The following is a 144,179-nucleotide window of genomic DNA, read 5'->3' as shown; positions in this document are numbered from 1 at the left end:
GAAAAAGCTGCTTGGTTGTGCACCAATCTGATAAGTTTGTGCGGCAGAGCCGACACTGTTGCTAAATCTTCTCAGAAGGCCTCTGCTGAGCTTCTCTCTTCAATAGACTGCCTCTCCAGGGCGTCCTGCTGAAAACTAAGTTACACTTTAAATTCACTGTGATTAAAGCCGAGTCGCAGCTAGAGGAATCTGAAGGACTGGGCTCATCCCCTGAAAACTAGTGCCCCCCTTGGTCAAAGTGTACCATGACTGTCTGCTGTAGATGCGGTTTAAAATCAGTTGTCTCAAAGCTGAAGGACAATAGAAAATGAACTCTTATCATTACAGTGAATTCACAAAACACACCGTTAGACAAATTCTAAATTAATGGTTATATTCTTTAAGTCTTCTGGGACTTTCTTGTGGGTCTTTAAGTGGTTACAGTGCAAAAGTAGCAGTGCTCGAAGTGATTTTTAATATCATTTAATGATAAACCACAGACTGTAAAACCATTTTAATCCAGCTCATTCCCTTTGAAAGTTAAAATCAGGAGTCTGATGGAGGTTTGAAATAACTAAGAAGAGCTGTTAAAAGTTGACCACAGATCTTGTGAGGTGATGAAGACAAGCCTACAACCGGTAAAGACATCCTGACCATGATGAAGACAATCTTGACTATGTCTTCATGAGGAGGCTCATGTAGATAAGTAGGAACTTCACTCGAATCCACATGATGCCAAACATGTGCTCTCACTTATAATAAACTGCACACACTGTATCCTATGACCTGGAAAATATACAGAATGCATTGTCATTCTGGAGAAAATACCACCAGTGTCACTATTTAGCCTTCAGGCGTGTCGAACATGAGTAAAAATGGGACTTCATAGGAAGTTGAGGACAATAAGAAGCAATATTTTTCTTGAGTCAGAGAATATCCCGCCAGTTTATACATGAGTGAGTCTGTCTGCTGAAAATGACAAAGACAGAGCAGAACAATAGACTCCAACACAATGACTCTCAGCAGACCCCTCAGATCTGACTGAAATCTGTACAGTGGCTTTCAGTGAGAAGTCTGTTGAAAAATCATCCAAAACTATTAAACCTTCCAGTTTCCTGGTGTCCAGCCGCTGCTGAGCTGCGTGAAGAGAGGAGCAGTGATCTTTAAATATGAGACATCACTTGCCTCATGTTAAAAGTCCAGGGGACAGAGCAGAGCAGAGCAGATCAGTGGTCCACACTGAAGCATAACTTAAAGCCAGCACAACAGCTTCAGGTCGTTTTGACTGGAAAAACGAATAACAGTGGGCTGACGCGTCCAGGACTTCAGCGCGCCCCGTTTGATAAATAAAGAAAAGTAATAAAGAAGCAATAAAGGGAAAAACGGGTTTTCTGTCTCAGCACACAGGCTGCTGCTTCACGTATATGAGCCTAAAGTTTCTTCCTCTTCTTTCTGACAGTTAGAGAAGGAATAAAGCAGAAACAAACTTCAGAAGTTTCAGAAGTTTTTTTTTCTCAAACTTTCTGAGTTCCGCTGCTGAAGTCTGGAGCGCACCGGAGCCTTCCCGACTCTTCCTAACGGAAGTACTGACAGGGAAAAGTTTCTTCAGACACGTTCTGTAAAAAAATACTGGAGAACAGAGCTTTAACTTACCTGGAAAGTTTAGGAGAGAAGGAACAGGAGTCAGAGAGACTTTCTCCGCCTCTTGTAAAAATCACTGTTCGGCGAAGACGAAATCCAGGTCTGGGACGAGGAGAACTGAGTGGACCTGGTCAAAGCTCCTTTATAAGAGTCCCGTCAGAGCAGATGGAGTCACCTGATCTCTACGTCAAGACGAAGCCACTGGTCTGCTGAGAGGACAAAGACGGAGAAGACTACAGGAGCAGCCAAGGTGTTCAGTTCAGGCTTTACTGTTTCATTCAGAACAGATCAGCTGTGCCTTTCTCAAAACTCACTGATGAAAACTTTACACGAGATGTGCCTGTTCACAAGTGTGTTGTGATCAGTGGACCACTGTAACTGAGTGTTTGTAGGCCTGCTCGAGTGTCTACTGCACTTAAAGGGGCACTACGTAGTTTTAGAGAAGAAATTCAAACTCAGAATTTTAATAATAGAGGTAATAATACAAACTAAAAGATATATTTACCCTTTTCCACAAGTGAATAAACACATTTTTCTCAGAGGAAAATAGAGTCCCAGAACACTGTTTGAAGCTAGAATGGTGGCAGGGTCCGCCACACATAAATATAGTAAAACAGTATAAACTGTGTTGTCCTCTAAGGTCAGTTAGTTAATCAGTCATGAAAACAAAGAGTTTGTTTATTCAGTTTGTTTCTTTCTCTTCTCATCTTCACCAAAACTACAGAGTGCTCCTTTACATGACTCCTTTAAAAAGTTACTAGTTACTTTTACTTTACTTGAGTAGGCTTCTTTTTTTCTGCTGCTTCCTTCACTACAATTATCTGACACCTGTAGTCACTCATGACTCATAAAATAGGCTTCGCTGTGACAGGAACTACCCTGTAGTTCACCTCAGCTCCGCCTCAGACCCCTGCTACAGCTCTCACATGAAGCCAACAGTTCAAATAATACACTAACACTCACACTGACATTTTGAAACAGGCCACTCTGCATACTGTATACTTTTGCCATGTGCATTGTGTAGACATCATGACACGCTGCTTATAAAGGAGTATTTTTACAATAAGATATTGATGCTTGGACTTAAGTCAAAGATCTTGATGTGATTGATTGATTTGATTGATTAATGTCATGCACATATAGTGCACAACCCTCATCATGGGTTTACAGGACACCAAAAGTACAGCTGCAGGGGCCAAACAGTTCATTTCATTGCATTACGAATTCCAAATTATTTCGCAGCTGGGTCTGAAACAAAATATTCTGCTTTCTCTCCTGAGCTTGACAGAGAAAATCTGCAATGGAAAAGGTTCCCTACCTGAAGCACAGCTCAAGTTTTTTATAATCACCCAGCCAAAAGACATCAGCATAAATAGAGGACATTTTAGTAAAAAGTATATCTCTAACATCGTCACAGACAGGACAGCAAAACAGGAAATGAACCTCATTCTCCATTTCACCTCGCTCACGCAACAAACACTGGACATAAGTCTGTTTGTGATATTTTGTCCACTGGTGACTGTAGCTAATAACTTGGCCGTTATTTATTTGATTAGCCTAAACGACCTTTCATTGATGAGAAAATAGTTTCTTGAAATAAGACAAAACATTTTATGGCCTTGTGTTCACCTCAAAGGATTTTGAGATTTTTCTGTCAACTTTATAAATTCAAGTTCTTTTTGTCTTGTTTTAAGACAAATATTGGAACAAAATCTCTAGTTTTAAGAAAATTAAGTCTCAAAAGGGCCCTGTGTAGTTTTTGGAGAAGAAATTCAACTCAGAGTTTAAATTTTTACAATATTATAATATTATTAATTATTTTTTCATATGTGAATAACCAAGCTGTTCTCAGAGGACAACAAGGTCCCAGAACACTGTTCGAAGATATGAAGATGGCAGGGTCCGCCACATATAAACAAAGTAAAACAGTATAAACTGTGTTGTCCTTTAAGGTCAGTTTGTTTATTCTGTCATGAAAACAAAGAGTTTGTTTATTTAGTTTGTTTAGGCAGAAAAAAATCAGCCAATGAAGATTTTTCTCTTCTCATTAACATTTCTTCACCAAAACTACAGAGTGCTCCTTTAAGGGCTGCATATAAGAGACAGTTACCTGTTAAGACATGTCTCTTGTTGTTTTGAAGTATTAGTTTGACAACAATAGGCTGTTTGTCTTCACAATGCACTCACAGTGTAATTATAATGTGCTTTTAATGCTTCATTCCGTCATGCCTCCTCTTCTAATTACCCTTTGCTTTGGCTTAAAGTAGAAAAGCCAAGTGTGGTTATGAAGTCTTAAAAGGCCTTACCATCTCTGTAATGACTTTTTTCAAGTTAAATGGTTTAAATACGCTCCCCAAGCAAAACTCCTACAGTCAAATTAAACCCGGTTGACATTGAACCATTCTTATTTTGAGTCTCCCATACTGCACATCCAAGTACACAGCACCACCTAGTGATGGGAAGATTGCAGTGCAGGCTGCAGGGGTATGACGGGGATCATGCTGCACATGTTGTAATGTGACATGGTATTAAACAGGGCTTTACATGTTTTAGGGTTTAACAAGGTCGTTGGCTTATCAAGGGGAATAAGAACAAAAGTGACTGGCCTCATGCTCAAACGCACGCAAACACTCACACACACACATGCATGCACACACACACGCACACACTATTTTAGGAAGTGAGTGATTTTGCTGCTATATGATGCAGCAGCTGTGACATGAAATGTTCATGGTTAAGTTCATGTTCTATTAATTAACTGGTGAAATGAGACAGCATGATGCAATCATAAACTAAATATACCTTGATCCTGTCAATTACTGTTGCTAAATGTATGGATGTTGTTACAGTGTAATAGACGCATGAGGTTTAGTTTGATCCTGGCTAAGAATACCTACTCCTTAAGTGATTTCATTTCAAGTTAAAGCTGCGAGCAGCACTGATCGGGGCCTCGCACGCTAGGTTCTACAGCAGTTGTGACTTTTGATGGAAAGTTTCCACCTTGAGTAGTTCTGTAACAGTGCAGCCCTGGTGACAGTACAGTGACGGATACAGATTCTCTCAGTTCTATTTAGGCTTTTACAATTAAAGCTACTAGTTTCAATAAAAACTTTATGGTAACTAAGTCTTTATTATTCTGATTGTGAACCATATTCCAGTGATGGTTCAGGAGGCAGACACCCTCTCTATGTTCAAGAGTAGGCTTAAAACTTTCCTTTATGATAAAGCCCATAGATAGGGACTGCACAGGCTCTTAGCTATGCTGCAATAGGTTTAGACAGCAGGGGGATTTCCCATGATGCACTCAGCTCATTTCTCTTCCTCTCTATCTGTATTCACTCATGTCTCATTAATGCACGGTACTGTCTTGGTTTCTTCCCTGTAATGCTTTCTCATGGCAGGTTCCCATGGATCGTGGTTGGTCCTGCTGCTGTGGTGCTGCTTGACTCCTACCATCATCACGGTTCATAGTTTTACTATAATCATGTCACAGTTTTTAGTATTATTCATATTTCAACTATTTGGCAGGGTTTGGCAGTAAGGGTTGGCTTTCACAACAGGCTGGATGGGTGCAAGTCCTGTAGCTGTTAACTCTTCATAAACGTCTGACAACTAGTTGACCAATGGTTTGGAAAATCTTTAGCCGGCCCGGCCCGACATTTACTGCAGCAAGATATAACTCGTATTGTCAATACACCTCTAAATATGACATCATATAATAGATTACCTTAGTCCATCATTGGAACCTTATGTACTTGTTATTAACCAAAACCAGAGTGCTGTATCTTGAAGAATTTTTTTTCATTCATGCAATTGAGCAATAAAAGGAAAACACAGAATGCTAATTGGTTATTGAGAATTAATATTATTAATGGCACAGCATGTTTGATAATTAAAGAATCAAGAACCTCACACAATCCAGCTTCAATTATTCAAGTGTAACATAATCAAAATAAAAACAAGCAAACTTCCAAAACTGACATGTATAACTCAATCAACTGTCTTTCTCTTTACTGATCGAGTCCATTTCGACCAGACCTTGAGCAGTCAGAGGGATCAGTGGGAAACCGCCGTACTGGTTGCCCGTGGCCTTCCATTGTGGGTTGGCTGGGCCCTGCTTCGGACTGAGCACATACTGCTGAGCTAGTCGTTGTTTCCTGATGGCTCTGCTCCTGTTGCAGAGCAGGTATATCATCTCTATGATGTTGAGCAGCACCGAAACTCCGGAAACAACAAGCATGAATATGATGAAGATTGTCTTCTCTCTGGGACGAGAAATGTAACACTGTGCGCCGCTGTAATGTGCACAAGGTGACAGAGTACAGTGGAAGTATTGGACCATAAACACGGAGCCAAAGATGTAGAATTGGCCCACAGAGAATCCCACCTCCAGAAAGATCTTGAAGACCAACTGGGTCATGTAAGTGCAAAAGAGGATGCCTTTTATCTTCACCTTCCCTCTGTCATCTGTATACTTGGGCTTCTTCATTGGAGACCCATCAGTTCTGTCCCGTTGCTGCTCCATCATCCTCTTCTCTTTGTGGATGATGTGGACAGCATGGCCCAGGTAGAACAAAGTGGGTGTGGACACAAAGGTGATCTGCAGGACCCAGTAATGAATGTAGGATATTGGAAACATCCAGTTGTAGCAGGCGTTTTCACATCCTGGCTCCTTGGAGTCACAGGAGAACTCTGACACTTCATCTCCCCAGACTTTGTCTGCAGCAGCACCCAGGACAAAGATCCTGAACAGGAAGAGGACGCTCATCCAGATCTTCCCCACCACAGTGGAATGGGACTGGACCTTGTCTAGAAGTGAGGATAGGTAAGACCAGTCTCCCATGGCTGTAAACGAATGTCTAAAGTGGAGGAGATCACACAGACGTCAAAACTACACTTGAGACTAGTGCAAGATGAATTATCACAGAGTCTGCTGTCCTACCAGTTCCGTAGCTGCCATAGACGACACTGAGGTCATGTCTTTGGTATTTTTTCGTGGTTTACGATATCTTAATATATATATATATATATTTGGTAACACTTTATAATATCTATCAATTAAAATAAACAATTATATATAATTAAAATGGCAAATTTATAGTTAGTGAAACTTAAGTTAATAGTTATTTCAGTTAACAAGCAATAAAATATAAATCTACCATTTATTAATGTTGGTTATTATCAAGTGTTACCCATGTTAATAAAAACATTTTTTTTTAGTATAGAATTAAGTTTAAATACGTTTAATAAAACTAAGTTAAAATTGTCCATATTTCTTACTTATCTTCTTCTTCTGTCGGAATTTGAGTCAAGTTTTCATCTATGTGCTGGAACTGATATTTTTTCCAAAGCAATTATTGTTCCTTTCAAAGTTTTATCATTTGATGGGTGGGGGTGGGAGTTAGACCTCAGTATGTCTAACATCCTGGCTACGGCCCTGACACCTACTAATATAAGACCTTACTAAAGGAAAGGAGAGTGAAATATTTAGTGTCTGCATAAAACAAATAGAACTGGAAATCAGAACAATTATACTCTAGTTCAGTGTGAAAGGCCAAGTCAGAAAAACAACACAACTGGTATTTGAATCTGAATTGAAGCCTCTGAACTAACTAACTTTAGCTGTATGGGCTCATAATTTAAAGAGCATTAAGAATTCTCTAAAGAGCCAATTTGTCAATGAATAAAATTTGGTGCTGAAAAAAAAGATGTTTTGGAATGAGACTGCCTTCACAAACAATGTCACGTGTAAGATATATCATGTAGTTTGCATGCCTAAAAATGGCTAAAGGTAAAGTTGTGTGACATCTTCAAGAAACAAGAAAGCAGCAGCATGTTGTTAATTTGACACAGTCCTTCAGATAACAGCTGCTGAGGAGCTCTCTTAAAAACAAGTGAAAGTTTACATTAAGCATTAACAAATTGGATAAATACGTTTTATTCTTAAGTTTATGAGCAGGACAAATACTGAAGGAGTTTTAGCTCTGCTTCAGCCCAAATGTCACTCTTAACAGTTTGATAAAGACACACCCAGCTGTCTCATAGCAATGGCTTTACAAACCCACAAACGCACCTGACACAGAAACAAGTTACTGAATATGTTGTGGCATTGGCAATAAGCATTCACATCAACAGCATGTTCACAAGCAAGAGTTTGAATTCAAGGTTGCAGATACATAAAATGTACTCGCCTGTCAGGCTTCAGTAATTAGGAATTCTTTGCCATGAGCCCATCACAGAAGAGCCGGGATACGGGTGGCAGAAGACGTGGTGCACTAGCCAGAATGATACTTAAATAGTGTTGAGGCTGTGGGTTTGGTCTTCCTGACTCAGACACATACACTTCTTGTTTCACTCAGTAGCACATGTCCTGATTTTGCTGAGTCTGATGAAAAAGCACAGCACAGTTCTTGGAACGTAAGCTCTGACAAACTTTGACAAACATGTGTTATCATAACTCCACAGTGACAAACATATCCTCCCAGGTGTGTCACACATTCCACCCACAATGTATCTGTGTATTCATCTCATAGGTACGCCCTTTTTATGCGAAATGTCATCAGAAATCAGCAGAAATGTTGAAAAGGGGAAGATATGCAATTGCAACATGTTGCTGGGACAACAGGGATGTATTTAAGCACGTAGCACGATGTCATGGTGGGAAGTATCAGACAGGGTGTTTTTATGGGAGGAGGGTATTTTAAGGTTAGAAGCGTATTCCATTGAGTCAGATGTTTTAAAATCCCTGACTGGAGATGAGAGGTCACTTCACGACTGAGTATGATAAATAAAACAAAAGATGTTTATTCCACTCAAAATGTCTACATGCATTCCACATACACACAGCGGCTGTATACACACTTGATAGCTTATTGTTATAAATGTTTCACATTGTAATAACAAGAAGCTTTCCTTGCTATAACACCATACTTTTTATCTTACTTAATATGAAACTTTTCTCATGGTTATAGCAGAAAACAAAATACTTTTTCATGACATTATCTCGTACTGATGTGAAATGTTTCCTATTAGAACAATATAAGGCGTCACGTTATAGCTCAGTCGAGGCCTTGACACAGCAGCTCTTGGGGTGGCCTGTGTTTTCTGGCAGCAGATCCTGTGAGTCCTCCAGACTTCAAGGTAGAGCCTCCATGGATGTGTAGATGGTGTAATTGACCTTGTGATACTAAAGGATAAATAAATGGTTGGCACAACATCTCCCTGTTGTTCTGTATTCATGGTCCATCCATCATATCTAATGTAATTCTTGTTTTTATGTGGGGGGTACAATGTGCAAGCCAAAACTTCATCCACGGTGACTGGTTAAGGATTTTGGCCGATGGGACTGGGAATATGTGGGCTCCTCTTGTGGCAATTCAAAATAAATCAGGAAATAAAAATAGCACTGCAAGTTAAAAAGCCAGATGGCTTTGTCAAGACACTCATTCATGATATTCACCATCATACTAATTCATGATTATCCTGATAATGGAAATTCACCATGATCAACTTATCCTGAGTGTTTTTATCCCAATCTGGGATAAAATTGTATATCCTCCCATCGGCCAAGTTTATGTTTACATTGTCACATGTCCCACGGTGCAAGGACCCTCTTTAAATGCAAAACATTTTATTCTGTCAATGCCAAAGTAAATCACTTTTTTGAGGGGCTAAACATACTGAAAACTCATCAAACTGCAGAAAAATTCAAAAGCGGTGGAAATTTAAGTATTTTATGGTTTTCAGCAACGGGTGCAGCAACATGGCTGCTAGACCCCTCAAATGCAGCTCCTGGGACTACTTTCAGCAACATGTACCAAATGTGGTACACATGTGTATTGCACTTAGACCTACAAAAATGTCTCCTGGTGCCATGATCTAAACGCAACAGGGAGTAGGCCATTTTGAAATTAGGGCTCATTTTTAGGAATTTGCACATGTTGTACTTTAATAAACCCTTTAACCTGATCGACTTCAAATTGTGTCAGACCAATCTTAACACCTTTGCCATTAAAGGTTATTAAAGGCTTGAGTTTTTACTGAGGGGTATTAAAAAGGAAAAGCTGAACTATCACATTGACATCAATATTCAGACCCTTTACTCAGTACTTAGCTGAAGCACCTTTGGCAGCGACAGTGTGAGTCTTCGTGGGTACCTGGATCTGGGGATTTTCTGCCATTCTTCTCTGCAGATCCTCAAGTTTTGCCAGGCAAACTTTCACACAGCCATTTTCAGGTCTCACTCAAGGACATTCACAGAGTTGCAACTCCTGCGTTGCCTTGGCTGTGTGCTGAGTCATTGTCCTCTTGGAAGGTGAACCGTCGACACTCTGAGGTCCTGAGTGCTCTGGACCAGGTTTTCATTAAGGATATCTCTGTACTTTGCTCCCTCCACCTTTCCCTCAACCCAGACCAGTCGCCCAGTCCCTGCTACTGAAAAACATTCCCAAAGAATGATGCTGACACCACCATGCTTTACTGTTGGGATGGTATTGTGTCCTTTAGGTGCTTTTTGCTAACTGAGGACAGGCTTCTGTCTGGCCATTCTGCCATAAAGCCCAGATTGGAAGGCTGTTGCAGTAATGGTTGTCCTTCTGGAAGTTTCTCCCATCTCCACACAGGATCTCTGGAGCTCAGCCATCGGGTTCTTGGTCACCTCTCTTACCAAGGCCCTTCTCCCCTGATTGCTCAGTTTGGCTGGGCGGCCAGCTCTAGGAAGAGTCCTGGTTGTTCCAAACTTCTTCCATTTAAGAACTATGCTGTGCTCTTGGGGACTTTCAATGCAGCAGAATCTTTTTGTAGCCTTCCCCAGCTCTGTGCCTCGTCACAATCCTGTCTCTGAGCTCTGCAGGCAGTTCCTTCAACCTCATGGCTTGGCTTTTGCTCTGATATGCACTGTCAGCTGTGAGACCTCATATAGACAGGTGTGTGCCTTTCCAAATCACGTCCAATCAATTGAATTTACCACAGGTGGACTCAAGAGAAATGGGAGGCATCTGAGCTGAATTTCAAGTGTCATAGCAAAGGGTCTGAATACTGATCGATGTGATATTTTAGTTTTTCTTTTTTAAGAAACGAAAAAGGAAATTATTCTGTTTCCGCTTTGTCATTACGGTGTATTGAGAGTTGATTTGGGGAAAAATGTATTTATGATTCCACTGTACTCTACACTTTTACTGGAGAAAAGGACGAGGTATTTCAACACTACTGAGTCACAGAGAGTCATGTGGTTCGGGAGTGTGAATGTGTCAGTCAGCATGATAACGCAATGTCAGCCTGTATTTTAAGAGGGAAGTGAGAGGAACCCCAGTTACAGAACGAGGGCTGACATAAGAAGGCGGCGGTCATTACTGAGGTAAGAACAGTTCTTACATTAAGAAAAATTAATAATGTACAAATATTTTTTTTATTATTTATGACTTTGATTTAATTTGAAAACCATGATGTTGAATTCAATTAAACAATTTTATTTCACAGGTCTCGGGAATGTTTGATTAATCAGTCTAGGATAGCAACATGTTTTGTTATGAAATGCTACAGCACATGTGAAATATGTCTTTAACTGGAAGTGTTAAGTGTCGCGATGGTGTAAATATAATCACCCATGTAATTACATTTAGACTATATTATACAATGCAATAATACTGGATTGGAGGCTACAGTAATATTAGCATTGGTGTAGGTAAATCATTGTTTGTTATCTTCACTCTTCATTATGTGATATAAAGTATATTTGCATATGTGTATGTATGTGTGTATATGCTTTAAATTTTTATCATCATTTATTTTATTTTTTTTGCATTCCCATTAATCAAAGCAGCATCATCCAAAAATTTGCAACATCTTTCCTGATAGAATATCAATGTTGCATTACAGTGATTATGTACATTTTGAAAATGAGGTTACATATGTGTAAAATGTGCTACACAACTAAAGTTGCCTCACGTTGACCTGATTTTATGCCTTCATATCTACCATGTCCTTGGTCCACTGTGTATTCATCATTGCTTTGTTTTCTCTTGTAGTCTGGCATCATGGGGGAGTGGTCCTTTCTGTCTGCCTTGTTGGACAAGGTACAGTCACACTCCACTGTGGTGGGGAAGGTCTGGATGAGTGTCCTTTTCCTCTTCAGGATCTTCATCCTGGCTGCTGGCGTAGATAAAATATGGGGAGATGAACAGTCAAACATGGACTGTAACACACAAAGCCCCGGCTGCAAGATGGCTTGCTACGATCGATCTTTCCCCATGTCTCACACACGCTTCTGGGTCCTCCAGATCCTCTTCGTCTCTACACCCACACTCATCTATCTGGGCCATGTCCTGCTGGTGATTCGCAGAGAGAACAAGCTGAGGGGACGCATGGAGCAGAAATTTGGTAAAAATGGGATGGTCAAAGCTCCAAAGTATTCAGATGAACATGGCAAAGTGCAGCTCAAGGGCATCCTGCTGTTCAGCTACATGCTGCAGCTGCTGTTCAAGATCCTGCTTGAAGTTGCATTCATTGTAGGCCAGTACTACCTTTATGGCTTCATACTTATGCCTACTATGATTTCATTTCCCCACTACCCCTGTCGGGCACCAGTAAACTGCTTCATAAGTCGTCCCACTGAGAAATCCGTCTTTATTGTCTTCATGTTGGCGATGGCCGTCCTCTCTGTGATCCTCAACATTGTGGAGATGTTCCACCTAATGATCTCCAGGATGAAGGAGAGGAAAAGGAGGAACAGTGGCCCATTTACCTCTGAGATGCACTGTGTCAACAAACCAATACACAATTTGACTGAGACAGTTACACATTGTTGAATGACTGCGAACCGAGATGTTCAGCTGCTACACATAACCTCAGGCTAGTCTATCTGTCCATCTATCTATCTATCTATCTATCTATCTATCTATCTTGTGATGTGGAGTTGTCCTTGTGTGAAACTTAAAGAGACTTCTGAGTTTACAGTTAAAGTTGGGGAAGCTTTAAAGGTTCAGTCTGTAGGATTATGTGTTGGCCTGCTCAGCAGTGTTTGACTGCACTTGTTGCTGGAATGCACAGCACCACTCCAGGCAGCATAGAGAGGAGAAGATATGTGTAATAGTGTTAAGACAAGTACATCCTGTGTGACTCTGCAGGTAACGCTGCTTTGCTCCGGCCAAATCCCTGATTATTTCCTTGTAAGCTGACCTAACCCACCCAACCCACCGGTCACTTGGTTGGTCCTGCAGGTTATGGATCAACCCATGTATCACTAGTGGCTATTAAAAATATAACAAACTCACACACAGTGTTGCCAGATTGTGTGATTTTTTATTGCATTGTGTGGAGTAAAATGGGCTTGGGCAGGTGGACAGGCAGGTTTTCCAAGTTTGCATTAAAAAAGTGTTATATTACAGGAGCAATTTGTAATTCCCAATCATATTAGGGCCAGTACTTCACATCTTCTCAATGTTTAGTTCAAACCCTTTTTGTGATTCATTTTATGTATTTGATTTATTTTCAAAATTCATTACTGCAAGTTGTTAAAATTGTAAAGACTGAAATAATTACTGCTATGTATGTATTTTCTCATATATTCACCATTCCTCAGCTGCATTGTTGCATTATTTTCTGACACAATATGTAAATAAAACTTTTGGAGGTATACGTTGATACTAAATTCTGAGACCCGCTCATTCTTTTAGTGGAACAAACACAGGTCTGTGTAAGCAGGCCTACTAAACAACCACTGTATCTACATTTGAATAATGCTGGCACAAAATCCTTTCCAGCAGGCTGAACTGTTTCATTTCAGTTATTGCCAACACAAACAGCCTTTCACGTTCTGACATTTATTACAAAGTTAACAAAATCTACACAAATATTAGTGCAATAGTGGACACTAAAATGCCACTCCTTTTTTTGCCTTGGTGTCTGGTGCATAATAAATGAAGTCTAATTACTGCAACAGCCAAGAACATAAATATAGAACACAAACAATACAATAAAGATATGAGGAAATACTATAACAAATACTATAGCAAGTATCTATGTTTTAGACTCACAAAGCTACACAGTTAAGTGCGAACCTCTTCATCATGGGATGTGTATAAGTTTACAGTATAGAGAATATATGTCATGGGATGATGGTCAAATATGTCAGCTGATGTAATATAAAGAGACAAATGTCCACTTTACACTGTAAAGTATCCAGTTAGTTTTGTTTTTTTAGCAGTGTTGTTAATTTCATTTGAAATTAGCTTAATGAATTAATTATAATGCTGTGTTATTAGTATCTTAAAGTAAAGCTGTTATAATATAATGGATTTTATTTTTCTCCTTCAAGTTATGGCTGCTTTAATTATTTTTGCTTTGTCAACAGTTGTCTAGACAACCAATCATGTTGAAACTACTTACTTCTTCCAAAAAGGTGAATGTAAGCTAATTTCACTTGTAAGTACGTGCAGTTAAGCACATTCATTTTAACATTTACATTCTCAGCTTTATATTTTGAGAAACATATTTTGATAGATTGTTGAAGGTCATTCTTGATGTTGGGATCAGGATGTGTGACAATGTTACATCGACTAAAGGTTCACTTTCTGAGCTTTCAACCCCATCTCATGGTTTTCATCAGAGGAAAGGAGTTTGCTCAGCTGCCATCATGCAACTTTCAGCCAGGTTATAGTGGTTAGTTATCCATGACGGGAGAGGATCTGTTTCTGGTGAGGAAGTCCTGGTTGATGACCTTTGACCTTTCACCAGTCAATGCTTACAATTATTTAAAAAGTAATATTGAAGATTGAATTTAGCCAAAAAACTGTCCCGTTTCTTCATCAGCAACATCGTGGACTAATAAATAAAACCAGAGATGGAGTTTGAAAACAAAACAATGCCAGCTTTATTATCAATGAAGATTTCCCTGAAGAGAATCAACCAAGCTATAAACTGCTCCAACTGGTCTGTGTAAGCACACTAAAATTGATACAACTCACCCCTTTATAACATATATATATTAAACAATACTTAAAACATAAAGCCACAGTTCCACTTTGATGAAATACTCCTTTGGACATTGGCAAGTGTAGTTTTCTGCATTAATGAAGTCATGGAGGTTTTTAAATCTTTGATCTGCACTTCTATTTTTACTTTATTCTCTCTGACAAACTGGGATGACTAAACTGCACTCACCATTAATGATAGGACATCACTTATTAATAAGATTGCTTGGCGTTTTCAAATGCTTTGAGCTTTCCCTCCATTCATTAACTATAGAGCGCAGAAGTCATGCCATTCACTACCATACAAAGATTTTCTGAAATGAGGTCCCATGAGGGAAACTGGAGGGGGCGGGACTTCGCCTCTCTACCGGTGCTTAAATTTGGAATAATGGCAGGGGGCTGGAGCTGATCCCAATTGATATTGGACAGGAGGCAGCGTACCACAGGGCTAACAGACAAACCATTCACACCAACATTCACACATACAGGCAATCTTGAGTCTGCTTTAAAATACCATAATATCATTCCTTTGGTTTAGTTTGCATTGTTTTAAAGTGGTTGCAGAATTTATTAGCTATGCATGACTGAAAACATTTAAAATAACAAAGACAAAGTGGAAATGCTTGTTTCTCTATGATCTGGTTTAGTTGACACTTAGAGGTGTTTTACTCATTGCTCTAATACTAGACACATGGTCCCTGCAGTCTGTCTTTAGCATGAGGAAACAATAAGTCATACTGTATAGTGACAATATAGCGTTGGGTGTAAATGTAAAGAATCATGTTGTATTGGCTGCTGAGTGACATGGATAGTGCTCTACTCAAAAAACATCCATCAACTTTAGTATTTATTCAGCAGGAGCAGGACGAGATCAGTACGGTGCATACAGAACTCATGGAGACATTGTGCGACAGTACACCATCAGTACTGAGAACATCCAGCCGCAGATATCAGGTATACACACCAAGTGAAATGATGTCTGTGTTGCCACCATACAGCTCAGTAACTTCAATGAGCTACAGCTGCAGTAGCTAAAATCCACTGTCTTATCAGGCATAAGAGGAAGCAGAAAAGAGTCCTTCAGGGATGATTTGACATTTATTCTCAGGCCAAAACGAAACACCAGGCCAAGACTTAAACTGATGTGCTCAACAGAAAAATGTGGAAGAGAGTACTTAACTGTGGTTTCATCTGTATCCACATATACAGTTACTTATGATTTGTCTTTTTTTGAAATTTCTTGGTCCCAGTCAGTGTCAAGTACATCATTACTTAACTCAACAGAGCCAAACAGAGACAGCCCTGAGAACGGACGCTTGGAACCACCAACACAACTTGGAGGGCCCAGCTCAAAGCACTTTCTCTTCTTCAGATTGACAGTGTGTTGATGGTCAACAGGTCCATCATCCACCACTGTAACACTGTTAAAACATGTAGAAGGAGTAGGCTCCATCTGCTTTTCTTGGCACTCAGACATTGTTTCAGTTGGTGATTCTGCCGCTGGTTGTTTCTGTCCACGTGGTAGCTCTGTGTTCATTGCTACAGTTCTGATCTTCTTTCCTAAGGGGCTGTATTTGGAGGAATTTGGAATTTTCTTGCAAAAAGCATCATCTACTTTAAATGAACTTTTTTCCTCTCCAAGAGGATGATTTTTTCCTACTTTGATTTGAACGGTAGTGGGATTAGTTGAGCCAGTGAACGAGAATCTTGAGAGTTGAGCCAGGGTTGATGAGGCCACAGTGGACGTGGTGGGCCCTGATTTGGACGATGCTGGATCACTGATGCAAGTCCTTGGTTTTAAAGGTGGGATGCAAGTAAAGTCATTCACTTTAGTCTCATCACCAGTGTCCACTCTGGCTCTTTGTTGACGCAGATGTTCTGCATCGACTCCCTCCGTCATGCTAACTGCAGCTTTTCTTTGTACCGTTTTGTCCTTTCCAGAGGAAAAAACATCCTTATCCAACTCTTCTGATATAAAACAAATACTGTCTTCGGATCTACTGTCTACCATGTCACTGACACAGCTCGCCTGTTGTCCCCTTCTTCCACCTTCCGAAAGAATTTTGTACTGGTTCTGTCTTTTCTGCCTTTTTTTCTTCTCCGTGTCTACACATGGGCTGGCTGACTCAACTTGACTAACTGGATCCTGTCTACTTCCTCTGCTTTCTGTGTGCGTGCTAAAATCTCTGTTCTCTGGGTTACATTCAGTTTGGAACTCCGTGCTGAACTCTGAGCTGGCATTAAGGGTGTGGTTGTGGACTAAAGGTCTCATCCTTCTTGGTTTGAATAGAAAGCCTGACAGCTTTGCACGCAAATCTTCACCTGTTTCAGCTGCTATCTTTTCCCTTAGCACAGCACTAATGTTTCGAGTCCCAGTCTGGTCGCCCTCATCTTCCTTTGCAAATCCACTGTCTTTACTGGAGGACAGGTTATCCTGAGCAGGGTTATTTGAGGGTCTGTTCTTACATCGTGATGATGAAGTCGTTTTCAAAACATCAGTCAAATTTTTACTTGCATCATCTCCAGAAAAATCCCTCTCTCCTCCTCCTTCCTCTTTCTCACACTGCTGGTGCTTCAGCTCCAGCTCCCTGAGCCTTCTGCCTCTCAGATTTTTAGAGACTTTCTGAAACACACAGCCCAATGACTCTGGATGTTTATCATCTTTTTTACTCTCAGATTGCTTTGTCTCCTCTTGGGTTTTAAAGCCTTTTCCTTCAATGTTTTGATTCATCTCACGTTTTTGGTTTTCTTTGGTTGAGTCAGTGTTACTCAGAATCTCACTCTCAGTTTGACAGTCTGACCGTTTGTTTCCTGTAGACTCTGAACAGCTGGAGTTTGGTTCTCTATTTAGGTTTTCTTGAGTTGATGTAACTATGGGTGAGGCCATACCATCTAGCAACAGTGATGGAGTTATTGAGTGGAACCAGTCCAAGCCACCACCCTTGCAGTTACTGATGATGTCCTGGTGGTGTGTTCTGTTGATGGAGTCAGTGTTTCTCAGTTGATGTTGGTAAGTATCAGTCGGTGGGGAGGCCTCTGAGGTGTTGCTCTTTAGCCTAGTGAACAAAGAAAATGCAGATGAAGTCCTGTGTTCCGACTTTTAAAGCTTAACAACCCTGAACTATGTAAAGTTCTTTACCAGAGAACTCCACATTGTCATCCAAAAACTACTTCTATGCTCCTGTACACAAAGCCAGGTGCATAAAGAAGTGGTTTTCCCAGTTTGCTGTGGAAGTATTAAGATGACAAAATACAACCACAAAATTAGACAAATAAACAGTGGCCATGTTCATCTTAGTAAAAGAACATGTCACCCAGTGCAACAGTACGAGTGTTTTGTTCTAATAGTTTTGTGCTACAGTGAGGTTTACTGGTATGGATTAGGCTACAGGACAATTCTTAGCAGGATTAGGAAGTTGTCAGATATGATGTTCATTTATGGTTTTGTCCCTCAGTGGTTTCTTGACAAAAATGACTAGATAACAATAGTCACATTCTTAAAGCACTACAATGTGCACAACATTGGGAGGTGATTAGGGGTGTAACAGTACACAGGAGTAGGCTTTGGCAATATGGTTGAGAAAACTATCACGATAATGAAGTTTCATAGCTGTCAATGTCAATCATTAATCATTTTGAATTTGTCCTATTTTTATCATTTTTAAAATCCAGACAAAAAAAGGTTGAATTTAACGGCTTATTTTGAATATAACCACTTTATCAAGGCACACAAGTCAAAATGAATGTTAACACAACAAGGAAAACCACAAATAAAATTGCATTAATAAAAATTCTGCCATACCAGTGAGATGAGCTGCTCTTTTTTATTCACAATTTCCCCTCCATCAGCACTAATTTTATCATTCTGGTGTCAATGGGTTGTGCATGTTTTTTTCTCACAGTTGGTTTGTAGAACACTGACCACCTTGGCTATCACGGCTGCAGTGTCTCTGGGCTCGTCGGCAGAGCAAACAGGCCGGCCTGACCGCTCTACCTAAAGAGCCCGGACATACTCTGGTGGCAAAAGGTAGCTCTGGAGGATGAGTGACACTGAGAGGAGCAGCAGAAGACCGGGACAGGAGCCGAATAGGATTATGTCTTTGCTGGAGGGGCTGCAGCTCATAGGCTGCCTTATCAGACCGCAAGAAAAGCAGACATTACCACAGCCAATGTGTGACTTAACAGTTTTACAGGCTGGGTAGAGCTGGTCTGCACTGCTGTGAGATCCATAATAACGCCTCACTCCACACTCTTCTGTTGTTGTCAGTCACATGGCGATGGTGCAACCGGACTAAACACCTGTTAAACTTGTATTCTTATAGGCTTTCTACTGGTTTGCATGTAATGCATACATGTCAAACTAACAAATACTTTATTGAACCTTTTTATTTTAGCTATCGATGGTGTGTCTATGGCCGATACATATTGCTATCATTTTATTGCCCAGGCCTACACAGAAGTCATGGTTCAGTACGTACCTCGTTAAGGGAAAGGTACAGATCTGTACGAGTTCAATCCGAACAAATAGTAAAATATGAGATTAAATCAACTGCCTTTAAAAAACTATTTAAAAAACAAGCAAATAAATACTTACAGATTTAAAAGAAGTTATATATCTAACTTATTGGAAAGCCACAGTAAACAGTGACGTTTCAAGCCCTGATTTAAATGAGTCAGATTAACAGACCTCAGGTATTCAGGAAGCTTGCTCCACAGGTGGAGAGTGTAGGAACTAAAAGCTGTTCCACCTTGCTTGGCAGTGCACTCTCACATAGTTCATATTTTTATGCTGGGCTGATAAAAATAAATATAAATGTTATGTAAATGCTAATTACCATTGTCTTTGGCCTCACCTGCTGTCAGATCTAGAGGCTACTTAAGAACAGCATGGAGAAGTTTATTGCCTCGCTCCAGTGATTGATACCGATGCTGTTGAACATAGCATGTTAGAGGGTCGACATGTTTCAACACTGTACAACAACACCGACAATCTGTCCTTGTCCAATCAAGACCCCAGGACGAGTGCTGAGTTTTGAAGCCAGCTTTTGTAGTTGTAGTGGTAATTACAGTGTAATTACAAGGTCACTTGATACACTGCAAAATTACTTTTCCCCATAAGCTAACATTGTGAAGGTTGCGTCCGTAAAATGGTGGATACGTTTTTTTGAGAAAAAAATGACTTGGTCCACTGTCAGAATTTGAGCCATTCAGTCCAGTAAAATTTGAAAAGCCTAGAACAGCTGCACTTTTATTTTATTTTTTTTCCCATTCAAGTTAGCCGGGCGCTAAACATGAAGTTAGCAGGCTCGGTCGGCAGGTTTCTAGTGTGCATGCTCTATAGGCCGCACAACAAAGACGATCCAGGTGTTTTCATACCCGGGAAGTCGAGCTTGCTGTAGCTTCAAAGTGCCACTGAGCAGCTATCATAGTTATGTTAGGGGCTCAGCCTCCAACACTGTGTACAAATTTAATGTAACGTCCTTGCGATCGATCATCCACCCACTCTCCGAAATGGTTCCACACTGCTGATTTGAAAGAAGCGTGCAGGTCCTCTAGCCCTGGGGCCTATTCTGGACCATAGTAGCACACAAGTGTGTCTTCTTCAGCTGCTGTTGCAATGACTGTTGGAAAACAGCTTTTAGGCACATTACTGCCACTGCCATCGGACAGTGCATCAGAACAGTTAAAATCTCGCACATTAGAGTACGCTCTCGCCATACGACATTCACACGTTTCCATTGTATGACTGAATGCACGGACCGACACGTCACTCCACAAATGGAAAAGCCAGTCAGTTACTCACCCGGCCAGTCTGTCCATCTCCTTATGAAGGAGCAGTGGCAGGTTCAGTCCTTCCAGCAGTACCTGACACTGAGTTTGATATTGCTGACCAGGGTCAGCAGGGAATGAGGTGAATAATGCATTTACATTTCCAAGCAGAGCACCACCCTAAAAGAGAAGAACATCGTAAGCCTTTTGCTCATGTGAAAAAAATCTGGGGAATCAGGTCCGGACTTTGTCCACAGTTACCCTTTCACATATGTGGCACACAACAGGAGATGATCTGTGTCAACTACTGGAAATACTGTGTTTGATCTAGTCAAGGAAGGGTACATGGGTAGAGTGTGCAGGAAGAGGTGGACTCATCTGTAATGATTACTGTTTATACCTTGAAATCAATACTACATGTATGATTAGGCTTGACTGAACTACAGGGGACTGTTAGGTCTTGGCGGAGGTATCAATCTACTAAGTGCCATTCTAGTTATATTTATGTTTTATTTGTCTTTATAAGTCTGTTTGACACTGCGTGGGCTTGCAGCTTACTTAATAAGGCTGTATGTATGTATCCGCTGCTGTTCTTAAATTCTAATGGTGTTTTGGCTGTTGAAATGTTGCATCCTGCAGGAACACTGAGGGAACACTGTTCTCCTCAGTGACACCAAAACAATAGCAAATGATGATTCAGCTATCTTGACAACACTGCTGTGCATTTTTTGGAGACTGTCTGAAAACTGTTTAAAATATATTGTAAGGTGTCAAGCAATCAGTTCCAAAGAAGACACAAAAAGAAAAGGGTGAAATCATATTAGTGATCATTATCTGTGTCATTTTGTGTTTCCTTACCTGCATGGAGCACTCCATGACAGAGACGGCCATAACAGCATCCTCTATGGTCACAGTCTCTCTGTACATGAGCCTGGCATGGGCTATAAGGTTGAAAAAAATCTGTGTGAGGTTTACAGTTCTACTAGTTTCAGCTTCACACAATTAGATTTATTTGTATTGGCAAAAAACAGTGTTTGCTATTACATTTAAGGAAATAAAGTGAGTTGGTTTAATCAGTCTGCACAGAAACTGTCACTTGGAAGAAGACGGCATAAAGCATAAAGTAAAAATTACACAGGAATGGCTTCATAACAACAGTGTTGATATCATGGAGTGGCCAAATCAGAGTCTAGATCTCAATCCAATTCAGAATATGTGGCTAGACTGAATTTGTGACTGTTCACTCAACATCCCCGTACATCCTGAGGGAGGTCAAGTAGTTTTGTAAAAGGGGAAAATAATGACATCATCTCAGAACAAGAAATATAAATTTCATAGGGCGTGATGTCTCTATCCAAAAGGGACAACTTTACAGTTACTCCCATGTCCGAGTGTGTAGCCGGCATTCTAAAAAAAGAGGTTGTTTGTGGGTCAGAGCCAGAGACAGGGTGGCGACTGTTAATGAAGGGAGCTGTTCCAGTGTTGTTTGAGTGGAACAATTTTTCCATTCCACTTCTAAGACTTGGGGGTAGGGAGAGGAGAGACCGACCGCCACCGAAGGATGACACACCGGGCCAGGAGGGTGATACAATCCTCAGGGACCCGACTACACTTTGGCCCCTGATCCCCCAACTGTCGCCTTAGCTCTCAAGGAAAACATGTCTCTTAGAGAGGAGAGCCACCAGCTGAGGCAACAAATTCAGAGGCTTACTATGAAGTAGCAGTTCGGCATTCAGCGTTTTGCTGACTCAGAGATATTTGGTTTTTCACAAAGGTAGCAGGCTCAGCTTACAAGTAGATGCATTAAAATGTGAGATGTTCACTTGTCCTGATTTAAGTTTAATGGCTAGTTAATTAAATTCGAACACAGGCCATTTCAATATAGTTATTTTTAAATATGCACTCCTGATTGTTGTACTGTGACAAATCAGCAAATACAGCATTATGTGTTTATGATCAGGGTTCATGTAATCATATGTTATAGCTCAAGGTGAATTCCAGGTGAAGTTTTAAATGTAACATCTGAATCATATTTCTTTCTCATGCACTTGTGGGCCTCAGCAGAGCCCTTGCTGTCATCTATTATCAGTGTGACATAAGCACAGAGAGGTACCTTCACAGAACAAATGTTCCCCTGCAGTACGTACTCTTAATAATAATAATGATTATATTAATAATAACTTGCATTTTCTGAAGACAATGCATGTGATTGCTGCATCTGCTGCTAAGTCTGAATATGATTATTCATGCATTGTTGATTATAACAGGATTGAGCCAGCTCACTAATTTTGTATATATACACAGTATGTATTGTGTTTATTTTCATATCTGTACAAAGTCAGCTCAAGGCTGCCTCAACAGGGACTAGGATTCATCTCTGTTGCTAGGTCATGACTTGGGGTTGGCCTACTTGCTGATGTAGTAAATTAGGTGTAATAGAAGTCCACTGACGTGACTGTTCTACAGTTATTAGCAGTCCCCGTGTATTTCCAGGAGAACAGAGATAACACTAGCAGACAGTTTTTATTTTGATAGCTCATTGCCCCACAACATGAAAACATTTTGATTCCGTCTTTTATTTTGTTGATAACAGTTGTTTAAATGAATATTACACTGGAGGGTGTGGTTTACCATCATTAGCGGCCCGGCAGGGATCTCTAAGTAAGATTGGTTAAATTAAGATTAGGTCAAAATTCCATCCTCACCTTCAGACAGTCTGCTCAGACTTTCCAACATGCGAATGGTGGTGCGGGCATTGTTGCGGCCATCACTCTGTCTCTGCAGCTGGTAGTAACGTGTCAAGATGCTATTGGCTTCCACAGACACCTGCGGCTGCAACCCTTTGATCACACTAATGTACGCCTTCATTTTCTCCATGGACCACAGGCTGGAAGAATCACCAGACAGTCCTGAGAGCAAAACAAGAGCACTGACATTTCACCACTTTCATCATAAAGGTCTTCAGGTAAGGGGTGTATGATCAGACAAAATTCATATTGATTGATATATCCATATTTTAGCCTCTCATTTCCAAATTCAGAAGGACATCTTCTACCTCTGTTCTCCAGGATGAAAGAGGAGATGATGCGGTCCCACTCTGCATTTCTGGTGTCCATCAGAATTAGAACAAGGTCAAAACGACTCAGCAAAGGGCTGGCCAGAGCTACATTCACAGACAGCGGCTCATTAGGATTGTACTGTCCTTTAGGGTTGGTGGCTGCCAGGATGGTAGTTCGAGTGTTCAGCTTACACACAATACTGTAGGGAGGAGAGAGAAGGTAGATTTAGACAGGGAAGTCCATGTAAACCTCGCTTACCAACAAGAATATTGTGTGTACATTAAGTTTATGTACAAGTCTATTTTAAAAACAGTGTTGGGCAGTACTCAGTTTGTACTCGGTGTGCCTGATGTGTAAAGAACAAACGCACGCTGATTATTATTCGCCATACTTTTATACAGTCGCGGTCAAAAGTTTACATACACTCATAAGAAAAAGTTCCAATGACTTCTACAGCTCTCGTGTTTCTGTGATGAAACATGATCAGTAATTCATTTATTATAGGTCTTCTGAAAATGTGACCAAATCTGCTGGATCAAAACTATACATACAGTAACTAGAACAATCAATTTTGGTGATTATAGAAAGTTGTGTGAATCAAATGTTCATTGTAGCATCTTAACTTCTTCTGAGTGATTCTGATTGATAACAGCTGGTGACTTTTCTGAGCCCGTTTTAATAGGGCTTGTTTGATTCAGCCATTAGACTCAGCCACAAACACTACAATGGGAAAGTCTAAAGAGCTCAGCATTGATCTGAAAGAGCACATTATTGATTTGAACGAGTCAGGAAAGTCACTTGGAGCCATTTCAAAGCAGTTACAGGTCCCAAGATCAACTGTACAAACAGCTGTTTGTAAGTATAAAGTGAATGGCACAGTTGTGTCACTGCCACGATCAGGAAGAAAACACAAACTATCACCTGCTGCTGAGAGAAAACTGGTCAGGATGGTCAAGAGTCAACCAAAAAACACCAAAAGATGAGTCTGCAATGTATTAGAAGCTGCTGGAAGACAGGTGTCAGTGTCCACAGTCAGGTGTGTTTTACATCAACATGAGCTGAGAGACTGCTGTGTTAGAAAGAAGCCGTTACTCCAGACGAGGCACCTTAAAGCTCGACTGAAGTTTGCAGCTGATCACATGAACAAAGAAAAAACCTCCTGGAGGAAAACTCTGTGGTCACATGAAACAAAAACTGAGCTGTTTGGCCACAGTGAGCAGCAATATGTTTGGAGGAGAGAAGGTGAGGCCTTTATCCCCAAGAACACCACACCTACTGTCAAGCATGGTGCTGGTAGTATTATGCTGTGGGGCTGTTCTGCTGCCAGTGGATCTGCTGCTCTAAAGAAAGTAAATGGAATAATGAAGAAGGAGGATTATCTCCAAATTCTTCAGGATAACCTAAAATCATCAGCAGAAGATTAGATTGGCTCTTGGATGCAGTTGGGTGGTCCAACAGGACAATGATCCGAATACACATCAACAGTGGTAAAGGAACGGATCAATCAGGATAGAACTGAGGTTTTGGAAAGGCCTTCCCAAAGTCCTGACTTGAACCCCATCAGAACATGTGGACTGTGCAGAAAAAACAAGTCTGTGTTAGGAAGCCAACAAATTCAGTTGAACTTCACAGATGGAAGGGTGTGGTTAGAATTTCAGCCAGAGGATGACCAGAAGCTTGTGGATGGCTATCAAAAGCATCTAACTGAGGTGAAAATGGCCGAGAGACATTTAACCAAATATTAGAATTACTGTATGTCTATTTTTGATCCAGCAGATTTGGTCACATTTTCTTCACACATAAACTTCATATTTTTCTGACAAAGTAGTTTGTGTTCCACTCATTCATCACAGAAACATGAGAGCTGTAGAAATCATTGGAACTAAAGACTGCCATGAGGTACATGTTTTTCCCAAGTAGATGGAAACATTTGACCGTGACTATATATTATTATTCTTCTGTAGGTTTTTGGTGCACTACTATTATTCCCTACTATACTATTCCCACATACACCAAAAACACATTTTGGGGCCTTGTTGTTTCGCCATTCCTTCGCTGATTTTAATCGGCCCATATTGGCTTTTCACAGATATGTTGGTATCAATATTTATGTTGTCCAATGTGCAGATAGGAAAACTGTTTGTTGTTTGTGTTCTGTAAAAAAAATAAAGATGCTTGAGGCAGTTAACGTTTCGGGCAATTTCTTTGGTCCCTTTCAGATTTTATAATTCATCCATATTGCACGGAATGGTCAGAGTTAAAGTGGGTGACCATGGGTGTCGTTGGAGTGGAGAGGAGCTGGAAAATCTTCTGGAAATATTCTCTGACTCTTGATCTGGCACTCACAGTATTCACTCCACTGTACTTTGAGCTTGCTGCAGACATGTAACTATAGGGGCCAACAGACTTGCACTTTTGGGTACATGAGGTCCCAAGCAACAAGAGTTCCTACCAATTCCCTCAAAAGGTTCCAATGTTACTTTAAAGCCGAAATTTCTGGAGGAAAGCAGACAGAGCCAGTTCTAACTCGCTGTCATGACCTAATTTTCTACTCCCTAAAGTCCTCCTTTCTCTCGGAATATCTAACCATAAAGTGAGTAATCTCTGTCAGTCATCCAATTTACTTCTCACTTGGCACTTTCAATATTTTGAGTTGACAGGCAACAACACCCTGTGCAGCAGTGGGAGAGGCTCAAGTAACAGGTGAGTCACAGTAGTTGTACGTGCTTCCACTTTGGTTACTGCTGTTTGAAATAGAGACTGGGGGCGGATTGACACCTTTGAACAGGGCTTCTTATTATGTGAACATCCAAGACTCTCCACCCTCTACATGATACCCAAAGTTCACAAAGAAAAGACAAAGACAATAACCCAGGCATGCCCGTTGTGGTTGCTGATGGGACCCTCACAGAACGAGCACCACAGTTCATGGACTATTATTTAAAACCCTACATTCAAAAACTGCTTTCATACTGTATGTTGAGGACACTATGGATGTTTTGAACTAACTGAATCAGGTCAATGACACTACTTGGGACTATATGGTTACTATGGACGTAGAAGCCAATGTCAAATTCTATTGTACTTATGGCCAAACATTTGTTTTTTTGAGGTCACAGTGCCCTTGACCTCTGGCCGCCAAAATCAGTTCATCCTTGAGTCCAAGTGAACATTTGTATGTAATAAAATTGAAACTCATTTTTGAGACATCATGTTCACAAGAACGGGACAGACAGACAGATGGCCACGGCTGTCGCCAGCGTTGAGGCATAAAGACTCGATGATTCAATAATCTGGATAGAGCATGGATGTGTTTCTTTGCCTAGACTAGAATTCTATGAGTGTATGGATATGTAAGAATGACTGACCCAGCTTTGGCCACACTAATGGACTGTTGCTCCATAGCTTCATGGATGCTGATGCGGTCATGCTCCTTGATGCTGTTGAATTCATCAATACAGCACAAACCACCGTCTGACAGGACCAGGGCTCCTGCCTCCAGATGCCAATCCCCTCCATCTTTCACCGCTGCTACTGTTAGTCCTTCAGAAAATTATATGTTCACACATTCATATTATCCAGTAATACACACAACTGACTGTATATGTTTATACGTAGCATGTAAAATTATTTTTCTAAGCACATCCAGGTCTTGATGACAAACCCCTGAGAAATGGCTAATATGAGGCACTTTAAACAAACTCATTTAACCTGAAAGCTGACAGTGAACAGGGCCTACCTGCACTTGTCGATCCAATCCCAGCTGTGAGTACGGAGCGAGGCGTGATTTTAGCAGCATACTTCAGGAACTGAGACTTCCCTGTGCCAGGGTCACCAACCAGCAACATATGACAGTCTCCTAGAGAGAACGCCACAGTTTCACAATAATCCAAAAGGAAACCAGTCTTTCCAATGACAAAAACAAACATACAGCAAACCTTTGGCACATGGTCACAGGTTGTCATTTGTTTTTGACTGGTCGTCAATTTCAAGACAGTTGGTTATAACTAATATGAGTCTGCCAGAGGACACCAGAGAAGCTAGTCCCAAATCCCAAGTATTTGGGGTTGGTTTCTGTCTGCATGTATTTGTTAACCTAAATGTACTGAAACTGACTCAGAGAACAGTGCACAATTGTTAACACAACAGAAGAGGGCAGCAGGTCTGTTAAATCTGCAGTCAGGTACATGACACTGCAGGGAACAAGCGATGTGGGGATGGCTCACCTACACTTCAGGTAAGCCTGCATCCTTTTCTCAGCGAGTGGCAAACTGGGCATTCAGGTATGCCTGTTACCACCAGTGGTGACTAAACCCTCTACACCTAAAATAAATAATTCTATCCGCCCTACCTGTACCATGATGGTACGCTGCATAATAAAGATGTCAACTCTCTGGCCTGGAGGTATTTAAAAAACGTAAAATTATTGCCCTTCTTAATTATTTAAAAATTGTTAAAACAGTAAGATTTAATTATCCTTCTTTTCAGATGCTTAATTTAAACACATAGGAGAAAAAAAAGATATACCCCTTATCTTGGTCCCAGAAGAATCTTTTCTCTGCACCCCGCCAGCCAACACCATAGCCACTGCCAGTTTAATCAAATACATGCCGAATACCTGTGGGCACAAGCTCAATAAGATCTGGTTCCTACCTACAAAGAGAAGAGAGAGAATAATGTTTTAAAAAGGAAATGCATATAAAACAAGAAATAAGAAAATATAGTAGATTATTTTGTTGTTTCATTGGCAAATGATTACATACCAGCTATGGGATCATGTTTGTAGCTACTCCAGAAGTCTTCAAATTCTTTCTGAGCGTCCTTCAGGGCTAGAGAAGCAGCAGCCTGCTGGTTGTTCACTTCAGTGTTGTTTGCTTTGAGGACCAGCTCCACATCACAGCAAGTGTCATCATAAAAAGGCTTCCAGCGCTGGCACATGACCCCATAGACAGTAACATCATCTCCTAAGAGTACCCCATATGGTTCAAAATTACTGAAAGCTACAGCATGAGTGTGACTTTGTACACTACCACCAAAACACGAAAATAAATTGGATTGGTTAGACGGAACACAAAAAAACAAGCCAATCAACACTAGAGGGTTTGTGCCACTTACAGGCACAGAGGAACAGCATTAGGTGGAGATGCTCCAGTGAGTTAGTAGAGCTGCATGTCAGAAGGTGAGGCAGCAGGTATTACCAAAGTTAAAGACATCAAAATTCTCTACACTGAAGTACAAAAAAAAATAAAATACAATGTGGTGCACCTGTGGTCACTGCTTTAAGCAGGCCTTAACTGACCAGTAATGGTGAGCACACCTAAGCGCTGCCTGCCTGCCTGCTGCCTACCCCAGTGTGGAGCTTTGCGTCTGGCTCGCAATCTGTAGTGATCCTTTAGGCATATGTTCTATTTCTATTTTGCTACAAGCGAATCTGGCAAGATAACATACTGGTAATCTATTAGCAAATAGTGTTACTGCCATTTGTGTTTTATGTATTCATTCCTTTCTTTGGGAATGTCCATAACCTTATGTACCAGCCTTTCCACAACGTTATTCATTTGATACATGTGAGGCTTTTGGATTTCATAATAGGTTTCTAATGATCTTAAAAATAACGTACAATCAACCAAATGCAAGAGTCAATGGGGTATGATCATCATACTTTCTGCTGCAACGGGACTAATCCCTAACACACAGATTTTGTATCTCTGTAAATGCATATCTGTTCTAAATATTTGTCATCAGTCTCCTTGATTACTAATAATCTGTATTGGGATCATCATATTGGTCAACCCATCGTTCTTACCAGATTTACAACTGTCGACGAGGTCATCCTCCAGAACCACCACCATAGAACGAGGAATACTGCCCACTGAAAGTCTCTGTACCTAAGGGAAGGCAAGATGTATACCAAAAGTGGAATCTTTATTTTAAACACCTTGCAATTTATGTTTTTATATGTAGAAATTAACAATACCATAAGAGAGATCAATCCGTTCAGTAGTTAAAAAATGCACTACCTGCTCTTGTATCTTGATTTCCTGGTAGTCCCTGCAGGCAGCAGGCTCAGATCCTTCAGACAGACAGCTGAATTTGAACGAGTTACAGCCATCAGGATTAGGACAGGCCACCATTTGGTTAAAGGTATAGAACTGATCAAAATCTGCCTGTACCGTGAAAACATGACGACACTTTGTGCACATGTAATCCCGCTCATATTCCAGAACCTATGAGAGGTGCAGAAGGCAATGATTCAGAGTAACACTCAAAATAAAAAAAATGAAGACATGTTAGTACACATTTGTTAGTACAGGATGTTGTATTCCCCAACCACTGCACGTGCTGGCGCACACCTGTGCGAATATATCATCAATCGATGGGCTGATGGTTACCGGTTGCATAATTTTAACATCCAACCCTAGTTTGAAGTGACCCATTTGAATAGCCAGCCAGCCAGCCAGCCTAATCCTAATCCAGACCAATAAAGAGAACAAAAACATCTGGTTGAAAAATTTGTAATTGTGTTCAAACTTAAATTTACATAAGTGCCCCATAATGACTGCTTTCTATATGAAGTTTGATCAACTGCACAATGGTGTAACATCCAATTTCTGCAAATTGTTGAAAACTAAACATGTGCCATGCTGTTACCTTAGTAACACTGGTACGTATGACAGTACCAGTGACAGACAAAAAGTGCCCTACATCTCTGGACCTCGGAATGGTGTCTCTGGTCAGCTCTGGACACACTGGAAGACCTGGGCACACATATGAGATAACAGAGACTGTATGCCATTTTCCCAACAACAAACCCAGGGTCAAGGTCCTTTTGACTGAGAAGAAGAGGGGCCTCAGAGACCGGGACAGGGAGGCAGACAGCTACAGGAGAAAGCCAGAACAAAAAAAAATACAAACACACCAGCTCCCACCAACAACATTACCCTGAGCTTTGTCCATGACCACACTAGCCCTATCCGACAACACTACAGGGTTAGAGATTAGGGTTAGGGTTAGGCAAGAGTATTTCAAAGGATTAAGTTATTTCCTGTTGCCACTAGGTCATGCTATGACTGTAAGCAAAATTGGCATGTTAATGTGTTCAGGCCGGGACTCTTTACATTCGGGGAAGATTCATCCATGTATAGTGGAGTAACATGACCTTCCTGCTTCAAGGCAAGGAACGTAAAAACAAGGAAGGGTCATTACGTCACTGAATCTCACTTTGGGGCCAGGCCATAGTGACAGTTGTATTGAAGTGAAAGGGAGATGATGGAGAAACACACTAAAACCCAACACAAACACTTCAGAGAGGAGGTTAACCACTGATTTTCCCCCCAAATGATTGACAGGGCTGATAATATCGTGATCAAACAGGGCAGGTCCAATCAAATATCGACAATCAGTCCTTAACCTACTCTCAGATGTACGGTCTTTCATTTTCTGGAGGCCTTTCTTCATCAGAAGTCATACGCCACAGATATGTTGGGTTTTACAGCTGCCACCATGGTCTGGTCCTCAAAGCAATATTCTCAGATCACACTCTATATTAGACAGTGCTGATCAAATATGAATCAAGTTGGGTGTACTGTTCAGTACCCAAGGAAGCAGAGTGTAAGGTGTCTTTTTTGATTGATTGAGCTTTTCTGGAAAGCTGCAAGCAGCGATAGCACAGACCAACTAATCGACCACCTTTGTGACCATATGACCATCATTCCCAGTTAGATGTCTCACCTGTAATGCGTGCATGAAGAGTGTGTCTCATTCTGTCCTTGTCTGTTCTCTGTCCTCCATAGTGCTTGGGAGAGGCATTATTTAATAACTCTGTGGCTTTTCTGTGTAACACTTTATCAAATATAGTCAGGACATCGTTGGGATAGGCGTTGAAATAGTCCCCGACCTGCCACAGACAGTAGAGATATCATGTAATTATACAAAAAATCACTACTCACATGTAAGCTGTTTTGATTCATTTGAGAATATTTTTTATAATCCCAGGTAACATGTAGTGGGAGGAAATGTAATAATGTTGAGTATTTGTTAAAAAAATAAAGATAAAAAATGTATGTTAATCTAACTATAAAGCAAGGATTCTCTTTCTGTGCATCTGTCTGCCTTTTTGTACGTCCTTACATCTCAGGAACAGTTCGTCCAATCTACTTCAAACTTTTTTGAACTATTTTACTTATTTTCCTGTTGTTATTGTTGTGGCTGATCTGTCTATGTCTGTCTTGTCACTGCGCTGCATTTTTATAAACACATCTGTCACCCTCATCCAGGCACTGACTCACTGTCACACAATATACAACTACAAGTAGAATAGCAATAAAGTGCTATCACTTCTACTGGTAGTGGGGTATTTTCATTCATGGCACAGACAGATTTAAGCCTACATCTCACTGTAGACCAATTAACAGACTGATTAAAGTAGAGGCAGCACTTCTCCATCAGTGTTGCAAGATAATTTGTGAATAAGGGGGAGCTGCAAGAGGGAGTGTGAGAGGGGAAAACTGGCATGGCTTTATGGAAGAGAGGGGTTATGTAGCCCAACCTCACACTATATCAAACTACATCTTGTTTGAAAATGTGTCAATATACGATATACTGCCTAGCCCTGCATTACTTTAACAGTGATTGAACATCATGATTGTTTTACATGTCATCACATATGCTATATTGTGATGTATAGGGACAGGATACATTTCCCTATTTATATACTAATTTTAACCAAATCACCCAGCTTTAGTGAAACAAATCCAAATCTCAAGTAAACTATCTCCCTTCTATTTATTTCTATTAAATACAGTAGATTGAGTTTTGAATTGTGTTAACATTACCTCCATATTGGCTTCAAACAATGTCATGGCATTGACAACAACAGGGCGATGAGTCTCTTCATCAGTATCTGCGATAAGCTGGAGAATGTCCCCATGATGATGCTCTGTCAGATAGGTTTCAAACACTCGGCCAATCAGGGCTTCCTGTTCTGGGCTTATCGCCATTGTGAAATGATATGATGGGAACCCTAGAAGAAGAGAAAATAATAACAACTCGTCAGGGTATAACATTTATATAGTGTTGGATCATAAAAATGTCATTTTAATTAGAGCTAAACAACAATGTGTCGTTACATCAATCAGTGACTTATCACACACAGGATTAGAAAATTATAATTGGCCTGAGCACAACAGTGAAAGGTTGTATCTGATGACAACTGATGTTCCAGACACACAGCAGAGTTTTTGTCAATGCAAGGTCAAGGTCAAAGGCTGATCAGGGTGGCATTGATATCATTTTATATGTATATGGGTATTTTATTGTGAATAAGGCAGTCTTTGATTAATGGGTTTTGATTAATGGGTTTCGACGTAATCTCTACTACAAAGGTCGAGGTGCCAGACACCACAGGACACCCCCAGAGGTCTTCTAATGCACAGTATGCAATTCCTAATGCTAGGGGTCTCTTTCGTACAACAGACCCTGTGTGGGAACATTGGAAATGTTGTCTTCATTGTTAAACAACCCCCATCGCTGATGAAAATCTGCAGACGTGACTCAAGCAGAAATGTTCAGAGAAAAGATAATGAGCCAGACCAGCGCAGAATTGATCACCTTTCAATGCTGCACAGTGCATGTTTAAATTTTTGTCTTGGATTTCCAACTTAATCTGACATCACACACATATAGTCTCACAAGATCCAGGTGCCTGCGGTTTTTAGACCCCAGGACATGATGGGAAACACCTGGCTGTTGCCTGAACAATATTACAATTTATAGAAACTTTTTAATTTTGCTTAATTGGAGAGATTTAAACTGCTGTTTATCTTCTGTTACTAAGAGCTTCCACTGAGTGTCAGTGACGTCTTTGACTGGATGCCAAATGTAAAAAGTTTGCCTCAGCTTCTTAAATCATAGCTGAATAATAATATGGTTTGGTCTTTTATGTCACTGGTGTTTCACTGTGTAACCAGTGTTAGTGTGTTTTTTTCCTGTTACATTAGATTAAAATGTGTCATATTTGACAGCCATTGAATTCTTCTACACTCAAGAAGGAAAGATTTAAGGGATGGCATCATCAGTTGTTTGTCACTACTTCTCAATATGGTTGTTAAATTAACAAACGTCACTCAATCACACTTTTAGCGAACCTGATTAAATGAAATAGGACATCTGCTGATTTATTGCACAATCATTATTCTCCTGTGACTCTGACTACATGTGCTGGAGAACTTGAGGAAAAACATTTTACACAAACCTTTAATATTGCCAAAAGAGTAAGACAACACCAGTGGTGATACGACGGTACATTTGGCCTTTAAATAAATGTACGTGAAAGATTTTTTTAAAAGCTATTAAGATAACCACTTATGTGTATTCATAGAGTCAACAAGTCGCTCACTGAACATGTTTAGACATCAGCATTAATCTGGGACACCTGGGGACAGATGAGCTGCGGAGTGGAGGGAACGTTAGCTAGCTGTCACATTGCTCCCATACACACGCACACGAGTATTACATACCGTATCTCACAGAGACAGACGCACTGTTTCGGAGGACGCCTCCATTTCGCCCGCTGATGTTGGAACGCCTTGTGCAGCGGGCAGAGGACAGTCTGTCTCTGTCCCGGTACCGTGAATCTGACTGAGGACGAGCTTCCCTCTGAACCGGCGGGCTGACTGAGCTCTCGCGGGCTTCAGTCGTACGTACCGTGACGTGTTCACCGTCATCACGTCAAGTCTGCGACTGCGTGAGATGCAAATATCAGCCGCTCTTAGACAGCCTGCAGACTGAAATAATAAAGCGCACTTTTTACCAGTACCTCTACAGTCTGAATATTGCTGTATTATGATGTGGCTGAGTATTATTTCTAGCCTTCTTCTTCATCTTCTTTTTTTTTATTTCTTCTTCTGGGGTTTTAATGGCGAATTGCAAACCAGGTTATAGATGCACTACCGCCACCTACTGGACTGGAGTGTGGACCGGTCCACGCTGCCTCCATTAGCAGAATGTTATGCTGTCCAGTGCTGAAATGAATAACTTTCTTTCTTCATGTCTGTTGCAGTCTGTCAGAACATGACCGGCAGTATCCGGTTTAATACAGTGTGAACAGAAGGGTGCTCGCCTATTAGGGTTTGATTTAAACTTGTATATCCTATTCTCAGACGAGTAAGGACCATTTCGTTCTTTGGGCTCCAGCTTCATATTCCACCAACACCATTTCTTAAATCACAGCATTCGTGGCAGATTTAGCACATGTACACTTCTATACACAACTCTACTTAATGTGACTTATATCCCACAATATGAAACCATCGAAAATACAATTATAGACCTCACCAAACCTCTTCTTACCTCTTTTCTTCATCCTTCACCTGATTGTCTGCACTGACAAGGACCTCAGTGCAGAGGCACATGCTGGGCAGATAGTTGTAGAAGCGTCAAGGTACTTAGGTTATAGGGGTCCAAATTGGGGACAAAGGGCAATTGCATCAGTAATGAAAGAAGATGTATTAAAGGAATGACAGAAGAAAAGAAGAAAGAAGAAATGACAAGATGAGAAGAGGAGAAAAAGGGCAGAAAACAAGACAAAACAAAACAAATTCTAAAGAACAGATGGAATATTAAAGATTAGAAGAAATAAAAAAAAAACAAGAGAACATGTTAGGGAAGATGAGATTAGGTTGTGAAACAAAGAATTGAGACATAAAGACATGTGAAGAGACGAAGAGAAGAGGACAGAAGGGGCAGCAGGGACTTTTGATCTTCTCCTGCAAAAGGTATGGATTACATGTTATTATCAGATCGTTTGACCTCTGTGCCTGACAACCATCACTGTCTTGTATTGGTCTAAGGGAAAGGAAAGGACAGGAAAGGAAAGGAAAGGAAAGGAAAGGAAAAGAAAAGAAGGAGAGGTGCTGGGAGGGCAGAAAGACTTCTGGATTATCTCATTTTAAAGGTAAATATCAACTCATTTAATAATATTGTCAGAACATATTTAGTGTGCATCTGTTAGTCATTCAACTAGATAACCTCACTTGCTCAATAATATCATCAAAGTATACCTGCGAAATAAAGTGACTGAACCTGATTGCAGAAAGATGAATTCAAACTAAACTTTCATCTATATGTAATAACCTGAGACAGACTGCTCCTAAAGTGGCTTTTATTGTTCCTTGCAGCTGACCAATGTTAGGAGAACCCTGAACTAGCTACAACTTCAGAAAAACCCCAAAAAGTGAAACACGTCTCTCTACAATGACTTTTGTCACAATAAAGCAGGAAACAAGTGTTTGTTCAAATAAAAAGTCAAAACAGGAGGAAATGTCTCAGTTTGGTTTATAAGGTTTATGTTTCACCTACCGGTGACCTTTGTAATGGCTTTTGAGTGTTGGAAAATCAAAAGGGTCCGTCTTTTTATTCTAATGTACTAATGTATTCCATCGAGTTCCACTATATTTAGGGGGCAGCAGACATTTCTATGGCTGATATCTGGAAAAACTCTGCTACTAACACCAAAAAAAAACTAAAGAGAACTATGAATTTTTGATTTTGGGGTGAACTGTCCCTTTAACTCTGGCACAGAAAAGCCCAAAACGTGTGTTGTTGTTGTACTCTGGGCTGCACATCTGGAGTGTTGCATGAACTTGCTGACTATTGAGATGTGATGGTGACTGGTGTTTGGATTTGCAAAAATATTGTTTCGTCAGTAGAGGGCAGTGTACAACAGAAACAAACCATAAACTGGATTATCTCTCTCTCTCTCTCACACACACACACACACACACACACACAGTTCAGAAGGATGTTTTCCGCAGTGGGCAGGTCTTTGTTCTCCTCTGTTCACCTGTGAATCTGTCACCTCTGATTGTTTTTGTTGTATTCTGTGAAAGTTCCTAATAGAGTCAGTCAGTATGAAGAATGGACACAGTCATTTAAGTGAGTATTTATGCAGCACTTTTCAAAAACAAGCACAAAGTTCTTCACAATAAGAGACAACAATCAAATAAAAGGCATGCAGAAAAAAAAACACTAATCTGTCTTAATTTCAAGTTAGTTTTAAAGCATACGCATTGAAGCATAATTCAATCATGTTTAAAAGTAATTGTTTAATAAATCAATCCTTGTTGATGTAATCCAGCCTTAGATTTATATAGCCGATGGGTGGCTCTGTTGTATTTTAACCTATGGTTGGAGTGCGGACAGAAGTTATCTATCATCCTCTTATACAAAAGTGCAATATCGCAATCACATGACAGTGTCGGAGGCTGCTGTGATCCACACTAAAGGATGAGGAGGAGGAGGAGGAGGAGTCTGCTGTGATCACTTCCTTCCAGATGAGCCAGGATGTGCAGGCTTCATCACAGGAGGATACCGTTATCAGGCAGAGACTGTCTGGAGACATGCCACAGAGGGTTTCTGACCATGTGTAGTGTCATGTATCGTTACATGTGACATGAGACAGCACTCCTGCTTTACCAGACTTTGGTCTTGGTGTTTTCTCCTTTTGTCCTGTAACCGGACTGGCGTTTTTTCCTGCGGTTACATGTAGCCCAGTCACACAGAATGTGGTACAGAAGTTACTGTGAAGATGGATACGAAGCTAATAAATCAGGTGAGACGTCCGTAAGATAACCGGGTGGGAAGAGAAGATGAAGCCTAGGATGCGAGTGAAGCTAGCTGTTTAAAAGGCCAGGAGCAGCTGTGCTCCGCGGCTAGCGCAGAGCAGCATATGACGCTTCTGTATGCTAAGGCTACATGGACAAACACAGTGTCCCTGAGCGGGGACAGTGTCTGTTAATGAGCTGTCCCTCGTCCTGAGCTGTGGTGCAGCCAGTGTGTCAGCTCAGTACTGTTAGCGTCAAACTGAACACGGTGACCAGAGCATCCACAGCGACGGGACCGCTTCTTCTTCTATTAGTTTAATGGCGGGTTGCTACCATAAGTTTTACGGTGCACAGCGCCACCTACTGTACCGGAGTATGTAGCAACTGAAATGACTGAAGGTGAGAATTAATTTAACCAAACGAGTTTATGATCAGCATAGGCTGTGATGTGTTTGAAATCAATATAAAATATAATATTTATTTATTTGTAATTACTATCTAAATACAGGCTATGTAAAATCTGAAAATCATCATATTAATATGAATCATTCCATGTCAACTCGCACAGAATTTGACTTCATGTCATCGATTTTCTCGAATAACAAAAATGTAAAAACTTATATTAAATTCATGGAACCTTGCAGATTGTTTGTATGTGTGTAACTTGTCAGGATAATTTGTAAAATTTATTCATTTAAATAGTTGTTGCAGAATGTTTTAAGTAATTTAAATTGATAACAATAAATACTGTTTAATCCCAACAAAGAAACTGTCACCGTCAAAAATGAATATCTTTACTACTTTTTGCATCAAAATGTTGTTTCTTAGTATTATTTTAGTTCTGTCGCATCTAGAAAATATGTGGCCGTGCGTAGAAAAATGAGTGCCACAGCTTTTGCTCAGTATATTTAGGTTCAGAGCTGAAACCCGCTTTTAAAGATAGTTTTACTTACTGTATATCATCTGAAGGTGTATTTTAATTTTCTTTGAGACTTTTTTATGTGAAGAGTGTTAATATTTGTTGCATTTATTAATTCACAATCATTTCTGACATCATCAACCCAGCCAAAAAGCACTTTTCCATAAGTGAAGCCTTCTTTTAGCCTAATTAGCCTAAAGAATGAAAGATTATTAGTTGGGTTAAAAACTGATTTAGTATTAGTTTGATTACTGTAAATCCAACTAATGTAAACAACTGTTCAACAACTGAATACATGTTACAAATGATCCTTAGGGTTTCTTGGATGTTCAGGGCATATTTCAACCCAATCCAGTTAAAAATAAGCACTTGTTGAGGCTGAGAATTCACATTCAAAGAATCACAAAAATTATATACACTGCCAGGCAAACAAAAAGGTCACACACTTAGCTTTGATTATGGCACGCATTCGCTGTGGCATCATTTTGACAAGCTTATGCAATGTCATAACATTTATTTCCATCCAGAGTTGCATTCATTTTTTGCCAAGATCTTGTATTGATGATGGGAGAGTCGGGCCGCTGCGTAGAGTCTTCTCCAGCACATTCCGAAGATTCTCAATGAGGTTAAGGTCTGGAATGACCCTTTAAATGTAATCAAATGTATTACACTTTTATATTGTGACCTACATCACAGAAAACTCATGGCAAAACAAAAGCTCCAATGACTAAGTTATAAACTATATGTTTTTAATAACCTTTCCCTTTAGTCATTCATTTGGAGAGCAGGGTTTTGTTAACTGATAGATGGTGGAAATAATTTAGTATATGGTAACAAACTAGCGGAGGCAATAACTGAAAGAATTACGGTTGCTGGCTGTTGAAAAGCTCATACTAGACTGAATTGATGGCTTTGATTGAAGTTGCATCTGAAGGAGAATTCTAAGTGCTGTAGCGTAGGCAACTGGACTTGTTCCAGTCTCTTGGAGACGTTTCACCTCTCATCCAAGAGGCTTCTTCACTTCTAACTAACTGGAGGGGAGTTGCCAAAAAAAAGCCTGCAACTCCCCTCTAGTTAGTCAGAACTGGAGTTTTTTGTACAGAAGAGAATCTTGCTGACTTACATAAGGTGTTGTAGTTTTTTATCTGTACTGGACATTTGCTTTGCTGTTCTTAGGTAGAGTACAAACTTATTCTACTCTGTGTGGGTCAGTCAATCAAACATTAGTGAGCAGCCCATCTGATAATCTTGTGTTTTGCAACTGAATGACTTGTTTGACAGAAAGCCTTTTAAAAATTGTTTTTCAGGCTCCAAAAGTGGTGATTCTCCAGGATGGGTCCCTGGCCACGAATCAGCCTGGCAGTCCAACCCCCTTGGCTCTGGGAACAGTATCTCACGTGGGCACCGATCCAGCTCAGTGTCTGACAGTTGTGACACTGGCATCGGCACGTACTGCTCTGACAGTGTGGAAGGTAGGGTGCCCTGGCTATTTATTCTGCATTGTTTGTCATTTTCAAGAAGGGAAACCAGCAGGACTTCATCAATTAAATGAAGATGAGAATGTGGTGAATTTAAACAGGGACCTTTCAACCACCTTTTCCAACCTTTGTGTCACTACAATGTTGGTAGTATATGTAAATGAACAATGGTAAACTTCTCTCCACAGTGCTCTCCTGACCTGGTCAGAGCTAGGCAGTGGGCAATGGTGCAAAACATGATTCTTGACAAATAAGTTGGGGTGCACTGTTAGACAGCCAATGGCAAACCCCCTACTAAATACCAAACTGGCACAAGGGAGAAGAAACCTCACTGTACCTCAGGAAATGACTCCTGTGTGGAGCTGATTTGAGAGTTGGACACTGTAGTCACCCCAGGTAGTTTAGAAATAACTTAATGTACTTTAAGGCAGTTGCATTGTTGTCATTCAATGTGACTCTACCAAACACAATAATGCTCACCAATATGCATGTGGTAATGTTGATGATGATGTCTGACATGATTCTTAAAAATTCACATTGGTCTCTTTTGCCTGTATTTCTTCCTACAGAGGACTCCAGTTCCAGTACCATACCTTTGTCTTCCCAGCCACTGTCCCGGCATCACTTGGGCAGGGATGATGATGGCATCCCCATTGTCCATGTGATGCCATCCCCATCCTCCTCACCCTACACCAGTTTTAGAATGCCAGCCTCACCCAGCAGTACAAGTCGCTGGAGCAGGTCTTGCCAACTGCTCCCACCAGCCACGTCTCCCCTGGGTGCACCAAGCTGTCTGGACATGAAGGATCATAAGCCCATCCGGAGATCGTCCTCTCTCACCAAGTTGTCATCTGGGGCTGATAAGAGCTTCAGTCGGACATCAGGCAGTCAGTACAACCCAGATGGTCAAGGCTCCCTGGACAGAAGTCTGCGATATGGGTATAGAAAGGAACCCCTTGGTTCAAACCTGGACCTTTATTTACCTTTATCTTCCTCCTTGCTCTGCTACAGCTTGCTGCAGCGCTCACCAGGTTCCGGCCCCTGCTACCGGTACAACCATGGTAGTAGATCCACTGGTTTGGAAACAGACCTGTCACCTTCCTCAGCTCTGTCCTCACCTGTAAAACACAACAGTTTGGACATGAACTACAATGCTTTACCAGATGCTCAACCAGGTCGGGGAGCGGGAAAGGTTTATAGCCCGAGCTTACCCAAAAAAACCGACCTCCCTCTGGGTCATCAGACTGATAGAGGCTCCCCAATCCAGACTGCAATTCGCACCCAGATGTGGCTGACTGAGCAGATGGAGTACAGGCCCAAAGTAGAGTGTGGAATTAAACTTGATCAGATCAACACTTCTACTGCAACAGATGGCTGTGGTGCAGATAGGCTGTCGCCATGGCAACAGGGACATCAGCAGAAACCAGGGCCTAACCAGGTAAGAGGAGTATTATAATAATTATGTAAGAAAAGGTATTTCCAAAAAATTCCATGTTTACCATGCAATTCACCTGAATTGAACAATGATGAATGAACAAGGCTAGGCACAGCTGTTGACTGCTCTTCAACATTAAAATTAACCTTGGTTCCCCAGTTAAAACTACTTCCCTGCGTTTAGGGCTTTAGTACCATATTACAAACAAACGGGGATATTGCAACCAAAATCGATCGATAGAACTCAAGAGGGACTAGCATAGTTTTTTTTTAACTTGAATGTTGGGACTAAAGCTAAACTTAAAGCCACTGAGGGGCTACATAGACAATTTAAGCCCTCAACGTAGCATTGCTTACATTAGTGTTTTACTTTAGTGTCAAGTGAAAATAACAGTTCAGCTTCTTCATCTTGTGTTTCTGATGGAATATACATTTATTATTTATTTTATTTTATTTATTATTAATTTATTGCTTTCCGTTAATTGTCTCTAATGAGGTACTCCGATGAGTTTGTCTGAGTTTAGTAGCAGAAAATTACAGGTCATTCAGGGTTTAAATTCCTGAAGACGTGCCTGAAGTTAAGATAACTGATTGGTTTCATTTGGCTTCATTGGTAAGTATAATTGGATATCATCTGCATAACAATGAACATTTAGAGGGTTTGCCATTCATAACATTTCAGGCCTGTACTATTAATGTATATCACTCACTCATTTCTAAATGTGTGATATCTTGTTGATTCATACATGTGATATTTGGTATCCTTTAGATGTTGAGAGCGCCACCTTTTTGAATCTGTTAACCCCCTTATAACATTCTGTGTTAATAATTAAATACGCATTTAAGATAAATGAAAGTTTGGTAAGTTAGAGGAACAGAGGGTAGGAGTGACATGTCGCATCTCACACTGTCAAGACTCCTTAAAACAAGGGATGAAATTCAGCTCCCCCTCTTAACCTCTGGACACAACTCAGAACACCATTGAGGCCCCTGCTAATTTAATGAGTCTACACAGGATGTGAATCCTACATTATGCACTGTATGTGTTCAATTGTGCATGTTTGTGTGTGTTTCCAGATGCTGATGGGGACTTCACTTTCAGTCAACACTCTGGTGAAGGTTAAAGAGGGGCTGCTTGGACAGAGAGAACTGGAAATAGATAGGTACTGCAGGACACACTCAAAAACACTTGCCCTGACACTTCCTCCAGCTATATTGTGCACTACCTGAACAATCACTTTCCACTCACTTTTTTGTAAATATCTTATTTATTTCTTTTTCTTTTTCTATTTAACTTTATGCGTATTTGTCTGATTCTTTTTTCTGTACTTGTTGCATCTTGAGCTGTTGTAACAAGTGAATTTCCCTGCTGTGGGATAAATAAAGCCTATCTAATCTAATCTAACATATCTCTGTGCTGGTCAACACTGAACTTGTGCATTTTATTGATGGCAATTTAAATGCACAGAGATACCATGACGAGATCCTCAGGCTTGTTGTCGTGCCATTCATACGCTGCTATCACCTAATGATGCAGAATCACATTACACTGCCCCATGTTGCAAGAATCTGTACACACTTCATGGCCGTAAACATCCCAGTTGTTGCATGGCCTGCATATTCACCAGACATGTCACCCATTTATTGGGATGCTCTGGTGCTCTGGACCCCGAGCTCTAATCATTTCAACTACTTCCTTCTGTTGAACAGGAAAATGTTTGAACCCGTTAATGCATATGGCTATATTTTTACGTGCTTTGCTGCGTTTTGCGGGCCCTCGTGTTTGCCTTTGCTGCTTTGACTAGTTCATTCTACTGTCATTAACATGTAAAGCCATTGTATAATGCTATCAACAAAGACAAAAAAGAGCTTTGTGATTAAACTGTATTTACAGATGACAATGTTTCTAAGCAGGAGGGATTCTGTGTTTCAGACAAAAACAGCAGATTTTGCAGCTCCACGCCCGGATCAGAGAGAATGAGCTCAGAGCACAGCAGGTTCTGCAGAGCCAGAGAGGATGGCTTGACGACCCCCACATTCTAAATACCAAGGTGACAACTTGCCACGTCTATGTCATAAGTGAGCATCCAATTCATAATTTGATCATAGCTTCAAATATTTATATAAGTTCTGGTTGTCCAACAGGAATCAGCGAATAAAACACCAAGCAAACACCCATCTGATGAAGAACTTGGCAGGAAGCTAGCAGTGGCTGAACTGGAAGTACTCCAGTTGAATGAGTTCTTCAAACAAACCACACAAAAATATGCAGAAGACATCAGAAAACTGGAGGAAAAGGTACAGCAAATTACCAAGACAGAATTCACAATCGTTAATACAAAGAAGGTTTAGAAAATATGGTGAGCAGAGTAACTATTCCATGTGATTCTTAAAATAACGTCAAGAGCACAAATACAGGCCACATGTACCATTTGAACAGAAATCAATCAAGATTTTATAAATTAGTTATTTTTTGTACCTAACATGATAACTGATGTGAACTGATTAATGTATGAGTGGTTTATTTTATAACCATGCTTTTTTATAATGTGCAAATGAGTTAAATGCATTCAGCATTTTATTATGAAAGCCAGTTATGTGAGGTGTTTTTTGTCAACAGATAAAGACACGGGATCGCTACATCAGCAGTTTGAAAAAGAAGTGTCAGAGAGAGAGTGAACAGAACCAAGAGAAACAGCAACGCATAGAGACACTGGAGAAATACCTTTCAGACCTACCGACGCTGGACGAGGTACAGGCCCAGTCCTGGCAGGTACACACAAATGTAAACCTATACGCACAGAGTCTATTTTAGACAGGACCCGCTGCCTCAATTTGCACAGAGCAGATCGAGCCAGACAGGAAGTCAGACAGCAGAATGGCAGAGTGCATCCGGTCAGTTAAAAATAAAACAATGTATGCCAACATGGGATTTACAGCACAACAAAGTCGGAAATAATCACAATAAACACACTTTAAACACAAATAACTAAATGATATATGATCTACGTAGCCTACTGAAGCACAAAAATCAGTCTTGCAGGGAAATAAGAGTGTAGTCACAGTCTGCACTGGCAAGTGTATGTAGCTGTGTCATTATGGATGCAGATGGAGGAACATTAGATCTCACAGCCTCTGCTGATGAATGTCTGTAGAGTTTGTACTGAAGAGTGACTGTAGCTGTGGCCTGCGTGGGAGCAGGAAGAGAGAGAGGGAAGACATGCACATCAAAGGTCCTGTCATTTCTGCTGTCTCTGTCCTCGTCCCAGCTGAGTGCTTGTTGAAAAAACAAATACAAATGGGCAACCTACACACAAGCCCGGAATGTTGAACTCAGACTGCTCACTTACTTTCTCCACTTGCACAATGTAGTGTGACCTATATCTGCTTTACGAATCCATATATTAGTTATATTATCTCACTGCTTTTTCATTTGTAACTTAGTTAAAATACTTCACTTTTCACAGTTCACTTTGTATGTTGTATGTATGTTGGTAATAGTTTACCAATTTTTTTTGTATATAGGGTTTTAAGAATATTTGTTCATTTGGTAGATGTTTTCAACTGGCGAGGTTAGCCTATCAGCTAGCCTAGCTGGCCTCCTAAAAAGCTCTGCATATACACATAATAGTACAACCAGTCATCCAGCTCTCTGATTTGTGATTTCAATCCATTATCCAGCAATGAAGTCGGAGTTTAACCGCTCGCTTTCACAAGACAGCTCTTTGAAGCACCAAGTGTAAAAAGCTAGCTAAGTTATTGATCTGTACAATCTAAGTCTATAGTTATCTCTGTGCTTTTTCATCTGTAACTCAGTTAAAATACTTTTTTTAAATAAATGCAAGTCTGGATGGAAATAAATGTTGTGACATTGCATAAGCTTATCAATGTGATGCCACGGTGAATATGTGCCGTAATCAAAGCTAAAGGCAGTCCAACGAAATATTAGAGTGTGACTTTTTTTAAGGCTGGGCAACGGGAAGCCAGCTAGGCTAGCTGACAGGCTAAACTCGCTGGTTAAATCTTATCTATCTATCTATCTTAATGATCAAAAATGTTAAAAACACTATGTACGGGTTAAGCTGGCAATGGAGGGATAAGAACGTGCAGTACGTAAGGTGGATATACGTGACAGTACATTGTGCAAGTGGAGACTGCCTCACCTCACCAAAAATATCACTTCTTCACCATGCTAACAACACAGATTAGCCATGGCTAACAGCAGCTAGCTTGCCTCGTCTTCTTTGGAAAGTGGTTCCTCCTCCTCTTGTCACAAACACGAGTTGACTGCACTAACAGGACAACAACACAACCTGACTTTATACACAAAAAAGCATCTCTCTCTCTCTCTCTCTCTCTCTCTCTCTCTCACACACACACACACATATATACACACATTTTTATTTATATTTTGATCATGTGTTTGTTGGTTTCATTGGTTGTTTCTTTTTTTACATGTGTGATCGCTTGTATAGACCTGGTAAAGACTGTTGGGCCAATATATTTGTTTGAGTAATGTGTGTAAAATTTGAAGATGATCATGCATCGTTTGCAATGCTGAATTAGTTAATAAATATCTTTTGCACATCAATGGTAATACACTTGCATGGTGTTTGTGCACTGTTTGGACAAAGCAGTGTTCAGTTCTAGTGACCACACTGTGTACCATTGTGTGTGCTCAGCAGGAGGAGGTACAGCAGAAAGCCAAGGATCTGGAGATAACAGTATCTCGGTTACAGAAGAGCCTCGAGGACGGATATGCTCTGATGAAGGAGAAAAACATCAAGATTGAGATACAGTCTAAGAGAGAGAAGGAGCTGATTGCATCTGTACACAGGTACAAAATCAACTAATGCCTGCCATGACACACAGCTGCTGTTAGCTTGTTTTAAGATATATTCACAAAGTAAACTTTCACCTTGTGTTATTCATCCTAATTTGACTTCTGGAGTGCTGCTCAAACAGCCAGTGTACAATCTGTAGCAGTGTACAAGCCAACCATGTCCTGCACCGTGCACCTAAGCTGTTTTAGTGTGATAGCTGGGATTGATCTCTTTGTTATTTATCTGTTGTTTCCTTCCTCAATCTCTGTACATGTATGACATCATAAAGCCTAAACAGTTTTTTGCTGAAATTGAAACATTTTTAACTCACAAGGTTGCATCTTCACCTTAATTTGTGCCACCCAGAGTGAATAGGTGTCCTCTGGTGTCTTTGCTTTAACTGAGTATTTAGTTGGGCTGCCTCTTAATGTTGCTTTGCATTCAGTCTGAACAAACAAACAAACAAAATGTCCTAACCAGGACCGTAGCTACCATTTTTTCTGATATCTTATATTTGGTAAGTCGAAAATTGATGCATAGATCTATACTATTAGACTTCAAAATTGTCTCGATGGATGAGTGGGGGTGGGGGCCATGACCTCAGTAGTTCTATAATCCTGGCTACGGTTCTGGGCATGACTGCTGCTAATATGGTCGTACGTCTTGCTCTGTGTTAAGTACTTGTCGTGTGTGTCTCTCTCTTCTTGACTACATGTCTCATCTTGGTAAAGCCTGCAGAAGAAGGTGCAGCAGTGTTTGGATGATGGGGTGAGGTCACCGATGCAAGACCTGAAGCAGCTTGAGGTGGAAAACGCTAAACTTCTGGAGCAGCAAGACCACAGCAGCAGGGTAGCATCCTAAACATACACATGCACAAATGCATGCACACAAATACTCAGATAAAGTCAAAAACCCATTAACATGTTATTTCTGTTTTCCACCAGCTGATTGAGCATCAAAGAGAACAGATTGAGAGACTGACCTCGCAACTAACGGTACGGTAATGAGCATTTCCACACACTAAGGAAGGTTCTCCACCATGGGGTCATATTCTTGAAAATCGAATAAGAAAGAGTGCTTTATTCAATTTGCATAGCCAGACCACAGCATCGCCACTGTGTCAGTGGGTAGATCTGCCGAAAACAAAGGTTGTGATCCTTAGATCCATACGTACAGGCAGAGCCCTCTATTGCGTGTGCGTGGCTGGCCTATCAGGGCTTGGCTACCATAGACGTGTCTCATCTGACAACCCCTTCAACGGTGTAGGAGTGGCAGGTTGTGTGCCATACTTTTGTTCAATCGCACACAGTTCCATATTGCAATTAAGCAAAGTGACTAATAGCTGGAAAGCAATCAGCCACTTCAGTAGACTCCTATGTAATGAGACCTAGTCTACTCAAAAGTATGCCAACCCTCAATAATGACCTAGCAACACACACACCACACACACATAGGAATTGGCTTTACATGTAGAGAGGAAAGCAAGAGAGACGGGAAAGAGCTAATAATTGGAGTGCAGTGAGGAGGAGGAAACTACCGTGGAGAGACGCAGTACTCGCCTTTCTATCACTTGGTGGCTGGTGAACAAACTCAGGCTCAATCACCTTCCTCTGGTCCTTGTATCAGATAGAAATGTGCCTTATTGTGCACTCACGCAGCGGCAAGCTAACACTTAGATCCACACAGTGGAAAAGCTCAAATCAGCTTGTGATAAGCACAAAGAAAAGCGAACAGCAATCACAATGTTTTACAGTGTAAAACAGCAGCAAATCAGACTTGTCAGTCTACAACACTCACAATAAATGCAGTTTTAAAGCATACAATACATGCTATCAATAACAGTGATAGATAGTATCTGCCCAGACAATAACAAAAGCCTCACTTGGAATCGCACTGGTGGATATTAGCGCGTGTCTGTCTGCCTAGTTAATCCTGCTTGTTTCTTCGGCGTGGATGAATGTCGTTGCCGCTGTAGTGTCCTATAAGCGGAACTGCAGAGTGGTCAGGTGCACTTTTAACCAATGGGAGAAGCGAGTTTTGAATCAGAGAAATGTAACAACCAGGGGCCAAATGTGTAAAACTCTGTGTATATTCAGGTGTAGAAATCTGTGTCCACACAAAACAGGAAGCATGCATACACAGTCCTTTAGTCAGATTTATAAAACCCCACGTACGTCTGGTCCCCAGGGTCATTTCATACATCTCAATCATCCTAAAATTTTACGTCTGACCAACCCCACAATTTACTATGAATGGTTCTAAACACAGCCCGAGTTACCTGGTTTGCTTATAAAGGGCCAGAATTGAGTTTATTGTGAGGAGAAATGTCAGAAGCAAAGAACTGAAGAAGAAGTGTAATTTTACGGATCGTGAACTTGAAGTAATGATTGATCATACTGAAAAATAGTGTTATTTGGAGGCTTATAGGCTGTATATTCTTCCTCTAAAGAATAAATCAGGCTTACCTCTGGCATTTTGTGCTTTGTTAGGCCAACAGTACAAGACTGCAAAAAAAAAGTGGCCTTCTTTATCGACTACAGTCTTATCCACGAGAAAAGGAAGAAAGCCTTGACACTGCACCCAGAGCCTTCCCCCAGGTATCAGTGTTAGAAGTCTTAAGTGTCTCTCAATGTCTTTCTGTCTGTCATGCTGCATTATTAGCTGCAGATTGATGTGTCGAGAGTTCCTACAGGCAGTCAAAGTCTATTTTTTAGACCAGACCCATTTCCACCCACACAAAAACACAAGAACTTTCCACTTACTGGAGGGAATAAGCACCCCATACACTGACATACACAGACTCTTAGTTGTACGAACAACTCCTCTGAAATTATAACCCCCCTCCCTGTCACAGAACAGTCTTTGAATGTTGCCCAGAAGTAAAGTATTTCTTGCTTTAAACATGATTATTGAAGTTTTAAATTTGACCAGATCTATACATTTGAATGCATGTGACTTTAAAAACAGTTTGTCTGTTTCCTATACCCCACATTATGTACTATCCTGATTGCTCTCTTTTGAAGTATGCATAATGCTTGTAAGTGTTGCCCCAAGCTTCCACACAGTAATTTAGATATGGTGATACAAGTGAAGAACACAGAAGGCGCAGTGATTTTTGGTCCAGTATGTGTTTTGTTTTGCCCAGAACGGCAATGCTCTTTGCCAGCTTTGTTCTAACATAACTGATCTGAGTTTTCCAGCAGATTTTGTGGTCTAAAATCACACCCAGAAATTATTTTTCATATACTCCACATTAATATTATCAATCATCATCTGTACTTATCTGTTTATGCTAAACCACTGTTTCAGTTAAACTTTGTGGTGACCTCCTCCAAATTTTACTTTTCTGGACACCATACATATATCATTTATGTACAAAATAAACAATTTTGGACCCTACTACCGACCCCTGTGGGACCCCAACAGTTATGTCTAGGCATGTTGATATGTAATCATCTATTTGTACTGCTGCGTGTTTCCCGTATAGCTTTTCACCCAATATAGCACAACTATATTAATCTATAAAAACCCCTACTACAAACTTCCTATTGTCAATACAACTAGTAATTTCTTCTGTTAACTCCATTAATGCCATTGATGTCGATGTATTTGCTCTAAAACCATAATGACTATTGACCAATCGGTAAGAAAATGTTAACCCTATTCATAGAATAGAATAGAATGCAGACAATAATTACGCAAGATAATGTGGAGCATGGCCACAGACGAGCAGCGGCACTTAAAACCGGGTTCTGAATGGTGTTGTCTGCCTGTCTGCCTTTCTCTCTTCACCTCTGCTCTCTGTGACACAAGGTTTGCATGAGGGTAGGGCTGAGCTCTCCACACACTAATGGGGCATTCAGACTAAACACAAGGCACATTATCTGCCTGTCTAGATTACATACAAAGTCAATGAAAAGACGCAAGTAGACTCAAAATTCACATCTTTCACACATTCGCGTGACGCTGTGTAAATATGAACAGTGGGTTTTGACCCTAAAGTTATACCTTCAAAACAAATGCAGTGCTAGGGATTCCTGGGATGGACTGCGTCTGTTCCCAGGATAGAAAATGCCTAATTTTGGGGAAGAATATGAATCCCTAACCCCTGAATCATTTATTCATCCACTAATATAGAAATATAGGGTCAGTGTTGATCAATGTTATAAATGAGATATGAAAGCATTAAATATGCATTTTAGATGAATGACATGTATCTACTTTGGAATGACATCACAGAAAGTGACCGTTAAATTGTATGTAGCTTATGGGCATACAATTTAATTGTTGCGTCGGAAGTTATTGTAAACAAATATTGTGATTTGGTATATTTTACTTGTTTGAAATAGTAATTGTTTTCCACTTAGTTTTTTGAATTGCTTTGAATGTTGTTTTGTTGTTTTTTTTAAATAAGGTTCACTAATTAATACAGAAAACAACTGTTATAACCCTGAGGGTCTGGTTTTCTGCTGTGTGAGAGAGATGGCATGTTTAAAAGAGAGAAGAAGAGAGAAAGTTACTGGAAACTATAATATGTGCCTTTGTTTCCCCTTGAGAAGCAGCGGCAGGCGGATGAAGGGCTGTTGCATCCTCTATCCCATGTGGAGATACCAGAAGTGGGCCAGCTGCTGAAAGAGATGTCCCTGTGTCTGCTGGACCTCCAGGCTCTCTGCAGCATCCTGGCTCAGAGAGCGCAGGGAAAAGAGCCAAACCTGTCTTTGCTTCTGGGCATGAAATGTATGTGGATAACGCACGCACGCACGCACGCACACACACACACACACACACACACACACACACAGATACATTCTCTATGCAAGGCTTTGGATGTAGGTAATGTTCCTGTTTAAGTAACATATTAACAACACGAAGAGTGAGGAGTTTAATGATATAATTTGATTTCCCTGTGACGTACATGTTTCACATGAATATCAAACACAACTGTGAACTAAATTAACTAATAACAAACCTAATATTTTACGTCAGATATTACAAATAGGTGGCTACAGTCAATTTAAAGTAATGTAATTTAACATTTTTACTATCAGTCAGAATCATGTTGATGGTACAGTGTCTTGAACTGTGTCTCTGTCACTTGTTTCTTCACTATGTAACTCATGGCGTTACATACACTTTTACTTCAACATACAAGTTTCCACAAAGATGCCTATTTATTTAAGGAAACTTTTTTTCCTACTTTAAACTAACTTTAAACTACTGAACAATTATCCAAGAAACTTGGATGGACAATGGGTTTCAGTAACTATCCCAAATTCTGTACCTCAAGTTGACGTCTGTGTGTGCACAGATTGAACGAAAGAGAGACAAGATATTAATAATAAGCAAGCTTTAGAGGTAGGTAGGTTAGTAGGTGTAACCAAGCTAGCGGTTTCCCCCTACCTCCAGTCTTTATGATAAGTTAGGCTAACCACGACCTGACTCCAGCTCTATACTCGACAACACATAGTGCTGTCAATATTCTACTAAACCAAAAACTAGCCTGCAGTAACCAAGCACAATAATTTCACATAATTGATTTAGCATTCCTGAATGTTTGAAGTGACAGTCTGGCTCATTATACCTTATCTTGTGATAACTGTTTCTACTGTGCTGTCTCTGTCCAGCGTTGAGTGTTTCAGTGGAGGAGACTGACTGCAGACTGATGGTGCAAGAAGAACTGAGGTTCAAGCTGCTCGAGGTCAGCGAGCTGAGGAGAGACATCGATAAGCTGAGGAAAAGCATCTCAGACTGCTATGCTCAATGTATGGGTGACAGCTGTGTCTCCCAGTGACACCCAGTACCGTCCAGCTTTGATGGCTTTTTTAGCTTGTTTACTTCTCAACACATGAAGAATAACAACAGTTAGAACAAAAGGTTATAAGGTCAATAATGATGCTGACTTTTCCCAGGGAAGTGTTTTGTGTCACTGCGGCTTGTAGATGACGATGGACGATGTTAATGTTTCAAGTAGTCCAACCACGTTGTTCAGCCTATCCTCATATGGAGTTGTTGGTCCTTACATGTGATGTGGACTCAATGGGATTGCACCAGAGATTGCCCAGAGGGTGCATGTTACACTTCTAGATGTTAAAGGTACATTGTGTAATATATCGAGACTTTAGTGGCATCTAGCGGTGAGGTTGTAGATTGCAACACTCCCTCGCTCACCCCTCTCTTTGCGAAGACGTTGGAGAGGCTCCAGAAGCTACGGTGGCCCTCAGGGACAAGAGACCCATTTTCTAAATATGGACTTGTTCACAACAGCGTCAAGTATTTGTACTAACTCAAGTGATAAGGTAAATATGTGTTTAGTTATTAAGTCCATAAAATTATAGTTTATAACAAAAAAAATTATTAGGATCCTACAAAGAAATGATGGAGCACTGTGAAAAATATCCACAGAATGTATTAACTGGGTGATGAGTGGACTTCTCCTCAGTTTATCTGTCTGTGTCTTTGGCACACAGCTCTAATGTTAGTTATTGCTCCATGTGTCATCTAGGTTTTGTACCATTAGCAGCGGGGTTCATGTATACTATGGTCGGTTGTAATCTTTAACGTTACTCTGACCTGTCCAGCAGAAAGCAGGACACTTCAGCATCAGTCTGCAAACATTTCTCTGCCATCAGAGATTTACATCTGGGAAAGGCAGCTCCAGTGTTTATTCTTGTTTCATGTTGTCGCTTGTCCCGATCTCGTAGAGTGTCCTGGAGTTTTTGTTTCTTCGACAACGATTCACGCTCCTGTATAAGTATGATCATCCATCCTTTATCAGATTGTGGTTTTAAACTTCTCCTAATACAGATCGTTTAGCAGGAAACAGCAGCCATACGCTCTTCTTCTTCTTCATCTTCCAACCAGTGCATTTCGGGCGGCTGCCCACTAAATTTAAAAACGTGAAAGACCCTAACTAGTGCCAGGTTTGTCTGTTGTGGGCTACTGTAGAAACATGGCAGTGCGCCATGGCTCATTCTAAGGAAATGAAAACACAATGACTCTTATTTTCAGGTTATTATAAAGTAATTAAAACATACTCATGAATATTATATTCTATTTCTGCCAAGTCTGTTCTGATAGATGCCACTACATATTACACACTGTACCTTTAAGATAACTGTGAGAAATTAACTAAAATGTCTTACAATAATAGCAATATCGGCTGCCGTTGTGCTGTCACGGTATCTTTTTTGTCATTTTTCACTTTTCAAATGCTTATTGTTTCCAATGACCCCTAAGTAAAGTGAATGCATACAGTATACAATACATCAAGTTCACTATCGAGCTTGAGTTATCTGAAACTAATAAGATTTTTTTTGTCTGCATGATTTGACAGGTTTGTAGTATTTACGTGCTCTAATGAAGTATGACAACCAAAATCAAATAGTTGGTGTGTTCAGTCCAGCTGTTGAAGATTTAACAAGCCACTGGATGGCTTCTTTCTCTGTATATAAAAAATATCCTCTGTTTGATCCTTTGACTCTTTTTTACTACTTTACTTCAAATTCTATGAATGCCAAAGTTATGTCTATATACAGTGATGTTTCTAAATAATGTTTTTTTTATATATTCAGCTTTGATCTTATTTGTTCAGATGGCAAATAAAATTATTTTTCTAAAGAAATAATATGATTCCTTACAATCTGGTGTCAGAATACTTGCAGTATTTTGTGTGCACATTACAAAATAATGTCAGTGAACAACAAAGAGCTGGCATCCAGAAAAATCAATATGCTTGTTGCATGCCCACAGAAGAGCAAAGGTTACCTGCATCAGAACACGCAATGGACAAAATCAAACAAACTGTGAAGTTACTCAGATTAGTTTGACAGCAAACCACTGAAAACAGTCAACAGGAACTTCTTACAGAACATAAGAAAAAGAGTTTGTATTTTTGAACCAGACAAGGGGAAAGCAACTCACATGGAGAAAAAAGACGAGGAAGATTCAAAGTAAAAGAGAGGAGAAGAAAGTTTAAGCAGGTGATAAATCTCCTTGGAGAAAGGAATACACTTCTCTGGAACTAAACTAAATGGACTTCTCCAGTCTACTGACCACTCAAAGCGCTGCACAACACTTGTCACATACACCCATTTACACACTGATGGCAGAGGCTACCATGTAAGGTTCCGACCTGCTCATCAGGAGCAGTTTGGGGTTCAGTGCCTTGCTCAAGGATGCATTGATGTGCAGCTGGGGGAATCAGACCAGCAACCTTCCAATTACTGGATGACCCGCTTTACCTCCTGAGCTACAGCTGCCCTCAGTGAGGATGATGAGGAAGAAAAATGTTTCAAAGATTAAACCAAAAGGAAGGAATATGACTTGAAAATATTAGTTGGATTAAAACTGGCAGTAAATGGATGAGAGGAAACTGATGAAGTTCATGTCAGTACATTTCCCCACGAAAATACAGAAGTACTTTTCCTCCTTATTTTTTCTTTCCCTCCTCTCTTTCTCTGTATCTAACACTCCCTGTTCGACTAAGACTTTATCCTCCCAAAAGGAAATTGCCTCTCACTCCCCACTCTATCTCTCAATTGAATTTAATGAGCTTTAACAGCATGAAAAGACAGCACTTCTATTACAAAAGCATACAATTAACAATGATAACAGTAAAAACCACATAAGTTATAAATAACTAATAATGACAACAGTTAAAATAATAATTATACTGTAATTATAATTATACTAAGTCAACTATAACAATCAACAAGCAAACAAACAACACCAAAGGCCAGTATCTGAGTATCTGCAGGTACACATAAAGATGATACTTGAAGAAATGAGCTAATGGCTGACATTGAGCAAGAATTACACACATATAGTGGGTACTTCCTCGCTCCTCGAGCTTCGCTTGAACCAGAAGTCCTGTCCACCATCTTGCATGCTGTCCCAACGCTCTTATTTGTGCTTCAAGGAGTGAGGAGCGCTCTCTGGATTCATCCAGACCTCCACCCTCTGGACTTGAGGACTGAGCCCTCACAGACATCAGTCACGCATACTGTTATGTGTTTACCGTCAACATGTCTAGTGTGCGAGGGTGTGAGATCACAAGGCAAACATGAGCCACTGATATACAGGCCTCAAGACTACATGAGTAAAATGCATTTTGATTCCCTCTACAGTCTGTACTTCTAAATATTTCTTTATGATGATGTGGATGAATATTATTTCCAGCCAACACAATTCAAGTAACATACATTAATACAAGTTTTACAAGGTTAAGTTTGTATTGCAATGTATTGTGGCTACTGCAAATCAAATATGTGAAGTCTGGTGAAATCAACACCCCAAGCAGACCCTCTGGAAGTCAACAGAAAGTCCTCTTGAGGGCCCTTGTGCACTGGTTGAATTGCAGGTTTGGACGGCCCTCAGCACTAGTGGACTTCCTGGGAACGTGTCAGCGAGTCTGCAAGACCGGTCAAGTCCGGATATTTGGATGCAGCCCAGGAGAGGGGGTAAAGGACACGCAGAAAACCAGTGTAGAATATTTGAAGGAGATAGGAGATAATAATAGAATTTAGGGATTTTTCAAAATGTATTTATTTGTTTGTATTGTTGTTTTAGTCAAGTTATTTGTATTTTATTTACTCAAACTAGTTTGGGGCCCCGCTGGTATTGTCATCTGATTGGAGGGCCACCACGGCGTTCAAGGACTACAAGAAAGCGCAATATTAAAATGTAGCTTTTATTTCCATTATTAACATAATAATACAAAAATGCAAACAGCATATTTATACATTTTTATACGATCAGTTTTTAACAGTTAGTGCACATCTTGGGTGAAACCTCCCAATGAACTAACAAATGAAATACATGTGTACACTTCTGCTCATATTTTCTTCACATTTAACACATTCAAAAAATGCAAAGAGAAGTATACATCAGTATATGTTAGTTTTTAATACTGCAAATCTTGTTTTCTTATAAATACCTTATTTAAACCTTGCACAAGGCTTACATTACTTGCCATACTCACCCACCATCATTTTATTAAGGACGGACGCTACCAGAGGCCTCTACTCGGTGCAGCAGCGGGGCCAGCAGCAGAGTCGCAGTTTGAGGCCCCTGCTTCAAGGGTCCATGCCCTGCTCCAAGGGTCCATGCCCTGCTCTGATGTACAGTAAACTCATAGCCTACCATATATCTCCATGCTCCGTACAGTGGTACAGTAGGTGGCGGTACGCACTTTAAAAGTCATGCTTGCAACCTGCCATAAAAACCAAAAGAGGAAGAAGATGAGGAAGCTCTGCATCGATGGCTCTGCTCTCAGCTGCTCTTCCCTGTGGCCAGTCAGACAGTACTAGTTGCTCAGATACAATCCGTGTATCTGCTGGAACTTCCTGGTGAGGTTGTGCTTTTCACAAGAATCGCAAAAAAGGAAATTTGCCAGACTTCCAGCCGCCAAGCCTGTACGGAGTGTAGTCGCTGCGTTTGAGCGGTATTTCGCCCGTCCCTTCGCAGAGAGGGGATTCAGCAACGTTACTCACCAGCAAAGTGCTAGTTAAGCTAACGTTACCGTCAGGGCTCCGCTGTCTCCAGACATGTCCGCTTCGGGTGGATGCTCCCCGGCAGGCCAGGGCTCCGGTCTCGGCCCTGGTATGTCAATGTTTCGGTGGCTTGAAGTGCTGGAGAAAGAATTCGACAAGGCCTTCGTGGACGTGGACCTGCTTCTCGGAGAAATAGACCCGGATCAAGTCGACATTACGTACGAGGGTCGGCAGAAGATGACCAGCCTGAGCTCCTGTTTTGCTCAGCTTTGTCACAAAACCCAGACGGTTTTCCAACTCAACCATAAACTGGAGGTGAGTCACTGTTACACTTTAAAGTGACGTGTGGTCAGAATATCCTGTCCACATCCACTCATGGTAACTACTACACTTTGGTTCCGGCGTCACAAGTCCTGGTGTTTGGTTTGTCGGTGCCGACCCACTGGTTACTGCTCCTCTTCCATGACACAGAGCGAGTCTTTTCTCAAGGTACAGATACACTTATTGTCCTGTTTTACATCACAAGGGTTTAAAAATGAATCAATCTTTGCGCCTTTATATATGTTGGAAAGTGTTGATGCTCTGTAGTCTGGTGGTACAGCAGCAGGTACTTGTGTATCTGTTGTCAGATGGCAGCAGGGTGAACAGACTGTGGCTGGGTGGCTGTTGTCTTGTAGTATCTTAGGGCAAAATGTCAGTTTGTGATGTTTCCTGTTGGGAAGCTTTCACCATTTTCACCATTACTGATTCTTACTCATAGTACTGCTGATGATATGCCGTTGCCGTGTGTAATGTTAACTTACAAAGCAGTGATATGTGTTGTGTTAGGCAGACACTGCTGTCCATCAGCTTATTGTGTACAGATGGTCTACCACTTAATGACCTTTTGCCCAACCATAGTAGCGTGGCACTTTATATTGTGCTGTATTGTTTCCGGCTCGACAGACATATTAAAACGTTGATATTGCTGTTCCGCTGCCACATACCTTTAATCACTATGCTTGCCAACCTTTAAAGACCTCAAACCACAGGATTTCAAATGAGTTCCGCCTCATTCTGATGACTTAAAGCATGAAAAGATGCTTGATGAGATAAATAGAACAAAGCACCCTTAAGACTTTTGCCCCAACCCTCAATTACTTTAACCCCAGCCTCTGGCTCTAACTCTTAAAATGCACCAATCAGCCACAATATCTAAACCACTGACAACTGATGTTAATATCATTGGTCATCTTGTTACAAAGCAATGTTCAGATGGGAAACCTTGGTTCCCGGCATTTATGTGGATGCCACTTGACACACATCACCCATCCAAACACTGTTCTGGACCATTGACAGCCCCTCATGGCAACAGCCCTCCCTGATGGCAGTGGACAGCATAAAGGAAAGGTTTAATCAAACTGTGTGAGTACCTGCAGCCTCAGGTGGCTCCAATGAACTTTTTTGTCTCATTCGCCAACTGTCCTCATGATGCTCAGCTAAAAGGCAAAATGGTCCAGTGTGATTTTTATGCACTTTATTTGAAATTAGACCTACACAACCAAAGCCATGGTAGGCCATGTATGAAGAAGGTGGTGTATGTAAATGATAATTGTGATTTTCAATTTTTTTTTTAAATCTCTAGCAGTAAAAAGCTAATGTTAGGCTATAAACTGGCTACATCACGGTCATGACTTAAATGTCCTCACCACTAAGCGTCTTACTACACAATTACTATACAGGTTTTCTATAAACTGATAAATGTACAAGTTGTAGAGTTAGAGTTAGAATAGTTTGTAACTACAGATGGACTAGTGAGTAGATGAGTCTCTGTGTTCGCTGTGATGACTTTTAATGTCCCTGACAACCTCTGTAGTCTCATTTAGACACTTGTTTGCAACCGCCATATTTTAAGACACGTAAGAGCTTTATAATTAAACTGTGAGACATTTAATGATGCTTTTTATGTCACTGAACAAAACGTGTAAAAATCTTCAGCCCGTGGTAACCACACACCTTATTTCAGACATTTAACTGAAAGGCACAGCTGTGCTTCTTGGCGTATGGACATGTCACTGCAAAAAAGCTTATCTTCTTATTCGGTTCCGGTTCTTCGTTAAGGACAAACTAAAAGACTTTGGCAAAACATGGCAACCTTTTGGTATTTTATCTTGCAGGACAAGTTGAATCTTGACTGCAGTCCTGGGTGGGTTGTTGTAGGCAGGGGATGTGGGTCTTCTCTGCCGGTCTCTTTTTTCCATTTATTTATTTATTCTTTTTTTTTTCATGTCCTTTCTTACTTTTTGTTTATATAAAAAGAAGCATTGTAATAACAATTTTGTGGCTTGATATTTTATAATAAAAATATTTGAAACAACAGAAATACAATCATTATTTTTACAACCATCTTCAAGTGCTGCCGTTGCCATAGCAAACAAAATAATAATCTAAAGAATTATAAAATAAGACGGAGTTCACTTGTCTTTGATGGACTAATCATGTAATGGAGACATTACCTCTGAAGTGCTCCACCCACTGGCAGACCCAAAGACATAGGTGTCCGTATAGTCTACTGAAAGTGATGTGACAGCCCAGCACAGTGTTCAACCTGACCTGACGTGTCTCCTTCTGGTGTCTTCCCCCACCCCCCAACCCCCCCTTTTAATGCTTTTTATGTCTCCATTCATCCATCCCTCCACTCCAGGCTCAGCTGGTGGACCTGCGTTCTGAGCTGACTGAGGCTAAAGCTGAGCGGGCAGCGGTAGAAAGGGAGGTCCACGACCAGCTCCTGCAGCTTCATGCTCTTCAGCTGCAGCTTCATGCCAAGCAAGGCCAGGCTGAGGACTCGGACTCCATCAAAGACAGACTGGTAGGTAGAAGGAGGAGAAGCTGTTCACAACGTTCAGACTCAGTGAATTAAAACTTTTTACAACAGGGGAAATTTTTAAAGATTAGCGTTTTTGTAATAATTTGACAGAGATACAGATACAGAAAGAGAGTGCAGAAAGACATGACAGAAATGTCAACACTCAAACTAAGAACTGTGCAGCTGTATGGTGTGCGTCTTAACCACTCGGCTACTGGACGAACAGAGGTAAATAAGTTAAAGAAAATATAAGCAACATATTTGACCAAGTGAGTTGTTGGGTTTGTTTTTTTGGTCAATTATAATTATCAAACATCATATACTTATATTCATCTCATGGGTAGGTATGAGCTTGCCTTATCTGTCAACCATCTCACACAGAAAGGATAATCGTTTGGTGATATTTCTCTCGAGGATGTTTTTAACAACGTCCTGTGTTCTGTGAACCATGCAACATATAGTACTTAATGTGATGTGTAGATGCTAGTAATGCACAGGTCAGAGTGTTTTAGTGTCCACACCCACCGAACCCAGCCCCAACTGCACACCAACTTCATGCATTATATGAGTACAATCGTCAGGACTGAAGACTAAGACAAAGGACAAGACTGCAAGGTGCTCAGTCCAGAGTCCAGTACAGCCTGGGCATCCAATAGCCCAAAGCGTTTCCTTGAGGCTCACTTATAAGACTGTAAACCGTCTTAAATTTTGATGGCAGTTTTTTGGATTTTTGTGTTAAATAATAAAGAGCGAGTGGCAGGTTTTGGATGGAGCGCAAAGCGGCTTTTTAAAAACCTTATCTCCCACTCTATCTTGCACTGCGGTACTGCTCACACCCTGAATCTGAAGTTCGCACAATGTTACGCATCCCTAGCTGCTCTGTAATTGCTGAAAGGGTGGTCTCGCCTGCCAGCTTCTGTCAAGACACACAGTCTGAAGCCTCTGTTGGCCAAACTTTTATTCTTGAAGGCAAACTCAAAAGAAGTGAAGATAAGGCAGCTCTTCCTTGTATTTCATTTTAAAGTGCACATGACAGTGAATATAGGTTAATGTTATTTTATGTAACCCATATGCACATAGCTCAAGTCATTTTTGTTATTTAAGGTGAAGCGGTGTCTTCACAGTAAGTTGCTAGCTGGTTTGTGTGTGTGACACACACTTGAAAGTTAAACAATGACCACATCATTTTCCCTTTCCAATGTAAAGTTATCCCTGTCCTAACTGTCAAGTCACTAATCCTTATGTGACATCCGCTTGCTAATGTTCGCATGTTAGCTAGTCAGCCAGCTATAGTACAGTCAGTAATGTAGCAGAAAAGTTAGCATCAGGGCATCTCTCCGCAGTGGAGCAGAGACAAGTGTTGAGTGTTTACTTAAAGCAATATTGTTATCTAAGAGCTGGTGATGACATGCAATGCTGGAAAGTATTTAAACAACGTGCCCATATTTGACCCTCTGACAACTGTCACGCTTCATTTTAACACACCTCTTTCCCATGTTAATGAGATGGTGCCAAGCGCCAGCTGGAATTTGGAGTTGAATTCTTTTTTAAGTTAGGCTGAGTTGTTGATGTCAGAAGTTAGGTCAGAGAGTTTGAAATAGTGAATTAGTATATGTATTGAGAGTATGTGTATGTATTGAAAGTAAGTACACTAATGTACCACGGGGCATGTCAAGTAGATATACATACCGCGGCACACATACAAGTTGGGTCACGGAGCAGAATGAGCTTTAGTAACATTAACAACGGAGCCCGCTGAGCTTAACATTACAAGGAACAAGGTAAGTTTACTGTCATTTTTTAAAAAGGAGTCCTTGTGTCCTGCTGCATCTGTTTTAGACAATGGAGTGTTGAGGATGAGTTTAGAAGTCTGACAGCCTGGGGAATGAAGCTGCTCTGTAGCCTGGTGGTATCGCAGAGGATACCTCTGTATCTTTTGCCAAATGGCAGCAGGGTAAACAGGGTCTGTGCAGACATCTCACTTTACCAATGACTTGCATTGCCAAGAAAAACATGACAACAAACTTGACTAGTTAATCCTGCTTTTTATGTTGCTGGTTGTCATTGAGAAAGCAGTCTGAAGTCAAATAGTTAGCGCACACATAGCCTTTAAGAGTTTTCCAGTTTGTGTGGGGACGCTACCTAAACAAATAAATTGAATCCACTGGGTCTTCACTTTCTCAGATGGTGGGAGTAGCTGAAGACATTTGTGTTGGTTCTTAATAAATTATAAGACTCTCAACTTGAGTTTTGTTTTTTAAGTAAGTTTGAGTAAGTATTAAATAACTTTATATTCCAGTAGTAATCACTGTTATAGAGTGTTTGGTCAGTAACCCATTTCTCCTCTCCCTTTGCGTTACTGTTTGTATTACTTAACATCCATACCATTGTGAAGGACGCATGGACGTATGGGGGCAGTGACGATTATATTGTTTGAAACAGACGTATCTATTTTCATCTGTAAGGGGAGCATGAATTAGCCTTTATATTACCAAACATGCCAAGGCAAGAAAAATGCTTGAAGAAAAGACGGAGGCAAAGAGAGCTGTCTCGAAAAAAAAGAAAGTATCACGCAGAAGTCAGAGGAAAACAGACTTGAAATCTCTCTCTCTCTCTCTCTCTCTCTCTCCCTCTCCCTCTCCCTCTCAACCTAACCGGTCTGGGCACATGGCCGCTGCAATTAGAAAGTGTCATGAGATAACTTTTGTTGTGAATTGGCGCTATACAAATAAAGATTGATTGAATCCTAAACCTACATTTCAGTTTGCAGTTGCAGCTGCTGTTATGGGGCAAGTGTACGTTGCTGTTGGTTTGGTGCTTCCTGCTCCTGCTATCCTACTGTTCCACTGCTTTCATCACCTACTGAGTGGTTGACTTACTCATGATCTCTGTTGCCTGAAATTAAAATTTCTCTAATTTATTTATTTCTCTTCTTCTTCTGCTCTTTTCCCCCTAAAGCCTGCACCAGCATTGGAAGAGATGGTAAGTTTGTATATTGATGTTCTCTAGAACAATCCAATCTTTAGAATAACTTTGGATTGAAGATAGATTGTATATCTACACTTGACAAAACTAGTGATTCATGATGCTTTAAGGCAGGAATAGAAAGGCGTGGGATATGAATTATAGCTGTCCTCTATTTAATCACACAGCCGAGAATTCGCTTGTCACTGGTCTCAAATATCGTATTTGCAGGTACTCAAGTGGTTACTTGTGTGATGTTACTGGTACCAACAGTGATAAAGGGTGCTCTGTACACAGTGGTCAATTCAAAGGTGTCGCTGTATGATTTTAAAATATGAATAAATGTCTATCTCCACAGGGGTAGCTTCAAATATTACCAAATTGACACAGACCTTCTCTAGGTGGTTTTGATTTAGTGTGTCAGATTGTGTTCAGGTCAGAGTGAAAACATCAGAATGAAGAGGCATCAAATGTACATATATATGTGAATTAATGACATGAGCTGCTTCACTCTTGAATGCAAATTTTCCAAAATCTCGTTCCTCTCATCCACTTCCCGTATAGTAAGGTGAGCAGAGCGCTGAAATGAAAACCAGGGACATTTTCACTTAAGCTGTCAATATCTGATAAAAATACCTAATGTTATCATCTATGAGATGTAAAGAGCGACAATCATGGTTTCATGTATTTTAACTATGGTAACTGTTGTACTGGATGGTGCTGCAGGTGCTGGTATTTCTGAGCACTTAAAGTTCTGTCTGTGTTTTCCTATTACATCTGATGTTTTTGGCTCAATAGTACTGCTGCATTAATGTGTACGCACAAGTTTGACCTCAGTTTACTCCTTTATATACTGTTGGCTAGTTGAATCTAAAGCAACACATCGTATTCTATAAATCATCATATTTTCTTAGCATAGCTGTCCTGTGAGAACCAAGTAACCCCTTAAAAGTCAACTTTTCATGAGTTCAGAAAAACAGCTTTGTCACCATGTCTTTTCCAGCCAATCCAAGATGGTCTGTGAATTGTTCATTAAGCTTTAGTAGGATCATTTTCTCAGAAGATAAAGAAACACTTCATCCGTCAGTGCATCAGAAAACAAAGCACACTGTGACAGAGAAAACTGCACTGCACAACACAGCACTGTCCAGTCTAAACAGCCATTCTTCTCATTCTCTTCTCCTTCTTCTCCAGTCTTTAATAATAAATAGTACAAAATTAGACCAAACACTTTGATAAACAGATTATCAGTGCCTGTCTCATTTTTGTATTTCTCCTCAAAGGTCATTGTTGGGAATGATACATTGGCAGGCTCCAATCATGTTCTTACTTTGCCTCCTCCGTCTCCTTCACATTTTTTATTCTGCTTTCACCAAAATCCTTGACAAAACACCCGATACAGCAGGATGAGGTCAGATCAGGTGCTTTTTTCATTTTTAACACTAGCAGCTGAATATTTATGAATTTCTAAAAGGTTTTTAGTCTCCTGTGTCTGTGTGATCTCTTTTGAGGTTTGAGTGGGCATGGGCTAAGGAGCCTGTCCTCAGTCTGAAGTTCACTATGAAAGGGTTGCATTCTGTAATCAAGTTGTGTTCAGTTTCTTTGTTTTCTCACCATGTTTAAGGGCAGATGTTGTCATTTGACCAGGACAAGTACATCAGTCCTTAAGAAATGTCATTTCCCGCTGCCAGTTGTTAGCGCTATGACAGTAACAGCATATTGGCATGTAGATGTGCCAGGCCAGGACTCTTACCAAACATGTGTAGGTTGGTGCAGATTCCATGCACAGTGGATTTACAGCAACTTCCTGTTTCCTGATGAAACATAAGATATTTGCCGGTCTCCCACGGCCACGCCGTTGAGCAAAAACTCAAGCTGACGGGTGAGAGGGCAGCGATAACGCTACCACACAAAAGCCAAATACTGTACATGATAATGAAATTATTACAGTAATACATCCGGATTGACTTTTTAACTGCAGCTGTTTCTTCCTGTTTCTTTTGCTAGTTTGCTCAGGGATTTACTGGCTTGGCAGAAATACATTTAAGTCAGAGGAAAGAATTTGACCTTAATGTGATTATGAGTGATTCATCTTCTCATGTGATGAAAGCCTATTCTGCTACAACTAATAATGTATGAATTGAAATTTCTGAAGAAAATAAATCTACCTATACATTGATATTGGTATTGAGTGTTCACTCACGTTGCTCGTTATGCTGTTGTGTTGTGTGTTTAAATGTGATGTTCTTGTTCTAGGAACAGGAGCTGGAGTCCAGCAAGAAGGAGAAATTAGCAGAGGCAAGGCTGGAGGCAGAAGTGAGACTATTTAAGAAGGAAAATGAGGCCCTTCGTAGGCACATGGCAGTACTGCAGGCTGAAGTGTATGGAGCCAGACTGGCTGCCAAATACTTGGACAAGGAATTGGCTGGCAGGTAAGGAGCTGCAGCTCACAACACCTTCTAGGCTAAAGCTGAGTGCATGATTACCACTTACAGATTTGGTCTGAGTCCAGCCTAAAAGGACTGCCTGAATTTTGAAATAACAGCGTCTCTCGGTTTGTCTTTCAGGGTGCAGCAGATCCAGTTACTGGGCCGTGACATGAAAGGGCCAGCACACGACAAACTGTGGAACCAACTTGAGGCAGAGATTCACCTTCACCGCCATAAGACCGTCATCCGAGCATGTAGAGGTCGTAATGATTCTAAAAAGCCTCTTCCCTCTCCTGTGGGGCATGTGAGTGTAAAACTACAAAGCATTTGAGACTGTTGATACCTTTTGTTGTGCTTCCAAAGCTGAATGTGTTGATTTAATTCCAGGAACCAGACATGTTGAAGAAAACCCAGGGAGTAGGCCCTATCAGAAAAGTGGTGCTAGTCAAAGATGATCATGAGGGGCTAGGAATCTCCATTACAGTAAGTCACAGTCACAGCTGTTTTATTCCTTCCCTCTTAAACAGTATCTGTTTAACCTTGACTTCTCTAATTTCATGAAATTTGCTTGAAAATCTGGAAATTAAAATAAATTACTCTTACTATGCAGGGAAAGACTATCAAATGCTATAAAGTATACGATTTCCACAGGACAAAGCATTAAGGTTGTTTTCAGACAGCAATCTTTTGTAGCCGCCTGCCTTCATTGTTTGTAATGTTGACATTATGGCAGCCATATGGAGAGCGAGGGCAGCTGCTAATCCTGTGAACAGACATGGCTATTTGCTAATCATTTAGCAAAGACTTGTTGGTAAATGGAGATAGTGCTTTATAACACTCGCCACATTCACTGATTCTCACAGACACATCATCATACATTGATGGCAGAGGCTGCCATGCAAAGTGCTGACGTGCTCATCAGGAGCTCATCATATTCAAAACATCCCACACACACTCACGCTCTGATGGAACAGCCATCAAGAGCAGTATCCTGCCAAAGAGTACCTGGACATGCAACTGACCTTAAAGGACAACACAGTTTCATACTGATTTACTTTGTTTATACGTGGCGGACCCTGCCAACTTTCTAGCTTCAAACAGTGTTGTGGGACCTTATTTTCCTCTGAGAACAGCTTGTTTATTCACTAATGGAACAAATACATATTTCTGAGTTTGTATCATTACCTCATTAATATTGTGAATATCATAATTCTGAGTTTGAAGTAGTTTTCTCCAAAACCTAGTTCATTGCAGAGCACTTGCTTGCCTGTGACGCTCAGTATTTGAGTGTGAGTGATAGGTAAACATGAACATAAGGCTGTGAGGCTGTCGTATTGGCTTGTCAGTACATCTCTCACATGAGTAAAACATTCCTGACATCAACATAAAATTGTCTAAAAAGAGAAGTATTTGGCCAAATGAGTGTAGTTAACTCGTGTGTGTGTTCTCATCAGGGTGGGAAGGAGCACGGTGTCCCCATTCTTATTTCGGAGATCCATCCGAGTCAGCCTGCAGACAGATGTGGAGGTCTGCATGTGGGAGATGCCATCCTTGCTGTCAACAGCATCAATTTGCGAGATGCCAAACACAAGGAGGCTGTCACCATTTTGTCCCAGCAGGTAACACAAGCTTGCACACACGAGCACAACACGCCACACTGTTTGTCAGTTTCTTTGAAAGTGCTCATTGTGGGTGTCTTCGTCAGAGAGGACAGATAGAGTTTGAGGTGGTGTATGTGGCTCCAGAGGTGGACAGCGATGATGAGAATGTGGAGTATGAAGACGACAGTGGCCATCATTACCGACTCTACCTGGATGAAGTGGACAGCAGCACAGCGCCCCCCAGCAACAGCTCAGCATCGCTGCAACGTAAGTGTTCAAAACTTGTTTTTACCCGGACAGTAAAAGTTTAAGACGACTTGTGTTGTTTCCAATTTACAATGTTTCACCAGAGTTTGTGTTTGCCATATCCTTCCAACAGAGGTGGTTAGTGCAAAGTTAGTATGATGTGGTCAGGATGGCCACATGCAGTACGCAGTATTTGTGTTTGAAAAATCCTGGAATTTTTTATTAAGACAGAATCTGCACAGGCAGTCTCTACCACCCATTAAATGTGTAGCCCAGCTGTTTTTCTTTCTCTTGCTGCTTTTCTTCCTTGTTTCACAGATGCAATGGTAATGGTGGATGTTAACGACATGTGTCTGCTTTAGTGAAGCCACAATGTTCTTAAGGTGAACCACTGAATGCGTATCTTTGATACTTTCCATATAAATGTGCAAAATACAGTGAAGTGTGACTTCATTGGGCTGGATCCACGTTCAGGCCTGGCTCATCCCCTCTGTGGAACTGCACTGCATTATTGCCACACTGATTGTGTTTGTGAATGCTGGAGACATTCACATCGTATGTTCCTCTAAGCCAGAATTCTCTACCTTTCTTCCATAGGCTTTTTTTAAGCCGCTGACTCCTTCCACGTTTTTCAACGTAGAAACGTCATTCAAACATCAGAAATACTCAGCTCAGCTAGGATCATCATGCTATTACTTTTCACATTGATATCTTTCAGAATCAACTTCAAATCTTGTCACTCCAGTCTTAACAGCTTTGCCATGAAAAGCTATTGAAAGGGCCCAAATTGCTTTTGTCAGCTATCTGCCTTTTGATTGGTCTTGAGCCTCCATTTAAAAAAGGTTGCTAAATTGACTTTGCTTACCTTTGTGCGACCTGAAACCTGTACGCTGCTGCTTTAATTTCGAGTTAAGAGTGCTAGAACCTGCAATTTGATGCTTCAGGCTTTATTCCGACTTCAGACTTTCATATGCTAATTGTGCTGATAGGACTTTTTCTACTCTAGATGAAGTCAAAATTAGATTACTTAATTAGATTAGATTTACACCTGCTGCAGTTTGTTCCTGTGCTGCAAAGTCAGGTTTGGTTCACTACCTCCAGCTTCTCCACCTGATATTGAAACTACAGTATTGTAACCGCTATCGGGAGCCAGGTGGCTTTATTGCTCCTCCACTGTTTAATCCGGATGGTGTGAATGAGTAACTCTAACTCAATGATTTACTTCAGCTAAACATGTGAAGTGACTTTTTAATAGTGTGGATTTGGTGGTTAACATTAAATCATACAGACTGACACATAACTAAGTAACTGGACAGTTTTGGTGATTGTCATCTTGCATCAACAGCACTGTGGAGCTACGTAAGAAAGGCACAGTCATGTGATAGGTCATGCAGCACTTGAACGCTTCTTATGTGTACTTTTATGCTCTGTGGTGGCACAAAGAGCTTACCAGGAAATAAAACATAAGCATTATTAGTATTATTAGACAGCGAATCAGTCACTTTTCATGGATAATGACAAACATTGTAATCTGCATAAGGGGATTACTGTAGGAATGCTATGTCGTGGATATTTAATAGACTTATGAACAGCAGGCTGAGCAGACTGCACCCCAGTCTCACTCTGCATGCGTTTTACTGTGGTTTACAAATGATTAACATCTACAACATTCTCACACTGTATATTATTGGAATGCTTCCTGAACAGTTCACAGTCAGTGGATGGATTTACTCTTTAGCTTTTTAAATTAAGCTAAAAGCACAGATCTGCTGTCACAAAGTACTGCGATTATTCCATTTGCTTTCACACCACAAATGAACCGCACCAGAGAAACCAGAGACCCTCCTTTTCCCACCAAGCTCCACCAACAAATCCGCTTAGGTTTGAAAGCACCATTAAAAAGCTCAGTTCACAGTGACATTCAGGTGATATTAAGTGGCATTTAGCAATAATAACAGTTGGTGCAGTTAAAGGTGCGATATGTAAGAATTGGCATTTTTTGAATTTATACTTGAAACAAATAGGGGGCAGCATTTCACCAGAGTAACAGCTGACTGCTGCCAACTGTAGCTGCTGTCAGCTAGTAAGCTCAGCTAACTGTATTGGGCTTGTCTACTATCGGGCTATCACTTCTTGAGGTACAAAGTCGCAAGGGGCTAGATGGTTAGCCTGCTAACTGCGACACAATACATAGACATCTTTGAAATAATGTCAAAAGTCCAACATTCATTTATATAGAAGCATGGAACCATGCCCCCAAGCACCTCAAGTTGTTGATGAGAACAAGTCTAGACAGCAAATATGAGGGATGTTTCCTTGCTGATGCAGAACAGCATATTTATTATTGTACATCTGAATCTGTGTCTTCCCCACAGGTCTGGAGAAGATGTCACTCAGCAATGGACCAGAGAATGGAGGAGAAACTGGGATCACCAATGAGACACCTTCAGATGAAACCCTTTCAAAGCCTCCTGAGACTGACTGCTCTTCCTAGAGCGGTCAAGCCAAACCGTTGGCATTTGGAGAGAAAAGGACAGGATTGGTGGGAAAATCCCTCTCGAACAACTGAATCAAAGAATTTTATGATAACCCTGGGAACAAGGGAAAATAAATGGAAACCGTCTGTTTTCCCTTTTTTCCTCTTGGTGTTCTGGGGTGGTGGGATTTGGGGGTTTAGCCTGGATAAGTATTAGGGCTAAAAGTGCTTTTTTGGAGGAGCTAAAGGTGTAAGATATGTAGAGGAGAGAGTGATACCGAACAACGTGTGACTTCTGGGGGATTCTGCATTGAGATACTGATGGGAGTTGACTGGGTAGCTGTATGTGAAAAAACGGCAAAAGGAAGTACAAGTTACCAAGCTGTCATGGAGGCACAGTGAAATCAGGGAGGAAGAGGTTACTTATTGTTGAGAACGTCTTTATGGGCCTGCTTTTTGAGAGACACTTGTAGATTGTATTATTTTTGTTCATATAGTTATTCATCTGCTCTGTCACACCATGACAATACGATATTGCCCTACAGGGACGCAGGGAGCGCCAGGACAATATATCAAAAAGGAAAGGAAATGAATGAAGAAAGGGTAAGTCTGGCATTTTGTGACCCAGGCACAATGTTCACATATTTTGGTGTATAAATGATTCATATTTACCAAAGTGGATTGCTTCAGCTGGCATCCGCAACACAGCTGCAATGACTGCAAAGTAATCCTTTAGGGAAACTCTGACCATAAAAGTTAAGTCGACTAAAGGTTCTTGTTTTTGCCACTCACAAGCTGAAGTTATCACTCTGAAGTGTCAACTTGACAACTTTATAAAAAATACGTGCTCCAGAGATGGACCTATTTGTTGAAGAGTACAGTTGATGACTTATCTAGATTGATGAAATCAGCTGAATGTCCAGCAATCCAGAGCAAGACTTCTCCTTAAACAAATCTTGTATTTCTGGTTACAAAAAGGATCCTCAGCCAGTGAGTGGCAAAAATAAACAAGCAAGCTCTTTGACTGGACATAACTTTGTTAAACTGAGTTGCCCTAAAGCATGACATTGCAGCCATTGCAGTCATGTTGCAGCTGCTAGCTGAGGCGATTTACTGGACCAATTCCAAACGCAGTAGTAGTAGTAAAGTATGAATTATTTACACGCCAAAATATCTAAACATATTTCCAGTTCTAAAAATACCAGAATTCCTCTTGAATGATTGTCTTCCAAACAGAGAATGACAAATCAGTTCTCGCTTCTCAGATGTAATTGATCATTGTAGAGCAAGAGCAAGGCTATTCATACTCTCAAAATTGAAAAAAATCTGTGAAATAAATATTAAATGGAAAGAATACTGTAAAATCTTGCTTGTTGTCACAGCTTTTATGAAACGCGTTCAAAACCGAAGCAGGGCAGGTACGTTTGTTTTCGGTTGAATTATGTGTCCAGGGTCTATTTTCAAAATGATGTGAACGTACTGAAGATTGAAAGCTGAAAGGAATAATGGGCAACATGTCTTTGGAGCTGCCCATGCTGAATAGTGTGAAAGTACTTGACTCACAGCTGCTGATACTAAAGTTTGAAATGCTAAATCTCTGTAGTTATCCATAAAATTACACATTTTGACACATTTAATCTTTTTTCCTGTTATACGACATGAAATATGTAATAGAAGTCTTTTAGGGGATGTAATTCACTCTCTGATGACTGCTCTTGCTCTTTGACAACAGTGGCTGTGAAACAGTGTGCGACAGTTTTTTGCATCCCACTCCAGGAGTTTCCTTCTTTGTAGCTGGCTTTTCAAGGCAGCATGGAGGTGTTCCTTCCAAAGGCGCTTGCGAAACCCTTCCAGAACTACGGCAATCTTTTCTCTAACTTTGTAGTGCACAAGCGGTGTCCTCTAACACCATAGTGGTATCCCAAATCCAAGTTAGTAATGGTATGGTCGAGGTGTCCTTGTAAAGTCATAAAGCCCTTCAGAGCCAGCATTTTACAAATCAGTTCAACAATAACAACTATGCCATATGTACATTTTAGGCTGAAGGAAATAAGTTTTCCCTCCTCCAGATATTTTTAAAGTGTAAATACTAAAAAAAGCATGTTCATACAAATCTGATGCCTGACACTGCAAATACTCTCAAGTCCTCGAGGACATTCTAATAATATCAGTGACTGTACTTGTCATACTAGTGTTTGACGTCAAAACCCCGACCTGATATCCTATCCTATTTATAAGGTGGTGATTGTAGATGTTCCATTGACCCATTATCCTGCCATTTTTTAACCATGATCCATCACTAACATATTTCGGCATGTCACTGTATGCTGAATATCCAGGGGTGGGCACAATAACACTTGTATGATGCACAACACTGATTCTAAAAACAAAGTTGGGATGCTGTGTAAAAATGAAAACTGAACACAATCATTTGCATATGAACTGTTTACCGACGGTTTCACAAAGTGTTGCCAAACCCATGTAGTGATATCCTTTATACAATCATGTTTCATGAAGCAGTGAACCCCATCCATGAAAGAGCCTTTCCAGGATACTTGCACCTGTTATGAATGAACCTGTTTACCTGAGGAATGTTTCAACAGGTTTTTATGACCTGTCCCAATGAATGAAATGTGTTGCTTCAGAATATATATTACAAAAATCAATGGAGTTGATGAGGTAAAACATTAAATACATTGTCTTTGTAGATTTTCCACTGAGTGTGTCAAACAGGATTAGCATACTATCATTGTTATATTTCTGTTTTACACAACGTCACAACTTTATTGGAATCAGGTTTTAGATGGAATTGAATACAATCATTGATAATGATGGGGTCTTTCTTAACTGTGTATTGTTGTATATTGTATTTTGTTACTGTTTTCTTGTGTCTGATTGATTACATTCTGTTGTATGACATATTTTGTTGGGGACAGCTCACAGTATAATGCATTCAAATACCACAAACTACTTTAAGCTGGGTACAGAGTTGAAGTTACTTCTCTCTGACAGACTGTTTGTGCTGTTTAATGCAAAGATATTCAGTTTAATACATTATTGTGCCCAACCCTTCCTCTACCAGTGTTCTAGGCCGAAAACCTGAGTAAGGGGAACCCTTAGTATGTCATTACTCAGTGACCTTAAAGCATTCAAATGTTTCTTTACTTGTTTTTTGTTTTTTCTGTTTCCTTGCACTTGTTTTTTTCTCCTTACACACAATAAGATGTGCATCTTTATAGCTAATGTATTTAAGTTAAGCAATTTATTTAGCCTTTAAATAAAGTTGGCTATAATTTGGTGTATTTGCAATACATTCTGTGCTTTTTGCCCTTTTTTAAAGTGTATTCAGTGCCTTAAAACTCTTTTTAGGAAATAAATTCTAACTAGACTTTCAAAAAGTATGGCGGGGTACAAGAACCCCCTTGCAAATTAGATTTTCAGGCTTATCAAACCAAGGTGCTTTACTGAAAAAGGCTTTAACAGAGCGTAAACAAACGTTTAGGATTGAATACCTTCAGGCAGTGATCCAATATGTGAGCCAGCCAGGAAAAATACTCAGCGCTATATAAAAACAGAATTACGTAAATGCAAATAAAGAAATTAAATTAATTAATTTTCAAGATTAAATAGTAATTCAGTGGTCATTACATGATTCGTGAATTTTTTGTCAAAAAAATCAAATTATATTGACCATGATTCCATTTATAAAAGCAATAAAAGGGAAAAAAATGTCACAGCCTGAGGACAGAAGCTTCTCTGTAGTCTGGTGCTATTGCAGCAGATATGAATATCTTTAACCAGACAGCAGCAGTGATGAGAACGTTTTCTCATCAGTTTCATAGGGGAATACTTAAATGCTGAGCTGAAATGAACAAACAGCTTTCTGATGCCAGTGTATCTTCACGGTGTGTGAAGACTGAATGGAGGGAAGTGGATATGGCATCTCCTGTTGATCTGTTAATTGTAAATGCAAACTGGTGAGCGTCCAGGCTGGCCAAAGCACAACAAGCTCAATACCTTTCTCCTCCTTCCTCTTATCGGAGACTTGTATTCTGCCGGCTCTGAACACAGTCCGCCCATCCAGTGCAATTGCTTGATCCAGGATGTTGGGCTGATTTATCATTGCTAATTGGGCCTGAGTCTTATTTCAACTATCCAAGAAGGTTTAGTAGAGAAATAGCTTTAGGTCCAAGTCAGGCTAACTTATCACTGACCCCTGCTCTCTTCCCTCTCGTCTGGCTGGCTGGTCGGTAGACACATTGGCAGGGATCATCTTCTGCACATAATACAAAGCCAGCACATCACTTTCTGATGACAGTGAGTGGATTTCTGTCCTAAATAATACATGCTTCAGTAAAAACAAAAAGTGGAAAAGGCGAAAAAATAGCAAATTAAATGTAAAATGGCCGTTGTATATGAATGAGATGTCATCACCTAAACATAAATAAGTAAATACATACAGTTTAGATTTATGAAGCAAATGCTCCAGTGTTTTTTTTTTTTTTTTTTAAATGCGTTTGACAAGTGACCAATCAAATGCATCGGAGGTAAGTGCTTTGCTCCTCTCACTGCAATGTGCAACTTTGAAGGTCCTATTAGTAAGAAAAGTTGATTTTTTTTTAGTCTCATTCCCGAATAGACGGATTTGCATACAAGTTAACTAGATGAATCTTAAACACACTGTGGATGTGCACAGCAAATAATGTTATATTTAATGAAAAATATATTTATGCGGTAATTTTGAATAAATATGCTTTGTCACACTTGAAAAAGCCTGATGGACTTGTGTGCATGCAGTGTATTCCCCATTATTAGGTTCACAGACACATATGCACTTGGACTTGGATTCTGTGGATTGATGCTCTGCTCCCTAAGACTGTGCATAGTGCACAGGGACGTCAGTGGATACGTAGTAATGTGTAGAAACGAAATGAATCCGTCATGCACTTTGCGTACACAAGTCATCTCAAGATGGTAGTCTAGGAATGTTAAACTGTTCAGGAAAAACTTCCAAATGAATTCCTTCTTGGGCTCTCATCAAAACTCGGAATGATTCTTCATTACCATGTGAGGTGTTAGTAACTAGTTGTCTCATCACTTTGCCCTGAAGAAATCTACACACTTCTTATGGTTTTGATTTGTGTTTCTGTTCTGGTTGATATTCTGGGCTGTATCATTGTGAAGCTACAAATATATTTTTCTCCCTGTCAAACTAATTTACAGTGGTGAGCGGACACTTTAAGTGTAGTATAGTGTCACCACTCCCATCATAATCTGACCATTCTTTTCACACCATGGTATAACAGGAGTTCAGTGTTTTTACATTCATTTAATCTGTACTTACACAGTATCTGATGTAGCTATTCATCTTATTTTCAGCAGAAGTACGGAGCTAGAGACGGAGCACAGCCGGTTCCAGCAGGCCCTGGAGGGCGCTGCACAGCCTTGCCTCAATCCTGCTGGCCACTGTCAGACATCAAGAAGTGCAGACAAGATCGGTTATGACTCTTCATAGTATGGCTTTTTGATCCATGGAGGTTTTATATTTGTAAAACTTCCCTCAAGCTGAGAAAAGCCATTTAAAAATCTGTGACGTCATCACAAAATAAAGTCTATGGGCGGAAGAGGAACTTGTGGGCAGGGCCAGCAGGGGAAACTGCACTGCACCTACTCAATGGGCCGCATAACCAGGAAGTAACCGCTGACACTTTTTTGGCGTATGAGCTAGGCGAGTAATTCTCATTGGTTTGAATAGGTGCCATCTTTGCATCTGGTATCTAGTTCTTCTATAAATCTATGGTTTCTAGTTTGTTGTGCGAGACTTCCTGTCCAGCACTTCCGCCCACTGGCTAGCTGTTAGCCAACTCACATTTCAGCGTAGCAGCTAACACAACAAATCTTTGGCTGTGTTCGAAATCCCATACTAACGCCTACTACATACTCAATCAGTTTATACTGCATACTGTCCACTAAATGGACAATTAAATATGTTATTGCCAGCAGATATTACCTGCTCCATACATCTATGTACCAACTACTGTAATGAAATATATAAAAATTGTTTATCACAAATGTAAGTCAACATTATGTCTGCCACTCAATACAGTATTTCCTAGTATTATTTTAAGGCAAACTAGAGAAAAAAGGGAAAGAGACCCGGTTAAGGTTGTTGTTTGTGGTTCATGTTTGATTTAAAGTATAATGAACTTATGTAAAACAACTATTGAGATCAAAGATGGACAGAGCAATGTTAGCAGCTACTGTCGGTATGCTTTAATGAGCAGAAGAACAGGCTGAGGAGGTGACAGGAAGTGAAAAGAGCCAGGAGGAGGAGGAAGATTTGTCTGGCTATTTACGTTATCTTATTAAGTTTAGTTTATAAATATGCACTTAACTTTAATAATGTCAAAACACATTATAAATATAAAATATTCTCAGAAGTGTAGCTAGTGTTAAAAAAGCTTACGAAAACTGTGAATAAATAATGCTTGGACTGTCGGCCTCGCAGCCTGCCATCAGACAGTCTGAAGAGATGCAATGCATTTTTGGGGCGATCGAGTATGTTGTAGTAAGATGACGGCACGTTAAATAAGATAGTTAGCTCCGTTAGCTCCGGTGAGGGAAGCAACAGAGTGCAAGCCCGGCACAAAAACAGGAAGTTTCCCAACTTTTTACTGCATCGTTCAAAAATAAAGTGAATTGTTACGTCAGATTAGACTCATGTTCATGTTCATGTTCAACATTCTATCTGTGAATTACATTATATAATATTTCTTTCTCTCTCCTAGGAACTACTGCTAAACCATACTTTGGAAAGACTTGGCTTTCAATTGGGACAGTCTGGGAGACATAACTCTGGATCAGGACTTCTGACAGTGCACGGACAAAAGCTTGTGTTTTTAGTCCCACTCCAGTGGATTTTGGTATTTTCTAGTCCTTTCGTGACAATGTTGATGAGCCACAATGTTTTCCAAATATTTTCTGACAACACTGACAAAATTTAAGCTGTTGTTAAAATGGAACAATGACTTCTGACCAGGCCTCGAGTTGTAATCTGAGTTTTGTGGGGGCCTCTAAGAGTAACCCTAACTCTAACAAATGGTAGGACAGAGGTGGAGGATGATAGTGGAACTGGTGCCAAAAGGACAAGTAGGCCCAAATAGTTAAAAATGTGTTGTAGACAGCGTTTCACAGAGTTTATGTTTCTCCTAATGCAACAAGTCTCAAAACTCAGTGTTTTTTAAGGGAGTCTGCTGACTTTCTCCATTTTCATCTTTCTCGCAGTAGCCTGTATTAGTCACTGTGTCTTGTATTCGTAAAATGTGACATGTTTACCGTCAATATGTTATATTCTTTAGTACATTTGGTGTAAATGGTGAAATCAGTTGAAAGGGCGTTCAAACAGCAGCTGGGAGGAAAAACAGACAGGACAAAGAAACATCTTAATTGTTTGTATTTGATGCCGAATTTACAAGAAGGCATCAGTGATTTAGAATTCACTGGAGCTGTTTCACAAACTTTAAGTTTCTCCTCATAATGCAGCAACTCTTAAAAACACACGGTTTGTAAGGGAGTCTATTGCAGTTACTAGTGACTTCACTTCATTAAATGGTCCAAGTCCACGACTTAGACACACACTCACACACGAGTAGATCACAACAACAGTTACATAATTTAAATATAAGAAGGTGTGACAGCGCACAGCCCAGAGAGAGAGACTGCTGACTGTCATTCAGAGAGAATATGATGCGTTGTTCCTCTGGAAAACATGCTTCTTTTATCATCAGTGTAAAAAATACTCATCACATTGACTCAATTCATTATTTGTGATTAGAATAATGGTTGTTGTAATGTATCAGTGACCTCCACAGATGTATAATTTTACAGCTACCAGTGAACCCTTTCTTCTTGAAGGACAGGTTGAAATGTGTTTCAGTCTGTCTCAAAACAACAGGCAGGTGTCCATATAATCACTGAAGCATCCCCTGCTGTGATCAGTCCATTTCCTCTCCTCCGCTCTACGCAGCCGCCTGGCTCTCCGGCGCGCCGCGGCACACAGCCCCATCCACAGCGCATCAGAAGCACCTTTGCGTCGGAGAGAGGTGGATCCCGACAGCCGGCAGCGCGGACTCGCCGCATTCCGACGTGAATTTAATGAGAAAGAAAATCCGTCACGATGTAAATGTTCGATTGTTCGGTGGAGCTCCCGTCTCCCTCTCAGAGCCGACGCGTCTCCAACTACTACAGAAGGCAGACGACGATGCGGCGAGCAGCGGGTGTGTGTCCTGAGGACCGTGGATGAGGAGAAAAGAGGAGCTGCGTCCAACCACCCTCTCAGCCTCTACAACACAAGCACACGCTGCGGATGATGTGTTTTTACTCCCTGCCCTTCTCCATACTCTCTCGGTTAAAGTCCACGGAATTAACCGAAAGGACCCTGACAGATTAGACTTTTGTTTGACCAAACGGAAGAGCCAGGAGAATCAAGATGAAATTTCCGACTGAGAATCCAAGAAAACCAGGGAGCCCGAACCCCCCACCAGGTTAGATTGTCAATTAGCCTGATATTTCATATTATTTCCTGAAGGGCTCTGTTGTGTGTTTGGGCAAAACATCTCTGTTCCGTCTGCATTCACCCACTGCTCATCTCATCACTGCCTGTTGTCAAATGAAATGCTGCAGTCTGTACACAGTCCAGCCTTCACCTGCTGTGAGGACAGGCTCCTGCGATTGTTTCAGTCAGGCAGCTCCAACAGACTCGTCAATAAAAGATGAATGCTGAGTTTCCAGAGAAAAACAGAGCAGCAGAGGGCTGCTGCTGCTGCTGCATGCTGAAGTTTACTGCAGCCGCGTCCTCTCGGTGCCGTCCCCACTGCTCAGCACCCTGTGGTGACACCTGCCAGATACTCTTTTCATTTGTCAAATCAGGTTTTCAAGGCGGCATTGTGATCAGTGAACAAAAGATGTGACGTGATGCACAGGGTCTGACTGAAGCATTACCTCATTGATGCCCCCGAATTCTGCATGTGTGTCACGTTCTGACACGGCATCATGCTGCTGTTACAGCCCGACATGTAAGTGATATATATTAGGCCTGGCACATTACAGAGAGAGAAGACATGACAGCCGTCTTTCATTTCACCATCAGCTCTGTGGTGACTGATGGGTGCCGTCCATCATCATCACCTGCATGTGAGCAGAGCTGCACACTGCAGCTGATTGGTTACATAAATCAAAGCAGTCACTTGTTGTTTTTAATAAGCCTGCTCAGTGTCAGTGAGATGTAGCACAGCGGTCACGATTTCCCATCCTGCTGTTACATAATATTATTTAGTGAATAGATGATGAAATGTTAAAAAAAACACCCTGGTCTTCTGGCTGTCAGTCACACTGGGAGCACTCAGCTCACTCTGGAGTCTTCACCACAATCAACAGCCTGTGTTGTGCTCTAAGAGATGGCAGCATGGCAGGAGGGGAGATATGTGAAGGGTAATGATGGATGAGGTGTCCATTATCATGAACCGTCCATTATCCTGCTTATACCATGGTCACTTAGCACAGAAAAAAACATTTGCCTAAATTTGCATGTGTTTTGTGATCAAGATATGAAGTTTTTCTCAAGCAGTAACTCTGTTTCTCTGGCAACACCTGAGAGTTTGACTAATAGCTGAGACAATCTTTACAATCACATCAGGTTCTTATGTAATGGAAATGTTGTTCACTACTCCAGTAGATAGGATGAACCTTACATATGACTTAGCAACAGGAGATAAACTAACTCTGCTCAGCAACGTTATGCAAGCAAAATTCAAAGTAAATAGCATTGTGTACCAGGCCTGGTGCCAGGATGATGTGACTGAGGGGGCTGTTAAAAATTACGAAGGGGGTGATTTTTATTTTTATTTTTTTTTTATAATATAAAATTAATGAATTTACCCATGCAATTACAACATAGGGGTACTGTTTTCAAAATCAAATAATACATGTATTAATCAGAACACACGATCATAAAACAATCAGAGCTGAATATTTTTTGAATCCATGAACATCGTCAACAGGCTGATGTTAGATTGGTTGTTTCCTTGAAAACAACTAATCACAGCAGTGTTCAAGGAGCTATTTGTAATTTCTAGCCACCTGCTTCAAATGAGTAGGGGGGCAGTATTTAACTTAGTCTCAATGTTTAGTTCAAACCCTTTTTGTCATTTATTTGATATATTTCACTTGGTCCTATGCAAATTCATTGTTGCAAGTTGTTAAAATTGTAAGGACGGAAATAATTAGTACTATTTATTTACCCATATATTCACCATTCCCCAAGTTTTTTCTTGCATTCTTTTGTTACACAACAAGTGCTAAATAAAACTTTTGGAGGTATACGTTGATACTAAATTCTGAGACCGGCTCATTCTTTTAGTGGAACAAACACAAGTCTGTGTAAGCAGGCCTACTAAACAACCACTGTATCTACATTTGAATAATGCTGGCACAAAATCCTTTCCAGCAGGCTGAACTGTTTCATTTCAGTTATTGCCAACACAAACAGCCTTTCATGTTCTGTCATTTATTACAAAGTTAACAAAATTTACACAAATATCAGTGCTATAGTGGACACTAAAATGCCACTCCTTTTTTTGCCTTGGTGTCTGGTGCATAATAAATGAAGGCTAATTACTGCAACAGCCAAGAACATAAATATAGAACACAAACAATACAATAAAGATATGAGGAAATACTATAACAAATACTATAGCAAGTATGTATGTTTTAGACTCACAAAGCTACAGTTTAGTCCAAACTCTTCATCATGGGATGTGTATAAGTTCACAGTATAGAGAATATATGTCATGGGATGACGGTCAAATATGTCAGCTGATGTAATATAAAGAGACAGACGTCCACTGGGGGGGCTTGTTGATGAGACCAGCTGCAAGTGAGAATAAAGGGCAGGGTGGTAATTCATCACTGGGGGTGACACATTGTTTTTATTAGAACATGTTAGGACTGTGTTTATTATACAGCATGAACAGTGGTGTGATCATGCTCAGATATATACAGTGTGAACGGTGATGTGATCAGGCTCAGATACAGTGTGAACAGTGATGTGATCAGGCTCAGATATATACAGTGTGAACAGTGATCTGATCAGGCTCAGATATAAACAGTGTGAACAGTGATGTGATCAGGCTCAGATATATACAGTGTGAACAGTGATCTGATCAGGCTCAGATATAAACAGTGTGAACAGTGATGTGATCAGGCTCAGATATATACAGTGTGAACAGTGATCTGATCAGGCTCAGATATAAACAGTGTGAACAGTGGTATGACCAGGCTCAGATATATACAGTGTGAACAGTGGTATGACCAGGCTCAGATATATACAGTGTGAACGGTGGTATGACCAGGCTCAGATATATACAGTGTGAACGGTGGTATGACCAGGCTCAGATATATACAGTGTGAACGGTGGTATGACCAGGCTCAGATATATACAGTGTGAACGGTGGTATGACCAGGCTCAGATATATACAGTGTGAACAGTGATGTGATCAGGCTCAGATATAAACAGTGTGAACAGTGATGTGACCAGGCTCAGATATATACAGTGTGAACAGTGATGTGATCAGGCTCAGATATAAACAGTGTGAACAGTGGTGTGACCAGGCTCAGATATATACAGTGTGAACAGTGGTATGACCAGGCTCAGATATACACAGCGTGAACAGTGGTGTGACCAGGCTCAGATATAAACAGTGTGATCTCTGTAGTGTTTTGAATGATTTTTGTAAAGCCGTCTGTACATGTAAGATATGATTAGTAAGATCTTTGATTTTAGTATTACAGACATGATTTATTTATTATTTCACTCTGATGATGTCAGTACTCATAATACATCGCAGCGCCATCTGCCCTCTTTCAGGAGGAAAGTAAGGAACAGTTGTGTACAAAACTAATGATTTTATATTGTCATATAGTGGAAACATGAACTGCAGAGAGAAATGTGTTCATCAGACAGTCACATGATTTTTACTGGGCACACGGTTTACAAAGTACAACTAACTGAGATCTTCAGCCACATTAGACTTACTTGTCACTGTCACTCAGTCCAATGATTGAAACAGCAGGATGTTCGAGCTCTGCAGGCCTGGTCGTTTCTTCATGGGGGTAGGAGCCAGAGCTGCTCCTTGTTCTTTCCTGGAGCAAGAAGTTAATGATTTACTAACTGCACACAATATCTAACAGTGTCATTGCTACAGTTAGACACATAATAAACCTTGTATTGTCCTCAAAAATGTATAGAGAAGTTACATAACCTAAAATCTTGCCTCATCTCATAACTGTAAAGCCAAGTTGTTACAATGTGATGAACTGAATATTTTTTCAGTCTGTCAACTACTGGGTCCATACAATCACAATTTACAGTCATCTGTTACAAATAAAGGCAACTAATAAGTGACAGCAGAGCAAGACAAGAGCCAATCAAAATAAGACTTCTATCTTATGATCTTCATGTGTAGCGTTTGTATGTACGTTTACATTACAGCTCACTTAGCTCAGCTTTGGCAATGCCACTGTATCTAGAAAACAGCGACATCAAACTGTTACAGTTTGTGTTGTCATTAGTTAACTAAAGATATGTTTCAGTAAACAGACAGTGTTAGATGTTACTTGCGAAAGTTACTTAAGAAACGTTATGACTTAATCTTTGAATTCATCCACCGCTGTCTCCAGTGTTAGAAAGCCTCGACAAAATGTACTCCTGTTTAGCTTCTTTTTACATCAGTTCTTTTCTCTGCTGCGGACATGTTTCTTTTCAGGAGCTGATGTTGGAGATGATGATAAAAGTCATTTTTCTGTAGCTGCTGCATCTTTGTGTCGACTGAATAAATAACTGAGGCTGTAAACTTCTCTGTGGTAGTTCCCTCCGGAGCCAGCTTGATCTCCTGTGGCACACTAGAGGTTACAGTGACTCACTATCGCCCACCAGGCCATGAGGACTTATTACAAAAGGGAAGGCCTGTCCCTGGCTGCTTATCTCTGCAATACAGTACATAGTCATCTTGGACATAACTCCAGATCTGTTACTTCTTCACACTCTGTTGATAGGGTTAGTTAATTTTTTGAATGTTTTAAACTTAAATTATGTCCAGATCTTACAAAATGCACCTTAAAGAGTTTCTGACAGAGATGTTAGCATGGATAAATCAAATAAACAACCAAATCTCTGGTTGTGGCTGTGTTTTTGTGGTGGCTGGTTTGTGATACAGCGGCTTGCCAGCTGTACTTCCTCCAACAAAACACCATCCTCTTCAGCTAGCCGAGCTAGCTTGCAGCTGTGTCTCTGGGCTAGGCAGAGGGGACAGGCCAGATGTATGCATGGCGGACTGCCCCTCCACAAGCTCCAAACTTGGACACAAAAAAACCTTGCTTGCTTTTTGCAAGGAGGGTTTTGTCACCGAGCTGCTCATGGAGAGGTAGCAGCCGTAGTGGGGAGTAAAGACACATAAAGTCAGTTTACCAGCCTTGTTTGAATCAAACAGGGTTACTCACCTTTTTATTAGATGCCCATTACTTGTTATGGACAGCTCAGCCACTTTATAGTTTACCACAGCCCTTAGTGTTGGCTACGTGCTGCAGCTTGTGTGTTACAGGCGCCACCCTGTGGTGTTCAGAGGATGATGCACTTAGGGACTACACTGTGTTGTAAATAAGATAGTCACATTTTTTAATTAAATGTATTTCAAATGTAAAGGTGTCTGCAGCCAGCTGATGATGCTGATGCTCATGTTAGATACAGGATATAGTGCATTAATGTAGGACAGTCAACGGGCAGTTTGTCTGGAACCATCCAAAGGTGTCCGATTATCAAGTTAATACACACCCTCTGGTCAATCAGAATCTAGTATTCATCCAGACTATTGTATAATGAGCAATATATATTCCAGTTTGAATATTAACAACACTGAACAGTTTTAATGAGGTGCATCCATGAGGTGAAGTCAGGTAAAGCCAATCATAGTATTTATAGACGCAAGGACCACTTTCTAGAGAGCTTTCAACTTCATCTCACGTTCCTCTTTTGATTGATTTCACCTAAAACTTCATCAACTCCATTCGCTGACAAAGATTGTGAGATGCAGTTGAAGGTTCTGGAAAAGGTTAGTATGTAGAACTTGAGTGAAGATTTTATATCCAAATACTATTTCCAAGCTACTGAATGAACTTTCTTGGTCTGTGTCCCATGATTTCATTCACAATTAATCTACAAGCAGAGATGCTCACAACTTACAAGTTGTTTTTTCGCAAGTCCAAGTCAAGTCTCAAGTCTCTTCTGGCTGTAATGAGCGTCTATCATTTGCTGTATGCCATCTGTTCTGTTTAGAACACTGTATAACTATATCTAAGGAACTCAAAGCATGTACTGTGTTATTATCACTCCTTTATCTATTAGCACACAGTATCAACATTGATCACTTTTTTGATATATGATCACTTTAAACAGGTTTATTGCATTTCAATATAATAAAAAAAAACAAAAAACATAAATGACTTATTTATTGCCCTAATATGATCCATCCTATGGAAGCCCATTTCCACCAGTTAAAGACTAAGACTTGATAAAAAATAAGCCTTGATAAAAATATGTATACATACATACATATATATATATTCCCATGGTAAGACATAATTGTGATATAAAAAGTCTAAATTGTTAAGTAAAAAGTCATGAATATGAACTAGGAAGTCAGAAATATGAGTTAATGTTGACATTTTATCTCATAATCATGACTTTTGTATCTCAATTTCAACTTTTTAATCTCATAATTATGACTTAAACCCATACTTACGTCTTCATCTCATAATTTCAACAGTTTTATCGCATGACTATGACTTTTTGTCTCATAATTTTGAATTTATATTTCATAATTTTGACTTTTGTTTAACTCATGATTATGGCTTTTTCTCTGAAAATTATGACTTACCATGGGAATATTTTTTCATCAAGGCTAAGTTTTCATCATATCCTTGTCTTTAACTGGTGGAAATGGGCTTCCATAGGAAGGATCATATCAGGGCAATATATAAGTCATGTATGCATGAGAGAGAAGTCAGTCTCTTCTGGTTGATTGTTCTACGAAAGATTTTTTCAGTAACAAGATAGTTATTAGTTAGTTCCTTTTTAATGCTGCTCTTTCTGGCAGGCCTACGCATGACCTCAGTATAAGTAAAATCCTGGCTACAACCCTGCATGCAAGAAAATGTTCCACCTTAAAAGTTGCCGGCAGTATTTGTGAATTAATTTTTTCGCCCTAGTTTATAGCTCGCTAATTTTTCATTTTGTGGAATAACTACATGCACACCAGAGCACTTGCATGTGTTCGCTCCGGTACTTAAACAAATAGCACTACACCCCTGGTTTTTGCTTTTGGAGAATTTGTGTTCAGGGTTTTCCTCCTGTTGTTTTTTTTCTGGAAGTGAAGCGTTTGTGAGCAGAGAGGTTGATGGAGACTTCTCTCTTCTGCCCTGGAGGCCCATCAGTTCTTCTGCTGAATGGAAAAGGCACCGCTCCTTTCTATCAAACAGACAAATATGCATCCTGGGAAAATGGCTTCAGGCGATAAAATGGAATGTTTGAATAGTCTTTTTTAAATTGTATTTTATGGTCTCGCTGCGTTTCACATTAAAGTCTGGTTTTAAACATAATCCTGCCTGTCTCTGATGACTTTTTGGACTCTATATGGATTGATGTTTAAGACTGATTTGCCCTGAGGAGTTTCCTCTCCCTGTTTTCCGGGGATAGTCCCTTTTTGTAACTATGCTTTAAAAACAGACCACAAAGTGAAACAATATTTTATGTGGCGAGCCTACCCGTTAACGTCTCAAACGCTTTATGCTTGTTTAGCCAACAGAGGGGGCTGCTTCTTATCGCTCTTCTTCTTCTACTAACCATTTGCTTATGCTAGTTTAAAAGAAAACTGTTGTGGAAAACTTGTCCAGAACAGAAAGAAAAACTGTTCTCACACCTAATAGAAAAACCACACACATCTCTACTTACACAGCTTTGTATTTTTGTTCTTGCATTTTTACCTGTATTGCATTTAAAATTGTACTGTATTTGTATTTTATTCTTTTTTGTGTTTTTCTTTTCTTTTCTTCTTTCTAGCTTTGACTTTTTAAAAGTCTCCCATGGACAGCTGTGGTAAATTAGCATTTTGCCGAAGTGCAGTACTTCTGGGGCTTGCGCATGGTTGAATGTTGCATCACCACTGGTACTGTTATGTCCATGTCAAATAAATAAACTAAACTAAAAATGCTAGCAAGTGTCAGGTGAATCCTCAACATCACCACAAATGGGTTCGTAAGCCAGGAAGGTTGGATAGAAAGAGGAGTGAAGGAGACAGAGGAGCAATGGGAATGGTAATATTAATTCAAAAACCATTTTACTGTAGAATGATTAGTTTCTGCTTTTAATACTTAAACGACAATTTACTGATAATACATAGGATTGATTTTTACAATGTGGTATAAGTGCTTAGGTAAAGGATCAGAACGCTTTTTACACCACTGCTGTTAGTGTCTGTAGTGTTGACAACGGTGGCACATGAAGATGCAGCGGCTGGTAGCTCCTCCAAATTATGCTGCGTTTTAGTTTTTTGACTGTCATTTTTTCAGCTTTATTGCTGAAACACATTGTACCCATGGCAGAAATACTATCATCATCATTGGAGAAGAAAGCAGGTGTTTTGGATTAACAGCAGAGGACTTTGAGACCATCACGGCTCACAGCGTCTTTCAACCATCCAACCTGACTGTTTGGACCACCCCAGGGAGGAAGAGAGTCAGAGTAAGAGCCATGCTAATCCATCTTGGTTTAAGTCTGCTAATGTCTGGTCACAGTAAAAGGAAATGGATAAAATGGGACTGACCTGTCTCCACCACAACATGTCGGATCAAGCTGTTGCACTCGACAGGCAGAAATTGTGTTCTGAGCCGACAGAGTGCAGGACTACAGCTGGGCGAGGAGAGGTGGACTCTGTCCATCAACTCTGACCGTGTGAGCACCAAGCATCGATGTTATAAAGATGTTGAACTTGATATGAAGATGCCAACCACATTATCATCGTCGTCATCATCATCATCATCATCATCATCATCATCATCATCATCATCATCATCATCATCACCATCCCGTTGCTGCTGCTTACATTCACCCTGATGCAGATTCAAAAGATGAACTACGTGTTTATGTTTATTTATATATAAATAACTGTATATGTTATATATATATATATATATATATATATATATATATATATATATATATATATATATATATATATATAAATATATATAGTTCCGTCTCTCTGTGACAATGAGTCTGTTACAGTGTCACCCTGGTGGTGTTGCTTGTCCGTCTTCTCTGTGTTTAATGTATAGACAGTTACAAACTCTGAACTAAACCATTGTAGTTTGGCCATTTTCTTTATTGTCCAATTTTTACTCGTCAGCCTGCACCACCATAGTTTATTACAGTACAACAGTATGGTCAAAATACATGAAACTGGATTTGTCTCCTTTTTTTATTTCATATATGGATATTTTAATGATATTTTGACCACCTTGGTGGTCACCTTGTGTTCTCCCTCCAACTCTTTTTGCCTTAAGGTATTCACAGACATTTTTAAATTTAAGAAATTGTCTTTCAAGAGCTCATACAAAAGATGACGCTGTTCATTTGTTCTTTGTTTCAGTGGCCGTCCAGACCAACTTGGTGCCCCCGAAGAAGGTGCAGCCAGGCATGCTTCAGTCGAGCCTGGTGCAGGCCAGCGTGGCCGCCATGCAGAACCCGATGGGCTGTGCTCTGCCGCGGCTATCCGTCTCCTCCCGCCCTCCCAGCATGGTGGCCAGCATGGAGGCGGTGGTGGATGGCTCAGCCCCCTTCACCATGATGAAGTTGAAGACAGTGTTGGCAGTATTTGTGGTGGTGGTCGCCTACCTTGTGGCAGGGGGCTTGGTGTTCCAGGCACTGGAGCAGCCCTTTGAAAACAACCAGAAGATCACCATAACAGCAGAGAAGGCAGCCTTCCTGCTGAAACACCCGTGTGTATCTGCAGGCGAGCTGGAGGCTATCATCAAGGTAAGAGCAGCTGCTGGTCGATACTAGACCTTTCCTCAGCCCTGGATGTAGTCCCCAGTGGGGACTCAGGTCTGCTGAAACCTGAGCTTCATATCGATCTGACGCCATTCAAGCTCCACACATACTCCACATTTAGCCAGCCACCCAAAACCACACTGAACTGTCTAGCACGTACAAAGTATAGATGTCTGGATGGCTCCCATACATCCTTGAAGCTCCTTGATGGTATGTGGTTATCCCCCTGAGATGTTTATGTGTGGATGGAGTAGAAAAACTAATTGAAGTTATGATGTAATTCTGGGATGACACTGTTGGAAAGAGCATTTGTCACTATGTGGAGATTTATAGTCACTGAATTAAAACAGATTGCTCCCCATAAAGTAATTTTTACAGTGAAATTAGTTATAATATCAAGTAACATTTATAACTGATTGAACTAACTGGCAAAATTGGCTTGTAAATGTCTGACAAATTTAGAGTGAAGATAATAGGTTGAATATGGCAGTCATGTCTGATCCTGAACTTGATTGAAATGCTGTTTCATAGTGATGGAAGACTTCCAAAAAGTAAAACAATTCACATCAAAGTACTGAGGGGAATTCTGCCAATAACTATAGATCAAACGATCAAGTAAAATTTTAAAGTAGCAGAAGTTCCCTTTCAGTCTGGCAAAAACCATTAACACCAGACAGCCACTGTACATACAGCTAGGAAATAATAACATGTCAGTTACACTGACAGAGATTTTCATGGACCTCGTCAGCTGCTGGACAACCAGAGGGAGGGAGGTATTCATGGGGCCAATAGTCTTGAATGCTGAGCTGAGCTTATCAAACAGTTTCTTATGTAGGCTCTGAATGCAAGTGAAGGCCAAGGCTGGCTGATAATTAATGATGCAGTTGGGTTTGTCTTACCTAGTCTATGCACTGGAGCAGCTGATTACAAGCAACAATATAAATGCTTACATTTTGGGGGAGAAAAGGCTGAAGGTTATTGAAAAGTCCTTGAGTTTGGTGTCAGGTGTAGTGTGCATGCTGCCCCTGGTGTCCTGTGGGCGGTGGTATTCTCTCTGAGTGATAACCTGGGTGTGTCTTGAGTTTGTTCTCCTTCAGGTCAAAGTTGTTGCCACGCGCCCTATGGTGATATTAATGACGCTATCGCTCACAGTCAGTGGAAACATATGTTGAATTAAAACCCCAACTGAGTCCTCCCATAATCCATCAGGGATTTCTTACTGTGGAGAAGGAACAGTTCATTAATTCATTTCAGTTTATTTAACAGGGACAATTCACAATCTAGTTACTGCACCAGATAAAGCTTGAATCTGTCGGCCCTGGCATAACAATCAATTGTGTAAAATTATGTAGCTAATCTTTGCTCAGTGACTGTAGATCTGAGGTTTTATCTTTATGGTCCCTTTCCAGACCTGCAATTATTAACATTGCTGGCTTCTTCTATCTGTTACAGTACAGCTTTTAGTTTTTTCCTGGCTTTATTCAGATGTGACAGGACCATAGAGCTCCAATGCTCGTGGATATTTGTCACTTGTGCAAATAAGGAGTGCTGTCACTGCTGGAGAACAACGGTGACTTGGAAAACAACAAAGAAGAGAATTCTGTCCTCGCTCACAGACCGCAACTCAGATGGATTTTAAATCGGATTTTTACAATTGAAGGCTTAATCACTGGCCATCATGTGTGAGAGGGATGCATGCTCGCACTTGTCACTAGATGATCCCCTCAAACATTTTTTTCATCAATGTCATAATTCATTAAATTGAATATGCTGACTGTTTATTTTCTCAGAGGTTTTTTTTCTATCTTTGCCTGACATCCAAAGAGAAAAAGGTGTATGTGGCTTCCATCTCCTGTAAAATCTGTTTGGCCGTTATTTGGATGTTAGGCGCCTAAATCTTACACTCAATTTGAGAAAATTGTTTGTAAACACGATTTTTACAAACTGTAAAAACCATATAACTTAAATAGATGATAACCTACATTGAGAGATTTCTTTGTATTGCTAATTTTAGGAAATTGTTTGTTTTAATGTGGAAATGGGGATTTATCTAATGAAGTATCCGTTGAGCATGGGATAAAACCAGGTTAAACATTTTCCTTTTGTTGATATATTAGAGTCTCAGGATTTTAGAGGGAATTTAGGATGCTACTGAAGTTGCAAATAGAGATTTCTGGCTCAGAATATTAGAAACATTGGGTAAAAAAACATTACCAAAAGATATTACCAATGATCAAGTTGATTACCTACATTAAAAACAAGGTTTCAAGTATTTTATGTTTAAATACACAAATTAGTGTATCTAAATAAAAATGCACAAATGTGCAGAAGTGTCCAGAAAAGAAATTACAACAAAACATTCAAATGTGTATTTCTTTTCACTAGTCCAAAAGCAGACATTTTATGGAAGCAAAATAACTTAAAATCTCAAAATTCTAATCTAATCACATCTAAAAAAAAATACTTGGAGTGCCTTAAAGCCGGGTCTCATGAACACATCTTAATTTGACTTGTTGCTAACACCAGGACTTTTCATGGCCAAATGCTCACAGCCACATGTAAACCAGCATATAACACAAAGTTGTTTATTGACCTCGGCAGTGAAATCCTGTGTGATAATGGACGGGATAATGCAGAGCACAACTACTGCAGCTGAGCCCTGAATGAGCTGAATGCTGCAGCCTGCTGGGAGACAGACTTGGTGCAGCAGTTAATGCAGGGCTCACACAACAGGAGTTTTAAACCCTAACAGATTTTGAAATTGGGTTGCATCACATTTAAAGGAGAATTTTCACAGATGTTTCCCTTTCTAATCTCATTCTTTATCTCATTATATATTTCACCTTTAGTCATGAAAGTTAATTTGTTTTAATTATAATGCATTGCTAACAGGCTATTTTGCTATTGGTCTAATTTGGACAAAATACTCTACTGTGCTGCGATAAAGGCCACAGAGTCATGGATACAAAAAACTGATATCTTCTAATAAATCTTTTTATGCATCTGTGCCGAAGATATCCATGGTCAGAGGCATTATGTTCTTGGGTTGCGTATCCATCCATCCATCCATCCATATGACACCACTCTGACCTCATGCCGCCATTTTTGGCCATTACTCAACAATTCATATGATAACTATAAGAAAACTGTATACACGTTTAATGGGTTAAAACTATGACATCATAATGTTTTGCAAAAAAGCCTCCGGCCATTATTCAACACCACGGCTCAGGAACAGCATCTTGACTGGTGTGAGGAGACATACAACTATCAGGTGGTAATTCTAGTATTGCTATTTATCCTTATCTATTGTGGCATGTACTGTTCAAAAGTCGACCAGGGCTTGAAGTTTACGGCAAATCTATGAGTCTGTCATAAAGTGGAAGTGTTGATCAGAGTTTGGCTCTCTGTGGATAAGGTGCATTGGTTGCGTCCTTGTGTGTGCCCTTCAGCTGGCCACACAGCTGCCATACCCTGAGCAACGCTCACTAAACTGTAACTCCATCTGCCAGAATGGACACTCGCAGGGCAGACTGGCACTGAGTTTGACCCCTGCTCATGATTTCAGCCTTGTTGTCATGCCCTCTCCCTGCACTTAAGCCAAGCCCATCCGCTGTGCAGAGGCACACCCTGCAGAGAAACAGATACTGTTATGTAACAGGATGAATGGTGCAATGGATTGAAGAAGTCTCAGGAATTTTCTTTTTGCAGTCACCTGAGAGGTGTTGCTGTAAGGCCAGACAAAGCGATGATGACACTTGGGCTATGAACTAAACCCTTTGGACTACTCACATAATAACATTTATTCCACAATGAAAAGAAAAACTGATTTTGGGCAGTGTTTGCAACGCTGCCTAAAACTTGATTTAAAGTCATGTAAGCAAGGCGTCACTTTGTGCTGAAAAGTGGACAGAGATAAGGGCTCAGATGAACAAATCAATTTGTAAATGGTCTTCAACATATATGATTTTAAAGGTATGAGGTCAGAGTTGATTATTACAGCAGTGAAAAATTGCATAATGGCACATAAACAGGGCATAGCCTATTACAAATTTATTATTTATACTTATTTAATGTGCACTCTTCTTTTTCTTCTTCTAAGTACAGTCTTTTGATGTTCACAGTAGCATATTTTGTTCCACATTTTGATACAAGAAGAACTAAATTTGGAAGTTTTTTGTTCTGGGGACTGAGACAGAGCCTGTCTGGAGAGCACAGACCCGATCGGAGCAGGAGCAGGGAGACAGTCCAAATCAGTGCAGCATAGCGGTCAATCCTGTGTAGGAGCCGACCGGCCCTGGGCAGCACTGGAAACAGTGGGTGGCAGGTTTAAAGTGAGGTCCACAATAGCGGGCATTTATTTTTAAGGTGTCAGCATCACTAATGCTACAGAATATAACTTGGATGTGAATATGAATGTGTGTGAATTTAATGATAAAAATGATTAAAATATTTTTGAGATCTTGCTGTCTGTGGTTGGTTATTAAAGACCTAATTGTAGGCTCCCAGGAAAGAGTAACTAATGATTAAACAATTAGTATTTAATGAGTCTAGTGGGTAGCTACTCAGTGTGATGGCTCACTTTACTTGAAGGTACACAAAAGGAGGAACTAATGATTAAGTAATTAATTCTTAATGAGTCTATTGGATAACTGCTCAGTATTATTTTTCACTCTACTTGAAGTACACAAAAACAGTAAATCCGTCATTAAGAAGTAAGGAGTTGTCACTAGTTCATGTCACTTAGTGGCTGGTTGATGGTTAATCAGGAACAACTCATGAATAAAGTGGTCAGTATGTTGATTCACAGATATTTATGAACAAATTATTACCTAATGATTCATTAATTTAGTATCTTCCTGTCTGTTCTCTCTCTCTCTACTATATAGTTACTGGAGTTATTCAGGAATTAGTCAGTAACGATTCATTAAATATCAAGTCATTCCTGATTCATTACCTCTCATCAGTAACTACTCACATATGTTACTGAAATGATTGTAATTACTCAGTTGCTGTACACTCAAATGATGAAAAACAACATTTCCACGGTTTTGTGGCATTGAAAAAGTCAGTCTACCACCTGGAGGTCGTGATCTTGACTTGCTGTCTCTCAGGGGTTTAAATGACGAGATACTTCTTAATGTGATGTTATGTGCGTGGCCATTGTTTATATTTTATGTATTTTGTCTTTATAACTTCTTTTTAGCTCAGATTTGACATATTTTGCCCAATACCATGCATCCTTTTTTTTTGGTTATGGGACAGGCTCTAGTTAAGCTCCAAACAAGTTTGCATTATTGTTTTTACCTTGTTATGACTATGTACATTTTGACTGATATATTCATGTTTCCCTACATATGATCTTACTAATGTGTAATGTCTTTATTGTTTATTGTTGCTGTAATGTAAATTATTAATGTGCTTAGTATGAAAGTGTAAATGTATGTTGTTAATGTCATCGGGTTAAATCTCCCACTGGTGACATATAAACCTTTTCTACATGGATTTACCTGATCATTTTAATCTATATCAATCCAACAACAGGAGGCTGAGAATTAGTTCCTCTGGTTCAGGTGGGAGAGGGCAGTGTCCCTCTCCACTTGATCTGTATGCAAAGTGAAATGAATCTGGCTAGTAAAGGAGGGAGGAAGCAATGAATGATTTTACTAATTGCTCGAGCACTTCGTGATGGCGGAGGCGAGTTCTTCTAAGTGCAAGTCTTCAGATAGAGGCTTTTGGTCTTTTTGTGGACAGGGACAATGGTGGACTGAATCACCGTAATGTTAATCAGGGAAAATCACAATTTTTACATGTTTACTCCAGAAAATATACATTGCCCTACTGTAATAAAATTCATGTACTGTTTTTAACAGAACTATACTGTAATTTTTCTAGCAGCCAATACCGCAATTTTTTCATTTAATTCTCATAAAAATACAATTTTTAGCTGTTAATGTACATACTGTTGTAACAATAACGGAAATATGCCATAAGGTTATGAGTAGCCAATACTGCAATATTTGCATTAATTTCTCGTGAAGGATACAGTTTGTAACTGTTAATGTACATACTGTTGTAGCAATAACGGAAATATGCCGTCATTTTCCTAACAGCCGACACTGCAATATTTGCATTAATTTCTCGTGAAGGATACAGTTTGTAACTGTTAAATGTACATACTTTTGTAGCAATAGCGCAAGTAGCAACTTACAAGTGCATGTTATCCTAGTGGGTAGGGGTTGTTGGCCCTCTGTACCTCCCCAGCTGGAAGGTTGGTCTCAAAGCGTGCATAGAATGTGTTAATATTATCTGGAGAGATGCGGACATTTTCTCAGCACTGCTGCTTTTCCTTTTGAAGTTTGTGATGTTGCTTAGCCCAGACCACATGTTTCTAGTGTCAGACAGTATCCTCAGAAACAAGACTGAGATCAAGCTTTCTGATCTGCCCCTGTCTCTACTTCTCTTCCTAGCATTCTGTGGAGGCTGTGAATGCCGGAGTGAATCCTGTTGGTGACACCTCCTACAACTCGAGCCACTGGGATCTCGGTAGTGCCTTCTTCTTTGCCGGAACTGTCATCACAACCATAGGTACTGTGATTTATGGTGTAACTCAATGGCTCACACTGATAAGGTTAATGTTAGTCCAGGGAATGTTGCACTGGGTGCTAGCTGTACAAAGTGATTTTTATTTCACTCCACCTTACAACTAGGAACTTTTGCCATTGAATGTTTTCCAAACATTGGAATTTGTCTCTTTTCTATGAAAGGTGTAAGAATGGACTGTACGCATCAGCAATCCCTCAAACCCAGTTTCTAGAGAAAATCAATTGTCAAAGCAAAGTATGATCCACATTATCACTCTAATTATTGCAACAGGTGGACAAAGTGATAATTCAGGTCCAAGTCCCGTCATTAAGCTGTTTATTAAATTATTGAACATGGCACATTTAAGACATTTCCCTGATGCCCCACAACAGTGTCTTTTCATATTTATATTAATTATTTATATATTTCTTTTTATATTTTTTTATATGTTTCATTCACTATAACGTCTTCACAATAAAAGCCCCCTGTTATTTTCTAGTCATTTAAAAGCTTTTATCATGAAGCAGCATTACAGAAAACATTGTGTTTTCAGCCGCAGTAACTAAACATGACTCCTTAAAAAGCTGAAAGTGAACACGATTAAACAGTAAAACACAGCAGATGTTTGAAAGAACAAACAGATCAAGAGAAACTAAAGAGATTAAGATGCAAATTATTCACACATTTTTTATCCGTTCTAAATGTACCTTAAAGGGATATTTTTCAAGTTTCAACATGGGAGTGGACAAATATGCTTGCTTTATGCAAATGTATGTTAATTATTATTGCAACAATCCAAAACAATGACAGATACTGTCCAGAATATTCTCATGAATAACCTCAAAGGTACTGCATTCACAAAAAAATATGCTGAAAGCATAACATGGTAAACTCAAGCCCAACAAGCAACAACAGATGGGCATACTGACCTCAATGTAACATTCCTTAGTAAAACTAACACAAAGTAGTGTCCAACTTTACATTTGTAAAGGTTAACTAAACTATGTTAATCAGCCTGCAGACTGCAGTCACCCATTTAGCTATCGCTGTTGAAAGTTTGTCTCATGTAGAGTTGTCCAGGCATCTCCGTTGCAAACTATACAGCGTGGTCTGCCTTTGGCGAGGGGGAGGAGGGCTCTAGGTGTTCGTGCTGTGAAATGATGAAATAAGTTGGCCTGTGTTTCAACACTTCACATAGATTTGGAAATGTACAAATGACATTTCATGAAAAATGCACACGCAAAAGTATTTTTACAAATTACAAATGATATATTTACAAAAAGACATATTTTTACAAATCATAGCACATTCATTTAAATGCCAACTTAGAAGTCAGCAGTATGGAATTTTGTGTTTGTGGATAGCAAAACTCCTTTGTAAATCATGGAACATTTATGGATCATGGTTCATGCTTTTACAAATAGTTTTGAGACTTGTCTATCTCCAAAAATCATGAAGCTGCAGTAGCCCTGATTTTCAAGTCCAGGTTGATTCTTTAAATAAAAGTGGGAGATCGTGGTCCAGATCCAAGGTTAACACCTCAAGAACCTTAATTTGCACTAGTGATCCAGACCCTGACTTATTGGCGATAACAGATTAACAGATTGATTTCAGAGTATGTTTCCAGAATTTAAAACAATGTCTGATATGCAACTAAATCTGCTGCTATTGCTTGCTTAATGCAGTCCTGTAAAGGCTCTTTTTGTCTCCTTGTTGTCTTCCAGGGTATGGTAACATTGCCCCAAGCACAGAGGGCGGAAAGATTTTCTGTATTCTGTATGCAATATTTGGCATCCCACTGTTTGGATTCCTCCTGGCAGGCGTTGGGGACCAGCTAGGTACCATATTTGTCAAAAGCATCGCCAAGGTGGAGAAGATGTTCAGGGTGAGTCACAATTTCAATGTCCTATCTATGACTCAGTTTTGTAGAAAAATATGAAATTGACACATTTAATTGGTTTGAAACAAGAGACATGAAAGCTGCTGAAAGCTATATGTACAGTATTATAAATGTGTGTGTGTGTGTGCGTGTGTGTGTGTGTGTGTGTAACATGGTTATGCTGATGCGATGATAAAAGACTTGTGACTGAATGTATGTTGCCACCAAGGAGCCCAAATGCAATCAGAAACCTGCTAAAAAAGACAGGTTCTATGGCTTTCATCACTTACATTTTGTTTGGTTGTAACTCTCTCTCCCAGAAAAAACACAACCAGATCAGTCAGACTAAAATCCGTGTGGCCTCTACGCTCCTCTTCATTCTGGCCGGCTGCATCTTGTTTGTCACCATCCCGGCTGTGATCTTCAAACACATTGAGGGCTGGACGGCTCTGGAGTCTACATACTTTGTCGTCATCACTCTGACAACAGTGGGAATAGGTGACTATGTGGCAGGTGAGAGCTTGTTATTCATAGTCAGTTGTGTTTTTTTTTTAAATCAAGGCCTTTAAGGTCATGGCTAGAGTTGCAGGCTCTTTTTGTAATTATAATTAGGTTTAGCCAGGTTTATTTATTTAAAAAAAATGAATACAAACTAGGAAGAAAAAGCAGATAGAAGAGCGCAAGTCTGTCTGTGCTGTGACAGGTCTCTCCAAAATCACAGACCTCCAAATCACAGATGATCAAAATGGACATCAGGAGATTTTTCACTCGTAAAAAGAAAATTTAAAGGAGTTGATTCTGAAGCCGTGGCTCAAACATCATCCTGGAGTCAGGAAATTATTAAATATATGTGTTTTTTATTGACTTATTAAACACTCATGGGCAGATATTGGGGTAGCTTTGGTAGAATACTGGGCCAATCATTACTTTGTACAGGCCTTCAACTAGCTTAAATTGTCTGGTTAAATGGAGTCCAATGCTGGCAGTGTCGGTTAGGTTTTGGCACCCAGACTTGGACTAGCATAGGCTAGGTCTACAATTTTTCTTGGGTTGACTGCGGCCCTATGCCGGCAATGCCGGTTCTGTTTCAGCAGCTGAATCTGGGCCAGTGTGCTTTGCCGGATTCTGGGGAGTCATACAAACTGGGTTTGGCAAGAGTCAGGGCACTGTATTTTGGCACAGTTATATACCATTATAGGGCCAAACCATTTTGGCTACATTAGGAATGATGGTACGCTTAAATATGTATCTCTCTCTCTCTCTCTCTCTCTCTCTCTCTATATATATATATATATATATATATATATATATATATATATATATATATATATCATATATTTTGCTTATATCAAAGCTGAGTATCCACCCTAGGTATATCAGCACCTTCCTGCTCTGCTACTCACTACTTCCATCAAGCGTTTCTTTGCTGTCAGCGACAAAAATCATTACACTTACATTTACACTTTTGTCCAAAGCGAGTCAAGATGGCGAGTGACTCTGCTGTCCTGACATTGGTCGGGAGTTTGTTCCACCACTAAGGTGCCAGAACAGAGAAGAGTCGTGACTTCGCTGAGCGACCTTTGTTTGCTCTCAGCGATGGCGGTACCAGTCGGCCAGCTGATGTAGTGCAGCGATGTGCTCGTGCTGGGTTGTGTGGTCTGACCAGTGTTTGGAGGTAGATGGGTGCAGTTCCGTTGACGGCCTTGAAGGCCAGCACCATTTTGAAGATACACTGACAGCAATCATTCACAGCAGATACATTGTGAATATGCCAAAATTTCTCATCAAGTGGTCAGTTTAATGTTGCATGATATCTGAATGAACCTGGGTTCCAGCTCACACTTATCTTCTTCTGTCCAAATAGGCCTCTGTGTGCTCCGTCTCTCTGGCTCGCCCAAACCAGCACTGTTTCTCCCTCTTTCTCGCTCTCCCCTCCTGATGCTTTTGATGGTGCTGACACTGTCATTGTAACAGGCGTACTGTTGCAAACATACTCAGCTAAGAAAACAATGATCTCACTTTTGTAGAATTACATGACAGTACCTATAGTATAGTTATATACTGTGTTTTTCTTTGCTTTAAATGAATGGGTAGCTGATTATTGACAAAATGCCTGATTAGTATTCAGTTGAAATGTTAGATATTAATGTGCATTATAACAGGGTTGCCTTTGGGTACCTGGCTGGAGTGAGATTTTAATGCCATCAAGCATACGTGCATGCACATATTTGGACTGAATTCACCATAAAGGCACGCAGCCTACACATGACTTGTGTTAGGGTACAAAGGAAGGACAGGTTTGGTTATTAGCAATTAATAATTACTAATAATAATTATCAGTAAAGGAAATGACTCCGAGCACTGACCATCACAACCAGCTGTTATCACAAAACACATGTATGAATAATCACAGAAAACTGCTCTGTACAATAAAATAGAGTTTATTGATGTTGGTTAAATTGATCATCAATAGTACTTCACTCCACAAAAATCTATCATTCAACTACAGCAACTAAACAAGCATGTGGTGATGGTGTGTTTGTGTGTGTGTGTGTGTGTGTGTGTGTGTGTGTGTGTGTGTGTGTGTGTGTGTGTGTGTGTGTGCATACAACACCTTCATGTCTCTCTCTCCCTCTTCATTCATTCAGTCACTCATTCACGTCTTGGTGTCTTGTTTTCTAATCAGGGGGAGACCGGAGGATTGACTACCGGAAGTGGTACAGACCTCTAGTGTGGTTCTGGATCCTGGGTGGTCTGGCTTACTTTGCTGCAGTGCTGAATATGATTGGTGACTGGCTGAGGGTGCTGTCAAAAAAGACAAAAGAAGAGGTATGTTCTCATAAAGAATGATTAATGCTGACATGATGAAGATGTTGATAGTCATGTTGTATTCCAGGTTAAGGCAAGCTTTGGGTTACAAGCAATAATAATAACAACAACTAGTAGTAGTTAGTGTGTATCAAGTAGCACCCCTTTGAATGCCAGGACCAAAGATTCCAGCAGAACATTGCACTGCAACAAAATGACCAATGTTATTCACTTCACCTGTCAGTGGTTTTAATGTTGTGGCTGATCGGTCTATAATTATCTGATCATTTGCAGGAAATAAAAGCAAAGATTAGAAGAAACAAAAGGGAAGAGATTAAGCTTTGTCACTCATGATGAAATGTATAATGGTTATCAAGGCTGATAAAATGTCATGGATAACATAGTGCTCCTTTATTTATCTTGAAAAAGACCTTACTCTGCTGCCGAATTATTTTTTGGATAAAGTATGCATATCTGATGTGCTAATTTGTAATGTCTTTGGCCAAGGTTGGAGAGATCAAGGCCCATGCAGCGGAGTGGAAAGCAAACGTGCGAGCAGAGTTCAGGGAAACACGTCGACGTATGAGTGTTGAGGTCCACGACAAGCTGCAGCGAGCTGCCACCATCCGGAGCATGGAAAGACGGCAGCTGGGCCTGGACCAGCGGGCCGTGTCCCTTGACATGCTTTCCCCAGAGCGCCGCGCCATCTTCAACAGCCTGGACACCAACAGCTATAAGACCCCCTCACAGGAGAGCATCGACACCAAGCTGAACAACCTTCGGCTTCGTGGGGCTGAGCAATGTGAGCGGCGCTCCAACCACCAGACCACATCTGAGGACAACATTTTCAACCGCCTGGGCTCCGTCACCAAGATGGCTAAGCGAAACAGGAATCGGGACCTGAAGAAAAACATCCCAGCTGAGGCTCGAAGGCCTCACAGTGAGGCCTACGGCTGTAGCACGCCCACTTTCGACTACAGCACACCCACTGCAGATGAAGCTAAACGGAAGGAGGGAGGAGAGGATGATAATGAAGACAAGGAGTGCAACACCAGCTTGTCTGATTTCCCTCTGTTTGTTGAAGTTTGCAAGCCACAGAATGGGTTTATTCCAAAGCAGACTAAAGAGACTGAGAGTGAGAAAATACTCGAGACAAAAGAGCTGGATATGAAGATGGACCCATAGACAGCGTTCTACAAAAGAGGTTTTAAATAGCACCATTAGTGCCTTACTTTTCTTTAATTCCTATGTGTGCTTAAGCAGGGACAACACCTGTCTCTTTGTGGTATATACTGTAATTTTCACATATTCACTGTGCCTATGGATCTGATTGACACACATTGTGTTGTATGCATGACCAGGTAGGGTTTCTGCAATTGTACTATACCAAATGGTGTTCATATTTTAAAAAGTTGTCAGCTAACAGATTAACAACATAGTTATGTTTGGCAGCTTTGGCCATTATTTCTCTCAGACATGATAACATTGTACTCAACTAAAGTAATTGCTGAGATCCAGGTACACAATCTCCATGAGGGATGTTGGGGAAAGCAATTTTTTCCCCTCAATATTCAGTTTTACCAATTCCAAACTGAACTAGATATGTAGTGTTACCTCCTATTTCATGGTAGCATATATGTATGTTAGCCAGCAACAATGAACGCTACTGCACGGGGCTCATTCGAGCTTGCCAAAGGATCAGTTCTGTATCCTTTGCACATCCTGCACAGATCTCTGATACACAAGGCGGTCACTTTGTTTGAATGACTCCATCACTAATTTGCATAAACCCATCGGTGTGACATCCGTTTTTATACACAAAATATACTTTTTCCATCTGCTTGGCCAAAATTTACGCACAACTGTACATGCTAACAAACATTTCTGAACACGTCCACCTCTGCAGACACTAGGGATGTTAATGATTAACAGTTAATCACCGTTAAGAATTTAACCGATTAAAAACGTATTAAACGACAATCAGAGATGGGCACAAATGTATCAAAAAGTATCTTACAGTAACAGATTATAGATACTTGCTTTTCAAATACATCCAAATAAATTACAAAATACTGGTATGAGAAAATGTATTTAATCAAAGTACAAGTAATTTGTAATTTAAAAAATACAATGCAAATTCTATGCAAAACTGATATTATTACATTTTAGCCATTTAGTAGCCTCAGCATGGGCTGGATTTAGTTTGGCCAGTTGTTGAATAGAGACAGACAGGAGGTCTGCAATTAAAATGAATGTGATTTAGTTTTTATCATTCAAGTAACTTTCTGTTTACTTTATCTGTTCGTTTAACTCTCAATGTAGCCTACTTTGCTTTTGCATCAAACATGGATCAAGTCAGTGGTTAAAACATTTTTCTCTAATGGAATAATGTCCAACATATTTAACATATTATCACATGCCGACTATCGATCAAAGAAATGACTTACTTACTAATTTGCATCCCTAGCAGACGCCCAATGTGGTATTGAAAGATTAGCGTGTATGTCCGTTGTCCCTTTACACCTCCATTTTGGGGTATATCTGGCCCTTTACACATCTGGATGGGTGTTTATTGTTAATGTAACAGGCTTCTGGATTACCTGGTTTTCACTCACTCAGTCACTTGCATTTTTAAACCAATTGCTAAATTGGGACAAAACTTTGACAGTGTTAACCAACCATATTATGGTGTTGTCAGTCAAAATGTAGACCTGGTGAAAGCCCTTTTGAAAATCTGTGTGTACTGGTCTGCACATTATTTTTGGAAGTTATACTTTGTACCTGTTCTGTATGTTGTGTTTTACTGTTCATCCAATGTGTAGCCGCTGGTTTTTTCTCTGGACCTGCACACTACTTGGTAATGAGGTTATACAGTGAGATGAAAATACAGAGAGAAGTAATGTGGGATCGTTTTTTCAAAACTTGAGCTAGTTCAACTTTTTGTAAGGCATCAGAAGCAAATAGGAGCCTATCTCAACGATGAGGCGAAGGTCCCTTCCAGGTTCCAAATCAGTAAGTAATTCAGTAGCAAAGCTAACTGACCTGCTGATGCTGGTGTGACAGAAATACTCCACTCTAATGTCAGACTGCCTTCGATGATATCTAGAAAGACAAGTTTTGTTTTTTTATTTCTTGCCTTGTCAGACTTGTAGTAAACTGTTGTAGTGATGTCGGCGCAGTCCCAGATGTTATTTTCAGATTTTTACAACTAGACAAAAGTAATAAATCTGGACTGTGAGAAAGGGAGGCTGTTAGTCACAGCTCTCCCGCTGACAGCTTTAAACGCTCTCCAGACTTTCCTGCTAACAACTTTTACAAGCTGTTAGCAGGAAAGTTTGGATTCACACTGGTGTGAGATTTACGGCTACATGAAAGCCGACTAGAATAGGAAATAACAGAAAAATGAGAAAAAAGAAAAAAAAACATTTAATGGATGCCCAAGGGGGAATTGGAAGTATTTGAAATGAGGTCTGACGTGCACATGGACCTACATCTTGGTGATGGGTGAAGTCAGAACAAAATAAAAAATAAAAAATGAGCATCAAAAGAATCACCCAAAAAGCTGCTGTGGAAAAGAATAGAAAGACTTGAGAGAAGCTTGATTTAAATGTAACACTTACACAACGTGTTTGTTGTCATGCTGTTTTCATGTTGCCTACTGAAACTGAAAATGTGCATTTAAATGTAAATGAAAACAATTCAGAGCATCCCACATGTTGTCTGTGCATGGTCCCTGAGCTAAGCTGTTGTCTCAGTACAATGTCCAAAAATACTACCTAGACCATGACCTCTGAACACCATCTCAGGGCTTGTGTTAATGTTCATTGCTCACATTGTCTAAAAAGTGATGCATTCACACTTTGAGAGAAGGAGGGAACTATGACTGCAACTAAGAAAACAAATGTCAACAGAATGAAAGATAAGCCATAATGCAAAAGGGAGAAGTATTCAATACTGTACATGGACAACATTAATGAAGTGATGGATGGTGATTTGAGATTAAGCGCACTGTGGTTACTGTGATATTGTATTGTGTACTTGCCTTCATGACTCAAGCATATCCTGTATGTGGGGAAACATATAGACATATGGATCACCTGAAAGTTCCTGAAGAGACATTTTGGAGTTTGCACAAGGTTTTCCAGTCTAAATGGAACAAAGCGCAGGGTGCCTGGATGGACCTTAGTTGGGACAAGCAAGTTGCAACCACCACAGCTCACATGCTTGAAAGGCTGAGATCAGTCAAGCAAATATGCTCCAAAACATACATTTTTTGGAAGCCTTAATACCTCTTTGATGGATTCTCAAACTCAGCATGAGGGCACGCAGAGAAAAGGAGAAATTAGCTCTTGAGAACCAAACTTTGTGTGAAAAAAATTGCATTCTTGCAGAAAAAGGACTTTTTGAATGGAATTCTATGCAGTTGGAGAGTCTTTGCAGCCAGCATATGGTGGCCATTGGTGTTAATGCATCTCAAGGCACTTTTGCATCGGCCAGTGCTTTTAACCATGGTGGTGACTTGAGCGTACAATATTTTTCCCAGAGAGTACAATACATTATCATACTCACCGTGTATCATTGAGGAAAATTACACCACATGCATAAAAAATGTGAACTGTGTCACTGATTGTATTACAATGATATTATGATGCTCGCTTTCACATACGCCCCTAAGCCTAATGTCAATGTGCTCACTATCTGTGTACGCACACTATCAATCCTATGCTTCACATTGCTAAGTAAAGCTCTAGGCTAGTGTGAATGCAACAAAAGCAATGCCTACATGTGTTTATAAAACTACAAAAATGTCAAAGCTTAAAACCAAGACGTGGAACAAAAAAGGCATGCTATATTGCAAAGCTATGTTACAATGTATATGGTGTTGATTGTATACTACCACATGCTTCAGAGGATGATGCTTACCATGTTTTTTTTAACTGCCTGTGTTAAGATGTACAGGCAGCACATGCTCTGTACTTGAACGTTGCTCACAGTATCTCTCATGCAACCAATGCATTAAATGTAGTTATTGCCTTTTGGAATTCACAGAATTAAGTGCTATTTCTGAGTGTGTGACAAATGCATTCCAAGGTCCTTGAGGTGGTTTTGAGTCTAATGTATCTCTATCTTTGACATCTACTATCAATAGCTTTAATCAGGATAGAAAGAGGACGGATAACTTTCTCAGTCACCGGCAGTGAGCTCATCTTCTGTTTTTAGCTGTACTTTTCTGTGTCTCCCTCTGAAAACTCCTGGGAGAATGTTTACAGAACCTTCAGACGTACTTCCAGACTGTCTGATTTAAAAACCAAAACAAACTCATTGATTGAAGCATGATAACACTTTGAATTCAGGTGAGCAAGGTAAAACTGTTCCTTGGGGGAAATAGAATTGTATCAGAATTTATCTTGAACTTGAAAGAGCTTTATATTTGTTTCTTTGTCTTTACATGCACATTGGTGATTCACCAATTTGAGAGCCAATGTCACCAAAACAGCACATCATGACCGTTAATCATCACTATAGACATAACCCCACATACACTAAAAAACATAGAACATTAATTAGAATGGATTGCACACACCACATTTGAGTACCTGGGATTAATAAGCCTGCAGTCAGTTTTCACCAGATGAATGGAATCTCTATCGTCAACTGTCTCGTCACTCTTTGTGCGTTTCTTCACATGGCATGACCAACAGCCAAGTAAAGCTAATGATTAAACAGTTACCATATGGACTCATCCCAAAGAAATCTTTTCTCTTCCCCCAGTCCAGCCTCAATGATATAAGAGGCCTCATTTTACTTCACTGATGATGCTGTCTTTGCTCAAGCCAGCTCTACCCACTGTACCTATTATATAACTGTCTGTATGAGACTTTTGGGGTTACTGGTATCTGAAATGGCTATTGTACAAAGCCTCCCTTTTATAACAATATAAATAACCACTACTTGTGTACACCCAGAAAGAACAGTATGTGCAATGTCAGTGTAAAGTCTGTATCACCTCTCTATGGTGCCGTGTGCAGGCACATCACCTCACAACCGCCACTAACAGGCTGCAGGAACAACACGTGTGCATGGAGTAATGTCTGGCTTTTCATTTCGTCATCCATGTTAAGAGGTTAGAGTGGCCACACTGCCTGCGTGAGTCGCACTTCTCCTGCGCATGTCAAGTGAGTCTGCAACATCATCTAGAGATTCAGAGTCTCAACTATTTTTACTGCGACACATGCATATCTCTGCAAAAATCCAGCTGAAAACGACCTGTAGACAGTCATACGGACATCATACCAGCCTTTCACTGCAGTTTTAATGTCTGTATGTGTAGAATATATCACAGACATGAAGAGAATACACACAACAGGTGAAGGACACTCCCCCCCTTTACCCCCTTTCTCTTTCAGGGGGCTAAAGGAAAATCACGTCATCATATTTATTGATAATTATCAAAGTCAAACTCCATGTAAACAGATAGAGCAGGCAGGAGCTGTGCTGAAGAAGGAACGCTGCCTCTGTGGACACAAACATGTGAGTGAGCAGCAGCAGCTCAGCAACGCAGCCGCCACTACACAAGCAGCCAGTGAGTCCGGCCTGTAAAGCTTGGTTGATAGGTACTACTGATGAGATTCCCAGGAGCCTAAAAGTGTTCACTTGCTCCGCCTCAGCTATGAAGTTCTGTTTTGCTAAAACATTGTCCTGCTAGCAGCTTATATCTTTCATTGGCAGGAACTTCATTAAAGGTGCAATATGTAAGAGTTGGCCTCCTGTCTAATTCATGCTCCAGACAAATAGGGGGCAGCATATCATATCAGAGCAACTGCTAACTGCTGCTCACTGTAGCTGCCACTGAAATTAGTGCCCCAAGTATTTTCAGGCTGGGAGCTCAGAGCACAGGGGGAGTGTTTTTGATTCTGACTATTGCAACAAACTGACTAGAGGCTAGCTGGTTAGCAACTTCAGTAGTTATCCCTGCAACACAATACATACACGTCTTTGAGATATTGGTCAAAACTGTTATTTCTTAACATTCTCTTGATAATTTTAGTTGCTCTTTTAATGTTTTGAACTGAAATTCTAACATACTGCACCTTTAATTGAAAGTACCATGGCATGGCCATATGGAGGAGGAGGATTTGAATAGTGAAAAAGATTTCACTTTACTGCACCAGGGTAGATACAATGTTTACAGCATACAACAGATGTTTAGTGTCTGGCATCACTGTGACAGAAAATATGTTCTAACAATAACAAAAGTCGGTGAGAGCCATGGTAGTCAGATTATGTTTCATTACAGTGGTTAGTACGAGCAACAGCACTTCTGCATTGGTGAGTTCAAGAAACCCACACATTTGGACATCAAGGTTGTCTCTGCATTGTTCTCTAAATTTATGTCATTATTGTCGTTCCCTGCATCCTCAGTGCTGTGCTATGGATGATCATCCTCAGTGTCATGCTGTAAGCCTTCTTCATTTGATAGGCTGATTGAGGTGTTGGACAGACAGGAATCTCTCTGCTCCTCATGAGTTCTTTTTTACCTGCTTGACTACAAATATGACGTTATCCAGCTCACTTTCTACCTCTGCAGTCTTTGTTTCTTCAAGTTGATCATCTGGAGCAGGTCTAATTTTTATGGTTTTGCGCTGCAAGTCTGGTGCACGTTGTTCTTGGAAGTGTGGTAGAAGGAAGGATCACTTTTCCATTAAAACATTATTCTGATCAATGTCAATTAATCATTTAAAAAAAATTATTGGGTCAAAAATGATTGTTCTGTTTATCGCTGAGTAAGAACTCTGATGATTGGTTCCAGCTTCTAACAAGGTTTGTGAGCCGTTGACATAGCGGCCTTTGGTATCACATGGTATCTGTGTTTCCTCAGTGATCAAGAGTCTTGGTAGTTGCCAGATTGTGGAAAACATTTTTTAAAACAGCTGAGTATACGGTAAGCACTCAGCTGCCCTCTGTTACCCATCCCAGGTGCTCTGCAACAAAAGGAAAAGCAAGACCAGACTCTTTGAAGTCAGCTGAAGGACTTTCAAGGGCTGAAAGGCTGCGCCGACGTGGCCACTTTTCTCCATCAGGCTGCAGGAAATTTGCATAGTTACCATTGCTATGGCAACAAGCAACAATTGTCATTAGCACATGTTGGCTAAATTATCTATATCATCTGCACAACAATAACCCATACCATTAGAAATCAGCCTATTCCAACAAAATTAACAACTACCAACAGTCACTGTCCTTACAACCTTAACTAATGTGTTGTCACCTTTTAGACTGTCAAAATTAGAAATATAACTGCCTAAATTCCTGAGGAGCTACTTTAGCATTAGTGACAGTTGCATTCAGTGACCTAATGTTAGTTTCCTCAATGTATAACGAAGAAGTGCTCCAGATGGGGATTTAGAAAAGGGTATACACAATGCAGACTGAAAAATAAATAGCTATGGTTGTATGGTTGGCGTAAAGCAAGAGTGCTTATACCCTTCACTACACAACTGCTTAACCCTGACAAGCTTAACGTTACATAAAGCTAGATGGCATATCCAGAGACTGCCATAAATAATGTTGCTTGAATCTTGAAACACAACTGAGAAAAGTAACACAAATATATAGCTAATTCTACCATGACAGATTTATCACTTAACATGACTGAGTCTGTGTCTGAGTCTCACTCCACTCGTCAATGAAATATGCAGATAGTGCAACAACAGCGGTGTTGTGACCTGAATACAAAGGAAGGGGGCAGACGGAATGCCACATGCCACTGGCTGAACATAATTAATAACACGTTTAAATATTCAGTGTTTTTCGCTGTTATCAGCAGTGGTGAGTGGGTGGGGCGCCCTCGGACAGAACTACCTGCCACTAATCCTCAACCAAAGGCACCCTGCTGGTCATGGCAGGAATTTTTTAGGACTACTTTTGCATTACCTTGCAATACTTTCTTCCTTCCGTTTCATCTCAGCCTGCACACCAGCAGGCAGACTGAAGCTCAGCTGATTCAATGCAGTTCACACTTGATGTGCCCACAGTGAAATAAACAAAAGGCGTTAACAACCATCTTAACATATAACTGATATATGTTAACTGACATAACAACCTACCATCCATTGCTCTAAGTTGCATTTTGCCAGTAAGCCCTATGGTGACTCAGAGCAAAACATTTTCCCCTCACATGCATTTAAATGCAGAAAGGGCTTAGGTTTGATACATTTAAATATCAGAAGTCTGTGTAATCAATCTAAATTAGATGAATTGAAAATTCTCACATCACAGACTCATCCCGATATCTTGGTTCTGACAGAAACATGGCTCAAGCAGAGCATTCATGATTCAGAGGTTTCTTTGCATAACTATAACCTGTACAGAATGGACAGAGTTGGAAGAGGGGGCGGTGTGGCTGTTTATGTGAAATCAGGATCAGAAACTCACATTTAAATTTCATATTAACACACTTGTTAGCGAGCTTAAACAAAAAATGGGTTATTTATGCAGAAACAGAACTACTTTCCCCATGTTCTGTAGGAAAACGGATCACTGAAGCTGCCTTTTTTCCCCCCGCCCTCTCCAGTCTGCATTGGTGGGACAATTGTTGACATTGTGAAATCATACAAATACCTGGGTGTGGTGCTGGACAATAAACTGGAGTGGTCTACAAACACGGAGGCAGCCTACAAGAAGGGCCTGAGCCGGCTTTACTTCCTGAGGAGGCTCAGGTCCTTTAATGTCTGCAACCGGATGCTCCAGACGTTCTACCAGTCTGTTGTTGTGAGCACCATCTTCTTCGCTGTGGTGTCCTGGGGTGCGGGCATCAAAGTAAAGGACGCCAACAGATTGTATAAACTTATCAAAAAGGCAGACTCTGTTGTTGGCTCTAAGTTTGTCACCCTGGAGGAGGTGGTGGAGGACAGGATGCCGGCAAAACTGCTGGCTATCATGGACAATGCCTCTCACCCCCTCCACAAAACTCTGGACAAGCTTAAGAGCAGCTTCAGCAACAGACTCATTCAACCCCGCTGCCTAAAGGAACGGCACAGGAAATCATTCCTACCTGGTGCCATCAGACTTACAACGCTCACTCCAAAACACACAAATAATCTTAAAATATTATTACTGTAGTTAATTTATTATTATTGTAAAGAAAACTGAATCTTATCCTCTTGCACCTGCATCTATCTATCTATCTATCTATCTATCTATCTATCTATCTATCTATCTATCTATCTATCTATCACGATATGATGTTTTAGATCAGGGCTGCTAAAAGTGGGGCCCATGGCCCAAAGTTGTCCTACCATAAGTTTTATTTGGCTCACCAGATGTCTTTATTGACAAAAAAAATAAATTATAATGTAATTGCTTTTTGAAGTTGTAGGATCCCTAATTATTATTGTTCATTATCTGTAGGCAGAAGTCAGCAGGGACGGTGGAACTATTTTGTGGGAGGGGTGCTGTAGATGGGCAGAGGAGCACCATTATACAACACAGCAGTAGGCTGCTGGTTAGACTGAACTAATAATGAGCCTGACCAAAACTAGAAAGTCACATTTAAATTTACAAAGCATCTTCATTATTTTGACAATTAAAAAGATGCAGTCTGTGCCCACATCAATAAAAAGTGTTGGCATCACTTCCAATGTTAATGGCTAGATAACATAGTGCATGGAAGCATAAAATAAAAATAGCACCATTGTATGCAAATATAACGGAGTAAAAAAAGTTATCCAAGTACATGTAACGGAGAAAATGGAAGTTGTTACTACCCACCACAAATCTGTGACTTTATGCACAATAATTACACAAATACCACAGGAATCCATTCCACATTTATTAACTTATTTTCTTCATTGTCCAATGTGTGTACTTTATGTAGTTTGCTTATATTATGACCACTAAGATTAGTATGAGGTACATATTTATTTTCATTCAGTCTGTTGATGCAACGTTTCTGTACACAATTTTGTAGCTCATGTAAAATCTATAAATAAAGTAAAAACACAAAACAAACTACAACAAGTCCTCAGTTCAGTTGTCTTTTTAAAAGAAACGGTGATGTAACACTGGTAAACATGCGTTGTCCAAACTTTTATGGAACATGTTACAGGGATCAAATTCAGAATGACTGTATGTTTCGAAAAACAATAAAGTTTATCAGTTTGAACATTAAAGGAGCACTCTGTAGTGTTGGGGAAGAAATGTTAATGAGGAGAGAAAGATCTTCATTGGCTGATTTTTTTCCGTCTAACAAACTAAATAAACAAACTCTCTTTGTTTTCATGACTGAATAAACTGAATAAACAAACTGACCTTAAAGGACAACACAATTTATACTGTTTTACTCTGTGTATATGTGGCGGACCCTGCCACCTTTCTAGCTTCAAACAGTGTTCTGGGACCTTGTTTTCCTCTGACAACAGCTTGTTTATTCACTTATGGGAAAAGTTTGTATTATTGCCTTATTAATACTGTTAATATTAAAATTCTGAGTTTTTTTCTTCTCCAAAACTACAGTGCCCTTTAAGTACCTTGCACTGTATTCAACTGTGTAAGTCGAAAAGTATGCATTGTTATCATTTACATTTACCAGTGTCCCAACTTTTTTGGAATCCCGGTGTACAAACTGTACATAGTCAATCTGTTGGTAGATAGTACATACTGTATATTGTGTATACTGTACACAGTTAGTCTGTAGAATTGATTTGGGAAACAGCATATAACTCATGTGAGCATAGATCGTGTCAGACAGCCTAACAGTCGCATTAAAGTAAAATACCCATCTACAGAACATCAATGATATCAGTTAAGTGAGATGTCTGCACAGAGGCCAAAGATACTAAAAGACAACAGCCACCCAGCCACAGTCTGTTCACCCTGCTGCCATCTGACAACAGATACACAAGTACCTGCTGCTGTACCACCAGACTACAGAGCTGCTTCTTTCTTCAGGCTGTGAGACTATTCATCAACACTCCACCATGAAAAGTTTACTAATATGACATGTTATTTATTAATTAGTCTGGAGTCTGTTTTTTTGTTTTGTGTGAATGATACTTAGGGGATAACAAAAAGAAAGTTCATTATACAATCTTGTATTGTATAATGATGATTAAATAAATCTTGACAGTTCATTCGTCCATCCAGTTTGGAGTCATTGTTCTGCAGCAGGTCCCTGTGTCAGGGTGAAGGACTCCAGGACGAAGGCCCTGCAGATGGGGCAGTGCTGGAAGTGTGACACACAGCTGTCACACACACAGGCGTGTCTGCAGGGCAGCAGTACTCTGTTCACCGCTGCATTCTGACAGACCACACAGTCTCTGCCCCTCCCCTCTGACCAGTCCTCCTCCTCCTCCTCTTCCTTCTTCTCCTCCTCATCCTCCTTCTCCTCCTCCTCCTCGTTCTTCTCCTCCTCCTCCTCCTCCTCCTCCTCCTCCTCCAGCACTGAACTCTGCTCCACTCTGCTGGCCCTGTTGTTGGGTTCACTGTGTTGGGTACTTTGCTCTGAGTCAGGAGGCCCAGATGCTCCCGCACTGTCAGCTGACATGAAAAGAGGCTGCAGGAGACAGTTGACATGGTTTTTTGATTTGTAATAGCAAAGAAAATGCTACCTTTACGATGGCTCCATTCCATTTCTGCTCCATAGTGAGCCAGGTCCCGAAATGAAATGCAGACACCACCACTAACTGACCCTTCCTAAGTCCCGCCTATTTTACTCTGTGCTCCAATAACAGCTGAGCAAGCTTGGCACCCGGACGAACCTCGGTTAACTTTTCTGTTTCCTGCGAACTTAAACAGTCTTGGCCATGAGTGGGATGAGTGGAACACTTACTACTTTGTCACAAAAACATTCATGAAGTTTGGTTCAATAATGAATTTATTACAGGTCTTCTGACCAAATCTGCTGGATCAAAAATATACATACAATAATTCTATTATTTGGTTAAATGTCTCTTGGCCATTTGTACCTCTGTTCTAAAGAGTGGATTTGGCTGTGTGATAGACCACACTGTCAGCTGGACATCAACACCAAACACCCCTCGTTTGTCATTACAATGTAAAGTCACATTATATTAATACCATGATCTTCATGGACACATCAAACTGTATATATTTGTATCTTAAGTTAGCCAATGTTAGCAAAACGCTACCTAACTAGCCCGCTAAGGTTAAACAGTTTTCTCAGTTTACATCAGGAGAACCCTATGTCAGATCACCAACATCAGCCCGGTTTGCTTCCTACTTATTTTTGTGTTAACATTATAAAAATTTGGAAAAGGACAGATAGGTTTGTTGCAAATGCATTTTTAAGATGACATGAATTATTGTTAGCCAGTAAAGTTCAAGGCTTCTCTTGTTTCGGTTGAGACCAGAATGATTTGGCCCCCAATTTGCATAATTTTCTAAAACTTAACATCATGAATATATCCTTCTAGTGTAGCTTAGCTTCCAGCGTAGCTTCTGCAAACACTGGTCTGGTTACCTTGCTGAGTAGTACACTCTCTTGCAGCCACCCACAAATTGCAGACAAAACATGGAAAGACTGGCTGTGTGAGTTTGAGAGAAAAACAAAACTTGTTGTAACCTAAATCTGACATACCTTCAACTCGTACATGTTCCCTTGTGAGGTGAGAAGATACTGAAAGAGAACCCGTGCAGAGAGCCTGTATTTGTTGTCAGGAACATGAATGACAGTCACACTGGACACCTAAGAGAGGAAAGACAGCATCGGTTCTTTAAATATATAATTGTGAATCACTTCTCCATGCTGAGTGTTTTTTTTTTCTTTTAAGAAAGCGTGAGCCTGTCAGGACAGTTAATGTTGTGGGCCTGAAAGCCCACTGACAGTGCTGCTGATGGTGCTGAACAAAAACTCCTGACATGCTCTGTCCTGCAGTTTCCCTGTTTTCAGTCTTTGTGCTAAGCTTGGCTAAATGTCCTGTAAATATCTCTGTAGTAAAAATACAGACATATGACTGGAAAACTAATGTGATTCTTGATTCTCATATGACTCAAAGACAAACAGACTCAAACACTGACTCACAATGTTGTACAGGTCTCTGGCTTCTGGCTCTGCAAGTGTCAGGACAGCCACAAGAGGGTAGCGTTCCCTTGGCAACGGCCCAAAATCAGTGATCCCGTGATCAGCAGGAACCTGTGTACGATGTTCCTTTCCATCTTGACTGCCAATACTGGGAGGGTGGGGTCAAAGAGGCTAACACCAAGAAAAGCTCAGACAGGGAGGATAAGACCAAACAAATATCTCAGTCATCATGAGTATCATCACTGTGATAAAATGACTGTTGACTGATTACTGTTATTCCTTAATATCCCGTAATACTGAATCACCGTTAAGCTTTTCTGTGTACTCAAAGACACCTGAGATAAAAAGAGAACAAGAACACATCTGAGATAAAACATCTAAGATTGAATATATTGAAAAGAAAAGTGGTTGAGGGGTTAGGTTGGGGAGGCGAGCCAGAACAAGAGATATTAACTTCCACATTATTATAATCAAATAATCTTGTGTCCTAAGAGTCTCAGTACTGTAAAGGATACTGGAAGCTCTGGCAGTGGTGGTAACTGAGGTGCAGGGCCTCCTGGAAATGTTGGAGGGTGCTGAGCCTCGTGCCATGCTGGTGGGCCTGCAGTCCTCTCTGCAGAGCACCAATCTCACAGCCCCAGAAACAGCTCAGGACACAGGGCTCCAGACAGCAGGGCTTCAATGACACGCCATCTGCAACAGAGCGTCCACTAATGTTATCATGGCCGGGACACAAAAGATTAGGGCACTATATATTTATTAATATTGAGCCTCATTTCTACCAAAGAACTTTCGGTATAGTACTCTTTAGTGTCAAATATATCGAGATATCGATAAATGTTGATACTTGAATATTTGAAACTGTTTGAATACTCATTTTCCACAGTATCGATACTGATAGCAGCTGTTTTAGGCTATATAGTGATACACAATATATATATCCTCAAAAGTACTTCATAAATAGTGGAACTGGCAAAAAAAAATCAAATATCACAATAGTTCTTGACAAACCTAACTACTACTAATAATAACAGCTAACTAGCCGGCCAATTTTAATATGGATTTGCAGTGCCCCCTTGGATCAGCCACTGCAACACATCTGCATGGTCCTGCAAACAAGTTGTTTTTGACTGAGGGGATAGATGGATCGATACCACAGAACATTTCTCATAGGTCTCACGCTGAGTAGCCAGCCAGAGATAGTGACTATAGCAATGGTACATGCCCACAGGATCCTTCAGCTTCACACCTACCATCAATTTTCTCTGTAATAAGCCGTGCAATGCATTCTGCTAGCACTGTGTTGCCTTTTGAGAGAGAGAGAGTACATCACATTGCTTGCACCTCATTTTGATATAGTCGAGGTCAAGGCTGCAAATCAGGATTAACTATTTTTGGTTAACTATTTTGGGAATATAAGAGAGAGTTTCCAAACTAGCCATCATGGTCCAGTTTGAAATCCTGGAGCAGACAGTCCATGAGTGAAGGTGTAGCCTGTGTTTGTCAAGTGTCCAATGCTGGAAAGCATCCAAAAACACAACAGTCTGTTCATCCTAAACACATTTTCTACTGTCCTCAGCAGGATAACACTGGGAAAACTGGGATGCCACTCACTAAATGAAATCAGTGTACTGAATTTATCTTAATAATTGTATTGTCAGGAGCTGTCTGTGTTAATGTTTGAGTCTCGTCCTGTGTTTTTCATAATGTTATGTGTTATGATGTAAGTCATTATGATGCACAGTCACAATGTAAAGCTTGTTGTGGACACTGGGACGAATAGATGCTGCAATGATGTAGCTAATGAGGATACTTAAAAAAATAAACAACACTGATGTAACGACTGCTCTCACCAGTGACAGATGCCGGACCAGAGGCCATCTCCAGGGCAAAAGGATTGGTCACCTGAACCATTTGCTTCTCAGGGGTTGGTAGGATGGACTCAGTGTCATCAGAGCTGCGAAGGATCACTGGGACATCAAAACCAAACCTGCAGGACGGGAGGCAGAGTGAGAAAAGTGTGAAGGAGCACAAAGTAATTATGGTCTGCATTGGTCTCTTCTCTCGTAATCTTCTAACAGTGGAATCCAAAGCTGAGCAGCGTATACACAAGAAAAACCTGCTATCTTTTGTACTGACTGACTCAGCTGGCTTTACTCATCTTACTTACTCATCACATAAACACCCACATTGTATATAAAGTAATCTATTATATAACCTATGCAATATTTAATCCTTTGCACTATTTGTATTTGTTTACAATCAACATGAACACTTGACTATGTTTGTAGACATTGATGTTGTTGCTTTTTATACATTTATACATATGCACCAATTTGTTTCATCTTGTGGTAAACACATAATAAAGTTCTGTTTAATTACAGATACATTGTGCTTGTTTCTAGCTGAATATCTATTTATATCCTGCTCTGAACTGGTGTATGTGTATAAGAACACCAGAGAGCAGCTTACAAACAGTTCATATTAAGTGTACAGTATTTGGCTAACAAATCCGATTATGAATTAGTATTTTTTTTCAGATATTACTGTAAAACTGGAGCTGTTTTATTGTGTATTTTTCATTTTTAAGTTGTACTCAATTTTGTCATATCAGACAACAGCTGACATGTCAATACATCTGGTGTATGGTGTTGTCTTATCAAATGGTCATTTTCAAAGTGATGATGTTGTCCAGATGCCAAGTCATTAAGATTAGCGACAAACAAAAGTACCGTTAGCCTTACTCGAACTATCCTACGCACCTGTACTGAGAATAATGTGTCATACTGTATGTTGTTGCCAAGACAGGACAGTGGCTTTGCTAATGTGGCTACATATCACTTACCAGCCGAGCACCATGGCGGCGGTAACAACGAAACACAAAGAAACCACACTAATATAAAACAGTGGGGAGTACTCATACAAGGTCACCAGGAAAACCGCTGCCATTTCATTTCATGTATGTCATAGAATAAGCCGAGTTTTTAAATAAACCCTCTGGTACAGACTTTCCATGGCGGCCATGACAGAAACTGCTCAGCAACAACTACGGTGGCCGAGAAGGTATAAAAGTTATAAAAACAATTATTTGTTTAACCGAGAATCAGGTCTACTGACACTTCAGAGGTTACGTTTATTTAAAATGTTCGCTAATTTTACTTAATCGCATTTCAGGTTCCCGTGTTTAAATGATCCGACGACGAGTGAAGCGAGGCAGAGAAAGCTAAAACAAAGCTATGTACACGGTGAAATTGCTTTCAAATTAAAAGCGCATATATAAAGATATGCTTGGAAGAGCTGACTGCTAGCTACGTTTTGAAAATTATACTGTATACAACAGTAATACTTACACACACATTTTTGAATTTTTATTTAATAAATATCCTTAAATAGGTATTAATAGGTTAACATGTATAAATCGCTTATTCATGGATTTTATTTTGAATGTTTGAACAGGAAGTTAAATTTGTCGTCGTTGCGTTTACTTGACGTTATGGAGCATCGGAGATTACCATCCTAGCTAGTACCGTGCATTGATTATTCCTGTATTTATCCGAAAAAGCGGTAATATGACCGGGAGTGTGTACAGACAGGAGAGCGGGGGGTACAGTGTTAAATGTCGTTTAAACAGTCCGGATAATTGCTTTTTAAATCTGTAGCTATGATGTTGTTGGGGGTCAGAACAGCTCGGCATACAGATGTTACCAGCTGGGAAGAAAGAAACCGTTAATCTGTTCTAACAGTCTGACGGCATCATTGTGATTTCTTGTATTATTTTCATTTATTGAGTCGAATCATTTGCGGCCGAATCATGAGCAATATGAAGGAGACACCGACCATCCGCCAACAGAGCTCGGAGAATAACTCTGTCAGCAGTAGTGAATGGGATATGGCAAATGATGTGTTTGTGTCCGGCTACGACGACAATCCGATGGGAGATAGTGCTGCTGCGGGGGACAGGGACCCGGCGCACCACGGCTTGGACAGACACCTGCCGCTGTTACGGGGGGACTCGTTATCCCCGGATGGCATGATGCTGGGCCTTGCTGGGGAGGAATATTCGGGCTCATCCTATCTGTCCATCGATCCAAACTACACCGAAAGTGACGGGAATGTCACAACCAAGAAGCGCATACGGTCCAACAGCTCCCGGCACCGCGGCGAGGTCGTCACGGAGCTGGGACCGGAGGAGGTCAGGTGGTTTTACAAAGAGGATAAGCGAACGTGGAAGCCATTCGTCGGACACGATTCCTTAAAAATCGAGATCGTCTATCGGAGATTCTGCGAGCAGAACCCGGACAAGGTCAAACACCCGGTCAATCCCGCCGAGGCCGAGGGCAAGGATGCAGCCAGGTCCGGCGAGATCCAGCCAGAGAGCGGGGCGGTGGACAGTGCAAGTGTCCCGGTTGAGTCGGCGGTGCAGCGGGGCGGAGGGCAGCGGCGCTCCGTGTCCGAGGAGATGAGGGACCCGGACGACATCCGCATCAGCGTGGAGGCAGTGTGTGTCAGAGGGGGGCTGTATGAAGTGGATATCAGGGAGAAGGAGTGCTACCCTGTTTACTGGAACCGTGAGCATGCCAGTGGTTTACCTGCACAATGATACAGCTGTTACCATGTAGCTTACACTTTAAAGGAGCACTCTGTAGTGTTGGTGAAGAGATGTTAATGAGCAGAGAAAGATCTTCATTGGCTGATTTTTTTCTGTCTAAACAAACTAAATAAACAAACTCTCTTTGTTTTCATGACTGAATAAACTGAATAAACAAGCTGACCTTAAAGGACAACACAGTTTATACTGTTTTACTTTGTTTATATGTGGCGGACCCTGCCACCTTTCTAGCTTCAAACAGTGTTCTGGGACCTTGTTTTCCTCTGAGAGCAGCTTGTTTATTCAAACTATTTGTATTATTACCTCATTAATATTGTAAATATTACAACTCTGACTTTGAATTTCTTCTCTAAAACTACATAGTGCTCCTTTAATTAGCATTCTTTTACATTAGTACTGTTAGCACCACCATCCTGCTACTGCTGCTGTACTAAGAGTCCTTTGACTAACAAGAAGAAGTAACATTGCTGCCACTTTGTATTACCCCTTTTATTAATGCCACTATTAAACACAGGCCAAATACTAATTACTACTTTACTGGCACCACTTCCTGCTGAAATTAGAGTTACTTAATATATGAAATCACTACATTAAAAATGTGACACTTACAATTTATATCTTCTCATTGCCAAACTAACTTATTATCACTGTTTTTCATTTTATGTCTTATGAGTTTGGCCCCACTTTCTATCTTTGTGTATGTGTTTCCTGTACTTTTTCCAAGATAGGGCATTAAATAAAGCAAGCATAGGCAACACAACCTTTCACATAGTGTGATAAACATGGTGTCCTCCAGAGCAAGACCGTATTCCTGTGATGAGGGGTCAGTGGTTCATTGATGGATCGTGGCTTCCCCTGGAGGAGGACGAGAGTGACCTCATCGAGATTGAGCACCTCGCCCGTTTCCGGGGTCAACAGATGAGGGACACCTATGAGATGGATGTGGTGACCACCACCGTGGACAGCAAGGATTGTAAGGGATACAAGACTGAGTGTGGGTGACAGACAAAGAAGATAAAGGTGTGTGTGGAGAGGAGTGGTGTATATAGAGTGTACAGAGGCTGCAAATGCTGTGAAAGGGGTAACTGTGTGTGTGTGTGTGCTTGTGTGTGTGCATGTTTGTGTTAGTGTGTGTGTGTTGGGGGGGAGGGGGTTAACTCTTCCATTCAGAAGAGGCCACAAAACAAATCAGGTGATGATATTTTAGCTGACTCCAGCTGAACCAGTAGGTAGCTCACCTGAGAAAGAAGGAGGCACAGAGTGTGTGTACAGTCTGTGTCATGACTTTCACACACACACACACTCTACACAACCTCATGGGGAATGGTAAATTAATTATGCTGGATGAAGTGTGTCACTTGCTGTTAATCACTGTGCGACTGTCTCTCAGCTATCCACAGTCTGAAGCTGAGCAGGAGCCATGTGGACTGGCACAGTGTGGACGAGGTGTACCTGTACAGCGATGCCACCACCTCCAAGATCGCACGCACCGTCACTCAGAAACTCGGCTTCTCTAAAGGTAAAGGAAACATCACAAGAAGTACACAAGAGGAGAGATCTGATGGAGTGTGCAGGGACAGAGGGGCTGTTTAGTTGAGTTTATAATGATTTGAGTTTTGTGCAAGTTATGATCCATCACCTCGACCATTGCTTAGAAACCAAAAGAACCTAAAGAAGAGAAGGTTTGCTAACTGAGGGTCAATTAAATGAACCAGATCCTTCCCCCCTGTTAAACAATAACACATTGCCTTCTGCTTACAACCCATCAAACAATGGAGAGTGTAACAAATTACACTTTTCCAGAATATACCAGAAAGTATTTTACATATGCATGGATATTGATTGACTCCCGAAAGCCAGAAGTGCCATAATGCCCTGTCTTTTCAGGTAACTTACTTTAAAACACCATTTTATCCGTAAACACAATAAAACTCCATCTTTTACGTTGTAATAAAGGCGTAAAATCAAGGTTTTATGCCACTGTAGTGAGTGATAATAAAAGACTGCTAATGTACTGTATGTCATCAACAACACATAGTGGAATGAGCCCCTCCCTCTGTTTAGTAAAGCCAGTAAGATAACACTTCCTGGAAACAGTCAGTGCAGAGTAAAGCCAGACCAAAGCAATGCATCGATGAAAAAGTACCTGCCTGCTACAGGCTGTAGCTCTGTGATGTGTTTGTGAACTGTACAGTATTCTGCAGTGTAAATATAGCAGTAATTTTGTTGTCCGTCACAGAAAGAGGTGGGCATGGTTATTGCCAGCGTATCGTCTTTATTAATTTTGTAAGATGATTGTGAATTGTACAGGTTACGGAGGATCAATTGTGATTTGCCTGGGAATATGATCACCTTGTCTTTTAAACTTACCTGTATTAATCATTTCTGTGTGGAATGTGTATTTCTGTGGTATTTGCAATTGACGAGTACCAAATTTCTCTTACAATAGGTATCTGATGGTAGCCTCTGAATCTGGAATACTGTACAATGTTCACAAAGACACCACAGATCTACAGCCTAACAATGGCACTTACCTTACGTCGATGCATTGCTTTCTTCTGACTTTAGTCTTCACTGACTGGAAAATGCTATAAAAAACTGTGTTATGATGGCATAAAACACAGTGTTTTATTGTACCTCACTAGATGGCCAAAAGTAAAATCGTGAAAAATTGCATTTGAATGTATATTGAGAGAAAATCAAAGTGAATAATGGCGTGTTGGGCTTTCCATTGTCTGCTGCTGTTTTCTTTTTACATTGTACAGCCATTTCACCACTACAAGCCGAATGGTTGTTGAAACTACTTTGGCCACAGATGTAGTGGCTTTCTGTGCTGAAGAACAACACTAAAGGCTCAGTTCACCCAAATTAACAAAGATTATTTGCGGTGCTCACAGCAGCACATCCCCCTGCAATTGTGCCACTATGTTGATGCAGCACTGTGTTGGCCAATCACATAAATGCAAGCGCCTTCACACCAGCACACACACACACACACACACACACACACACACACACACACACACACACATACACACACACACACAGTTGGTGTGCAGCTCAATACATCCCTTGCTCCTACATGGAGAATAAATTGATTGTCACCACTACTTTTCAGAGTTGTATTGTAGTTGTATCAGTGTGAATCCCAAGTAACTGGGACACTGCTTCTCCAACACAACGTTGTACAACCAATACATATTGTTGTCCCTTTATGGTACACAAGAAAAAATAGTTGTTTCTTATTTTGATGAAGTGTTGATGATGAGTTCAGGAGTCTCACAGCCTGAGGAACGAAGCTGCTCTGTAGTCTGGTGGTACAGCAGCAGATACTTGTGTATCTGTTGTCAGATGGCAGCAGGGTGAACAGACTGTGGCTGGGTGGGTGTTGTCTTTTAGTATCTTTGGGCTCTGTGCAGACATCTCACTTCACTGATGTCACTGATGCTCTGTAGATGGTACCAGTGATGTTCAGGTGGTTTAAATCACCTGCTGTAGAGCCTGCCTGTCCTGGGCCGTGATGAACCATGGCAGTTTGCGATGTTTCCAGTCAGGATGTTGACAGTTTTCAGTTTTCATTGCTGTGAGCAGCACAAACTAATTTCATTCATTGCTACTGTGTTGGGGTGAAGGCAGAAATCACAGAGACAGCTTTTTTCCAAACCTGCACAAATGAAACCAAAAGTATCCACATGGAGAGATAACATGGACGGATGCTTTATTGATCCTGAGGGAAATTTAGGCTTTCAGTAGCTTATATGACATGTACAAAACCCCAGATACACACAGGATATAAAAGAGGAATAGAACAGTAAAAACAAGAAAATGAGAATAAAAACACAGGAATGAAGTCTAGATTAGACCGCTAGAATTACTACAAAGAACTGTCATCATAATGTTCAAACTGAGGTAGTTATAACTGTAAGGTGAACAGTACTGAGACAGCAGTCTGCCACTGGACATACTCCTCTGGCTGGTCAGTGTGCTGTGCAGATGGTGGCGGGCATTGTTCATAAGTGACAGCAGTTTGTTAAAGGTCCTCCTTTCTGCCAGTGATGTAAGAGAACCCAGCTCCTTTCCATCCACAGAGCCAGCTCTCCTCACCAGCCTGTTCAGCCACTTAGTGTCCCTCTTCTTAATGCTGCTTCCCCAGTGAACTGAATGAACATTCAAGACTATGAATTTCTGCATGTGGCCTGACTCAGACTTGTACTGGAAGTCAGAGGTGTACAGGTTGAACAAAGCAGGAGAATGCACATTTCCCTGCGGTGCGCCGGTGCTACTGACCACAGTGTCAGAGGAGCAGTCACTAAGTCTGACATATGTGGTCTCCCTGTGAGGTAGTCCATGATCCAGGTCACCCTTATCTCTGTCTGCTTGTCTCTCAGTAGGAGGGGCTGGATGGTGTAGAAGGCACTGGAAAAATAAAAAAACATGATTCTTACAGTACTGTTCCTTTTGTCCAGGTGAGAGTAAGCCCTGCGTAGCAGATAGAGGATGGCAATATCCACACCCACCTTCTCCTGGTAAACAAACTGGAGTGGGTTGAGTGTGTGGCGGACCTGGGGTCTCAGGAAAGGAAGCAGCAGCCGTTCCATGGTCTTCAAATGTGATGTCAGGACAACTGGCCTGAAGTCATTCAGTGCACTGGAATGTGCCTTCTTTGGGTGAACTGACCCACTGATTTATTAAAGGTGCATCATGTAAGAATTTTGGTTGAAAAAATTCAAAACTCAACTAAAATTATCAACAGGTTTTACATTGTGACATTTATGTATTGTGGTGTTGCAAAGCATGTTAAACATGCTAACCAGAGAGCCCCGTCCCGTCCCGTCCCGGTCCAAATGTCCTGTGCTAGCTGTGTAAACACTAAAACTTCTCTGGTGCTTTGAGCTCCTGGTCCTGGCTGCTAGCTGCACAGCTAACTGAGCTAACTAACAATAACAGCAGCTACAGTTGGCAGCAGTGAGCATTTACTTTGACCAGTTCTTACATATTGCACTTGTTGTTGTATCGCACTTTATCGCAAGTGTGCTGACAAGTTGTAGGTTAGAGAACAGACTTAGACGTGCTGTAGCTATTCATGAAAACCATTATATCTATTTAATAGTCATTAGCTGGCAATGTCAGACAGCTGACTACAGACAGGCACAGTGCTGTGCAACACATCACCTCAGGTATTAATGTTCCCTCTCATGTCTTCAGCCTCCAGCAGTGGCACACGTCTCCATCGGGGATACGTGGAGGAGGCGGCACCTGAGGACACCCCACCTGAAACCACACACATCGTCTTCGTGGTGCACGGCATCGGCCAGAAGATGGACCAGGGCCGCATCATCAGGAACACCAGCATGTGAGATATCGATACGTTTTCAGATAATTGAAAAGGAATCAGGATCATTCTTGAAGTAATTGTTTTGTCTCGGCTGGCGTGCAGGATGAGAGACGCTGCCAGGAAGATGGAGGAGAAGCATTTCTCTGATCGCACCACAGAGCATGTAGAGTTCCTTCCTGTGGAGTGGAGGTCAAAACTAGCTTTGGATGGAGGTATGCTTCCATGAAGCTCGCGAACATCCTCAACAACAACCATATTTACACAGGAAAACTGTAGTACCATTATGTAGGGTATGTTCTTCCTTAAAATGTGTTTAAATTACAGTTACACTGTTCCACCTATTGAACGTGTGAAATAGCAGGATCAGAATCAGGTTTGTCATGCAAGCCAAAATTCTGAAGGGGCACGACAAGAGCGGGGGGGCATAGGGGTCCATCCCAGGAAAAAAATAAATTAAAAAAATGACACAATTTGATATATAATGTCTATTGAATGATTCAGTTTTCTTGATCAAAAGTTGAATCATGTCTGCATCCGCCCATTAATTAAAGGGGCATAAATTCACATAAAAAGACAATATCCACAATGATAATTAATTTAAAGAACTTAGATAACAAAGCCACTGCTAAAAGGAATGTGCCAACATATGGTAATAGCTGTATTTTCAAATACAACACACAGGAAGCAGCATGAGTACAGATGAGACTGCTGACATCACACAGCGGTGTCAGCTCAAAGCTCAGACTGAGCAGTAGTAAACTATTTTCCAAACTGTTCAGCCTCCTTCAAAGATCCATCATCACCACTAGCCTCGGTACATGTGACCCGTAGCCACACCTACACAGAAGCTAACTTTAACTGTTAGTAGCCAGCTGTCTTGCAAAGCAAATCATGCCTATATTTCTTAAATGATAAGTGTGTATAACTAATTAAATTTTTTATTTCACACTTGAAAAAGGGATTGTTGCTCATGTTAACCACTCCAGCAACCACCTTTACGCTGTAACATTCTCTGGGAGGAAACCATTACCATAGGTGACATAACCAGAAAAATATAAAGTATAAAAAAACTGTGTTTACCTCTGCCAAGGCTCCAGCAGTCCCCTTTTGTACTCATTGTGCATACTTTGTAAGCATTATGCCTTGAGAAATTAACAAAAATGTTAAACCTATCTAAAGAATCTGTCCCTTTATCCGGATCCACCCAAAAGTTGATGGTGGCTGTCCTGGGCTGAGACACATCCTCCATCCAAGTTTAATGGAAATACATTCAGTAAGCTCGTTAGTGGAGTAGTGATAGTAATACAAACATAATATACAATAGAAATATTTTAAAAAATCCTTATATCAAAAATCACAAGAACTGTGATTTCAGTATAAAGTAAGGTGAAGGACATTACATTTTCTGCACACAGTGTTACTGACAGCAGGAAACAAACAGTGGTGTTCAGCTGATGGTTGGACATGACTGCTGAGAGGAAACAATGTGGCTGCAGTGGAATCTGCAGCGTTCAATATCAAAGTGTTGCACAAGAAACTGACAATTAAGCTCTTTTTAGAGCCTTGCAATTGTTGGCAAACGTTAATTGGGTTTATCCCCTTGGGGGGCTTGAGTTAAATCAGCAGATTGTATGGTTAGATTGCCAGATGTGTGGGTGATATTTTGGCTTGTGGATATCTCAAAGTGAGCGGTTTAGAGGATCACTGAAACAGCTGATCTGACTCTCCTCCCCTGCTTTCAATGACATTTGGTCATTTTTTATCTCGTGTCATCAAGGTGACAGTGTGACTGAACAGAGGTGCTTGAAGTTAGTTATATCAATAATATCTATACTATTATATCATATAGTTATTATCAACATCTACTTATGGTCTTTGTAAAACATAAAAATATGTCTTGATATGTTTTATGGCAAATCAAAATCACTGTTTTTTTCATGGGAAATTAAACTGCGTTAAGGAATAAGTCATTTTCCATAAAAATATTGTTAAAAAAAAGAAAAATAGTCATTTTCCTTGAAGAGTGTGTGACAGCTGTGTTGGATGTTTGTGTATGTCCACTCTGCAGACACGGTGGATTCAATCACGCCAGATAAAGTGCGAGGTCTAAGAGACATGCTGAACAGCAGCGCCATGGACATCATGTATTACACCAGCCCTCTGTACAGAGACGAGGTGAGGCTGAGACTACACTACACTCATCCATCCTGAAGTTCAGCCTCGCTCTGTCTCCTCACAGCTGCATTACTGCACTTTGACACCCTGCTGTTTTTCATGGTCTGCTGCCTGACTGTGAAATATCAGATGAATAATCCAGACTATGAAGCATAAAACATAACCAAATCTATTTGACCGACATAAAATTAGCAACGGAGGCAAATATCTCACAATTTGCTTATGTGTTTTGTTGTTGTGTGTCTGTGTGTGTATATAGATAACCAGGGGTTTGACTCTGGAGCTGAATCGTCTCTACTCACTCTTCTGCTCGCGGAATCCAGACTTTGAGAAACACGGGAAGGTGTCCATTGTGTCGCACTCGCTGGGCTGCGTCATCACCTTTGACATCATGACAGGCTGGGACCCGGTTCGCTTTCATCACCAAGAAGCGCTGGACCCGGAGGAGACGAAGGTCCGCTGGCCGAGTGACAAGGAGCGCCATCTTCAGGAGCAGCTGAGACTCACACACCTCAGGTACTGCATGGGTTCTTGCATGGTATATCCTATCTTTCCTTCCCTGCCAAAACAGACCCACACAGACGCTCTTCTACTACAAAAACCTGTTATAATAATGGAGGAGTCTATAGAGGATGGCACTGAAAGCTATTATATTGTTATAGTGAAATGAGACTATATACATATATGTTCTTAGATTTTGGATATTGTTAAAGAGATCTAATTTTCTTACCAGTTAACTTACCAGTAGGGCTGGGCGATATGCCCTTAAAATAATTTTGCCATATTTTTAGACTACATCTCGATACCTGATATACATCTCCATATTTTCACATTTTCTCAAAAGCACTTTATAAATGCTCGACTGGGTGACAAAATGAAATATCTTTTTTGATGTATGTTTGACCAAATATGCCCAAAATGCAATATCAATATTGCAACAATATTGTTGAGATGATCATTGGTACTTTCATGAAATATGAAGACAATGAGATTATTCCTCTGTAGTGTGGATGCAGCGACATCAGGAAACAAAGTAAAAGTCGCTGAGAGGCTGAGATTGGACCGAGGTTATCTTGTCCGACTCACTATCAAAAAGATTTGCTGAGATCTGGAAAAATACGTCAAAAAAACTTTATTAATTATAAAGATCAACATATAAGATTAACTTAAAAAACAGCGATCAAAATGAATGTAGCGGTCAACAAAAAGTACGGCAATCCAATCACCCTCTCTCCACCTACACATGCAGGTTAACAGGTGGTTATATTATGAGAGTCACAGCATATACCCTTTCAATCACCACGATCACACAATAAACAACCAACAATACCATAATATAAATCCTCACAAGCCTGATTGATATTGCAAAAAGTCATTAATTCATGGCTCCTACAATGAATATAATGAGTAAGTGGGTAAAAGCAAGTATTAGAACAAGTAGGCCAGAAAATGACATCACCTTACTGTAATGCAGCCTTTGAAACCAGGAAACCAGGACATCTATGTCATATCATGACTTAACATTATCCAAAATCTAAGACCATATATAGTTTAATGTCACTGTAACAATATAATATCTATATATTGCCCTACGTACCAGACTGTTCTGCTTGATCTAATCCTTGCCTTTACCCAGTTAGTCCTTAGATCCACATTACTGATGAATATTTATCAAAAATCTCATTGTGTTGATATTTTGTGAAAGTACCAACAGTCCCTACAATATTGTGGCAATATTGATAGTGATATCGCCTAGCTCTAGCTGTAAGCCTGTATTTAGATTCTTAATTAGTCATTGGTGTGTTTTGAGTATAACATACATTAAACCAATCAGTGTCATTTTCCATTCCCTTTAAAAGCCTTTGCACCATAGATGGTTTAAATCAAGGGCGTAGGTTTGGTCTCAGCTTTGGTAGTGACATTACCAACCTCACCCACCCGCTTCTTGAATAGGAAGTCGAAACGGTAATACCACGCATTTCATTACCACTAAGTGGTCAGTAGATGGCGACTGTGCACCGCAAATAACAGGCAAAACATTAACGGTATCCAAGATCATAATGGATAGGCCTATGGATATTTAGACCAGCACAGCAGCCCCAGTACTACAAACAAAATGACTACGCATTAAAATATCCAGAGACTCATGGCAATGCATATAGTTCAAAGAGATGAGAACTGTCAATTCAATGGGCTCATTTGACAACATTATGTTAGGATATAGCCGAGCTTACGTGTTGCCATGGTGTATTTAGGGCTGATGAAACGAAACCTGCTATAAGGCCAAACCGGGCAAGAAGAATTCTTCTAGACAAAAAACATATTCTTAACCTGCACATGGCTTGCATCTGTCTTCTCTGTTATCTAAAGCTCACGCACAGAGCTTTCATTAGGTGTCCGTTTCCGTTATTAACGAGTTATTAACGGAGGGTATAAGAGAGCCTTTACATGAGGGTGGGAAACGGGGAAGACACACTTAGCTAAACATCGCACTCTGAATGCTATTCGTTTTTTTACGTGATTCTGTGCACACTATACTTACAGCCGCGGTAGTGAAATACGTTTGAATGTCCCTTTTCTTTTTTGGAGGTGGCATTGTCTCCGGAGCTTAGCCTACTGCATTGAAGTAGGAGTCCCCAGTCCCGATTGACAGATGCGGGGCGTTTTAATTTCAGCACATGGACGTTTGTTGTTCTTCTGAGTCGCATGTGGGGCCGCGGGGTTACCTGACTGACACCAGATCAGCAGTGGCCCACTAACCATCACTCTGTCGCAGCCAATAAAAACAGCGGATATGGGTCGTCATAGCACGGAATCAATGTCGGAACGTGGCAAAAAAACAAAACGTGAACAAATGTAAAATAGTTTTTATTAATGCTACCATATGTGTACTATATTGAAAATTTGAAATAGTATTTCAACATTGTCAATGAATGTAGATTTTTCCTATATAAAATTAAAATGACAAATATTGGTAGTGACTATTTTGCAATCCTCGAACATTGGTTGTGACATGTCACGACCATCTATATAGAAACCTACGCCCATGGTTTAAATCTGTCTTTGTTCTATATTCAGTTGAATATAGGTTGAAAAGAATTTGCAAATCATTGCATTCTTACTTTATTTACATTTTACACAGCCACCCAACTTGTTTGGACTGTTGGTTGTAATGATAATAATACATCCAGCATCTCTTCTATGTTGCTCACTCCTACATCAGAATTGCAATACTACTGTTTGGACACCAAGATTATAAAAACAAAAAAAGGAGTTGCACCTTTGACCAAATGCATTTCTCTTTTGGATGGTAAGTTAACATTTTGATTTGATTTGAGTGTACACCAGGGTTTCATTGGAGTAATGGAATTCTCTGTATGATATCAATGTCCCTAGGTTGAGGGACTTGGAGGATCAGTTCCAGGGTCTGCAGACCTCGTCTTGTGTAGCAGTGCCAGCCTTGAAATTCAAGGTAAAGTTGAAGTGTTGGATTTTACTGTGTCTGTCGTCAGTTTTCACGAGCCAGAAATGCCAGAAATGTCCTGTCTAGCATGTGTCATAGACATGATTCAAGCTACAAACCCTCTGATTCAAGCTACAAACCCTCTGATTCAAGCTACAAACCCTCTGATTCAAACTACAAACCCTCTGATTCAAGCTACAAACCCTCTGATTCAAACTACAAACTCTCTGATTCAAGCTACAAACCCTCTGATTCAAGCTACAAACCCTCTGATTCAAACTACAAACCCTCTGATTCAAGCTACAAACCCTCTGATTCAAACTACAAACCCTCTGATTCAAGCTACAAACCCTCTGATTCAAGCTACAAACCCTCTGATTCAAACTACAAACCCTCTGATTTAAAGGGAGAATTCTTTGTTTTCTACCTTCTAACAGTAGTTTTATAGTTTCACTTAATTCAATTCTTGCGTCAACAGTCAGCTGGTCTAGTGAGTACTCATTCATTGGCCAAATCATTGTGACATCACTCCCGAGTGGACAACTGGCTTTTCGTTTGCGTTCCGAAAAATGCTATTCTTGACGTTATTTTCATTCATAACGTTTAAAAATATAAAGTTAAACATGGTTGTCCAGCATGTGACGTTTATACTGTGATTATTGTAAGTACTGTGTTGCTTTGTTCGTGTGTTTGATAAACAAAATCTACCCAACAGTGACATCTCACTGCCAGTCATGCAACAGGTCCGATTTTATGTTCTTTAAACATTGGCTTCCTGTTAAGTTCAGGATTCATTACAAGAATAAAGTCCTGCATGGTCATATTTCTGAGCTGCTCCATCCTCACATCACCAGTAGGTCACTAGGTCGTCTGACCAGGGCTTTCTGGTTGTGCCCCACACTCAACTAAAATCATGCCTTTTAAGTGGTGGCTCTGACACTGTGGGCTGGCCGTCCTATAGGGTCACATCATGTGCTCTGTAGAGGGTCTCATATCCTCTCATGTTGTATTCTGTTCTCTGTGTTGTAGGTAGAAAATTTCTTCTGCATGGGCTCTCCTCTGGCCGTTTTCCTGGCATTGCGAGGGATCCGGCCTGGAAACAATGGTGTGCAGGACCACATACTCCCCACATCTATCTGCAAACGCCTCTTCAACATATTCCATCCCACAGACCCCGTGGTGAGCTACAGAACCCACAACTGAGTGTCCCTATCCTGCTCGGATTGCAATCATGCAATCAGCCATTTTTATGATTATGATATGTTGTCAGATTTAAAGGGATAAGCTATGGTCTAGTCTGTGATGATGTCTTCATATAACACAACCAAATGATGAAACTAAATGAGAAGCATTTCTAGTCAGGAGTCATTTTGTGATAAATCCAGAACTGCTCAAATATTTGTGTTTGTTTGTTTCAGGCATACAGATTGGAGCCTCTTATCTTAAAACACTACAATAACATTACGCCTGTTCAAATCCACTGGTAAGACAAGTCCTGTGCTTGTATACGACAGATAATATGCTGGTTATTAATGATTTCTCATGTGAAAAGATCAAAGCAGTAGATTCTGTAATCATTTTTAAAAAAATTTTTATCCACAGTATCTCATCTGTTATTATCAGCTCTAAGCAGTTTACAATAAGAGCAATGGCATACTTGGCTTAATAATTGTGATGTCATTAATATGTCAGTTGTGCCTGTTATGTCAGTATTTTATTATACAGTATAACCCAACTCTGATTACAGTTACAGTATGCCCAGTTATTGAAATCACAGCTGGAGACAGGGTGGACTATATGTTTCATCGATCTGATGTTGATGTGGGTGTGATGTGCAGGTACAACACCACCAGCCCAACACCATACGATCAGATCAGGCCCACACTGCTCAACCTACCAAAAGAAACCACATCTGTCTCTGACTCAGAGAGCATCCCCAGCCCCTGCACCTCCCCGCCCCAGGCCCGACGCCACTACGGAGAGTCCATCACCAGCCTGGGCAAGGCCAGCATCATGGGTGAGCACACAGTGAGGATTCTGGCTGCATAGATGGCAGATGCAGTAGAACATAAGTGGTGTTTTTGACCATCCACACTTATTTCATCTGTGGATTCAGACAATCATTCTATGACCGGCACGCCTGATTACGAATCCTGCTATGGCGAAGGCAACCCGCAGACCAGGACGGGTCAGTCACAGGCCTGCTAGTAGCATGACTAAATCCTAGAGGGGGAACACAATGGACACATGTGTGTTATATTTCACTTGTAATCACTCATTTTGGTCTTGTGCACCAGTATAAAACCCACCATGATGATATCACTGCCAACAGTAAACCTCGCTCAGGAGGTTGAGCCCAGCAACTCATTTCAGCCACTTGTATCCACAACCTCATTCTTTGATCACTACCTGTAGGTGAGGATTGGAACGTAGATCGACTGGTAAACCGAAAGTTTTGCCCCCGGACTCAGCTCCTTCTGCAGACCAGACACTCTTTTCACCCCAACTATACGTTGAGATTCTGTCCATGAATATCACAAACAGGATCCGTGACCAGTCCAACACCCCATGAAAACGTGTCTGACTTTTTGCCCAGAATTGTAGAGAAGTCTACAAAAAACAAAACAAAAGAATTGCGATGGATGTGAAACCTGACTCCAAAATGCGCTCTTTTGGTCAAAACAAGCAAGCAATGAACAGTGTGCATGATGAAACTCTTTAAATTATATATTACAGACTTTTCATAATTCCAACTTGCTGGGAACCAACACAGGGAGACATTTAAACTACAGGCTGGTAGATTTGCGCCCAGAACCTTCGAACTGTGAGGGGACAGTTATTCCAACTGAGCCTTGTGACAAACCCTTTTAGTTATCACTCACTGGATAAACTGAAAGGTAAATTCAAGTTCAACTAGAATGGCAATCAGTAGAGTGCATACCTCCATCAAATCTGCATCTTGGCGTCACCAGGAGTGCAACTTTCTGTAACGGTGACAGGCGAAGTCTCAGAGACAACCAACAGCAGACGTGTGTGTGCTTGACACCACACATGGACTACAGTCTGAGTTCTGTGTGCCTCACACCCCTAATACACCCCAAAAAATGTTCACGTTGTAGTGATCACACACTTTGGACGTTCTCTGTCTTTTTCTCTGGGGTGTCTCTTATTTCTGCCCCAAGCTGTTTTCTTCTCGCTCTTTCTCATTATTTTTGCAATCCACGCCTGATTTCAAGTTCACGTTACAGCGCATCAACAGAAGTTGTGCAATATAAATAATCACCCATGCGATACACAGTTTGCTGTATAGTTACCCCGGATCAAACAAATCTGCCAAATGTTTTTTACTAATCAAGTCACTCGAGTTTCTTGAGTTACGTGAAGAATGGTTTCAGCCCTAATAACATGTTTATTGTAATTCATATAATGCTTGAAGTGTGCATTAGAGTCCTTGGCGGGGTAGGCAGCTGAGAATTCTCTTCAAAGGGATGATTTGGAAAAAAAGGAAAAGAAAAAAAATGTGTCTTCACTTATTGCTGAGAGATAGATGTTCAGATCGATACCACTCTTGTGTCTGTATGCTGAACATGAGCCTGCAAATAGAAGCCGTGATAAGCATGAAGACTGGAAAAATGCTCTATACATTATATTTGTGGTTCTGGTGGCTCGCTTGAACTAGTGTTAGCTAGTTCTAGTTAGCCAGTTGGGCTAGCAATTGTAGTGTAACTTCAGCAGACACAGTGTAAGAATTAAAGCCAGTGTCCCCTGTCTGAGGGCCACGACAGGGCCTGGGGTCAGGTCTGAACATCATTTAACATGGATTCTGGGCTTCCATAGGAATGCTCACCCACCCTCTTACTGTCCTGCAGGTGCTGCAAGTATTGGAAAGGGAATCGGAGGAATCCTGTTTTCCCGCTTTTCCCGCTCTAGTGGCCAGGTGGGCGGGGTGGAGGAGGAGCCATCAGATTCTGAAGGTGGAGCTTCTGAAGTGGAAAATGTGGCATCAGGAGAGGAAGGAGTAGCAGTGACAGAGAGCGAAGAAAAGGACAAGCAAATAGAGGAGGAGGGGAAGGAGGTAGAGCCGGCCATGTCCCAGTCCACCTCAGCTGTCATGGACAGCACCTCGTGTAAGTACTGTGGCTCCGCTGTGAAACTCTACATCAGAGGGTCAACGTCAGTCATACCCACTACTTCCTTTTCTATGTTCTCCATTTTTCTCAAGAGCTCTCTGGTCCAGTTCCATTGTCGCCCCTCTCAGCTCCAAACCCTGACAGACTTTAATCACAGTGACAGCACCATAAGTGTGTGAGGACTCCAAACTCTGTTAACGGAGTGGGGCGGCACTTGGTGATATCATGTCACCTGGACAGACATTTCTGTGGACAGTAAAGTGTGAGGCTGATATTTCAGACAGGACTGTTTGTTGTTGAAGTGACACTATTCAGTACGACTAAATCATCATATTTAAAGTCCAAAGCCAGTCACACATCTACACACAGTTTTACCATCACAGACACATTGTGTCAGCAGACAAGTGGACTGACAACGTGTTTATATCGTGCTCAAAAAAAGTCTCAAACACTTTGCTGATCTCACAGTAAGACAGCCAAGAGCCCTGACCTAAAGATTCACCTCACCCAGTCGAAGTATCCGTCTCGCCCTGGAGACAACATGCGTGCAGCTGTGGCTGTGTACCACTCTACATCACAGTTGGGTGTGATCACAAGTACAACGGCCCACACTTGACCACACCCAGCAGTGATGGTGGCTGTGGTCAGAGGGGTTTCAACAGACTTGTACCTTGCACTGAGACCAGTACAACGTTTTTTAATCCTTTCCCTTACTCATTTATGAAAAGTCAAGCCAAGGTTCAGAGGGTCATGGAAAATATTATTTAAATGTCAAAAATATTATTTTTGATTGTTATAAGAAGTGACTTCATTGTTTACTTTGGATGTTCAGAGATGTCAGAGTAAAATATAAGGTGACAATTCATAATACAATATTAATACTCCATAATTCAACTAGAATTACCACCCTGCGGTCATATGCAGGCAGGTTGCTGGTCCTGAATTATGGTAGTGAATAATGGCCAGAGCATTTTTTGCTAAATATGATGATGTCACAGGAAAGTTGATCTTTGACCTTTTTGGACGAAAAATGTCACTCTAACTTCATCATTTTATTCCATTCGACATGTGTGTAAAATATTGTAGCCAAAAATATTAATAGCCAAAAATGTGTTTTGTGAGGTCACAGTGACCTTTGACCATCAAAATTCAATCAGTTCATCCTTGAGTCCAAGTGCTTAATTGTGCTGAATGTGGAGACTTAAAAATCTCTGTGAAAGACTTAAATGACTCTAGAGCTTAATTAGAACCTCATTTTTATTTGCATCCAATTTCTTGAACTGTCTCTTTAAACAAACATGCCTGTTTAATTACAGAGACTATATGATACTATATAGAGAGATTATATAAATGTGTTTACTATCACATATTTGATCATAACGATTATACTGAGGCACCTATCCCTTTAAAATATCTCTGTCAGTGTAGGCAATGTTAGGTCAATATTTTTTGCTGCACAACATGAAATTACTTTTCTCATTGGCCCTAGAAGATTCCATAACAAATATTGATAATAATAATAATAATAATAATAATAATAATAATAAGTGTCAGAACAACTCTCCATAAACATCATCCATCACTCTCATAGCATGTTTGCAGCACCAGGCAGCAGTCTGCTCATTGAGAATCACTGCTGGCTGATGTCCCGCTCTGCTCCAGTGTAAACCTAATGCCAAACAGCTTACAACAAGACTTGTGCTTTTTATCTGTCCTTGTTTACATGTTCAACTTTTTGGCGAATGATAGGAATAAATGAGTTTCTCTTCCTGTGGAGGCATTGGAACTGGGCCTGTTTATGTCATTATTCCACACCTTTCTATAAACCTCTATCAGAGATTCTTTACCACTGAGTGATTTTTCTTACCGAGTTCCATCAAATCAGGATTGCAATCCAAACTGCTTCTGTTAAAAACTTGTTTTGTTCAATGAATATATAAAAAACATAAAATGTGTACTGTGAAGTGTGATTTCACTTTAAAGTGTAATTTCAAGGAATAGGTCACCTAAAAATAAAACTTCACTCATTATCTAGCCACTCACATGCTGATGGAAAGTCAGCTGAAGATAGTAAAGCGGACCATCTGTTATTTATCAAAGCATTAGACCCTGCACATATTTTGCATGTTGTAAATTGTTAGTACACTTTCGACCTGTACAGAAAAATATACGCTTCACATCCAAACAGTGAGCATGAAGTCCATCACGGCTCAGAACTAGTAATGAAAATGTCTTGTGACACTTGATGAGGTGGATACTGATCCGTTATTTTCTCTCTTCCAGTGGAACTGGAGAGACGCATCGACTTCGAGCTGCGGGAGGGATTAGTGGAGAGCCGCTACTGGTCAGCTGTGACCTCACACACAGCCTATTGGTGCTCTTATGATGTGGCTCTGTTCCTCCTCACCTTCATGTACAGACCACAAGAGCCGCCCGAACCTGCAGAAGACAACCCAGACACCTCATAACATAAGTCCAATCTGACACACGACTTGGGTCACTTCACTCTCTATTCACACCTTTTGAAAATTCAAAGCTCGATATATGGAACATTATGAAATAGACTTCTTCATTTTCAAATTTCCTGATTCAAATTAAACAATTCACTGCTTCATGCAATGTTTGTGTGAAGTATTGAATATAAAAATACATATTATTGAATATATTATTGAATATACACTTTAGAAATGTCAAAAATTGGAAGACTAATTCTAATTTGAAATTGTTTACATTTAGTTGAAAGTTGTGGCAGTCGGTTGTGGGCCATAATCTAAAGTGTAAGGGACTTTACATTTTAATTTTGGCTGTAATACGTTTTTCTAACTTGAATGATGCACCCACAAGTGACAAATCTGACATCTAATTTTGATTTTAAAATTGGTCTTGGACTTCCATATCCTGCTAGTAGGGCAAACTAACATGACTGTTATAAACGAGTGACTTGAAAATGATTTGACCCAACACATACACAAGCACACACAAGTCACTTTCCTGTTTTACACATGACATCTAAATTCCTCCCAGTTTACACATGCTAACCAGGATGTGACCTTTGCCTCAGACTGAGTGGATATATACTGTGCCCAGACCCAGCCCTCACAGAGGTGCTAACGCTTAAAGCCTTTTCCCTGTTTCCTGGTCTTCTCTAAACAACAGCTGTTTCCTGTTCAGCCGGATCAGTGACGTCCTGCTCAAGGTTTTACTCATCTGTTGGTCTGTGACTCCCCTTGTGCTGCTGAAACTGTAGCCATAGAGAAAGTGTTTGTTCCAGGTCTAACCTTGTGCTTGTAAGAAATCTGTTCAGTAGTTTTGCATGATCTCACGCCTCAGATGAGAACATTGGTCATATTATAGAGAAGGCTAAAGAGAAATCTTTTCCAACACAGTACACCACACAGACATTAAATCTTACAACCTGAATACTTTACAGATGATCAGAAACAGTCCATATCTGAGATAAAGTAGCATTAAGTGATTTTTGACCACTAGAGGGCAGAAAACCTCTGAGGCAAACTTCCTGTAACAGCCTTGACACACCATTGGCTTACCATGTGGCTATTAGCAACAGTTGCTTAACCCTTATACTGTATCTACACAAGAGGCGTAGCCTTAGCTACATGTTAGCAGAGCAGCAGCAGCTTCAGCCCTCTGTTTTTGGACAGCACTGAGTATAGTGGGGCTTTTCCCTGGCACTTTTGGCCACGCGTGTCAAACCATGCTGCGCTTATTTGAATTTCCATTACCAGTTTAACGTGTGCAGTTGAGCTGAGCTAGGGATCGACCTTCTCCGGGGTAGGGCCTAAGGGCCTGCTCCGCCTGCTAGTCAGCTGTGGTGACGTCTCAGAGCCGTGGCCAACCCATGATGACCCCCCCCTAACCCTCAAACAAGCGTGTGTTGTGATACTCAACTGATGTCTGTGCAGGAAACCAGAGTGAAAGACAATTTGAAAAGTGTCAGCGTGTTCAGCTCTCAGTGCGTTTGTACCTTCTCACTCTTTGGTTTCTCTCCTGCGTCCCTTTTTCATACTTTCACAAATCTGCTTAATTTACTATTTTGAGTTCGACTTCGACTCTTAAATGACTAAATAACGGGGGACTTTTATTGTGAAGTATCTATAAGAAATGAAACGTGTTTATCATCAAATTAGCGGAGCTTTGTTAGCGGCAATTGTGTTTGATAGCACTGCAGGGAAGAAAAGTACATACAGCCACTCCATCAACCGCTGTTCATGTCATTGGTTAAAGACACACCTTTCAAGAAAAACCCCACAGGTCAGCCCAACACACAATCTCTGTAAAAAAAAAAAATGGAAGAAAACAGACTTGAAGAATTAAAACATGTTTCGGGGTGTGTTTACGTGTATATAGTGCAAGTAGCGTAACATGAGATGTGCCATGAATACCCATGGTTTACAGGTAACCTGTTTTTTTATTGCCGGTGTGACAGTGGAGCCACTGGATGAAAAGAGAGATTATTAGTAGCTGGGATCCTTGTATTTAAAATAATTCAAACCAAAGTCTGAAACTGACACTAACACAAGGGCTCTGTTTTTGTGAATCCAGTAGCACGTCCTGCACCCTGTGCAGTCGTGATGGTGCATGGGAGGTAGTGACGGTAATGGCCAATCACATTTACTACTTTCATTTTTTAAACACAGGACGCTCCCCTTCATGAGTTTGGGAATCTTTAGTTTCCTCAGGTGAAACTTATTGTTGTGTGAGACCGGTAGTCGTTCATGTATAAAATCAGCAGTTCAAATTCACTGCCAAGACCAGATGATGCCTCTTTTCAAAGTGAATTCACTTCCCTGGACATGTTGAAGAGCTGACGGTCACCATGTTATCCGATCGTAACAGAGTGAAATTTTATTTGTCTTCACAACGCAACAGGGAATAATTGATCATAACAGATGTGTGTCATGTGCACATAAGCCGAGGGGTTTTTTTTTGTGGTTAATTTGCAACAGTCTGGATCCTCAAAAAGAGCAACATGGTCACAGAATTCTGGGCTCTTTCTGCTCTGTTTGCTCCCATCACTACTGCCCTCTGCTGGTACTGCACCTTCAAACACGCTTGTAATTTTTACAGCTTGGCAAGGCAAACCGCCACCCTCACATGCTGACACATGGATCGGCAGGTCTAGTGCACACTGTTGCCGTGGGAATGTGCGTTTGCAGCCCATATATTGAATGAGGAGTCACTTGTGGAATTGATCCCCTCATGGCCGCTGTGGACAGGAAGCGATTACTGTGAAAAAATCATAACCTATCCTTTAATATAAAAAAAAATCACTTCATGGGGCTACTTTACTCTCATATAATTTACGATGTGTCGTAATATCATGTTTACATTGATTGAACTGTTGTGTGTGTCAGGAGTAAAGGACACAACAATCACATTTAGGTTATAAAACAATAATTGCCAAATATTTGTGAGTTGCCAACAGACTAGTTGTCGTAGCGGTTACAGCTCTTCCTCATTGCAAAATGATGGCATGATGCTGACTGTAATCTCAGGCTAACATTAGGCAGAAATTACTACAATATCATACTGCATCTTACTGCACTTTGTACTGGGCAACTTACCAAATTATCACTCATCTATCAGATGAGTGACCCAAACGGTCGAAATAAAATAGTTCAATAAAGCAAAACACTAGTATTTTGTAATGTTTGTTAACACTAAGATGTGTGTGTTTGACCCGGGCTGGATATTAGTAAAGACAAATTTACATCTGAGAATATATTTTTCACATTTACTTATTGGTCATTTTGAATTTTTTTAAGGATTTAAAGCCAAGCTGAGGCTCAAACAAAGCATGATATGGATATGTGCCATGTACATAGATTATTGGCTTTATTTTGATTTAACTGAGACTGAGCATGCAGACCTGGTTTAAGTTTTAATTAAAGGATAAACTGAGAACCATACAAACCTGCCATGAATGAAACTGCACATTTATATTTTAACCTTTCTGTTCATTGTTTTGTTGCACTACATGTTTACAGTTCTGTTTTCTGTTGATTTTCTCATATTGGTGTATGTACCTCACTCTCTTTAGAACACAGAATTGAGTTTGACATCTGAAAACGTCTGTTGGAGGGAGAACCTCTGGACACAGAAATTTGGGGCAGTTTCCCAGAGTAAAAAAGTCTCGTATCTACAATGGTTTGTGATATTTTCATTCAACCTCTTCCCCTCGGGCCACCAGTTTCACTCACAGTTCAGTCAGCTTGTCTAAACTTTGTTCTAATGGGCAGCTATTAGAACAAAACTGGATGTCCACAGCTTGATTGGTTATTTAACTTCAAACCACATTTCCTTTGACTTGTGTTCATATGCAGTAGCAGTTCTGTTAATGAGGAAATAAACTACCAATTGATTGTATCTGATATTCTCTCTATATTTATATTTTAGTTATTTATACAATTTGTAACAATATTATTTTTGATTTTTATAAAAAGTGACTTTATCATTGTTTACTTAACATATTTCAAGAAGGTGAAAATCAGACTTAGTATTCCATAATTCTAAAATCTCTCTGAAAGTATGATTTACTATATGACTTTAATTTGTTTGCATTTGCTTCCTGTTTTCTGAGCAGTCTTTGTGACTGAACAAGCCCATTTAATGACAGGGACTGTATGATAATATATAGAGAGATGGTATTAACTGCCACAGATTTTACCATAATGATATTACTGAGGCATATATCCCTTTAAAATCTCTCGGTGTCAGTGTGGGCAAGCATCAGTGAGCAGGTGAAAAGCCAGTTAAACTGATCCACTCCTTTTAAAATGTGTGAGTGTGTTTGGTCAGTACTGGTAAACACTGATGATGAGGAGCCTGAATATAAGGTTAAGCAGATAATACCTCTATAGGTTAGAGACAAATGCTGCATATACAATAGTGTTGTGTTTGACACCACGAGTTCAATACCTCTTTTGCATTTGTGGTTCTATTTTTCATTCATTGCAAACAAAAATATCAACTTAATCATTTGAGCGAAAAGTTGAATCTTTGAAAAATGTCCATGAATGTCAGACTATCTCAGTATTTGGTTCGTCCCTCTTCTGCTTTCATGACAGCATTGCACTGACTGCATGGACTCCACACATTAGCGTAAAACCTGCTGACTCATATTATCCCAGCCTGATTTGACAAAATCAGTGTTCCACAAAGCTTCTTGTGATGTCACAGAGTGCTCAGATTTCTCAGTCTTCAACTGCCCCATGCATGTTGAATGTGGTTGAGGTCAGGGGACTGTGGAGGACAGTCCTTCGCCACTAACATCAAGTAAAAAGTCTAAATGGAGTTGGAACAGAAAACCCTACTTTTGCTGCACTATATGAAATAAGTTTTCTCATTGGCCCTACAAGATGCCAGAACAAATACTGATAATAAGTGTCAGAACAACTCTCCATAAACATCATCCATCACTCTCATACCATGTTTGCAGCACCAGGCAGCAGTCTGCTCATTGAGAATCACTGCTGGCTGGTTGATGGTAATGTCCCGCTCTGCTCCAGTGTAAACCTAATGCCAAACAGCTTACAACAAGACTTGTGTTTTTATCTGTCCTTGTTTACATGTTCAACTTTTTGGTGAATGATAGGAATAAATGAGTTTTGTCTTCCTGTGGAGCACCTTTGGCGTATCTAAGCAACAACAAATACATGTGCTAAAGATTTCTTGTTAAAAAAGTCATATATCATTATTTAGTTTGTCATATCACATCCAGTGATATAGAATGTTTTGGGTTATTTAGCTACCTTAATGAGAGACTGTGATTGGACGTGAAGGGATACTTTTGTAAAGTGCCATTTAGTTTTTTGTTTGTTTGTTTGTTTTTTTCCACTTCTCATCTGGATGAATGAAACTATTCAAATGTTCCAGTGCATGTGGTCAGTATAATGATCAGCTGTGCAAGGAATTATCAAAACATCTCTGGAGGAACCTCACTTCCTTTAAATGAGTCCCGCTGTGCACACGAGGACAGTGTCACTCTGTTGTCAAGCTTAACCTTTTACCTGCTGTACTGTTCTCAGATGATGTGGTGCTTTGCCTTGATAGATCTTTAATTTTTTTTTTTTTTTTTTTTTTTAAATAAAGCAGACATAGACCTCCCCTCTGGTCTCCAGTCAGTCATTTAGTCTGATCAGCTCAAAGTTGGCTTCATATAACACTGTAGTTGTGGTTCAGGCTTTTCTCTATCAGCCTGACCTGTTTAATGAAACAGCCCTTAGTCTTTTAACCCTCCTGATGTCTTTATATTCTATTAACTTTAAACCATGCAGCAACAACATCTACCACTCAACAAGTTGGGTAACAACTGTCTCCACTTCATAATGCAGAGCTATTAATTAACGTACTTAATATTATTTGACGTAAACTCATTTTATCACAAAACTTTTTCACCTTTACTTGATGTGGAATGTTAATATTATTACAGGTCCAAGCAGCAACAGTGTTGGAACCCTGTTGTTTATGTTTGCATCATCATTATTATTATTGTTGTTGTTGTTGTTTGGATTATTATTATTATAGCTTTAATTGTGTGTGAACAATACCATCAAAGGTGCAAAGGCCAAATTTCAAGGTTCAAAGATTTATGAGATAGATAACAAAGACATCTGTCAACCACAGAAGGGCGCTATGATAAAAGCAAATGTGTTTTGGTTCATTACTCACTAAATGTACATCACATGATGATTTTGTACTTAGCATACTAACAAGACACATGACCTCATTCTCTTATAGCACAGTATACGTTTTAGAAAAACACTTTCTCACAGAAAGAAGCTCCAAAATAAAAAAGATATAATAAGCACATCCAGTATGAGCTGCTGATTCATCATGGAATATTACTTGCAAATGAACGATAAAGGGCTAAGTAACATGATTTTTCCAAGTAACACATTAAAGGGGCTCTATCCCACTGAGCAGAAACATATCCAAAAATGTCAGTTCAACATCTTTGCCGACACTGAAAAGACGTCCAATGAAGAGCCAGAATGGAAGTTTTTGTGACTTCCTCTCAAAGTTTACTTTTGATGGCTAAGTGACATCCTTAATGGGAAAAACTAAAGTTTTTACAGTGTAATTTTAGACATCTTTTGAACTTCAGCTACAAATGTCTAAAGAACTTCTCGTGTTTTTTTATGATGGCCAAATTTTACCCCAAGCAGCAAAAGCTACAGGGTGAATATGAACCCTGAACCTCAACAGCTGGCACTTTAGTGAGCTACAAGGTTCAGGGTCAAAATCCACGTCACAAAAACTCTCATTCTGCTGTAAGCTTCCTGTCCATTGTGCAGTTAGCAATCCCCTCCCTCCTCTCTATGTCACCACACTTGCACAACTTCTCTTTGTTTTTCGAGGCAGCTTGCTTTGCCTATTTCTCTTTCTTTCAAGTGTTTTTCATCACCTCACCTGTTGAGTAGTAGAAGCCATCACCAGGAGCGCTGGAATTGGAAGCGTTTCTTGTTCAGACATTTCTGTGATTAAGTTACCAGAACAGGAGGATCCTGATCGCTGCCTTTTCCCCGAGCAGACAGGACTGCCTCTTTAAGGGGTTCTCTGTCCTGAACGGATGAAGTGGGCAGGGATACCTCAGAATGTATTTTCTCTTTTACTGTATGAGCAGAGAGACTAACCAAACTCGTAAAGATACGTGTCCACAGGGGCATCATTTGATGTGAAGACACGGCAAAACGTACTGGCTGCACCTGATTGGACGAAGGCCACTCATGGGCCGCTGCTCTGGGATTTCATACTGGACTTATATGGCGGCTCACTTGGAAACTTTCTTTTGTATTACAAAAGCAGCCCAGAAAAAACATTTTCAGGTCCAGGTCCAGTCCAGTCTGATCACAGTAAATCCATCCAGTTCTGATTGCATGGTAGGGATCCGATCTGTCAGTCAGGTCTCTGTGAAGTATAACAGGCTGCTTTGATGGAAAGCTCAGTGCCAGGTCAGTGTTTGCATGGTGCCCATAATCACTGAGGGTAGAACAGATTTGTAGCATTGCAGCCTGTTTCTGAGTCATGTGCCACCTCTCCGACCTCTTTTTCTTGGTCCCATTTCAATAGGTAGATGTAGGGAGATCTGTTCAATCACAGCTGGGCCGAAGTTGATAGAGTTCTTAATAAGAAGATGGATGAGATTTGCCCCGAGATGCTGAAGGCTCTGGACATTGTTGGGCTGTCATGGTTGACATGTCTTTTCAGTGCCGCGTGGAGGTCAGGGACGGTACCTCTGGAGTGGCAGACCGGGGTGGTGGTTCCCATTTTCAAAAAGGGGGACCGAAGGGTGTGCTCCAATTATCGGGGTATCACACTGCTCAGCCTCCCTGGGAAAGTTTATTCCAGGGTGCTGGAAAGGAGGGTCCGTCCGATCGTCGAACCTCTGATTCAGGAGGAACAATGCAGATTCCGTTCAGGCCGTGGAACAGTGGATCAGCTCTTCACCCTTGCAGGTTTGCTGGGGGGGTCATGGGATTTTGCCCATCCAGTCTTCATGTGTTTTGTGGACTTGGAGAAGGCCTACGACTGGGTCCCCCAGGAGTATTGTGGGGGGTACTGAGGGATCATAGGGTACCGGGGCCGTTGGTACGAGCTATCCGGTCCTTGTACGACCAAAGTGAGAGTTGTGTCCGTATACTCGGCGCAAAGTGGAATACGTTTCCAGTGGGTGTTGGACTCTGCCAGGGCTGCCCCTTGTCTCCGATCCTGTTTGTGATATTCATGGACAGGATCTCAAGGCGCAGCCATGGTGACAAGTCCGGTATGGGAACCTCAGAATTGCGTTTTTGCTTTTTGCGGATGACATGGTTCTGTTGGCTTCCTCAGCCCGTGACCTCCAGCAGGCATTGGGGCGGTTCACAGCCGAGTGTGATGCGGTCAGGATGAGGGTCAGCACCTCTAAGTCTGAAGCCATGGTTCTCTGCCGGAAAACGGTGGATTGCCCCCTCCGGTTGGGGAGTGAGCTCCTGACCCAAGCGAAGGAGTTTAAGTATCTCGGGGTCTTGTTCACAAGTGATGGGAGAATGGAGCATGAGGTGGACAGACGGCTTGGTGCGGCGTCTGCAGTATTGTGTGCGTTGTACCGGACGGTTGTGGTGAAGAGGGAGCTGAGCCGCAAGGCGAAGCTCTCGATTTACTGGTCCATCTATGTTCCAACCCTCACCTATGGTCACGAGCTGTGGGTAGTAACCGAAAGAATGAGATTGCGGATACAAGCAGCCAAAATGAATTTTCTCCGTAGTGTGGCTGGGCTCAGCCTTAGGGATAAGGTGAGAAGCTCAGACATCCGGAGGGAGCTCGGAGTAGAGCCGCTGCTCCTTCGCGTCGAGTGGAGCCAGTTGAGATGGTTCGGGCATCTGATCAGGATGCCTCCTGGGCGCCTCCCCTTGGAGGTTTTCCGGGCACGTCCAACTGAGAGGAGACCCAGGGGCAGACCCAGAACCCACTGGAGAGATTACACATCTCATCTGGCCTGGGAACACCTCGGGATCCTCCTGGAGGAGCTGGAAAATGTTGCTGGGGAGAAGGAGGTCTGGAGCTCCCTACTGAGCCTGCTGCCACCGGGACCCGACCCCGGATAAGCGGCGGAAGAAAGAATGAATGAACATCCACAGAGCCCCTTTAAAATTTCAATTTCAAATGTTATCACTCTGTGCTTTGCACTATGTGCCCCAGATTCAGCATGATACATGTGATGCAAAGTGGCCAAACAGTGGCACATTTTCAAATATTCAGTGATATAGAATTCCTCCTTGGTTTCAAATATTTGTCCAGAATAGTGTCATGTCAAATGTGGTTGAAAATCATCCGATATTTCATATCAAAAACCAATCAATTGTAAATATGACGATTAAGTCTCATACTGCCCTCTGACAAGTCTGTCTCTTGATTAGAGTTACTGCTCGTTATCATTTGTACTGAGGGCTAGCTCAGGGCCTTAAGAGGTTAAATTAAACTAGATGTTATTTCCTCTGTTTCTGTCAATCAAGACACAAAGACAAGACTCATGTGAGTCATGTGATTGGCTGTCTACTCATTTACACCAAAGCTATGAACTTGCTTGACTGAAAGAAAAAGATTTTGTGATGAAAAGTGATACGAATAAGGATGAAATAATAATAATATATATTGTACAAAAGATAATTAAACTCCCCCATAGCAATGGTACATTCCAGGGGATGGGCCATTGTCACCTGCAGTGCACCTAATCAGACCACCTGTTATCCCCTATACAGCTGATCTTCTCCCAC

At 40.6% G+C, this 144,179-nt stretch overlaps 9 protein-coding genes across 13 annotated transcripts in view; 5 read left to right on the top strand and 4 right to left on the bottom strand.

Annotated features, from left to right (window-relative positions):
* Positions 1-1,693, bottom strand: part of gja1b (gap junction protein alpha 1b) — a 6,565-nt gene extending 4,872 nt beyond the window's left edge. Inside the window, exon 1 of the mRNA XM_073493413.1 lies at positions 1,633-1,693. The gene's annotated coding sequence lies outside the window, so the exon portion shown is untranslated. The remainder of the gene's footprint in view (positions 1-1,632) is intronic.
* Positions 1,694-5,465: 3,772 nt separating this feature from the next.
* On the bottom strand, positions 5,466-7,899 carry LOC141018133 (gap junction Cx32.2 protein-like). Its single transcript, XM_073493029.1, has 2 exons — positions 7,812-7,899; positions 5,466-6,479 (listed from the first exon to the last, which is right to left on the bottom strand). The coding sequence occupies exon 2, from the start codon at positions 6,461-6,463 to the stop codon at positions 5,615-5,617; it is 849 nt and encodes a 282-aa protein (XP_073349130.1). The 5' UTR covers positions 6,464-6,479; positions 7,812-7,899; the 3' UTR covers positions 5,466-5,614.
* Positions 7,900-10,966: 3,067 nt separating this feature from the next.
* On the top strand, positions 10,967-13,241 carry LOC141018461 (gap junction Cx32.2 protein-like). The gene is made up of 2 exons (XM_073493445.1): positions 10,967-10,975; positions 11,646-13,241. The coding sequence occupies exon 2, from the start codon at positions 11,655-11,657 to the stop codon at positions 12,423-12,425; it is 771 nt and encodes a 256-aa protein (XP_073349546.1). The 5' UTR covers positions 10,967-10,975; positions 11,646-11,654; the 3' UTR covers positions 12,426-13,241.
* A 2,181-nt stretch (positions 13,242-15,422) lies between these two features.
* Positions 15,423-34,110, bottom strand: mcm9 (minichromosome maintenance 9 homologous recombination repair factor). Its single transcript, XM_073493444.1, has 15 exons — positions 33,934-34,110; positions 32,251-32,438; positions 31,148-31,313; positions 30,068-30,174; positions 29,437-29,643; positions 29,223-29,304; positions 28,180-28,380; positions 27,944-28,069; positions 27,156-27,275; positions 26,785-26,959; positions 23,413-23,615; positions 23,063-23,266; positions 21,216-21,298; positions 20,392-20,537; positions 15,423-17,644 (listed from the first exon to the last, which is right to left on the bottom strand). Exons 2-15 carry the CDS (start codon positions 32,413-32,415, stop codon positions 15,802-15,804), a joined length of 3,828 nt encoding a protein of 1,275 aa, XP_073349545.1. The 5' UTR covers positions 32,416-32,438; positions 33,934-34,110; the 3' UTR covers positions 15,423-15,801.
* A 2,663-nt stretch (positions 34,111-36,773) lies between these two features.
* cep85l (centrosomal protein 85, like) lies at positions 36,774-53,140 on the top strand. Of its 4 annotated transcripts, none has more exons than XM_073493435.1 (13): positions 36,897-37,025; positions 39,244-39,408; positions 39,984-40,852; positions 41,926-42,011; positions 42,782-42,899; positions 42,994-43,146; positions 43,469-43,621; positions 45,534-45,685; positions 46,403-46,520; positions 46,616-46,666; positions 48,161-48,268; positions 50,231-50,408; positions 51,296-51,554. In XM_073493435.1, the coding sequence occupies exons 1-13, from the start codon at positions 36,977-36,979 to the stop codon at positions 51,460-51,462; spliced, it is 2,367 nt and encodes a 788-aa protein (XP_073349536.1). In that variant the 5' UTR covers positions 36,897-36,976; the 3' UTR covers positions 51,463-51,554. The 4 variants fall into 4 exon arrangements, with proteins under 4 accessions (XP_073349538.1, XP_073349536.1, XP_073349535.1 ...); XM_073493434.1 differs by having other exon boundaries at positions 45,531-45,685; XM_073493437.1 differs by lacking the exon at positions 48,161-48,268 and having other exon boundaries at positions 36,774-37,025; positions 51,296-53,140.
* A 2,848-nt stretch (positions 53,141-55,988) lies between these two features.
* On the top strand, positions 55,989-72,020 carry gopc (golgi-associated PDZ and coiled-coil motif containing). Of its 2 annotated transcripts, XM_073493035.1 has the most exons (9): positions 55,989-56,476; positions 58,845-59,009; positions 61,965-61,988; positions 64,227-64,402; positions 64,538-64,703; positions 64,787-64,882; positions 65,854-66,018; positions 66,105-66,267; positions 68,622-72,020. In XM_073493035.1, the coding sequence occupies exons 1-9, from the start codon at positions 56,216-56,218 to the stop codon at positions 68,738-68,740; spliced, it is 1,335 nt and encodes a 444-aa protein (XP_073349136.1). In that variant the 5' UTR covers positions 55,989-56,215; the 3' UTR covers positions 68,741-72,020. The 2 variants fall into 2 exon arrangements, with proteins under 2 accessions (XP_073349136.1, XP_073349137.1); XM_073493036.1 differs by lacking the exon at positions 61,965-61,988.
* Positions 72,021-77,210: 5,190 nt separating this feature from the next.
* Positions 77,211-99,336, top strand: kcnk10a (potassium channel, subfamily K, member 10a). The gene is made up of 7 exons (XM_073493500.1): positions 77,211-77,265; positions 86,479-86,864; positions 93,350-93,467; positions 95,189-95,349; positions 95,664-95,856; positions 98,030-98,172; positions 98,659-99,336. Exons 1-7 carry the CDS (start codon positions 77,211-77,213, stop codon positions 99,334-99,336), a joined length of 1,734 nt encoding a protein of 577 aa, XP_073349601.1.
* A 9,632-nt stretch (positions 99,337-108,968) lies between these two features.
* On the bottom strand, positions 108,969-115,385 carry cgrrf1 (cell growth regulator with ring finger domain 1). Its single transcript, XM_073493501.1, has 6 exons — positions 115,038-115,385; positions 114,046-114,182; positions 112,708-112,885; positions 112,193-112,340; positions 111,749-111,856; positions 108,969-110,704 (listed from the first exon to the last, which is right to left on the bottom strand). The coding sequence occupies exons 1-6, from the start codon at positions 115,139-115,141 to the stop codon at positions 110,303-110,305; spliced, it is 1,077 nt and encodes a 358-aa protein (XP_073349602.1). The 5' UTR covers positions 115,142-115,385; the 3' UTR covers positions 108,969-110,302.
* Positions 115,386-116,003: 618 nt separating this feature from the next.
* On the top strand, positions 116,004-134,383 carry ddhd1b (DDHD domain containing 1b). Its single transcript, XM_073493231.1, has 13 exons — positions 116,004-116,760; positions 117,598-117,774; positions 118,192-118,320; positions 122,007-122,154; positions 122,239-122,348; positions 124,205-124,311; positions 124,571-124,827; positions 127,708-127,783; positions 128,804-128,953; positions 129,193-129,257; positions 129,613-129,791; positions 131,644-131,901; positions 134,188-134,383. The coding sequence occupies exons 1-13, from the start codon at positions 116,004-116,006 to the stop codon at positions 134,370-134,372; spliced, it is 2,598 nt and encodes an 865-aa protein (XP_073349332.1). The 3' UTR covers positions 134,373-134,383.
* The last annotated feature ends 9,796 nt before the right edge of the window (positions 134,384-144,179 follow it).

Source organism: Pagrus major, chromosome 22 (assembly GCF_040436345.1).
Source record: "Pagrus major chromosome 22, Pma_NU_1.0".
In the NCBI taxonomy this organism is placed as follows: Eukaryota; Metazoa; Chordata; class Actinopteri; order Spariformes; family Sparidae; genus Pagrus; species Pagrus major.
Note: the sequence above shows the minus strand (reverse complement) of the source record. Positions and strands in the feature narration are given on the sequence as shown.

What these genes read in the sequence shown, in the direction of transcription:
- ddhd1b (XM_073493231.1), top strand. Translation starts at nt 116,004, where the DNA reads ATGAGCAATATGAAGGAGACACCGACCATCCGCCAACAGAGCTCGGAG. An exon ending in AAAACTAGCTTTGGATGGAG is followed by an intron (nt 122,349 to 124,204) that starts GTATGCTTCCAT and finishes TCCACTCTGCAG; the next exon opens with ACACGGTGGATTCAATCACG. An exon ending in TGTCATGGACAGCACCTCGT is followed by an intron (nt 131,902 to 134,187) that starts GTAAGTACTGTG and finishes TCTCTCTTCCAG; the next exon opens with TGGAACTGGAGAGACGCATC.
- cgrrf1 (XM_073493501.1), bottom strand. Translation starts at nt 115,141, where the DNA reads ATGGCAGCGGTTTTCCTGGTGACCTTGTATGAGTACTCCCCACTGTTT. An exon ending in TGGTCCGGCATCTGTCACTG is followed by an intron (nt 112,886 to 114,045) that starts GTGAGAGCAGTC and finishes GCTCTGTTGCAG; the next exon opens with ATGGCGTGTCATTGAAGCCC. An exon ending in GGAACATGTACGAGTTGAAG is followed by an intron (nt 110,705 to 111,748) that starts GTATGTCAGATT and finishes TGTCTCCTGCAG; the next exon opens with CCTCTTTTCATGTCAGCTGA.
- gopc (XM_073493035.1), top strand. Translation starts at nt 56,216, where the DNA reads ATGTCCGCTTCGGGTGGATGCTCCCCGGCAGGCCAGGGCTCCGGTCTC. An exon ending in AACTCAACCATAAACTGGAG is followed by an intron (nt 56,477 to 58,844) that starts GTGAGTCACTGT and finishes CCTCCACTCCAG; the next exon opens with GCTCAGCTGGTGGACCTGCG. An exon ending in GGCTAGGAATCTCCATTACA is followed by an intron (nt 64,883 to 65,853) that starts GTAAGTCACAGT and finishes TGTTCTCATCAG; the next exon opens with GGTGGGAAGGAGCACGGTGT.
- LOC141018461 (XM_073493445.1), top strand. Translation starts at nt 11,655, where the DNA reads ATGGGGGAGTGGTCCTTTCTGTCTGCCTTGTTGGACAAGGTACAGTCA.
- kcnk10a (XM_073493500.1), top strand. Translation starts at nt 77,211, where the DNA reads ATGAAATTTCCGACTGAGAATCCAAGAAAACCAGGGAGCCCGAACCCC. An exon ending in AGCTGGAGGCTATCATCAAG is followed by an intron (nt 86,865 to 93,349) that starts GTAAGAGCAGCT and finishes TTCTCTTCCTAG; the next exon opens with CATTCTGTGGAGGCTGTGAA. An exon ending in AATAGGTGACTATGTGGCAG is followed by an intron (nt 95,857 to 98,029) that starts GTGAGAGCTTGT and finishes TTTTCTAATCAG; the next exon opens with GGGGAGACCGGAGGATTGAC.
- LOC141018133 (XM_073493029.1), bottom strand. Translation starts at nt 6,463, where the DNA reads ATGGGAGACTGGTCTTACCTATCCTCACTTCTAGACAAGGTCCAGTCC.
- cep85l (XM_073493434.1), top strand. Translation starts at nt 36,977, where the DNA reads ATGTGGTACAGAAGTTACTGTGAAGATGGATACGAAGCTAATAAATCA. An exon ending in CTGCTCTGACAGTGTGGAAG is followed by an intron (nt 39,409 to 39,983) that starts GTAGGGTGCCCT and finishes TTCTTCCTACAG; the next exon opens with AGGACTCCAGTTCCAGTACC. An exon ending in TACAGGCCCAGTCCTGGCAG is followed by an intron (nt 43,622 to 45,530) that starts GTACACACAAAT and finishes GTGTGTGCTCAG; the next exon opens with CAGGAGGAGGTACAGCAGAA.
- mcm9 (XM_073493444.1), bottom strand. Translation starts at nt 32,415, where the DNA reads ATGGCGATAAGCCCAGAACAGGAAGCCCTGATTGGCCGAGTGTTTGAA. An exon ending in CGTCGACAGTTGTAAATCTG is followed by an intron (nt 28,381 to 29,222) that starts GTAAGAACGATG and finishes GGGTACTCTTAG; the next exon opens with GAGATGATGTTACTGTCTAT. An exon ending in GAGATGGACAGACTGGCCGG is followed by an intron (nt 17,645 to 20,391) that starts GTGAGTAACTGA and finishes TTTGTTCACTAG; the next exon opens with GCTAAAGAGCAACACCTCAG.